The following is a 144,179-nucleotide window of genomic DNA, read 5'->3' on the forward strand; positions in this document are numbered from 1 at the left end:
ACTACCTGCAGACATATCCACATCAACAGGGAGCCTCCCTTTCTCCCTCTGTTTTCGAGGGCAAGTGTTCTGCCCTTGTGTTATAGGCTGGTTCCTCCTTATCTTCTTACCTCTGTTGCTTATTGTTTCCTCTGAGGTTACTAGTCATCCTTCTCTCCTAATCTGCAACCCCTCTCTCTCTATGAGTTTCTCTCCCTCAGCCTGTAAATATGGCCAAGGCCCAACTCCTAACCTTCCACTACAGTCTTTCTCCCTCTTATTTGAACTTCATGGAGAGTGCTCCACAGGCACTGTCTTCATTTTCTCACCTTCCATATCTGCTTCAGCCCACCACAACTTCTTCTCCCTTAACATTTAGTTGAAATTGCCCTTAACAAGTTTCTCAGTGACCTGCTATTTTTTAGATCCAATGGAATTTTTCGTCTTCATTTTATTAACCCCCTTTGCTGAGTTTGTGTGATATGGTTGATTTATTCTTTATGCTCTACCTTACTGGCTTCCAAAGCAGCACACTCTCCTGATTCCTCCTATCACTTTCTTAATCACTCCAATACTGACATTTTCCAGGTTCTATCCCAAAGCTACTGTTGTAGCCACTTTCTACACTTTTCTCTGATGGTTCAAAATATTGCCTACATGTTGACGAAATCCCAAATCTGGACCTCTTTCATGAGCACTGTATCCCACATATTTATTTTAAGTTCCCCCTTCTTCCCTACCTACTAGGAATTACCATTTGGATGTCAGTCATCTCACACTCAACATGTGTAAAACCAGAATCTTATTTCCCTTTCCTAAACCTATTCCTCAAACCATTTCTCCTTCCAGCTGATGGAAATTCAAATTTCCAATTACTTAGTCCCCAAAACTTGGTGTCATCTTCAACTTCTCTCTCTCTCTGTTGGACCTTATATCCAGTTCATTGACAAGTCTTGTCCCTTCTACCATCAAAATATATTCAGAATCTGACCACTTTCACCCTCTCCACTGCTGCCACCCTTATCTATTCCACCATCTTACCCACCTTGATTGCAAGCTCCTAACTGAGCTCCCTGCCTCATCCCTTGCTCCCCTCTGGTCTGTTCTCTACTGAGCAACCAACATGGATTTTTGGTCACTTCTCTGACTTCAAGTCCTGCAACTATGCCTCAAAAATATCCTTCTCACACCGCACTTGTTCCAAAGCCATCAGACTAGGTTTCCCCAACCCCAGCCTGAAGCATTCTTTTACTATGCATGACTCACCCTCTCACTTTTTTTGGGTCTTTGCTCAAATATCTTCTTATCAGGAAGGGCTTCTCTTAGTATTCTATATAAAATAGCTCTTCTCCATCATCCTTTTCCCTGCTTTACTTTTTGTTGATGACCCCCCCCTTTTTTTTCCCCCCCACAGAGACTCGCTTTGTAATCCAGGCTGGAGTGCAGTGGCATGATCTGGGCTCACTGTAATCTCCACCTACTGGGTTCAAGCAATTCTCGTGCCTTAGCCTCCTGAGTTGCTGGGACTACAAGTGCGTGCCACCACACTAAGCTAATTTTTGTATATGTATTTGTATTTTTTTTTTTTAGTAGAGACGGGGTTTTACCGTGTTGGCCAGGTTGGTCTTGAACTCCCAACCTCAGGTCATCCACCTGTCTCGGCCTCCCAAACTGCTGGGATTACAGGCATGAACCACTGCGCCTGGCTGACCCTTTGTTTTTCTTATCACATCTGACATTACTCGTATATTTTTTCTTTGGCTTCAGAATGACAGATAAACTTTATTGACTCATGCATGGCACTACTTGTTTATTTAATTAGCTAGTTGTGTGTTTGTTTTTGATAGATAGCTGTAAACTCACCATTCAACATAGAAACTAGAAGCCATAAATCATTTTATATATATGTGTGTGCACGTGTATACATGTATATGTATATATGTGTATAGATATAATTTTAACGGCGCGGTAGCTCATGCCTGTAATCCCAGCACTTTGGGAGGCCGAGGCGGGCGGATCACGAGGTCAGGAGATCGAGACCATCCTGGCTAACACGGTGAAACCCCGTCTCTGAAAAAAGTACAAAAAATTAGCCGGGTGTGGTGGCGGGCGCCTGTAGTCCTAGCTACTCATGAGGCTGAGGCAGGAGAATGGCGTGAACCCAGGAGGCGGAGCTTGCAGTGAGCCGATATCGCGCCGCTGCACTCCAGCCTGGGCAACAGTGCAAGACTCTGTCTAAAAAAAATTAAAAAATTAAAAAAATTAAAAATTAAAATTAAAATATCAATAAATTTTTTTTCACTGCCACTCCACACTCAACTAGCATGTAAGCTACATGCGTCCAAGGACTTTGTTTTGTTCCTTCTGTATACACAGCATGTAAAATAGTGCCTAACACATAGGCACTTGAAAATAAAGTAAGCACTGCATATTTATATATTAATGTTTTCAACAATAATGTAACTATTGACATGTCCCAAAGCAGGGGACACATCTTTACCTCTGTTCTGTCCAACCTTCCCTCTCTACAGTCCTTTCTTTGACTTCGCTCCCTAGAAGCATGAACTGCGGTGAGCACTTTCTCCCTGCCTTTGCTTGTACTGTCTTCTACCCCTGAAATTGCACCCCCAACCCTTTGTCCTTAGGATACCGGTACAATTCCTTTTTCCAGACGTTCATGAGTCACTTCCAAATGCTTTCTCTGTCAATCTGATGATTATGTGTCTTGGGGTTGATCTTGTCATGGAGTGTCTTACTGGGGTTGTCTGGATTTCCTGAATTTAAATGTTGCCCTGTCTCGTTAGGTTGGTGAACTTCTCCTGGATGATGTCCTGAAGTATGTTTTCTCCAAAGGCATAAGCTCCTTGAAATTCAGGAAGCAAGTCCAAGACTTCACCCTGGTCTTATTCCACAGCCCTATAGGGTGAATAGAAGCAGGCATTAGATACCCGGCTCACACGTGGAGAAACTGAAGTACACTCCATCATTTCCGAGCAGGAGCAATAGCTCAGAGCCTCCCAGAACTCCTCTTCAGACCTCCTATTTCATAGTACCTTGGGGAGGGGGCTGCTTCTCTGTGGCTTCAGCAAATCTTACTATAAAGCCTTGTGCCCCTCCGAAGGTAACCATGGATACTATTGAGCTGGCACAAAAGCCTTCAGTTAATGGAGACTACAAGTGGTTTTCAGGGGCTGAAGGAATTTTCAGGGGAGGGCCAAAACCTGGAAACACTTGCAAAGGGAAGACTTTTGCCTCAGGCCCCTTGACTGGGTGTGTTTCAGTTAAGGTGGGCACTTATGTTCAGAGGAGCACTGGAGCAGTGACAGGGCTCTAATCTGGGACTAGGATAGTAACTAGCTGTGAGGTGAGAATCAAAGGGAATCCCAGGCGCTTTTTTTCTTGGGAATCAGGGACCCTGCTGTGAAATCTGGAACGGGGTTGTTGGGGGGTTGAGGGGCTGACCAAAGCGATGCCAGCAGCAACCCAGTCTCCTGAGTGACCCAGGCCAGGGTCTGCAAACAACCGGGTGTCCTGGCCCCAGTCAGGGGGAGCTTCCAGCAGCGCCAAGTCCCTATCCTCATCTCTGCCCTCGGGGGTGTTTTTCTCCTTTCAGCCCAGGGCTACAGGCAGGCAGGAGAAATTCACGCCCGGAATATATCGAGAAGGCGCCTTATTTCCTCTGAGCCCTTGCTGAGTGTCGAGAGGGTGCTCACGTCGCTCCTCCGACCCCAAGAGTCCACAGTGTTCCCTCACACCCCTTTATTTTGAGACGAGGCCCATGCGGTGAGCGGGAACCCCTCTGTTCCCCGGACCCGCGCGGAGCTGGGCCCTAACTTTGCAGTTCCCGCCGCAGCGGCACGCCCCCACGAGGTGGGAGCGGGAAGCCCAGCCGCACCGAGGCTCAACTCCGCCAGGTGCAGAGTGGGTGCGGGTCAGGGCCGATGAGAGAGTGTGTGGCCAAGCCTGCTGCTTTCCTGAACCGAAATTCTCCGGGGAGGGAGAGAAGAGGAGGGTGCGGGAGATGGACTTGGAGGCGAGAGGTGGCGGCAGTTTCCAGGAGCTTTGACGTAGACTTGGAGAGGCGCCGAGCACTCCCACTGCTTAAGTAGAGGCACGGTAGCCTCCAGGACGCGGAAGCTGGGGACAGCCACTCGCTCGGGAGCAGCCTGAGCGTTTTCTCTCCACGCACTCGAGGGAACTCTCTCCACGCGTTCGAGGAAACCCGGAAGGGGCCAGGCGGGTGAGTGCGGAGGGAAGCCCTTGTGCCATCTGGGAGTAGAGCCGCCGAGTCAGGAGGTGAGTGGGGCCCAAAGGACAGAGCGGGTCCCAGGCAGCTCCGCCCTGCGGAGGGTGAGGCTGTGGAATCAAGTGCGGGGCCGAGACTCAGCGCGGGGCTCGTAGTGGGGTGCACGGAGGACTCCAGGTTCAAGGAACTCAGAGAAACATCTTTTCAGGGTCTGGGAAGCCTCTCCTAAAATTTAGAAGGGGACCTAAAGGAGCCAATTTGAGCGCCGTGGCGCCAGCAGACAGGGAGTCCTGGATAACGCCAACTTCAGTACGTTGGACAGAGTCCTGCCCTCTGAAAACTTAGACTTGTCCTTTAGGAAAACCACCCTTCAAGGTACCTCGATGTTTTAGTTTGGAAAGGGACACAACAAATATGATTTCAAGTAGAGATAATGCATATATGATGTGAAAGAAAGAGGAAATAGTTTTTTGAATACTCTTGTATCTCTAACATGCTTCTTCAATATAGGAACATGCATGTTCAAAGACACTTTCTGAAATATTTATTGAACAGTACCTAAACATGTCCTACTGCTGTTCAGAAGAGACAGACTATCCATCTTATGGTGTTATCATTAAATGTTCCAATATAAGAGTATTCCCATAAGCTGTATTTTGCTTGCTTTCATGATACTAATGTCTAAAGGTTTGGAAATATAGTACAAATCTGAAAGTAAGCAGCATGTGCCCTTCTTATTTTTTCTTTATGTTAGAGCTGTTTAAACGTGATATACATTTTGTATAGTCTGTGAGGGAATGGATACACTTTTTCTGGCAAAACGTGAACTTTTAGATTACTATTATTTTAAGAGCATCATTTATCATTGCACTTGTCTGAAGTGGTAGCAAAAGAAAAATTTCAAAGTGGTCTGTGGATGCCCCAATTTTATGGCAAGACATTGGAAGCCAGAAAAGTTGAACGAGAGTCACATTTTTAAAAAAATCCTTGGGATTCATAGCAATAATAGAGAAATTATAAAACATTATCTTTATGAAGGTTATATCAGAATTGCAGAACATTTTAGGTATTTGTAAAATGCTTATTGATTCTACTCTAATTGGTTGAATATATGTCTCTTTGTTTCCACATATATTCATCCATACTTTTAGCACATTGTCTTGTGTTAATTTCACTATAACATTTGACAATTCTAATGTATTTTTTAAAAAATTAAAAGTCACTGTGAACAGGAATGCATCTAAAGATTAAATATATTTAAATTCTTAATTATATGTAAGTCCTAGATTAGGAGAGCCAGGCTTCACTAAGATATTATGGAATAGTTAAAGCCATGCAGCAAAATTTTAAATGTTCACTTAGTATTCTTTTAGATTACATTCTTCTGTACTAGGGAAAAACAGATTAGCAGATTAATTTATTCATCTTGTAAAGGAACACATCTTAGGAGTGAATATTTCTTGGCCTATCTTGGATTTATGCTCACTCCCTGGCCTGGCACTGAGTCATTTTAGATAGAATGGAGCTTGTGATATGGGAGCCTGGCTAAGATTTCCCTACTTTGCGACAATGATGTGTTTCCTTTGCTGGAATTAAGGTTCTTAAGGGCATACTTATTTTGTTTACTGAGTGGAGCATAAGCGGGGACTGATATGAAATATTTCCATCCTGTGCAGTTTTAGGGCCATGGCTGATCCTGGGAACAGAGGAGGGATCCACCACCCCTTGAGCTTCACCTGCTCCCTGCTCATTGTGGGAATGTGCTGTGTATCTCCTTTCTTCTGCCATAGCCAGACAGACCTGCTGGCTCTTAACCAAGCTGATCCTCAGTGCTGGGAATCCTCCTCAGTGCTTCTCCTGGAAATGCGGAAGCCTCGCATTTCCAACACTGTTTCGGGCTTCTGGGATTTTATGATCTACCTGAAGTCATCTGAGAACTTGAAGCATGGAGCACTGTTTTGGGATCTGGCTCAACTCTTCTGGGACATCTATGTGGACTGTGTGCTCTCTAGGAACCACGGCTTAGGAAGGAGGCAATTGGCTGGAGAGGAAGAGAAAATCTCAGCAGCACAGCCACAGCACACAAGGAGTAAACAAGGTGGTCAACCCCAGCTCCCATGTCTTTTGAAAGTATGAATGTGCTGAATTGTGAGGAAGAGGGAAATGGCATTAGGGGAATCCAATGTCATATATATTCCTCTCAAGAGGTGAACCCCAAGAGCACACAACTGATAGGAAGATAGATAGTACTTCTTTTTGCACTGCATAGTAGCTGTTTATATCAACATATTGTCATTTTCCTCATACTTCCTGTGAACAGCAGCAAGGAAGAGTCAGAAAGAAAAGACAAAAAGCACGATTCCCAAAATACAACAAAAAAGTATAAACAGATCCCCCAAGATCAACATTATTTTTTACTATTAGCCTGAACACTAGCAGTCATAACCTGGTGTTTACTTGCCGTGGAATTGAGAAGACTTGAATATAAGCTTAGGAAACATTTGCAGCACATAAACTCTTGCCCTTCTTAAACTGAAAATAAACATTGCTTTCATGTAAATAGAGAGGCTCTTTGAGAGGCATTCGGTTGAAGAAATAAAGAGTAAAAAAGTCAGCTGGCATGTAGATTCACTTCATGTTGCTTTTTGAATGACTCTCAAATAAGTAATTAACTTGCAGCAATCTGAGTAATTAATTTTTAGTAAGTTGGAACTTGCTACAAATTTAGAGTTTTTCACTGAAGTAAATACTATATTCAAATAGTCTCGTCTGAGGGCGCAGAAAAAAAAAGTCCCTTATAGAATTAGAATGAGGTTGAGTAAGCTTCTTTGAGTAAGCAGAGAGATGCCTGAACCCTATACATATTATTTTTATCCTTTTTTGATGTCATTTCAACCAATGAGCATTGAAACCTTGTATCAAGGGCTGTTTGAGTGGCAATAACTCTTTAGAATTATATAAACAACTAGAAAACAGGGGCAAAACTAATTTTTACATTTGTACATTTTAGTGTTAGAATTGTTACATATTTCTGTAATCTCCATATTAAAATAGCAATTAACAATGGTAGTTCTAGTGCTACCATTTCCCAAGGTGTTTTAGAGCTTTTATAGATCTAGTTTGTTTTAACCTTAGTAATTAAAAATCCTCATGATTTGCTGATCTAAAAAACCCAGATAACTCACGGCTATTATTGACAGATAAGTTTATTATTTTGGTGTTACTGTAACTCAAACCAATTTCATTTTTAGAGGAAATATTATTTCAGCAGCCTTGCTACTAAAGTAGAAATACCAAATGAATATTTTTAAATATTGATCACCCATATTTTAAAAATATTTTGAACAGAGGCTGCCCAGGCATCAGCACCAGTAAGGACTGTATATTTTTAAATTCTGTACTGCTGAGGATGATCTGTAGGGCCTTTTCTTCCATATTTTAAAAATCACATTAACTGTCTTACTCAAATCACCAGCAATATTTTTTCTATCTTGCACTCACTTTGAATAACTCAAAGAAATGTCTACTACATAAATGAAAATATTATTGGTATTTGGCTGAACATGAAAATGTTACATATATATGTGTGTGTGTATGTATATATATACACACAAAAAAATAAGTGTATATATATACACTTATTTTATAAAGCTTTTCTCCAAAATGTTATATATATGTGTGTGTGTGTGTGTGTGTGTGTGTATACACACACACACAGTAAGTATATATATATACACACACACACATTTATTTTATAAAGCTTTTCTCCAAGACAGCTTCAGATTTGGAAGCCACTTCCTTCGTCTTGCTACAGAGTTGTTAGTGATTCAGCTGGTCTGCAAACTTTAGGGAGTTGGTATGCAAGTAGCCAAATAGTAGGAGTGAGCATTTCACTTTATTGAGGTTATTTTAACGTTTGACACAAACAATTGTTTGCAGACCAAGAAACAAGACTTTCCATTTGGTTTGTATAATCACAGTCAAAGAGGGTCTTGGGTCAAGGAAATACCACGTCCAAAAGTTAAATAGTTACAGGAACACTGAGATTTCATCTCAAGAGGTTTGCTTAAATCTCTAGTGGTTCAACTGGGCTCTGAATGTACCTGCATGGATCCTCCAGTATGTTTTTCTTTTGTCCCTGGGGGATAATATGTTGTTAGGTTGGGACAGGAGAGAAGGTGAAGCAGTGCTTGTCTCTGTAGTTCTCAAGGAAATCACATCATCAGGGCAGAAGACAAGAAGAACTAAAATAAGTGTCTACGTAATATGCAAAAAGGTTCTTGTTATTTTGATATCTTCAAATCAAATAGTTTAAATGCACTTGATAAATCTTACTATGAATCACACTTTGTTAAAAACATAAAACTCCTATATAATTTTGCATGTTAATATATCATATTTGTTAATACTGAGTCAACAAATATGAAAACAAAAAATATCAAATAACTGTGTAACCATGAGCAAGTTAACTAACTAATTTAGCCCTCAGTTCTTTCAACTGAAAAAGAAGTGTATGGAAAGTAGATGACACACAAAGTCCCATCTTTTCTGTTCCAATGTACTGTGATTATATAAAAAAGAAACATACGAAAGGCACTTATTTAACTGTGAGAAGAACCTGGAAGAGCTTCACCCAAGGACAGTTGATGGAGCTGGATGATGACCTGAACACCATGGCTGTTTGTAACAGTGATGAGCGGGAACAGACGAGGTTCAGAAATAAAAGGGCTAGAGATGTCATTATGAGAAAAACCTCTAAAGATCATTGTTATTTAGTCTAGAAAGACATGGGCTAATAGCTGAAGGTTGAGGTATCCAAGAGAAGGTATGAAGAGGAGGTACCCAGAGTTAACTAGTTAACCACTAAATTTTGATGGGTTATGTCATGGGAGAAAGAGAGAAAGGGTGAGTGAGTGAGAGAGAGAGAGAGAGAGAGAGAGTTAGGGAAGGAGCATTTTGATGACTCCTAAATAGAACATAACAGAATTGAGAGTAACTCGTGGGTTAGTAAAGGCTTCAATGCAAATGAAGAAATTTTGTGTCAAAAATGGTGGCTCCTCCTTCAACAAACCTTGCTATGCCACTGGGAGGCATAAAAAGCCCCTTTCCTGAGCCTGGCAGTTTGTATGTTCTAGAAAAATAGTGAGTTTGTTTTCCTCTGTGATCAGAAAATTAAAATTTAGATTTGTAATCTGATGGTGTTTGCAGCTGGTGTCTCACTAGCTGGCAAATGCTCATAGTGCTTATATTTTAAACACTAACTACAAGAGAAAACAATTGTTCAGAAACATAAATAGACTCTCAAATGCTTGATTTTCTACTTCACCCACTCCAAGAAATTTTCTAAGCCACATACTCAGCAATTACCCACCTAGAAATCTACTGTGAAGAAACATTTAGAGCTGCAGCCAATGATGCAATCCAAGGCTATTCATTGCAATATTATTTATAGTAACAGGAAACCTGGAAATAATCTAAATGTCCCAAGATAGAGTAGTGGTTAAATAAGTTATAGTATAAAGTGTGCACACACAAAACTATGGTTATCTCTAGGAGGTTATACTATGGGTGGTTTATATTTTTTTCTTCATATTTATATTTAAAAACATATAATGACTTCACTTTTTTAAAATCAGGCAAATATTTTAATGCCTATTAATTGACAAAAATGTATTTATTGTAATGTATTTGTTTTAGATTATATACCTAAACTACATAGGACACAAGACTTTGCACAAACACACATTGACATATATTCCTCTGAAATCAGTTTATAGAGAAGTTTTATATTGGAGTGGCAGAAACATCAAACCTGCCTTTTAAAAATAATTTATTGATATTTAATTAACCTGAAACTAATTTGGTGATCTTATGAAGTTCCACTTTTCTACTTTCAGGTACATATTCTCAGCAACTAAGGACCTCCTTACTAAAGAAGAAAGAGTTGATTGAAGATTTGATAAGCATGCATGTGCGTAGAAGTGGGTCTAGTGTTATTGGAAAAGTGAACCTGGAAATAAAGAGGAAATAAATTGAACTCGGAGCTAATTCATGCTTTGGAATTAAATATACAAATATATAACATTTTCCTTAACTATTGATTATTTATTTATTTTAAATGGTGGGAATGCCCAGAGATAAATATGAACCCAAATTCTCTCAGTATGCTTATTTAAAGCTGCTTTCTATTATTTATTTCTTTATTTATTTTCGGCTGCTAGCATGTTTCTTCAAATGGTGACATTACTGCCAGTCTATCCCACAGTCTAAAGGAGTTAAATGACTTCCAGAGATGACTTGGGGATTCTTTGTATCCATTTAATAGTTCAGTTTGGGATGCTTGACATGTTAATAAACTAGTGTGCCATACATTTAACTTGAATACGCTGCATGGCTCCCAAGACTTTAACCACTGGATTGCTTATGCATAGGCACATAAGGGATGATATTTATTAATTACTAGCTACTGACAATCTATGAAACCTGAATCTTGTTTGAAAGCATATTTTCGAATACTGAATGAAGCAAAAAGTAAAGCAAAACAAAAAACTGGCAAATAAAGCATTCCTCTAATGAAAACAAAATTAATAAAAGCTCTGGACCCCAGGTAATGTTATTGGAGTCTCTTTATTTCAATATTTAATGTTACCACAAATGACATCCAAACTCTAATAATGTTTAAGTGTAAATAGGTACAAACTATTTCCCAATAAGCACATTTGTTACTTGATTAAATATTATACCTCTATAAGTGTTTACACTTTGCATTGAAAAGCAAAATAAAAGGAACAGCATTATAGGAGAAGAACCCATAGATAATTATTTCCCTGATAAAATGACCAGGCCTGAACAAGGTTTAAAGCAGAGAAGCCCAATTAGCAAATGTATGTGAGTTCGAGACACAATGCTATTTTTATCTCTAATTATTCCCAACTCTCCAATCATTCTATTATAACCAATATATGGGATTGACAGCCAGTTTGAATTTCAGATATGTTAGCAGTTCCCTTGCTTTTTTCAGGTGCAAAGGAAGCCTCAGTAAATGTCTTTATTGAATGATTAGGGCCTCCTTAAACTAGAAATTGCATCTAAAGCATTATTATCAGAAAACACAGTTTCATTTGAGGATTAGCTGAGTCTTGACAACAGGAAAAAGGAGCTTGGGGAAAGAGGTGGGGGAGAAGGCCCAGCCTCAGCTTTTGGCTCACTGGGAAAATTAGTATTTTATTAAAAAGCTGCCACCATTTGACTACCTTTTCTACATATGGGCTCGTGATTTTGCATTGATGATGCTTTTCCTAATGTTTTTCATCATATCCTTCAGAACTATCACGTAAATTCATTATCTCTTATAAATCATCAAAGAGACACTACACTCGGAGAATGAACTTGCAGAAGAGCCTGCCCTTTGTTCTTCCCTCACCTTGGTACTCTGACAGGGATTGGCAACCTTTTTCTGAGAGTCTGATAGTAAATATTATAGGCTTTCCGGGCCATGCAGTCTCCACTGTAATTAATCAATTCTGCCTCGGCAAACAAAAGCAGTTATCACAATACATAAATGAATGAATATGGTTATGTTCCGGTAAAACTCTCTTTATGGACACTGAAATCGGAATCCATACACTTTTCAGGTGCCACAAAATATTTTTCTTTGGACTTTTTCAATGTTTTAAAAAGATGTAATAACCACACTTAGCTCATAGCCTGTTCAAAACAGGGAGAGAACAGAATTTGTCCCAGGGACTACAGCTTGCTGATGAAGCTTATCAAAAGTGTAAGGAACAAGCTGGGATGAAGTGAAAAGAAGAGTAACTCTGCTAAGTGACAAAACTAAAACCAAAAGTTTATGATAGACTGAAAAGCAGATTAAAAACTGTTAGGATGAGATGGAACAGGGATAACCTAGTCCTAATCCCATCCAATGGGACATTATTTCACTCTGTAAACAGTTTCAGGAATTACAGATCATATAAAAATCCACAGCCTCTCTGCATGTAACATGGCCTGCATCTCACGATAGTAGACAAAAACATTGAAATCACCACAATATTTACTGAAAGGAAGTACAGAGTAATAGTTAGAGTATAGGCTCAGAAGCTGAGTTCAAATCACAGCTTCATCAAGAAGTGGCCAAATCAACTTTGGACAAGTTACTAAACCTCTTTGTGCCTCAGTTTCCTCATAAAATGAGAAACCTACTACCTAGGTTTCTTGTGAGGATTAAATGAGTCAGCACATAGAAAGTTCTTAAAAACTAAGTGCTCTAACAGTCAAAAAAGGTTAGCTATTACTTTGTAAGTTAAGCATCTATAACCTAATCCAACATAATAAGAGAAAGGAGGCACACAGATGCTTTGGTGAAACTTGTTGGATGTGGAGATTTTAGAGAAAAACATTCATATATTAAATTTTTTATATTGAGATACTTGATTCATATACAGTTATAAGAAATAATACAGAGACATCTATATGATCTTCATCTAGTTTCCCCAGTGGGAACATCTGCATAACTATGGTACAATATTACAAGTAGGAAACTGATAGTGGTATAATCCAAATTTATTCAGATGTTACCAGCTTTTTTTTTTTATTATACTTTATGTTCTAGGGTGCATGTGCACAACATGTAGGTTTGTTACATATATATACATCTGCCAAGTTGGTGTGCAGCACCCATTAACTCATCATTTACATTAGGTATATCTCCTAATGCTATCCTTTCCCCCTCCCCTCCCCACCCCACAACAGGCCCCAGTGGGTGATGTTCCCCTTCCTGTGTCCAAGTGATCTCATTGTTCAATTCCCCCCTACGAGTGAGAACATGTGGTGTTTGGTTTTCTGTTCTTGCAATAGTTTGCTGAGAATGATGGCTGACAGCTGCATCCATGTCCCTACAAAGGACACAAAGTCATCCTTTTTTATGGCTGCATAGTATTCCATGGTATATATGTGCCACATTTTCTTAATCCAGTCTGTCATTGATGGACATTTGGGTTGGTTCCAAGTCTTTGCTATTGTGAATAGTGCTGCAATAATCATACGTGTGCATGTGTCTTTATAGCAGCATGATTTATAATCCTTTGGGTATATACCCAGTAATGGGATCACGGGGACAAATCATATTTCTAGTTCTAGATCCTTGAGGAATCACCACACTGTCTTCCACAATGGTTGAACTAGTTTACAGTCCCACCAACAGTGTAAAAGTGTTCCTATTTCTCCACATCTTCTCCAGCACCTGTTGTTTCCTGACTTTTTAATGATTGTCATTCTAACTGGTGTGAGATGGTATCTCATTGTGGTTTTGATTTGCATTTCTCTGATGGTGAGTGATGATGAGCATTTTATCATGTGTCTGTTGGCTGCATAAATGTCTTCTTTTGAGAAGTGTCTGTTCATATCCTTTGTCCACTTTTTGATGGGGTTGTTTTTTTCTTACAAATTTGTTTGAGTTCTTTGTAGGTTCTGGATATTAGCCCTTTGTCAGATGAGTAGATTGCAAAAATTTTCTCCCATTGTGTAGGTTGCCTGTTCACTCTGATGGTGGTTTCTTTTGCTGTACAGAAGCTCTTTAGTTTAATTAGATCCCATTTGTCAATTTTGGCTTTTGTTGCTGTTACTTTTGGTGTTTTAGACATGAAGTCCTTGCCCATGCCTATGTCCTGAATGGTATTGCCTAGGTTTTCTTCTAGGGTTTTTATGGTTTTAGGTCTAAATGTTACCAGTTTTACATGCACTCAGTTGTGTGTGTGTGTGTGTGTGTGTGTATCTATTTGCTAAGCCTATTCTCTAGCTGAAACATCAAGATAGAAAATTAGGCCATCGATTCAGTAATTTACATGATACTTGAGGAAGACTGTTGCATGCATCCATGTAGGTCACACACTTGAATGTTACTCCGGAGGTATTCACAGTAAGAATGGCCCTTCATGCAGAGATCTGACTCTGCCATTTACTCCTTCCTTCTTCATCCTCTACTCGCCCCCCTAACCCCCAGCCTTTACTCTGAACTGCAGAACTAAGATACGTAAGTAGGGAGGGAGATCAAAAAACAAAACTTGCTTTCTTCATAGTTCACACCAAACTATTAAAAGAAAGGTAGAAGTCTTAATTCTTTTAATACAGTTGTGCAACTGCATTTTGTCATCACACCAAGAAGCCTTTGAGCCTGGACTCCATTTCACTTCAAATTGGGCAAGGTGATTTGATCAACAAGGGCAGAGAAGGCCCTGCACACTTGCTGAGCTCCACTGTACAGGTCCATGTTTACTGAAGACTCTGGGCCTGAAATCAACAAACAGAAGAGTCTTTTAGAGGAACATACCTGCAGGTTCTCATGAAGATCTTGATAAAGCTCTCACACGGAGAAGAAACAGAATCCATTTTTCCCTCAGTTCTTGAGGACAATGCCCTTAAGTTAGCTAGCAAATAAGATGGCTATTATTTACCATGATCATTACTACGAATTCAGCCAGGAATAAGTTCTTAAGAAGCACTTTCCCACAGCTCCTTGCACAAATTGGAGTTGCCAGAAAGCCCACTATTGAGCAGTAGCTCCAAAACTCTGGTGTATATAAAAATCACCTGGAGAGTGTTAAAACAGATTGCTGGATCTCACCTACAGAGTTCAGATTCTGTTCAGGTGGGACGGAGCCTGAGCATTTATATTTATTGTTAAGTTCCCAGGTAATATTGATGCGGCTAGTCCGGACACCACATTTTGAGAAGCAGTACTCTATAGTTACCTGATTGATTAATGGTTTGAGTGGCCCCTGTGATCTGTCATAATAGAGATTGTGGTGTAGAAAGATCTATGATTTGGCAGGTATCAACTAAAATTTTGATATGCATAATCTTTAACTTAAAGGGTTCTGTTTTTAGGAATTGATCTTACAAACATATTTACACTTGCGCATAAAAGATACATGTTATAAGGATACACACCAAAGTATTTTTGTGATAAAAATTGGAAGCAACTTAATTATACACCAATAAATAAATTACAGTGCATTTGTACCCTGGTATATTATGCAGCGTTTTAAAAAATGACATGCTCAATGTCTAAGAAGAAAGCAAAAGCATAATACGATCTAACTTATGTTGAAAAAGTAGAGACATACATATGTGCATAGAAAACAGTTTGAAGGAAACTCACCAAACTGTTAATAGTGGTTACCTCTGAAAAACAGGTGGGAGAGAGGGAAGAGCATGATGAGGAATTCATTTTTTAAAAAATCTGTGCACTTTGCATTTTAATTTACAATAAACATGCAATATTACATTATTTGTGTAATTAATAAAAATAAGCTCACAGGAAATGAAAACATGGGAAGATTTATTTCATTAGTTGTTTACTTTTTAGCTACATAATTATATTGTGGGTCCATCCGTGCTGTTTTTTATTGAACATAAGGCTAGAAGGTTCATGCATTTTTTTATCCCACTTATCCTCCAATACCACTCCAGAGTTTGTCCAGAGGCAAACTTATTTTAAGACATTGTTTCTCGGGCCACAGTGATAAAAACTTAAAATACAGCAATAAATAAATAGGAAAGCCATAATCAATCTCACATACTGTCATTTTTCTTATTGTTATTCATTGTTTTCTTTTTCAGCTCTAGTCCCTCAAAATACTAAAAATAGCCAAAGATATGCACCTAACACCTAGCATGTTGCTTGGCATACACTTGAAATTAAATAAATGTAAGGACTGAATTAATATAGCACATAGGTAGAGACCTAATGAGATGTTAGATGGAATACTTGTGAAATTGGCTGTCCAGAGAAAATCACAATGACAAAATAATTCACTTAAATGTAATTAGAAGTCTATCTAGTCTTCGACTAAATCAGGGATGTGAGAGTAGACTACAAGAATGATAGATGTAGAAATGAAAAAGTATTAGGTTTTCAGTCTATGTTCACTCTTCTGGGCAACTGAAATACTGAGCCCATATCTTATTTACGATAATTAATTAAGCAAGCCAATATGTATTGAATAGCTACTCTGTACTAAGACCTTTCCTTTGAGCTCCAGACTGTACATGTTGATTGCCTCTGTGATGTCTTCATTTGGATGTCTCTCAGGCAATTCACAATATGTTCAAAACAGAACTCTTGATTTGCCAACCGCATAACAGTTTTCCCAGCTTTCCCCATTGCAGTAAGTGTATCACCACTCATTCAGGGCAACACCATCATCTCTTGGCTAGACTACAGTAGGCTTTTACCTGGTCTCTTTGCTTACCCCTTGGCTTTCTCTAAGTCACCCTCCACACAATGCCAGAACTTTTTAAAAATAGAAACATACCCCACTTCAAAATAAATGCCCAGTGCCAAGCACAGTGCTCGGCACATAACAAATGCTTGATTAATTGTTGTTGAATGAATGAGTTAGTGATTGAATGGTGAACCAACTAGACTTTTTTTCCGCCTTCATGGAGCTTAAATGCTGGAAATCTATCTTTTCCCATTAATTACTTCTGTGTATATCTGTATATCTATCTATCTATCTATCTATGAAGCAATGAATATAGTTAATCCTCGAACAACATGAATTTGAACTGTGTGAGTCCATTAATTTGTGGATTTTCTTCCACCTCTGCCACACCTGAGAAAGCAAGAGCAACCTCTCCCCTAACTCCTTCTTTTCAGCCTACTCAACGTGAAGATAATGAATAGTAAATATATTTTCTCTTCCTTATGATTTCATTAATAACATTTTCTTTTCTCTAGCTTACTTTACTGTAAGAATGCAATATCTGATACAAATAACATACAAAATATTTGTCAATCAACTGTTTATTTTACTGGTAAGGCTTCTTCTGTTCAACAGTAGGCTATTAGTAGGTAAGTTTTAGAGGAGTCAAAAGTTACATGCTGATTTTTGGCAGCATGGAGGACCAGTGCCCCTAACTTTTACTTGTTCAAGGGTCAACTGTGTATCCGTTACTATTCCAGTAAACACTTCTAGGATTCCCAGGTAACATTTGAGATTACCTTATAAACAAATGAGATACAAATAAAGTGCTCTCCTGAGCTTGGTCATTTCCTTAGAATTTGCTAAATTTGAAGTTTTAATTTCTGATTACTTAATACTTTTGAGTGATGGCTCTAGATGGGGAAGAAAGGAACAGGAATAAACCTCCTGCTCCCCACCCTTAACCATGCTCTTGTACATATAAGATCATGGCATATGCAAATAAAGACTGTTTTACTTGTTCCTTTCTGATTGGGATGCCTTTTCTTTCTTTTTCTTGTCTAATTACTCTGGCTAGGACTTCCAGTACTATGTTGAATACATGCAGTAAAAATAGGCATCCTTGCTTTGTTCCTGATCTTAAAGAAAAAAACTTCAGCTTTTCATCTTTAAGAAAAAGGAATATGATGTTAGCTGTGGGCTTTTCATATTTGGACTTTATTATGTTGAGGTAGTTTCCTTCTATTCCTAGTTTGTTGAGAGTTTCTCATGAGAGTATATTGAATTCTGTAAAATGCTTTTTTCCTGTATCTATTGTGATGATTATGTGATTTTTTTTTTTTTTTTTTTTTTTTTTTTTTTGAGACAGAGTCTCGCTCTGTTGCCTAGGCTGGAGTGCAATGGTGTGATCGTAACTCACTGTAACTTTGAACTCCTGGGCTCAAGTGATTCTCTTGTCTCAGTCTCTTGAGTAGCTAGAATTATAGGCATGTTTCAACATGCCCAACTAAATTTTCTTTTTCTTTGAGATAGGGTCTTGCTCTGTCACCCAGGCTGCAGTGCAGTGGTGTAATCACAGCTCACTGCAGCCTTGCTCTTCCAGGCTCAAGCCATCCTCCTGCTTCAGCCTCTCGAGTTAGCTGGGACTGCAGGCATGTACCAATACATCCAGCTAATTAAACAAATGTGGTGGTTTTTTTGTAGAGATAGGGTCTTGACAAGTTGCTCAGGCTGATCTCAAACTCCTGGCTTCAATTGGTCTCCCCACTTCAGCCTCCAAAAGCACTAGGATTATAGGTACGAGCCTCTACACCTGGCCATTGATTTCTTCTTTGACCCATTGATTGTTCAAGAATGTGTTGTGTAGTTTCAACATCTGTATACATTTTTAAGTTTTTCTTCTACTATTAATTTCTAGTTTTATTTCACTGTGGTTGGAAAAGACATTTGGTATGATTTCAATCAAATTTGATAAGACTTGTTTTATGGATTAACATATGATCTATCCCAGAAAATGTTCCATGTTTGCTGGAGAAGAATGTATATTCTGCACTATTGGGTGAAATAGTCTTTATATGTCTCTCAGGTCTATTTGGTTTACTGTGTTGTTCAAGTCTACTATTTCCTTGTTGATTTTCTGTCTGGAGGTTCTCTTTATTATTGAAAGTGGGTTATTGAAGTCCCCTACTATTATTATATCACTGTCTATTTCTCCCTTCTGTTATGTCAATGATTGCTTACATATTTAGGTGCTCTGATGTTTGGTGTATGTATTATTATAATTATTGTATCTTCTGGGTAAATTGACCCTTTTATCATTTTATAATGACTTCTTTGTCACTTGTGTAAGTTTTTGACCTAAAGTCTATATTGTCTCATACAACTATAGCCATCCCAGCCATTTTTTGAATACCATTTACATAAAATATCTTTTCCCATACCTTCATTTTCGGCCTTTGTGTCCTTAAATCTGAAGTGAGTCTTTTGTAGACAGCATATAGTTGGGTCGTTTTCTTCAATCCATTCAGCAACTGTATGTATATCTTTTGATTGGAGGCTTTAATCCATTTATATTTAATAATTATTGATAGGGGAGGACAATTTTGCCATTTTGAGAGTTGCTTTTTGTCTGTCTTTTAGTTGTATTGCCCCTCTTCTCCTAGTTTGCTGTCTTCATTTTTTTAATATTATTTAATTCATTTTTTTCTTTTGTGCGTCTTTGACAGCTATTATATTTGCACTTACTATGAGGCTTATATAAAACATCTTACAGTAATAACAGCCTATTTTGGCTGATAATAACTTCACTTCAATTACATTCAAAAAGTTTTCACTTTTAGTCCCCATACACTTTTCTAAATAGTCTTTTTTTTTTTTTTTTTTTTTTTTTTTTTGAGATGGAGTTTCACTCTTGTTGCCCAGGCTGGAGTGCAATGGCATGATCTTGGCTCACTGCAACCTCTGCCTCCTGGGTTCAAGTGATTCTCCTGCGTCAGCCTCCTGAGTAGCTGGGATTACAGGCGCATACCACGATGCCTGGCTAATTTTGTATTTTTAGTAGAGACAGGGTTTCTACATGTTGGTCAGGTTGGTCTTGAACTCCCAATCTCAGGTGATCCACCCACCTAGGCCTCCCAAAGTGCTGGGATTACAGGCGTGAGCCACCTCACCTAGCCATCCCCATACACTTTTCTTTTTGGTTGGTTTGTTTTTGTTTTGTTCACTGTTTTGTTGTTGTTTTCATTTTAGAGATGGGATCTTGTTGTCTTGCCCAGAATGGAGTGCAGTGGTGTGATTAGCTCATTGTAACCTCAAACACCAAGGCTCAAGTGATCCTCCCTCCTCAGCCTCCTAAGTAGATATGACTATAGGTGTGCATCACCACACATCTTTACAACAATTTTTTTATAAAGATGTGGTCTCACTACGTTTCTCAGGCTGGTCTTGAACTACTAGCTTCAAGCAATTCCCTGACTCAGCCTCTTAAAGTGCTGGGATTACAGATATGAGCCACCACATCCAGCCCCCATTTTGTTATTGACATCACAATTTACATATTTTTGTATTGTATATTAATTAACATATTTTAATGTTATTTTTAATACTTGAGTCTTTTAACTTTTATATTAAAATTATTTAAATATCACTGCTTTCATATTATAGTATTCTGTATTTGCCTGTATATATTTACCTTTACTAATTAGTTTTTGGAAATAGTATTTTTGATTGATAGTCTATTTCTTCTTTCAGCACTTTGAATATATTATCCCATATCTGTGAGGTTTCTGAAGTAAAAACTGTTATAATCTTGTAAGGGTTTCTTTCTACATGGTAAGTCACTTTTCTCTTGCCACTTTCAAAATTCTCTTTTGTGTTTGACTTTTGACAATTTGATTATAATGTGTCTCAGTGTTGAAGTCTTTCAGTTCATCTAATTCAGGGTCTGTTAGGATTCTTGGATCTGGATATCCATTTTCTTCCCCAAATTTGAGGAGTTTTTGCCCTTGTTTATTTGAATAAGCTTTCTGACCCTTTCTTTCTCCTCTGCTTCTACAACTCCCATATTACAAATATTGGTCAGCTTAATAGCATCCTATATGTCCCTTAAACTTTCATCACTCTTTCTTCTTTTTTCCCCTCTCATCGGATAATTTCAAGTGGTCTGTCTTTGGGTTTGCTGATTTTTCTGCTTGATCTAGTCTGCTGTTGAACACTTCTATTGAAATTTTTAGTTCAGTTATTATATTCTGCAGCTCCAAGACTATTGTTTGGTTCTTTTAAAAATTTCTCTCTTTGTTGAAATTACAATTTCATTTATGTATTATTCTCCTGAGCTCATTGAGCATTTTTATGACGGTTATTTTGAATTCTCTGTCAGGTAATTCAAATATTACTATTTCATAAGGGTCTATTTTGGAGCTCTGTCTTACTTCTTTGTTAAACTATGTTTCTCTGTTACTTCTTATTCTTTACTCTTTATGTTGGTATCTGTGCAATAGAAAAAATAACTATCTCTCTTAGTCTTCAAGACTGGCCTCATACAGAAGAAGACCCTCAGCAATCAGCCTGGTCAGAGATTGTCGGGTGCTCTTCAAATCTTCATATAGTCCCAGCTGCCTTTTGTTTTTAAGCATCTCTCAGGCATCTAGAATATGATGGGTCTTGTCAGTAATTTGAGACAGGTTAGACAGAAGCCCAGTCCCTTGGACATGCCCCAGAAGAGTTAGAAAGTTGGATGAATTGTCCAATTGTTTCCACCCCAAAGTGAGAAGCTAGGATACGGGATTTATTTTCCTGCTTGCTTTGCATTGAGCCTTTTGGAAAAACTATGGTAAGTGTTTTCATGCTAGTCCAAGATACCATCTTTGTTCTCAAACCATGCCCTCCTAATATCATCACTCTACACCTCTGTCTTGACTTCTCATCACTGAAACCTATAGTGGCAAATGAATAGTAAAAAGGAATGGAAAAAGAAGCTAGAAAAATAACTTAGTAGATATATGCAAGAAATTTTACTATCAAATGGAAAAAAAAAAGTTTAACAATACAGTAAAACAAGAGGACTGTCTTTTTTTTTTTTTTTTTTTTTTTTTTTTTTTTTTTGCCACAACAGAGGCGAGGAACAGCAGACAGTTTTCCAAATTTATTTTTTACTGCAATTTTTAGGCAAATTATTCACTACTAATTTTCAATCCAAGTTTGGAATTTAAAGAGGTTTGTGGAACTTCTACACAACTTTCTGTTTTTCATGAAGCTCTCATAGTCTCGCTCTTTTTTTATTTTATTTTTTTTGAGACGGAGTCTCACTCTGTCGCCCAGGCTGGAGTGCAGTGGCATGATCTCGGCTCACTACAAGCTCCGCCTCCTGGGTTCACACCATTCTCCTGCTTCAGCCTCCCGAGCAGGCTCCAGCCACCCGAGCAGGCTCCAGCCACCACGCCCGACTAATTTTTTTGTATTTTTTTAGTAGAGAGGGGTTTCACCTTGTCAGCCAGGATGGTCTCGATCTCCTGACCTCGTGATCCACCTGCCTTGGCCTCTCAAAGTGTTGGGATTACAGGCATGAGCCACCACACCTGGCCCAACAATTCTCAAAAAAAAAAAAACAAAAAAAAACAAAAAAAAAAAAAAACCTGGATCAGTAGCATGATTAGAAACTTCTTGTCATTATCTGATGCATCCATGATAGAGATAGAGGCAAATGAAAATACTTTGATTTTGCTTGTTTCACTTTCCACATCTTCATCCATGTGGTTATCATAGTTCAGGCTCTGATTAAGTTTGGTATACTTCTGGTAAGTATGCATAGATTATGTTTAAATTATAAAGTGTATTTTAATAATACACATTGCCAATGACTAAGTGAATTTTGAAATTAGGGTCATATTCAATATCAAAACGAATAATGACATAAACATAATTAGAAATAATTGGGTGAGGGGTGATATATAATGCAAAACAGTAGCCATGAAGATTAATATAGTTTCTCATGTTTAAATGCCTCAAGGAAATAAGACTAATATAAAAGAAGTGAAAGTGAAATTTTAAATCTCAACAATTAGTATTTGTTGCATTACTATTCAAGAAATGTTATTTTTTTCTATACTTGCAAAGTATAGAATACTATAATAAAAAGAGATATGTACCATTCTGCTCATATCATAAGCACATTTGTATAAGAAAGCATACTTCCTGCAGAAACATCTCAATGGTTCTATTGAGATTGTGAGTGAAAGCATTAAGGAAATATTTTGAGACTTTAAAAAATATTTTCTACAAGATTTGATAATGCTAATTGCATATTTATACATTATTGCATCAACTGAATTTAGAAGTATACTTCATCTTTTTGTAATTTTCCTTTTAATGATATAACGACACATATATATATATCTCTCTCTCTCTTAATAAGGTCACTTGGAATATGAATTAATCTTTTAGCTTTAAGTATTAAACTGCACAAGTATTGGGAAACTGCCTTCCAAATATGTGTAGCAGACCTAGCCTACGAACAATCTAAAATGTGCAACACACACCAACATGGCACATGTATACATATGTAACAAACCTGCACGTTGTGCACATGCACCCTAGAACTTAAAGTATAATAAAAAATAAAAGAAAATAAAATGTGCAATACAGCCACTACATCTGTGAGTGCTGACCCAACACATTGTAGAAATTATCAGCTTTCTCCAGCTCATTTAGAGAAACAAAAATAAAAAATAAAAACAACATTAATACGCTAAAGACTAAAAAAGTTTTCTATAAAGTGCAAACTTTTGGTGAAATTTTTCTAAAACGGTCAAGTGGATATTGACTTTGCTTTGAATACTCGTCGTGACCCCAAAAATGTTTAGATGGAAATGCAGTGGGTGGAATTTTGCGTCAGCTTAAGAATCAGGCACAAGGAGTTCCCATCCCTTGCCTTTTGAACATACTTCTGGCATCTTTCTGAACTTGTTTTTGTTAATACAAAGATTATAACTCCAATTCAATTTACTGTAGAGCATTTTAGAATCACCAAATAATTAGTTCATTGACTTGGTTCTACCAAGTTCTATGTAAAGCTGACATTATTATGTACTCAGTTTATAGCCCTCCAACAGCCACGGGCTGAAATGTGCCCCGCTCCTACCCCAAATTTATATATTGAAGCCCTGACTAACCCCCAGTGCCTCAGAATGTGACTATATTTGGAGATAGGGTCTTTAAAGAGATAATTAAGTTAAAATGAGGTTGCTAGGATGGGCCCTAATCCAATATAACTGGTGTTCTTATAAAAAGAAAAAATTTGGACATAGACATAGACATACATAGAAGGAAGGCCATATAAAGGCATGGGGGAAGACAGCCATCTGCAAGCTCAGGAGAGAAGTCTCAGAAGAAACCAACACTGCTGACACCCTGATCTTGGACTTCTGGCCTCCAGGACTGTGAGAAAATATATTTTGGTTGTTCGTTTAAGCCACTGAATCTGTGTTACTGTGTTATAGCAGCCCCAGCAAACTAATACACCAACTCAGAAATATTTTCAGAAGGCCTCCTCTGACGCATAAACACATGAGTATTTTATTCTTCATTTTATCACAAGTCTGTAGATGATCACTCCAACATAAGACACCTTAGGCTTTCTTAGAAAGAAATTTATATATAGTTGACCCTTGAACAATACAGGTTTGAACTGTATGGGTTCAAATCCACTTATATGTGAATTTTCTTCTGCCTCTGCCACTCCTGGGACAGCAAGACCAACTCCTCCTCCTCCCTTTTCTCCTCCTCAGCCTACTCAACATGAAAATAATGAGGATGAAGACCTTTATAAAGATCTACTTCCACTTAAATATGTTTATCTTTCTATGATTTTGAAAACATTTTCTTTTTTCTAGCTTTATTATAACTGTATATAATACATATGACATATAACATGTGTGTTAACCATTTATGTTCATTGGTAGGGCTTCCAGTCAACAGTAGGCTATCAATAAAGTTTTGGGGAGTAAAAGTTACGTGCAAATTTTCAACTGTGCAGGCGGCCAGCCCCTAATCCCTGCATTGTTCAAGAATCAACGGGGTGTGTGTGTGTACAAATACTTCCTGACTTATGATGGATTGACTTACCATTTTTTTAATTTTATGATGGTGCAAAAGTGATATGTGTTTAGTAGGAAATAATACTTCGAGGTTTGACTTTTGATCATTTCCCAGGCTAGCAATACATGCTATCTTGTGAAGTCGGGCAGCAGCAGTGAGCCACAGCTCCCACTCAGCCACGTAATCACAAGAGTAAATGACCAGTAGTGTACTCCACAGTGTATTATATTTAATGACTTAAATGATATATTCAACACTTTATTATAAAGTAGGCTTTGTGTTTAATGATTTTGTCCAAGTGTAGGCGAATGTACGTGTTCTGAGCACATTTAAGGTAGGCTAGATTAAGCTAGAATGTTTGGTAGGTTAGGTATACTGTATGCATTTTCTACCTAACAATATTTTCAACTTACATTGGGTTTATCAAGATGTAATCCCATTGTAAACTGAGAAGGATCTCTCTCTATATATGTAAAGATAACAAAATACCCTAATGAGAAATAAGACAACGGCATTCCAAAACAGAAGCAATAATTATAGTAAAGAAGGATCTTTTTTAAAGCCTTCAAAATTTAGCAATGAATCATAGCTTATGAAGAAGATAATAATGATGATACTACTTATAATATATAAATCATAATCAATTCTCTTCTAGAAAGAGAGTTACAATATTATCCCTATTTTTAAATGGTGACATTGGCTTCCCAGGTATATATGATTTAGGGATACTGATAATAATAACAATATTTTATAATAACAAAATAATAAGCATTTACTGAATGCTCACTATATGCCAGGTTTTATACTAAAGTCTTATATGGTTTATCACTTTTAATATTCACAACAGCCCCATGAATTAGGTAATCCTAAAAATCAAGTTCAGAGATGCTACTGATAACCAATAGATTCAGAGCGCTGCTACATACTAGATGAACTGGAGCTGTTGGGCTGTTATAAAATCAAGTTTTTAAAAGGGCAGCTTGAATCCTTGGCCATCACGATGTCTATGGATTGTGTAAACCTTACCTGATGGCATTTCTAGATTGAAGGCATCCATAAGTTTTGACAATAGTTCTTGCAGTTCCTCTTCCTCCAGCTCATCCTTTCTCTCCTTGATGTTACCTGCCGCTTTCTTTTCCATGGTTGCCAGAGCAGGACTGCTCCTTTCAGCAGGAATCATTTTGGGGGTGTCCTGCTTCAGTCCCTCCTGACAACTGGGTAGGGCGCTAATGACTTTCCTTAGCATCTTTTGCGTTTGGCTTTGTGCCCTGGTGCTGTGCAAAGTGGTCTCTGGTGATTCTGAATTTCGCAGAACATGCTCTGCATTTGTGTGACTTCTGTGACTTCTGTCAACCTCATCAGGGTTAGGAAGAGGTTCCCATCTTGAAGCATCTTCAGTGGCATTCTTGATCTGCAAATAATCCCCTCCCTTTGGAACCTTTTCAGTTGAAGAATGGCCAACCTTGGTCCCCACACTTTGAAAGGAAGAAGATGAAGGACGGGGTGGCTGCAACCTTACCTGGGGAAACAAAACTTTATTTATGAAGAAATTAACGTTTATCTTACTTTTTCATAAATGCGTTACATTTCAACATTCCAACAGAACATTCTAATGCAAGACTTTTCTTTCTCCTTTGTAAATATATTATCATTACTATTAATTTTAATTTATTCTGCTAATTCTATGTCAACCTAAAACTCTCTACAAGAGTTGGAATAGCTCAGGTTCTAAAATAACAGAGGGAATAATTACAAGAAATTTAGGAAAATCCTGGGTTCTAAAAAGCCCAGGTTCTAAAAATACCATAAGGAATTTCTGAAAACATAAGCGTATGTTGAATTGACAGATAAAAATTATTACAATAAAGCATTTTATAATAGTCTTTCTGGTAGGTGTGTTGTGAGGGGCTTCAGAGTAAGCCACAGGGAGAAAATTCAGGGACGTGCTCCACTTGAAGCACAGTTCTCAATGTGTGGCCCACAGATCCTAGGAGATCCCCAAGACCCTTCTAGGGTTTATGTCAAAATTATGTTCATAAGGATACTTAGATGTTATTTGTTTATTGTATTGACATGTGCACTGATGATGCAAAATCAGTAAGTAAAGCTGTTGGTGCTTTAGTGTGAATCAAGGCAGCGTCACCAAACAGTGCTAATAATCAAGATATTCTTCACCCTCATACACTAGCAGTGGAAAAAAAAAAAAAAAAGCCAGTTCTGCTTAAGAACGCCTTTGATGGAATAGAAAAATTCTTAGTTTTAAAAATACTAACACATGTCTTTTAAATATTGTGTGTGACGAAGTGGGAAGTGTGCATAAGACACTTCTGCTGTGTACTGAAATACAAAAGGATTGCCTCTTGTGTCAAAGAAAGACTGACAGACTATGGTTATTCAGACTTGGGTATTTGTCAAACAGTTTCTCAAAAATGAACAAAGCGAGAATGTCTCTGCAAGGAAAACAATTAACAGTATTTGCTGTCAGTTATAACAATTAAGGCCGGGCACAGTGGCTCACGTCTGTAATCCCAGCACTTTGGGAGGTGGAGGTGTGAGGATTGCTTGAGGCCAGGAGTTCAAGACCAGTCTGGACAACATAGTGAGACCCCCTGTCTACAAAAATAAATAAATAAAAATTAGCTGGGTGTGCTGGCATGAGCCTGAGATCCTGGCTAGCCACAAGGTTGAGGCGGAAGGATTGCTTGAGCCCCAGGAGTTTGAGGCTGCAGTGAGCTATGATCCTGCCACTGCACTCCAGCCTGGATGACAGAGCAAGACCCTGTCTAAAATGTATATTTACATACATAATAAACAGGCTTTCAAACAAAAATTAGAATTTTGGAAAACTTGCATCCTACCACTATGAGCTTTATAGCTTTCCAATTCTTGCGCAATTTTTTAGTGAGATTGGTAGTGACATTAATGAACGTGAATTGTTTAGATCCTGTATAATAAAATGGATGAGCATTAGGACATTCAGCATAGCTCAGTGAACCAATATTTTCCAAATGATCAGTGTATAATGTTACACAATCATGCATGCTAGGAGACCCACTCAAAGACCGTGTAAGAACACTGGATTTTAATGAAACAGTGTGACATAAATATAGTTTTAGATTAAAGTCTCCTTTAAGAAGCTGTCATAAATCATGTCTTGGTGTAGTATTAAAGAGAAGTATGCCTCGGTATCTGAAAGGCTATTAATATAGTTCTCTCTTTTTCAACTGCAAATCTGGGTGAGGCCTGATTTCTTCAGATACTTCAACTGAAACACATTGCAGCAGATTGATTGCTGAAGTGGTTACAAAATTTCAGCTGTCTTTTATTAAGCCAGATATTTAAAGAGATTTGTGGAAAATATAAAGCAGTGCCACTTTTCTAAGGTTTTTAGAAAAACATATTGTTTAAAAATGTTATCTGTATATTTAATGGGTTTATCATTTTTATGTTTTTGTTAGTGAATACATTTTAACTTCTCAGTTTTAATTTGCATTAATTTTATTACTTAATTTATTTAACAACTCAGTTTTGATTTTCAGTAATTTTATTATGTATTTTATTATTAATTTAATTTTCATTAATTCATTTTCATTTTGTTTCTGTGGTTATATCTATAACAATCGATATCAATACAAACAGATATAACCACAGAACCAAAATCCTCTCCAGATTCTCAAATATTTCTAAGAATGTACAGGGATCCTGAGATCAAAAGGTTAAAAAACCAATGCTATAAAGAATCACTTTGCCCCAAAGTCTATTGTTTATAAATATTACAGATTCTGTTGTCTTTCAATGGCACTACCTTCATGGAGGGATAGGATATAGCCTGGATGAGGAAGTGGGAGGTCAGGGTACAGGGAGAAGAGGCTGATCAAAGTAAGGTGGGAAGCTCCTCCCTTGGCTGAAGGACTCAAGGTTAGACTTCAGGCGGTCCAGATGGCCAGTATCTCTCACATTTTATACCTGTAGGTCCCGTCTTATCTGCTGGAGCTTGCTCCATAGACTATCCTGGTTGGTTTTGAGTTTGTAAATCTTTGTTTCAAATCGGCAACTTTTTTCTTCCTGGGACGTATATATAGCTTGCAACTTGTCTTTGTATTGGTTTAACTGTTTTTTAAGGAGCCTGAAAAGAGAACAGATTTGAGTGGTTTGGAAGGGCAAGAGGCCAGCACACTAATTAGAGCCCTGGTAAGATGTATTCCAGTCCTTTTTGTGGAGAAAGATGCTGGAAAACCCTGTGTCTCAACTGTGTGTTTTTTTGTTTGTTTGTTTGTTTGTTTGTTTTTTGAGGTAGAGCCTCACTCTGTCACCCAGGCTGGAGAATGCAGTGGCGCGATCTTGGTTCACTGCAACCTCTGCCTCTTGGATTCAAGTGATTCTCCTGCCTCAGCCTCCTGAGTAGCTGGGATTACAGGCACCTGCCACCATGCCCGGCTATTGGGAAACCCTGTGCCTCAACTGTTATCTCACATTGATCAATATTGTTGACACTGTTTGTTCACCATGTGCAGCTGCCTTTGTGTGTATTATGGATATGATTCCATAAGCATTCCACTGGCTATAGAAGTATTTCAGAAAACTCACCAGGCATATTATAGATTCCTTTGACAGCTTGCCTCTACTGGCTACTTAAATAGGAATATTGACTTTATACATTATCCTTTTGTCTAGAAAGACTCCATTCAGAATGATAGTACACCTGTCATGGCTAAACACCCAACACTTCACCAGGAACACAGGGGAGGAAGAATATTGCAATTCATGGATTATAGGTCTGCTTTGGCTTCTCTTTTTGTCTAGTTGTTCATTGGTTTAAGAACGAACTAAGAAGCTGGGTGTGCTCACTCGTGTGTGTGTGTGTGTGTGTGTGTGTGTGTGTGTGTGTGTGTTATCTTAGTGCTTTAGGAGGCCAAGTTGGGGTATCCCTTGAGGCCAGGAAATTGAGACCAGCCTGGGCAACATAGCATAGCAAGACCTCATACACACACACACACACACACACACACACACAAATTAGCTGAGTGTGGTGGCACCTGTAGTCACAGCTACTTGGAAAGCTGAGGCAGGGGGATCACTTGAGCCCAGGAGTTAGAGGTTACAGTGAGCTATAATTGCACCACTGCTCTCCAGCCTGGCTGATAGAGTGAGACGCTGTCTCTAAAAAAATATGAACCAAGTCGTCAGGGTAATCAGGGCAATTCTTTAAAACAAAAGGCAGGCTATGTTGCTCTTCTGCTCAGAACCCACCAGGGGCTCCCTCTTCATTTAAAGTAAACAGAAGTCTTTACAGAGGTGGACAAGCCCCACAAAGATGGCACAGACGCCCCCTTCCCTCTCTGAACTCATCTCTTGCTTTCCGGCTTATTCACTCCCCTGTGGCCATATGGAGCTCCTGGCTCCTTTTTGAACACCCCAGGCCTGTTCCCCACTTAGAGTCTGCTCTTCCACTCCCTCTGCCTGGACGCTCTTTCTTCTCCAGGTCATTGCTCAGTTCCCTCCCCGACCTTCTTCAAGTCTTTGCTCACAAGGCGCCTTTTCAGTGAGGCTTTCTCTGACTGCCCTATTTGAATACACAAACGACAACCCCAACCTCTCCTCCAGCATGGCCAAACTCTTCACTTCTTTATTTGTCTCTGTGGCATTCTGCCATGTCTAATTACTACAAAGCCTGAAGAGTCCAGCCTTCAAACTTCCAGGCAGCCATACACTGTGACATACTACAGGCTTTACTTATTATTTTACTTATATATTACCTACTTTACTCCCTATTTAATTGCTTATTGTCTTTTTATTCTGGCAACTTTGCATATGTGTGTGTGTGTGTGTGTGTGTTGCCATGTCTTCTGCACCAGGCCTAAAATAGTTCCTGTCATATAGTAGGTTTACAACTAAAATTGTCTAAATAAAGTAGTTTTATTTGATCACTGCTGTTAGCATATTTGTGGAATTTGTGGAAATTGGCTGTCTGGTATGAAATGCAACATGTCTCAGTGTTAGAACCTGCAAAATTCCTAATTGCATAGAGCTTGGGGAGGTCTTAAAATTTAGTTTGGGCTCCCATGCAAAGCAGGCATCTCTGAAAGATAGCCCTCTAACTTCCAGACAGTCATACTCAGGTGAAACAGGAGTCTGACTCTAAAATCCTTGCTCGTAATTGGCGTTTCCGGTATATCTTTATGTGGGTTTCTCAGAAAGGAGTCAGCCCAGGGGTTTTACACAGCCAGCAACAAAGAAACATTCTCAGACAGCCTGTCTAGATGGTGTTCTCTGGACCCAAAGTGTTGTGCTTATTATGACCACTAATGATGTCAGGCTCTCTCTTTTCCTGATGTCCACCACCCGTGTCCGCTTCCTCCTCTCTGGCCCATCCACCAGGCCTGGACAACTAGAAGACACGCATCCCTATCCTTCCACAATCCAGGTGGAAGAAGGTGGGACTCTGCCAGAAATCCAGTGCTTTTCTCCTTCTGCATCTTTTTAAAGAAGAGATGCTTACGGGTTGTTTCTAGTAAATACAATTCACATGGTGCCAATATCTTCAGCAACTGGGAGCCTAGGACTTTCCAGGCAATTATCTACTCATAACAAACAGTTCAGGTTATCTAAGAAATAATTCCTTTCAAACAATTTGAAATCTGCCTTTCTATACTTTTTTCCTGTATTTCTGCTTTCTGGTGGGGGCTAAGCAGCTTGAATCTCCCATGTATTAACTGTTCAAATGGAACACAAATACTCCCTGGGCAAGCTAATCATGCCCAAAGCAGTGAAATGTTACTTACTTTGTCCATTACTGATGTGGTTTGGCTGTGTCCCCACCCAAATTTCATCTTGAATTGTAATCCCCATAATCCCCACGTGTCAAGGGCAGGACCAGGTGGAGGTAATTAAATCATGGGAGCAGTCTCCCCCATGCTGTTCTCATGATAGTGAGTGAGTCTCACGAGATCTCATGGTTTTATAAGCATCTGGCATTTCCCCCGCTTGCACTCACTCTGTTCTGCCACCCTGTAAAGAAGGTGCTTGCTTCCCCTTTGCCTTCCACCATGATTGTAAGTTTCCTGAGGCCTCTCCAGCAATGCGGAACTGTGAGTCAATTAAACCTCTTTGCTTTATAAATTACCCAGTCTCAGGTATTTCTTCATAGCAGTGTAAGATCGGACTAGTAAATTTACCTAGCACAGTGTAGATTAATAATAGAAAACTAGTAATTTAATAGTACTCTTTCTGTTCATGTGTCTGAGACTGTTGCTTTTAAAATAATCAGTGACATAATTGGCTATCACTGAACTTGCAGTTAACTATCATATATATCACAGGTCTTTTTCACACTACTTGTGCATATGGGCCTGCAATTGTGGGATTTTCCTTTAATCCCGTAAAATTTGGTCTTTATTAACTGCCTCACTGTTCCAGTCTATTAAATCTCAGTGATCCAAGACTGTAATTCAGTTTATTACCTAGGGGTTTTGGTATCATGTCACATACGCATTTGAGAATTGGGCTCTCTACAGTTTCATCCAAATTATTGATAAAAATGATGGTATAGGCAGGAACAAAGAGCTTCGTGTCATATTTCATTCAATAATCAGCCTTACACTTTGGTACACTTTGTAGTGATAAATACTTTGGTAGGATACAAATGGTGTAGATAGTAGACATGGATTATATCAAAGGGAATATTTAGTTTAAAATAATTCATTTTAAATAATCCTTTGAAGAACTAAGTTAAACAAACTAAATTTTAAAATTTGCCTTTATTTCTACATTTTCAATTTTAATATAGCCTTTCCATTGCTTTACTACTTTAAAAATGTTTTCTAATTTCTTTTTCTTATTCCATGAAAAATATTAAAACTACTTTTAAGATTTAAATTATTTTGATACTTTAAAAGTGTTTATTGAACTCCTTTTCATGAGTTATCACACAATTTAGAAAATGTTTTATATATTCTGTACATTTAGATTAGGAAGCATATCTCATCATACATACATACATAGAATTGCTAGTTTCTTGGACGTCTACTGGATATTAAGTATTGTGCCTGAAAACAAAGTTCTTCCCTCAGGGGAAGCTTCTTACTGGGGAACCAGGAATTCTATCTTCTAAAGGAATAACAGCAGGAGCTAAGAGCTCAAGAAATGATTAGTTCCTTAAGACACAATCAGAAGATGATAAACAGTTTCCATTCAGCCTAATAACCCTAGTAGGACGTTAGATGCTGTTGGATAACAAGAACTAATTTCTTTAGAAGTAGGTAAAACACATACATAACACAAGATACACACAAGAATCAATACTTCACTAAAAGTGCTTAACCAAATTCTAAGGAATAAAATCAGGCAATCAAAAGTCAGAACTTAGCCTGGTGATTTTTATTATGCTTAACTGCTCAAATAGAGTCAAAGCTCCCTTTTACTTTCATATTGGAATCACAGGATTTCTTGACTTAAAAGTTTCTCTCAAATTAAAAAAAAAAAAAAGGTAAAATTTTTGTAGAAAATTTTTCTATAAAAGCAAAGGAAATGCTGTGGATTTCTCTCTGCGGTCGGTATTTGCACATATTCATGTGGCTCCTACCTTCTTTCCCTGTGGAGAGCATTAATAGATTCATGAGTCCTCGGCAGTTCATTCCTAGTGCTGACCATGGTCTAGAGAAGGAAGAAATAAGAAAATAAGTTTTTGGTTTGAATTTAACCCACATTCCTAAAAATCCAGTATAAGAACATGATAATGATTTTTTTCAAAGAAATTCAATCTATTTCAAAAAGTGGCTGCTGTTTGGGTTTACATTCATGTATGATGATGCCAATGTTTATACACTCAAAGTACAGCTGCATATCTAATTTCACAAAAGAAATTAAAACAGTTGTATGTTTTAGAAATAACATCACATTAGTCCTTTGTTCAAGTTAAGTTGCTACCCTGAATGTCTTCTTCCCCAAAGGCATCTACAAGAAGCAGTTGGGTCACTTTCTTTCCCTTAGCTTTCGAGGTCTCTTACTTCTGTCACCTACCTTTAACTCTCACTGTCTTGTCTTTCCTTTGCTTGCTATCTGCGTGTGCACTAGAGTCATCATTTCTTTTCAAATCCACCAAGTGTTTTGAATGAATAATGGTCAACTTGGCTGTCACTTAGGATTTCCCCACCAAACCTTGTCTCTTACATCACACTCTGCGCCCTGCAACCCCAGGGCAAGTACTGACCTGACCCAGTCTGGCCCAGGCTCCTGGGGCACCATGTTCCAGCCCTTGGCTCCCACATGTCTGGATGAAAGACTGGATTTCATTACACTCCATTTATAAACAGCTGTGGCTACAATCTGCAGCCTTCTCCCATCCCTGCAAATGATCTGAAGAGGGGCTGGCCATTTTAGGAACATTGTTCCACAGGCACAGCCTGAAAGAGCAAAAGGGCAGTAGCAGGAAGAAGAAACTGAGCTATATACAGACTTAAAGTCACATTCTCTGGTTGGTGTGTGCCTTTTGCAGTCCCTTTGAGTGAAATGTGTCATTGCCTCTTCATTCAAATACTTAACCAGGCCGGGCGCGGTGGCTCACGCCTTAATCCCAGCACTTTGGGAGGCCGAGGCGGGTGGATCACGAGGTCAGGAGATCGAAACCATCCGGGCTAACACAGTGAAACCCCGTCTCTACTAAAAATACAAAAAATTAGCCGGGCGTGATGCCGCGCGCCTGTAGTCCCAGCTACTTGGGAAGCTGAGGCAGGAGAATGGCGTGAACCCGGGAGGTGGAGCTTGCAGTGAGCCGAGACCGTGCCACTGCACTCCAGCCTGGGCAACAGAGCGAGACTCTGTCTTGGGAAAAAAAAAAAAAAAACCAAATACTTAAACAGTTTCCACATGCATAGCATAGTCTTTGAATCAGTGAACTTTATATTACATTTAAAATAATTACAATTTAAATAACAATTGCAGAATATCATGGCTTTGTAAAATGACTATACTCTCATAAGCCATTTTTTACCTCTTTTCATTATATATGGTGGAGATAGAGTAGGAAAGGTGTATACATATGCTATAAACTTATTTATGTGTTCTAACAGGGAGAACAATGAAATACCTTAAAATTCTCAAATAAAATAATTCAGTGATTTAATGTGTGTTATTAATATGAAGAAAATCTTTAAAAGAATTTCTTGCACCAATATTATATGGTACATATTTTCTGCAATTGAGAAGCATTTCAGGTTAGTGCAAATGGTGGTATATACATGGAATAGATACTATGGTTTATTTAGTTATTCTCAATGAAAGCATAAGCTGTTTCCAATATTTCAAAATTTTCAAAATGAAAAGCCATGCTGCAGTAAACATAGCTGTATGTGCCTCCTTGTGCACATGTGCAAGATTCTTGGGTTTTAAGTTTAATAGACACTATCCATTTGCCCCTTTGGGCAGGTGTGTGTGCACACACACATACACACAAACACACTTGAAAATGAATAGAAAAAGATCTGCAAAGTTATACTTCAAACAGATTATCTCTGGGGAATTAGGGACAGGACCTGGATTGAGAATTATGGTTGAAAGGGACCTTAGATGTATCTATAATATTTTAACATCTTATACATTAAACAGATTCATGTCTTATTTCTATGAAGTGCATTTTTAAATAAAAATATGTTATATACCTAAGATAGGATGTAGCAACTTTAAAAATGAAGGTGAGAGAGAAGTAAAAGAAAAGTGAAATAAAGGAGCAAAATCGCTTCCCTCTGAACAAATGGATGTTACAGTGAGGAAAAGCCTGCGTTGTGAAAATGGTTTTCCTTCCTCTTTTGTTTGAAGCAGGAAATACAGCAGCTCCTTATTTGTCTTCATATGTCGGTCCAGCTCTCTGTCATGCACTCTAGCATGATGGCTGTGTCTTGGCAGGTGTCCCATGAGGGGTCTCTCCAGGTGTCCCAGTCTACGTGAGCTGATGAGTAAAATGCAGACAGGCCCAAGCAAACATCACACACAGGTGGCTGCAGAGGCCACTTGTCACTGGATGGTCACAAGACTTACTCTCCACCCACACTTGACTACAGTATGGAAACTCTAGTTTTTCTCTGATGACTATTACAGATGACTGTATTCTGAAGACCTTTCTTGATGATGATGATGATTGCAGGAAAGTTTGCAAGTGGAGTTACACATGTGAGGGCAAATAAACAGCTGACTGAAAACATGCTAAAGTATTTGCAGAATGTACCCTTAAAAAAAGATAGCATTTCTAATCCCTTTGATGAAAAAACTTCACTGGGATATTTTAAGTTCTCTCCCTCATCTTATTTTTCTTTTTTTAAAAAAACTTGCATTTTGAGTTCAGGGGTACATGTGCAGGATGTGCAGGTTTGTTACATAGATAAATGTGTGTCATGGGGGTTGTTGTACAGATTATTTCATCACCCAGGTATTAAGCTTAGTATCCACCAGTTATTTTTCCTGATCCTCTCCCTCCTCCCACCCTCCACCCTCCAGTAGGCCTCAGTGTGTGTCGTTCCCCTCTCTGTGACCATGTGTTCTCATCATTTAGCTCCCAAGCTCCCACTTATAAGTGAGAATATTTCTTTCTTATCTCTTCCCTTTTAAAATTTCTGAACATTTTACTCACACATGCATGCATTGGTTCCTCTATTTTTTATTTTTGAGATGGAGTCTCGCTCTGTCACCAGGCTGGAGTGCAGTGGCACAGTCTTGGCTCACTGCAACCTCTGCCTCCTGGGTTCAAGTGATTCTCCTGCCTCAGCCTCCCGAGTAGCTGGGACTATAGGCGCATGCCACCACACCCAGCTAATTTTTGTATTTTTAATAGAGATGGGGTTTCACCATGTTGGCCAGGCTGGTCTCGAACTCCCGACCTTGTGATCTGCCTGCCTTGGCCTCCCAAAGTGCTGGGCTTACAGGTGTGAGCCACCACGGCTGGCCAGTTCTCTGATTTTTTTTAAATAACCTAAGATCTTATGATACTGAGTTGGCAAGTTAAGGCCCTATGGGCAGAAGGAAACCTTATCTGTAAGTTACAATCAGAAGTCTTGGGCAGAGACTTCATATCTATGGACACTGGAATAGTTTAAGTATGTCAGGGTTGAAAGGAACCTGTCTTACAAATGGTCCCCTCAAAGCTGAACTTTGTCCACTAACATGGTAAACAACACAGTTCATTGGTTGCATATCAGAGGTGGCACATATTGTTGTGGTTAGAATTGCCTATTCTTTTGGGACAACAGATTAAAGAAAATTCATGTTGCTCAGCCATATGTAAATAAGAATAGGTTTTGTGTCGTCTTAAGGACATCACTATTGAGTCTTCTAATACATGCCACAAAGGAGCAATATAATTTATATTATAATTGTGTACACCAGCACACTACTGTTGCAGTTAATTTATAGTTCTTACATGGATAGACAACTTACAATAGACTTTTATCCTTACAAACATCCAAATTATCTGGTCTACTCTACTCTTCAAGAAAAATTATGCAATTGGGCATATTAAATAGACCAAAGGCTGACCAGTAGTTGTGTATTTTGAGGATATTATAGATTTTCTTAGCAGATATTTAGAAACAAAAATGATCCTTAGGGAAAAAAATGACTTGATTTCTGGGAGTAAAAGTTTAGCATATTTGAGTTGAATTAAAATAGATATTTGAAGATTTGAAAAATAAAATGATACACTTAAAATATTTTTCTTAACTAATTATTTTGAAAATCTTGATAAAGTAGATAATTCCTTCAAGAAAATTAAATTATCAAAGTTGACTGAAGAAAGCATGAAGAGACTATTAGTTTTGAACAAATAAAAAATTTACGAAACTATTATAAAGCCTCCAGTGCCCAGGGCTTTACTCTTGAATATTAGCAATTGTTAAAGAAATAAACAGTTCTTATGTTAGATAAATTATTTCAAATACAAGAAACGATGAAATATAACTCAGTTGTTTAGCCATAAAAAATGCTCAAAACTGATGCACATAAGATGGAGTGGGGAGATATTCTGATTCATAAATGTTGCAATTCTAAATAGAAAACAAAATTTAAAGAACATTTAAAGAATAATCTACAAACAAGTATAGATTTTAGTTGCAGCAATGCCAGAAATGTTTACTATCATGTACGCTATTGATACAATACTTCCAATAAGAAAAAAATGTTTGAAAATTTCAGTTAGTGCTGAAAACAGATTTTAAATAAGTAGATCAAAACATTTCCCCCAAAAAAGTTTTAAAAATGAGGACAAGAAAAAACACTTTCTCCATGTTAAAAACCATCTCAAGCCAACAACTAAAACTGTAATATCTAATGGAGAAGCACTAGAGAAATGCTCCCACTAAATCTACTCTCATTACAAATAGTTGACCCATTATCTCTTGAATTATCTAATTGCCCCATTATCTCTTGAATTATCTATCATTGCTCTGAAAGATGTGGAGTTTTTCAGGAATAAAGACCTGAAATAGAAATGAGAGGTTTTAATGTTGGAGGGGAAAAGACATATATATTTTAAAATATATATATATAATTATATTTGATATGTTGATATTTAAATATATTTAAATATGTATATTTTCAAATTGTGTGATTGTCTACCTGGAAGCATGATGTTCAAAATAAACCAATATTTGAGTTTCTAAAAGAGTTCATTCACAAAAATTTCTCTTTGCAGAATCATAGCTTTCCAAAATATCATCGTCAATAATTAAGAAAAAAATACAGTGGGAAAAGCCCCTACTCACAATATTATCACAATATGACAGGAAATCAGCTATATATAACCTTTTACTGAGAGACGGAAAAACACTTGATAAAATATGTGTGGGATTTTTAGGTGTTTGATGTTGAGCTTGAATGCTTTCTTAATTGATGGCTGCTTTTTGGTCAACTATGGAGATTGAATTTTTTACTCTCTATACAAGGTTTTTTCCTAGTGTCTAAAGAGCTGTCCCTCTTTAGACTAACAATTAAATTTCCAAGGGGATTAGGTGATTCTGTAGGTAAATATCACAAAGATAAAAGATGTTTCCATATCAACATACAGGTTTAATGCAAAGCTAATCAAAATACTAATAGGATTAATTTTGGGCACCTTACAAATGATTTCAAGATTCTTTTAGAAGAATAATTGTGTTATACAACCCCATCAAAAAGTGGGCGAAGGATATGAACAGACACTTCTCAAAAGAAGACGTTTATGTGGCAAAAAAAAATATATGAAAAATAGCTCATCATCACTGGTCATTAGAGAAATGCAAATCAAAACCACAATGAGATACCATCTCAAGCCAGTTAGAAAGATGATTGGTAAAAAGTCTGGAAACAACAGAAGCTGGTAAGGTTGTGGAGAAATAGGAACACTTTTACACTTAGTGGGAGTGTAAATTAGTTCAACCATTGTGAAAGGCAATGTGGCAATTCCTCAAGGATTAAGAACCAGAAATATCATTTGACCCAGCAATCCCATTACTGGGTATAAACCCAAAGGATTGGCCGGGCGCGGTGGCTCAAGCCTGTAATCCCAGCACTTTGGGAGGCCGAGACGGGCGGATCACGAGGTCGGGAGATCGAGACCATCCTGGCTAACACGGTGAAACCCCGTCTCTACTAAAAAAATACAAAAAAACTAGCCGGGCGAGGTGGCGGGCGCCTGTAGTCCCAGCTACTCGGGAGGCTGAGGCAGGAGAATGGCGTGAACCCGGGAGGCGGAGCTTGCAGTGAACCGAGATCCGGCCACTGCACTCCAGCCTGGGCCACAGAGCGAGACTCCGTCTCAAAAAAAAAAAAAAAAAAACCCAAAGGATTATAAATCATTCTAATATAAAGACACACGCACACGTATGTTTAATGCAGCACTATTCACAATAGCAAAGACTTGGAACCAACCCAAATGCCCATCAATGACAGACTGGATAAAGAAAATGTGGCACATATACACTATGTAATATTATGTAGTCATGAAAAAGAATGAGTTCATATCCTTTGCAGGGGCATGGATGAAGTTGGAAACCATCATCCTCAGCAAACTAACACAGGAACAGAAAACCAAACACTGCATGTTCTCACTCATAAGTGGGAGTTGAACAATGAGAACACATGGACACAGGGAGGGGAACATCACACACTGGGGCCTTTCGGGGGGTTGGGGGCAAGGGGAGGAAGAGCATTAGGGTGAATAGTTAATGCATGCGGGGCTTAAAACCTAGATGACGGGTTGATAGGTGCAGCAAAGCCCCATGGCACATGTATATCTGCACGTTCAGCACATGTATCCCAGAACTTAAAATTTTTAAAAAAGAATAATTGTGTTATGATAGCTAATATGTAAAAATATAAAAATAAAAAGGGAGAAAATGGTTAATGGGTATAAAGCTTCAGTTATGCAAGATAAGTAAGTTCTGGAGGTCTACTAAACAGCAGTGCCTATAACAGCATTGTATATTGTATACTCAAAATTTGCTCAGAGATTAGCTCTCGTAGTGTTCTACCACACGTACAAATTAATTATAATAATGATAAAGGGAGGAAACTTTAGGAGGTGAATTGTTTATGATCTTGAGGGTGGTGGTTTCACAGGTGCATATTTATCCCAAACTCATCAAGTAGTATGCATTAAATATGGACAGCTTTCTTTTTCTTAAAAAAAAAAAAAAAAAAAAAAACTGATTAAATGGTATTTATGTGTTTACTTACTAAGACAGGGACTTGCTCTGTCACCCTGGCTGGAATGCAATGGTGTGATCTAGGCTCACTGCAGCCTCCGCCTCCCAGGTTCAAGCGATTCTCCTGCCTTAACCTCCCGAGTAGCTGGGATTACAGGAGTGTGCCACCACGCCTGGCTAACTTTTTGTATTTTTAGTAAGGATGGGGTTTCACCACATTGGCCAAACCAGTCTTGAACTCCTGAGCTCAAGTGATCTGCCTGCTTCAGCCTCCCAAAGTGCTGGGATTACAGGTGTGAGTCACTGCACCCGAGCATGTACAGCTTTTTGCATGTCAATTGTATCTCAGTAAATTGGTTAACAAAACGAAATAAAAAGGGAAAACTTGCTTTGCTTTATGTTAATGGCTATCAGAAAGCTAGAATAATTCAAATAATGCTGTTTTTATGTAAAAATAAAATGAAAAGCAATTGAGCTGAATAGATAGCATTAAAACATATTCTAGAATGATAAACATTTTGGTATATACTACAGGAACCATCACAGAAATTAAAAAGGAAAGGATTTATTCAAGTAAAAAGGAACAGGGGACTCTCTTATCTTACCTCTTATTATGCATCAGCATAAAAACCAGATAGATTTAAAAGCTATGTGTCAAGATAATCAAATCATGTTAAAATACAGCTAGAGTCCTTTGATTTCTTAATGGATAAATTTTTCCCAGCACAAAACTGTGTAAGAAATTACAAAGAAAAAGAAAGAGACTGATAACGTTTTTAGGCTGAGCATGGTGGCTCACACCTGTAATCCCGGCACTTTGGGACGCTGAGGCAGGTGGATCACATAAGGTCAAGAGTTCAAGACCAGCCTGGCCAACACAGTGAAACCCCGTCTCTACTAAAAATACAAAAATTAGCTGGGTGTGGTTGTGAGTGCCTGGAATCCCAGCTACTTGGGAGGCTGAGGCAGGATAATCACTTGAACCCGGGAAGCAGAGGTTGCAGTGAGCCGAGATAGTGCCCCTGTGCTCCAGCCTTGGTGATAGAGCGAGACTCCATCTCGAGAAAAAAAAAAAAAAAAAAAGAGTAGCGCTTTTATAAGAATTGAAAGTTTATATGTAGGAAGTCATATTATCAATAAGACTAAAAGGAAATAACTAGGAAGAAAGATTTCTCCAGTCAAAATATAAAAAGTTTAAATACATTGGTAAATCAAGCTGATTCATCAGTAAAAATGGCAGCAGGCGCTGACAGAGGAAAAAAGACAATTGCCTCGTACGCTATGTGGGGAAAAGCTTCTTTTCACTGTGAGTCAGAGAAATGCAAATTAAAGCAAATTAAATATATTCTGGTGATAAAAATTATCAAAATTAAAACAAGGTAATAGTCAATATTAGCAAGGATCTCGTGAGAAAGGTGCTACGTTCACTGGAACCCTAACTTGGTATTCCTTTCTAAAAGGCAATTTTGCAATAAGCATGAAGAGCCTTAAAAATGTTCGCACTTTTCATTCTTGTGATTCACTTTAGAAATGTATCCTAAGGAAATAATTGGAGATTTGTGTACAAAGAACAATGTATAAGAATTTTAATAGTGAAGTTTTAAATTATAGCAAAAATTAGAAATAATCCAAATATCAACAACAGTGGAGTTAAATCATATTATGCTTATTTAAATAAAAATTATATAACCATTAAGATGTTTTTTGAAGAATTATAATGACAATGGAAAATGCTCATAATCTAACTATAGAGAACTATATAATGAATACATTTTACAGTATAGTCTAAACTAATTTAAAAATGTTTATAGGAAAGGAAGTATACCAATATATTGACAGTGGGGTAATAATGGATTATTTGCCATTTTAATGTTGTTCTTTGTTCTCTTTTGACTTTTTGAAACTTTCTATAATAAATGTATAGCACTTTGTGATTTGAGATAAAAAGTTACTCGGTGAAAGAAGGTTTTAGATATTTCCTTGGTCATATGAACAACTTCAAAGAATCCCCAAACTAGGGAATGGTTCACTGAACCTCGCTACAAAATGGTCCAGATTATTTGTGCTTTAGCAGCAGTTCCTTTCCGTTTTGGACTCACCTGGTAGCGTGGGTTGCTGTCCTCAGTTTGTTGACCCCAAGACATTCTTTCAGGTACAGGTGTAGGCTTGGAGGCACCTGTGGCTGCTGTTTCCATTGGTCTAGTTGGCCTTACATCCGTTGTTCCTTTAGAACTCTTGTACTGAATGGAGCCCCTATTACCAAGTTTTATAAGAAAGTTGTAGCAACTTTTAATTATCAGGCATGACATTGAGGAAAGCCTTTTTAGAAAATGTAAGTCACATATTGAAGGTTTTACTCACCCACCCCCACAATAGCAATAAAGTAGGCCAACTTTTCTTTCTGTGTTCTTTTCCAGACAATTTTGTTGACAGAGAGTCAAGTAGCCAATAATAGAAATAAAAATTCAATTTTCCCTTCTCCTTGACAATCTAGACATGAGAATGCAAAGAATTCAGGGGTGACGGCAGAAAATCCCCTGGGTCATCTTGTTCAGGTCAGACATTAGGGGCTATAAATGTAGGTATGTGTTTATCATGTCCAATCGAAAGAACATATAATACATCAGACTAGTTTAAGGTCAGGTATATTCTATGTTATATAATTCCATTTGGTTTCATTCCTTTATTCAAAAATTATTTTTAAACATCTTCTCAAGTTATGGCAGATGTAAAACAAAAAAGCAGAGAACTCCTAATCCCAGATAATTCACATCTAAAGAACAGATAAATATACAATCATTCTAAGCGTAACATTATACTTTCTACAAGACACAATGAGAACATAGGGAAAGACATGACTATTCTGTGATATACTTAATTATACCGGGTTGTGCATTTTGGGGTACAAGAATAGGATGACCCACAATTTCTTTGTAACAAACCTTCTGAATGACACACTCTATTCCTACCCCATCTGAGATCGCTTTAATATCTTGGTATTGTTCTGCTCTGTCTTCATTTGCTCGTGATGCTGTAACAAATAGACTGGGTGGTGCAAGCAACTGGCATTTATTTTCTCACAGTTCTAGAGTCTGAAAGTCTGAGATCAGAGTGCCAGCATGGTCGGTCATACACTGCTGTTAGTCAGTTTTCATACTGCTATGAAGAAATACCCAAGATGGGGTAATTTATAAAGAAAAAGAAGTTTGATGGACTCACAGTTCCACATGGCTGGGGAGGCCTCATAATCATGGCAGAAGACAACAGAGGAGCAAAAGCACGTCTTACATAGCAGCAGGCAAGAGTTTGTGTAGGGGAACTGCCCTTTATAAAACCATCAGATCTTACGAGACTTACTCACTCTTATGAGAACAGCATGGGAAAAACCTGCCCCCATAAGTCAATTACCTCCCACCAGGTCCCTCCCACAACACCTGGGGATTATGGGAGCTACAATTCAAGATGGGATTTGGGTGGGGAGACAGCCAAACAATATCATACACACACCATTTTCTGTACTCAGATATTTACAAACATCAATATGCATTTTTTTAAAATTATTTTTTATTATTATACTTTAAGTTCTAGGGTACATGTGCATAACGTGCAGGTTTGTTACATATGCATACTTGTGCCATGTTGCTGTGCTGCACCCATCAACTCGTCAGCACCCATCAACTCGTCATTTACATCAGGTATAACTTTCTTAAAAAACAAGGAAATCATTCCACACACATTGTTCTGCTACTTGCTTTTTTCTCTGATGCAGATGGTGAATTCCTTCTAGTATAGTAGATAGCAGCTAAAACTTGTTCTTTTAAGTGGATTCATCACGTTCTGCAGAATGTTCGTAATCATACATATTCCACCACTTTTCTACGAAGGGACACTTAGGTTGTTGCTGGCTTATTGTCCTGTACTCCAAGGGCCAAATCTTGTGTATATTTTATTATCTAGTAAATACACTATTCTAAAGTCAATCCTTCTACATGTGTATCCTGCCCCCTCTTTGCTGAATGACATTGCTCCAATAATTCTCTCCTGTTGTACCAGTTCATCAGTTTTTCTCTCTATGAATTAATTCCCTCGAACATGCTATTACTTTCCTGGATTACTGGATAACAAAAATGTGGTATATATACATGAAGGAATACTGTTCAGCGATAAAAAGGAATGAAATCATGTCTTTTGCATCAACATATATGGAACTGGAGGCCATTAACTGAAAACCTCACGCAGAAAGTCAAATATGACACGTTCTCATAAGTGGGAGCTAAATGTGCACACATGAACATAGAGTGTGGAATTACAGACAATGGAGACTCAGAAGAATGAGGGGATGGAAAGGGAGTAGATGATGATAAATTACTTAATGGGTATAATGTATGTTTTTCAGGTAATGAACACCTTAAAAGCCCTAACTTTACCACTCTACTATATAGCCATGTAATAAAATTACACTCGTACTCCATAAATTTATACAAAAAAACTATGCTGTTACTTTGCCATCATAACAACATGCTACCTTAACCTCAGTGGCCCTATCACCTACATTATCTCTTTGCTCCCACCACAGCGAAAAATCCTGGAATTTTCTTATTTGGTATCTTGAGTTCCTCAGCTCCCCTTTCTCTCTGCCTCCAGTCAGACTTTTTCTACTACCACTGTCCTGTGATGCTGTTTTTGGGGGTCATTAATGATCTCCTCACTGCTAATTCAAAGGTCAATTCTTTTTTTAAAGAAAAAAAAATTTAAGTTCCAGGATATAAGTGCAGAATGTGCGGGTTTGTTACATAGGTATATGTGTGCCATGGTGGTTTGCTGCACCTATCAGCCTGTCATCTAGGTTTTAAGCCCTGTATACATAACCTATTCATCCTAATGCTCTCCTTTCCCTCACTCCCCACCCCCACAACTGGCCCCACTGTGTGTTGTTCCCCTGTCCGTGTCCATGTGTTCTCATTGTTCAACTCCCACCTATGAATGAGAACATGTGGCATTTGGTTTTCTCTTCCTGTGTTAGTTTGCTGAGGATGATGGCTTCCTGCTTTATCCATGTCCCTGCAAAGGATATGATCTCATTCCTTTTTATAGATTCATAGTATTCTATGGTGTATATGTATGACATTTTCTTTATCCAGTCTATCTTTCATGAGCATTTGGGTTGGTTCCATATCTTTGCTATTGCGAATAGTGCTGCAATAAAAATACGTGTGCTTGTGTCTTTATAGTAGAATGATTTATATTCCTTTGGGTGTATACTCAGTAATGGGATTGCTGGGTCAAATGGTATTTCAGGTTCTAGATCCTTGAGGAATCGCCACACTGTCTTCCACAATGGTTTAACTAACTTACATTCCCAACAACAGTGTAAAAGTGTTCTGTTTCTCCACAGCCTCAGCAGCATCTATTGTTTCTTGACTTTTTAATCATTGCCACTCTTATTGGCATGAGATGGTATCTCATTGTGGTTTTGATTTGCATTTCTCTAATGATCAGTCAAGTTCAGCTTTTTTTCATATGTTTGTTGGCTGCATAAATGTCTTCTTTTGAGAAATATCTGTTCATATCCTTTGCCCACTTTTTGATGAGGCTTTTCTTTTTCTTGGAAGTTTGTTTAAATTTCTTGTAGATTCTGGATATTAGACCTTTGTCAGATGGGTAGGTTGCAAAAAATTTCTCCCATTCTGTAGGTTGCCTCTTCACTCTGAGGATAATTTCTTTTGCTGTGCAGAAGCTCTTTAGTTTAATAAGATCCCATTTGTCAATTTTGGCTTTTGTTACAATTGCTTTTGGCATTTTTGTCATGAAGCCTTTGCCCATACCTATGTCCTGAGTGGTATTGCCTGGGTTTTCTTCTAGGGCTTTTTATGGTTCTGGGTTTTACATTTAAGTCTTTAAATGTATGACTCAGGTTTTACATTTAAGTCCTTAATCCATCTTGGGTTAATTTTTGTATACGGTGTAAGGAAGGGATCTAGTTTCAATTTTCTGCATATGGCTAGCCAGTTCTCCCAGCACCATTTATTAAATAGGGAATCCTTTCCCCATGGCTTATTTTTGCCAGTTTGCAGAGGATCAGGTGGTTGTGGATGTGTGGTGTTATTTCTAAGGTCTCTGTGCTGTTCCATTGGTTTATATGTCTGTTTTGGTACAAGTACCATGCTGTTTTGGTTACTGTAGTCTTATAATATAGTCTGAAGTCAGGTCACATGATGCCTCCAACTTTGTTCTTTTTGCTTAGGACTGTCTTGGGTATATAGGTTCTTTTTTGGTTCCATATGAAATTTAAGGTAGTTTTTTTCTAATTCTGTGAAGAATGTCAATGGTAGTTTGAGGTAAATAGCTTTGAATCTATAAATTACTTTGGGCAGTATGGCTATTTTCATGATATTGGTTCTTCCTATTCATGAGGATGGAATATTTTGCCATTTGTGTCCTGTCTTATTTCCTTGAGCAGTGGTTTGTAGTTCTCCTTGCAGAGGTCCTTCACATCTCTTGTTAGCTGTATTCCTAGGTATTTTATTCTCTTTGTAGCAATTGTGAATAGGAGTTCATTCATGATTTGGCTCTCTGCTTGTCTATTGTTAGTGTATAGGAATACTTGTGATTTTTGCACACTGATTTTGCATCATGAGACTTTGCTGAGGTTGCTTATCAGCTTAAGGAGTTTTGGGGCTGAGATGATGGGGTTTTCTAAATACAGAATCATGTCATCTGCAATCAGGGACAATTTGACTTCCTCTCTTCCTATCTGAATAGCCTTTATTTCTTTCTCTTGCCTGATTGCCCTGGCCAGAACTTCTAATACTATGTTGAACAGGAGTGGTAAGAGGGGGCATCCTTGTCTTGTGCCAGTTTTCAAAGGGAATGCTTCCAGCTTTTGCCCATTCAGTATGATATTGTCTGTGGGTTTGTCACAAATAACTCTTATTATTTTGAGATACATTCCATCAATACCTAGTTTATTGAGAGTTTTTTAACATGAAACGATGTTCAATTTTATTGAAGGCCTTTTCTGCATCTGTTGAGACGATCATGTGGTTTTTGTCAGTGGTTCTGTTTATGTGATGGATTATGTTTATTGCTTTGTGTATGTTGAACCATCCTTGCATCCCAGGGATGAAGTCAACTTGATTGTGGTAGATAAGCTTTTCGATGTGCTGCTGGATTCAGTTTGCCAGTATTTTATTGAGGATTTTTGCATTGATATTCATCAGGGATATTGGCCTGAATTTTTCTTTCTTTCTTTTTTTTTTTGTCCTGTCTCTGCCAGGTTTTGGTATCAGGATGATGCTGGCCTCATAAAATGAGTTAAGGAGGAGTCCCTGCTTTTCAATAGTTTGGAATAGTTTCCGAAGGAATGGTACCAGCTCCTCTTTGTACCTCTGGTAGAATTCGGCTGTGAATCTGTCTAGTCCTGGACTTTTTTGGTTGGTAAGCTATTAATTACTGCCTCAATTTAAGAACTTGTTATTGGTCTATTTAGGGATTTGACTTCTTCCTGGTTTAGTCTTGGGAAGGGTATGTGTGTCTAGTAATTTTTCCATTTTTTTCTAGATTTTCTAGTTTATTTGCCTAGAGGTGTTTACAGTATTCTCTGATGGTAGATAGTATTTCTGTGGGATCGGTAGTGTATCCCCTTTCTCATTTTTTATTGTATCTATTTGATTATTCTTTCTTTTCTTCGTTATTAGTCTAGCCAGTAGTCTATCTATTTTGTTAATTTTTTTCAAATTAATCCAGCTCCTGGATTCACTGACTTTTCAAGGGAAAAGGTCAATCTTATTTGACCTAGCAGCAGCATTTGACACTAGAACACCATGCCTTCGTCCTTGAACACTTTCTTCATCTGTCTTCCAGGATTCCTCACTTTCTTGGTTTTCTTCCCTCTCCATTCTTTACTCTTTCTCAGTCTCCCTTGCTGGTTTTTCTTCTTCTCTGCAGCTTTGTAAAGGGAGTGTCACAGGGCTCAGTCCTTGATCCTCTTCTCTTTCTCTTCTACGTTCTCTCTTTGGTGATCTCATATAATCTCATGACTTTAAAAACCATTAACATGCCAACAACCCCCAAATTGGTATCTCCAGTACAGACCCTTTTTTCCAAGTTCCAGATATGAATAGTCAGCTGCTTGGTCAATATCTCCCCAGGGACATCTCAGAGACTTCTCAATCTTAGTGTGTCCCAAACTGGACTCCTGATTTCCCCCACAAATCTTCTCCACCTGTAGCCTCCCCATCTTGGTTGATGGCAATCTTATTCTTCTACTTACTATAGAATGACCATGACAATATAATTTAGTGCAAATGCAAGAATAGACACATAGATCTAAGGATGAGAATATAAGTTCTATTAATCCAAGTATACAAGGGAAGCTAATACATGAGAAAGCTGGCATTTTAATTAAGTGGGAAAAAGATCACATAATTGGCTAAAAGTTCACATAATTCCTCACCCCAGGAAAAAAAGCAAAGCTAGACCCTTGCTAAAATAAATTCCAAACAGATTGAAATTTTAAATTAAAATTTGTAATAGAAATATTGGAAAAATTTAGGAAAATGTTTATAGAACCTTGCTTTTAACTCTTGGCCCTCTTTAGTCTATTCTCAACACAGCAGCCAGACTGAGAGTTTTGAAACCTCAGTTAGATTCTCTACTCACAATCCTCCAATGTTTCCCCAGAGTAAAAGCCCAGGTCCTTACATTGGCCTTCCATCTGCCCCTACTTTCTCACCTCTTCTTTTTTCTTTTTCTTTTTGAGATGGAGTCTTGCTCTGTCACCCAGGCTGGAGTGCAGTGGCTCTATCTTGGCTCACCGCAACCTCCGCCTCCCAGGTTCAAGTGATTCTCCTGCCTCAGCCTCCCAAGTAGCTGGGATTACTGGTACATGCCACCATGCCTGGCTAATTTTTGTATTTTCAGCAGAGATGGGGTTTTACCATGTTGGCCATGCTGGTATCCAATTCCTGGCCCCATGAGATTTGTCCACCTTGGCCTCCTGAAGTGCTGGGATTACAGGCATGAGCCACCGCACCCTACCTTATTTCTTCTCTTATACTCTCCTTCCTCATCCCACTCAACCATGCTAGCCCCCTTGCTGTTCTTTGGATCCATTAAAGTTAATGGCAAAAATCACAATTACTTTTGCACCAACCTAATACCAAGCATGCTCCCACTTGACGCTGGCTGTCTCCTCAGTTTGCAGTGTGCTTTTCTCAGATGTCTGCATGACTTACTCCCTCACTTCCTTCAAAACTTTGATCAAATATCACCTCTCACTGAGGCCCACTATAACCACCATATTTAAATTTGCTACCAACTCTCTAAGTCTTTATTTTTCTTATCTGCTTCTCCTTTTTTTAAACTTTAATACTTAAATATTTTAACGTATGGTATAATTCCCTTATATACCATTTTCGTTTGTTTGGTCCTCACTAGGATGCAAGCTCCAAGACAGCAGAAATCCTTCTCTCTTTTTCTTCACTGATGTAGCCCAAGTGCCTAGAACAGCGTTCAATAAATTTATTGAATAAATATTTTTCAGTGTATTTTCTGAAAATTCTGTAGCCATTTGTGCTTCTACCAGATTTCAAGAGCATCTATGTTCTTCCCTCCTCACCAGCAAAGGATGTTGCCATTCATTTTAATCTTTGTCTTTTCAATAAGTAAAACGATGATATGTCATTGTTGCAGTTTTCTTTTTTCTGTTTCAGATAGGGTCTTGCTCTGTCACCCAGGCTGGAGTGCAGTGGCACTATCATGGCTCACTGCAACATTGGCCCCCTGGACTCAAGCGATCCTCCTATCTCAGCCTCCCAAGTAGCTGAGGCCGCAGGTGCACACCACCACACCCAACTAATTTTAAAATTATTTGTAGAGATGGGGTCTCCCTATGTTGCCCATGCTGGTATCAAATTCCTGGCCTCAAGTGATCCTCCTTAACTTTGGGAGGCAGAACTTTCAGCCTCCCAAAGTTCTGGGATCACAGGCATGAGCCTGGCCTATTTACCTTTTTTCTAACCAATAGAGAGGTTGAGCATCTTTTTGGGTGTCTAAGGGCCATTTGGAACTCTTCTTCTGTGATCGCCTATTTATGTATTTTGTGTATTTTCCTCTTCACTCACCTCTTCTTCCCCATTTTATTTTTCTTCTTGAGTTTTTAGTTTTTTTCTTAGAAAGTATGGCCTCTTTATTTTCTGCTACTCAGTTTGAACACATCATCAAATACAGATAGTTATTAATGTCATATGAGCATAAAAGAAGATTTATAAACCAGAAATGTATTTTCTGAGAAGCAACTTGCAAATGACTCAGATAAGTTTTATCAGTTTAACTGGTGAAGTCCTGAGATAAAGCAGTGCCTAAATCAGGTTTGTTTACCCTCAGCATTGAAGGCATGTAATGTAGGGAGCATTACAGATCACCCAATGCTGTTACAGGACAATGGAAGGCCTGGGAGGCCTTCAGTCTGAGCCTGCCTTGCCCAGGCCTGCCCAGAAGGGCGACTATGAAGGAAGGGCAATTACTGTGCAAAGTAGCATGGCTTATTTATTTATTTATTTATTATTTTTGAGACATTTTCACCCAGGCTGGAGTGAGTTCAGCAGTGCAATCGCGGCTTACTGTAGCCTCGACTTACCGGGCTCGAGCAATCCTCCCATCTCAGTCACCTGAATAGCAGGAACCACAGGCATGCACCACCATGCCCAGATAATTTTTAATTTTTTCTGTAGAGACGTATCTCCCTATGTTGCCCAGGCTGGTCTCGAATTCCTGGGGTCAAGCAATCCTCCCATTTCTGCCCCCCAAAGTACTGAGATTATCGGCATGAGCCACTTAGCCTGGTCGCATAGCTTATTTTTGAGATCCTGTTAATTGTGGACCAACAAAACAATGATAGGGTTTGAAGGAAGAAATGTTTTGCAACAGACTCATCATTGACTTTGAACCACAAAGGGAGACTGAGGAAACACTGGCTTCAAGTCGAAAAACCCTGGATCAAAACAGGTCCTTCAGGTGGGTGAGGGGCAGGCCAAGTTCATCAAGTCAAGGACATTTTCCTGGCACCACCCTGAGGAGAGGGGCCTTCACCAACCCATCCTGGGCACGGGGCTCCTGCCATTCAGAACCCTCCCAATAACAAAACGAGCACACACTCATTTTTTCCCCTTACATAACTTTGCATTTCAATATATTCCCAGAAGATGGCAGCATGAGTTCTTATGATGTTCTTGAGGGTTCAGAAACACGCCAGCACCAGCCAAATCCCCTTACTCCTATAAGAGCAAGGGACACTTTTTTCTCAGTTCCCTAAAAATTTTGAAGTTATAGTGAAAAATGTTATTAAAAGAACTACAGAAATGGAGTGGGTAAAAAAAAAAAAAAAAAAAAAAAAAAAAAGCTACACATTTCCAGTGGATGCCACTTTGCATTCTTCCTTGGAGGGTACCTATAAACCTCATAAGCAATGCCACCTGGCCACAGACCCTTTGCTGTGGGGAGTGCTCAGCTACTTTCATTATTAGTGAGTCTGAGAGAAGTTTCCTTTTGTCCCCATGATCTTACTTTGCAGCACAGCTCCAACAGCTGTTACAACAGGTTTTCTGTGCCTTTTTTGGTACAAACACAGGGAGGTCATAGGAAATGTTTTCTGTGAAATGATCTTGCAAATAGCGTTAAGAAATTTTGTTGAATTTCAAAGAAAAATCTGATTAAAGGTGCCTGTTGGAAGTAGAAGCCTCGAGGAAATGAGGAAGAAAAATAATTGTAATTTAAGGAGTCCATTTCATTTCTGATACAGAATAATCACAAAAACAAGTACATACTGCTGGCTTTTGTTCCCCCATAAAAGATAACCATTGGGATATCTGCAAGGCCACTCCTGTTTTCTGAGCTTCCCTCCTCCTGGGCTGAATTCTGCAGAGCTACAATAGGAAGTCCTCCGTGACCAGGTGGTCAGCATGAAGATGCATGTCAATGGTGGCCTCACATTCCACTTTGAAGTTGGTCTTCAGCATAGGGCCGTAAACAACCTGGAGAAGACCATGTATATAGGGACAGAGAGGCCCCTACAAATGTACCCGTGGCCATCTGAATATACAGAATCTCTGTGGCATCACAGGCATAGCTTTCTGCACACCCACAGGTCTCCACCTGCACCAGCTGCAGCCCCATGCCTTTCTACCACCAGCTCTCCTGTAAGCAGCTGCAAGATGACACAGTTCATTGAGTTCAGGTGTTCTCGAATGAGAAGTCTGGAGAGCAAGGCTCTCTCTTTGATATTCTCTAAGGTTGCAGGTGTAATCTGTGAAGTCCACAGGACTTGGAGTCAACTTCCCCTCCTGAGGAGCAGAGTGCATGGTAAATTCACCAGCTTTTGCCAAGTCCTTGGTCAACAGAGACTACCTCACGTCACAGCACAATGTATACTGAATGTCTGATAATAAGTCTCATACAGAACTTTGTTACCCTTCACATACGGAAGAAATGCAAAATTTGTTTTGCCATCGGGAAATTTCCCTGGCTTCATCCTTTCTATGGCACTGTTGATAATCTGGATAGGTTTAATGGAATTATAAAAAGCTTCAAACACACCCACACTTTTGGCACTGAGCTGGGGGATTGCAATTCCTTCTGTTGTCAAAGATATTACTCGACGTGGGACTGAATCCTTACAAGACATAACCACCACCATGGAGGGTATTTCTCCAGCACAAGAAACTATTTGCTCTTCCATCTTGATAGCCAGGGAGGTCCCTGTTCTGAATTCTCCACAGCAGCCAACACTTCCGGCCTCACATCAAGTTTTTCTTATCAATTTTCAGGGACCCTTTTTATAGCATCATTTGTCTTATTACCGAAAATATTTTTCTAAGTCTAGGGCTTATTTTTAATTTTGTTTATAGTATCGTTTACCATAGCAAAATGTTTAAAATTGCATGCTATCATATACATCTATTTATTCCTTCATAATTTTTTGTTTTTCTCTCTTCCTTAGGAGATGTTCTGCTTTTCTCTAATATTTATTTTAAATTCTTTTTAAATTTAAATTTCAATCAATTTGAAATTTATTTAAGTATATGGGGCAAAATAAGGGCCAATTTTCCTTTCAAATGGATAGCCAATTATGCATTGTTTTTCCATGAATTGAAATATCACCTTTATCACATATTAGGTTCCCATATATGTTTACATCAATTATTATATTTTGTATTCTCATCCTTAAACCTACATGTTCACTCCCATTTTATACTATATTATTTGGTCATAATAGTTTTATAGTAAGTGTTAATGTCTGTTGTATTAACATCTGTTCTTCAGATATTAACATCCCTTTTCACTACTCTTCAATTTCATAATTTTACTATTCTTGTACAACTATTCTTCCAACATACCTTCAAAATTATTTTATTCTATTTAGAAAACATTGTGATTCTATCTGGAAATGCATTTAATTTAAATACAGTAGATTCTCATTATTCACAGTAGTTATGCTCTATAAGGCCACCATGAACACTGAATTAGGAAATACTGAACCCATTGCTCCTAGAGGAAATACAGAGTTAGGTTCCTACAAGCCTCTGGCCACAATATTTTTGTCAACCAATCAATGCACAACCTTCTTTTATGTGTTTCTGTATAAAGACACTTTTAAAATACATATTGTTGATTCATTAGCATTAAATTCATGGTCAGCAGCAATATAAATCATACCTGAATGAGCTTATGTAACACGTGTATTTTTTCATCAAGGCACATCGCAGCCTTGCTGTACTTAGGAATACTAGACAGCAATTTAGTACCATGCTTTGGGGCCATTTGCAAAAGTAAAATTGCCAACAAAAAGCACAGATACGCAAAAATCATGACACAAAATAGACACAAAAAGGACACTTGCTTATAGTATGAGGGCTGCAACAGTGACACAGAGCACTATCCGGTTTGACCTCAGCTGGGAACATGTGCATCAGGCAACTCAAAAATTTTTTGCCACTCTGCTCATGTCTGCAAATACTGCAAAAGCACCATGAGTGTTAATTTTAGGGTTACAAATAAATTTTTGCAAATAGGCAAATTTGTAAGTATTGAAGCAAATAACGAAAATCAACTATTAATTTTTGGAGCAGGTACATTCTTATGCTAGTCTTCTCATTTAGGAATTTGGTATTTTTTCCTTTTGGTCAGGACTTGTTTTCTGTACTCAATAAAATATTATACTTTTATTTGGGTCTTGTACCTTTTTTGTTACACTTTTTGTAGTTTCTTTTAAAAATAATTTTTACATGTATTTTGAATTAGATTTTTATAAAATTTCTAGCTGGTTATTGCTAGTACAGTGAAGAATTTTGTATATATTTATTTTATTTTTCTGCCATCATTTGAAGTCTATTAATTCTAGTAATTTTTGCAAGAGTTACTTGGGGTTTCTTGGTAATTCACAGTTAAATTAGCTACAAAGAGAAGTACTTCTGTTTTTTTCAGCATTTTAATTTTCTTTTTAACTATATTTTCAAAAACTTCCTGAAATATTTAGTAAGACTGATGATATTTGGCATCTAACTTTTAATTCTGGTTTTGTAAATGAAAGTATTCTCAGTGCAAACTAGCATATGTAAAGTAAATAAAACTACATCAAAAGGGAGAAGGCTTATTACCATGCAGATTATTTGCTGAATCATTGAATGAATTCAATATTATCATTTGGCAATAACCATTAATCTCTTAGAAGACGGTCAGTGCTAGTGTGCCAACATAATAGATATCAAAGATGTGTTTTTTACTATTATTACATTGTGATTTAGTAATATTCCACATTCTTTTCTCCTAGATCAGCCACAAATCAGAATTTCTGAACTCATCAAAGTCTAGGGTACACTGAAAATTATTACATAAGAATGTTATTTTGGGGAACAACTCTATTGTACTTGGGGTGGACAGAGTACAACACATTGACATTTAGAGAACCTTGGCTTTGTACAGCCCTTGCAATTCCCTTTCCTCATCTCACCTCTGGAAATACTACTCTGGGAGTAGAGAGGAGAGGTTATCCCAGTTAACAGGCAAAGAAACTGAGCCATAGAAAAGTGAAGTGACTTCCTCATGGCCACACATATGGTTAGTTGAGGGCAAGGCTTCTGTCTCTGTTCCAGATTCAGTCAAACTTTATTACTTTGTTCCAATACTCCTTGACTCTTTCCCACTACATTCTAAAAGAGCTCATGGTTCACCTTATCTATCCATCCATCAATCCCTCCATCATGCACCATACATTTTATTATTCATTCAGTCGGTCTGTTATTCAACAAATATTTATTGTGCATTTATCATATTCAGACATTATAGATTCTGGCAATACAACTGGAAACAGTGGACATTCCTCCCCTCATAGAGCTTACATTATAGAGAAGGGCACAGCAATAAATAATAAATAAGTAAGATAGAGGATGTCAGAGGGTGATGAAGTGCTCTGAAGAAAAATAAAGCCAGCAAGGATAACTGGGAGTGCCAGAGTGAGGACAGGGGTTGAATGGTAACTGGTTGTCAGGAAAGGCCTGCAGGATGAGCCTGCATTTGAGCAAAGACCTCGGTGGGTCTTTGGGAGGTGAGCAGCCAAGCCATACAGGGAGGTGATCTAGGGGTGCCAATCCCCTGAGGTGGCAGCATGCCTGGTGTATTCATGGAGCAGCAAGGAGAGCTGTGAGGCTGAAGCAGAACAAGTCAGGGAGAGGTGCAGAGGAGGACCAAGAGCTGGTGGGGAACAGGGTTTATAGGGCCAGGCTAAAGGCCACTGGAAGGACTGTGGCTTTCTTGGAAGAGGGAAAGCCACAAAAAAGTTTGTGCAGAGGAGTGACATGACCTGGCCAAAATTTGAAAAGCGTCATCCTGCCTGTGGCACCAGGAGTAGACCATGGGGAGACCGAGGAGGAAGCAGGGGAACCAGTTAGGAGGTCATGTGACAATGCAGGAGAAAGGGACCACTGAGGTGGTGGCAGTGGAAATAGCAAGACTCACTCAGAGTTCAAATCTATTTTGAAGGTAGAACCAACAAGATTTGCTGATGGATTGAATGGTTTGCATGACTTTATGAGCCAGGTGGTAGAGTTGCAAGAGGGAGTGAGATCAGGTTCCTTGATGGAGCTTTTAGCAAAATGAGAAGGCAGACAGTAATCCGATAGTTAGATAAATAAATGTGTAGTTACAAACTATGACAAATCCTTTAAAATAAAGGTGTAAGTCTTAAGGGTGGGATAGATCTGGCTTAGTCATATGTGGGGTAGAATCAGGGCTGGAACACAGAGACTGTGGACGAGGAATGAAGCTGGAGAGATTAGCATGGTGGACCAAAAGGACCAAGACTAAGTCATGTTACAACTTTTCATTTTTAGCCTAAAAACAATGGGAAAATGATGGAGGAATCTGATTTAAGGAAGGCATGAGGGTTTGGAGGGGATGAGTGGGTGAGACGTGCTGTCGTGTTTGTCAAAAATGTGTAAAAGACCCCATCTCTACTAAAAAATGCAAAAAAACTAGCCAGGTGAGGTGGCGGGCGCCTGTAGTCCCAGCTACTTGGGAGGCTGAGGCAGGGGAATGGTGTAAACCCGGGAGGCAGAGCTTGCAGTGAGCCGAGATCTGGCCACTGCACTCCAGCCTGGGAGACAGAGCGAGACTCCGTCAAAAAAAAAAAAAAAAAAAAAAAAAAAAGTGTAAAAGATCAGTCTGGCTTCAGTAGCCAAAAGAAATGCAAATAAGAGTATGGAGACTGAGCACAGTGGCTCACACCTGTAATCCTAGCACTTTGGGAGGCCAAGATGGGCAGATCACTTGAGGTCAGGAGATCAAGACCAGCTGGGCCAATATGGTGAAACCCCGTCTCTACTAAAAATACAAAAATTAGTTGGGTGTGGTGGCGTGCACCTGTAATCACAGCTGCTCAGGAGGCTGAGGTAGGAGAATCGCTTGAACCCGGGAGGGAGAGGTTGCAGTGAGCCGAGATGGTGCCATCGCACTCCAGCCTGAGCATTGCAGCTAGACTCCATCTCAAAAAAAAAAAAAAAAAAAAAAAAGAAAAGAAAAAAAAAAAGAGTATGGATCTTTGTGATGTGACTATGGGAATATAGAAATTTAGGCAAGATCTCAAGTATCCAATATATCCAGATGATTAACATTTTATCATTACTTTCCTAGTGAAAGGTGAAAATAGCTGGCTTTAAGAATAAACTGCAACCCAATATCTTTGCTTTTATTTTCAAATTTAAATTATATATACAATATTAAAGATATACATCAAGATGATATCCAAATTCTCTAACTTTAATCATATATTGATAACAACCTGATAGGTAAATGTGACATAGAAATAATAGATAGCCTCTTAGTTCTACTTTGAAATTAAAGGCCCTTTTTAGAGGAAAAAAATATCTGAAGTCCATCCCTCACCCTGCCTCCTGCCTTGTCTAGGACCTTCAGCATTAGACAGATTGCTGACTGGTTACCACAACACCCATGGCCCTGGTCGGCTGCTCTGCGGGACCGGCCGATCCTCGCAGCCACTCACCTGGCCTGCGCATGGTGAGGCACACCCTTTGGATTCACCTGGTCCAGCAGCCGCTGCCTTCTCGCCGCTTCTTTCTTCCTACAGTGCCCCTGAAGAAGGTTGTTTCTGAGGGTCCTGAAGAGAAGTTTTGTATTCTGCATCGCTGACATCTGCTGAAAGAGCCAGCATTTTTAAAAAGTGTCAGATCAGTCTATGCATGGTCTTCTTTCCTTACTTGGGTGGACTGGCCACCTTGAAAGTTTTTGGAATTATTTCTCTTAAGTCCTCAGAAAAATAATCTTACCTCCTTCTTGTCCCTGAATTTCTTCACATTCTCATAGAAATAGCATAAGTCTCCAAATTACATACCCCAACCCCCTCAGTAAGTCCTCTTCCTTAGAGTAACCCCGCCATTTGGCATTCTACACCTAGAGGAGGGCATCAAAGAGGACTAAGCCTGCGGTTGCTCACATTTAGGGTTGTGGATGCCTTTGAGAATTGGATAATAACTCGTGGGTTTATTTCCAGTGAAATACTCACACATTCCATTCTGTCTACAATTTCAGTGGACTCACAGGCCACCCGAAATCCATTTATTCACCCCAAGTTAAGAACCTCTACCAAAAGGAAGCAAAGAAGGGATGAGATGTCTCATTTTAAGGGTTTCAGCACTTGAAATTTAAAGCATAATAACAAAGTGGCCACATGGTGTCACTCTAACATCAACAAATCCAAGACTTTTAGCACTAGGAAGATAGATCCTAGGCCAGTGAACCTGAGGACCTGGGTAAGGAAACGCCCACTGGAAATTATTTGACAAGATTCAGGCACTTGACCTTTGCGGGCCATTCATGTAAAGGAGAGAAGGAGGGAAAACGATCCTTGGTAAAGTTAATTAATCAACATCCTTCGCTATTGTGGTATTTGAGGGGGTTGCCATCTGTGTGAAGAAACTTACTCATTGGAATTTAGTAATGAAAAGAAAATGTTCTTTCTGGGAAAAAATAGAATGCTTTTTGCTTAAAATGTACTATGCTATTTCTCTTCTTACACAGAACTGAATTCACTTGCTAGGTATTTATAATTTTAGAAAATTTGAAAGGCAGCTGTGAAGTTTTAGCTCTATACTTTTTCAGTCAACAATGAGATAATAATCTTTCTTTTCTCCTAAAGAAATATTTGAAATTTAGGGTTCAGGAAAAGACACGTTAAAAAAGAAAAATTCTCCAAAAATATGTTAGTAACTAGAAGTCTTGCTGCATCATTTTTGCCACATCAGAGCACATCTCTTTTCCATCTGTACTCATTTCCAGTGCTTCTCCCTCTAACTCTTCACTGACGTTTTCTAGTCCAGAGTATCTGATCAATTACTTCAGACTGAACTCTGGACTTTTCTTGTGCCCAAAAACTTTCATTGAGATGTACAATGTGAAGACAGCATACTTATATTGAGAGATATTCAAGGTGGAGTTTGCCACTTGCTTAGTCTTAAATATTGTAATGTATGACAGGAGCAGAATCTGTGGTCTCACTGGAGGGAAAGATTTTTTCACAGCTATAGCTTATACTGAATTGATTAATGGATAGTTTGGTATGTGACATTAAATGTTACCTGAACACAGTGCTCAATGACAGGATGAGACTTCTGATGGGACTTGCTGTGAAGACCAGATAAGAAACACATCTGGCAGATGTCGAAGTTGAGACACTTCAGACAGCGGTATCTGCCAATTAAAATAGAAACACAGCTTACATCACTGGTAGATGAGAAAAAAAAATCCAGGTGGAGAATGAGCACCCCAAAATATACAGAAGATGTCTGAACTACCAGATCAGTGTAAAGTTTCTCCCAAATTATAGGATTATTAAATGACTCTAATGCATTTATTTACTCAAATAAATCTTCATTTTAAAGTATTTTCAAATGGCATTATATTAATGCCGCATACGCTATGGTATAGAGGTCTGATTTATTTCTCAAAATACGAAGTGCCTTCTACATGCAGGGTGCTGTGCACTACAACCTTTAGGATAAACCCTTAAATCTGCAGCCATGTTTTGTGCAGCTGCACAATGCACTCAAATACTTTGAATTTAATAGCTAAGTTTAAAAAATAGATTTCAATAAAATCAAATTTTGGCTTTCCTTAAACTTTTGCAGGATATGATAATATTGGGCCTGTATTCCTGCATGGTGTTGGGGAAAATTAAGCCATAGATAACAGATTCAAAAATAAGCACTCATCATTTTATAGGAGTCTGTATATAGGAATGATATAAGTGGAGGAGGGGAATTCCTCACCACACCCAAGTTTCTGGACCCATCAACATTGGAGATTTTTTCTTGATGAGAAATGACAACCTTAAATGCCTTTGTGGTCAGAAGGAGAGGAGAGAGTCTTGACACACTCTGATTAGGAGGGGTGTCCCATAATACTCAGGAAACTATTGTGGTGTTAGTGGGGAGCTAGTGAGACCTAGCAATCATCAGTTAGTAACTTTTAAGGATATTTGAGTGGGACCATGTTGTTTGTCTATAAAGTAACAGGAAGCTATACATTTTTCCCCTGATATGTAAATTCTCTTCTCTAACTGTAGTGTGTGTGGTATAAAGCTCTGTCCTCGTATGGTGACAGTTGGTGAGAACCAGGTGGCAGCCACTCCTTTTAGACTGGACATACAGTTCTGAGCTAGCCATAGTCCCTACCTGTCCTATTTCCTTCATGTACACCACTTGCCTTGCCTTTGAAGCATCTGGGTTTTCAACCCCTATCTTAAAAGTTACAAAAAAGAAATATGACAAGATTCCAGTGCTCTTAAATTTCATATCTTGCGGCAAAACTTTCACATGGAAGGTTGAAACTTCCAGAATTAGGCAATGTGTGATTAAGTGCCCAATGAGAGGCATGGAGAAGAGGGCTATAGCAGGGAGGCAGAGGGAGAGCCCTGTGGGCTGGTGTGGTCTGGAAAGTGAGACTCATGCTGTACATGGAAGGCTAGGCTGGAGATTAAAGCAAAGGAAATCCCAAGTAGAAAGAAGAGGAGGAATAAGGCAACGAAGACTGGGATGAGTAAGAAGGGTTTAGAGGGCATTGAATCTATCAGACCTGCTAATTGCCCTGAATAACAGCAGAAAAAACCTTGGAAAGCTTCTGAGGCCAGACGGCAGAAGGTTTGATGGTCTGATCAAAGTCGTTTAGAGGCAGAGCAAGAGAATGTAAATACCTTGAGATCACCCCTCAGCTACCTGTGTTCACTGCTGTACTTCCAACCCTGAGTCCCATGGCAGGATATTAATAAATAGTGTGGGATGATATAATAGCAGCTAGCATTTTTGTGCACGTTCTATGTGCAGGCAGTGTACATGTGTTGACCCAGTTAATTCCCATGGAAATTCTTTCAGGTATTCTCACAATTACTCTCATTTTGCAGATGAAGAAATGGAATTAAAGAGAGTTTAAGTAACTTGCACAAAGTTACACAACTACTTAGTAAGTAGTAGAAGATTTTGAGTCCCAGGTTACTATCTGAATTGATGGCCTGCCATTTTAACCACTAGAATAGACCACACTATTCTAGAATAGACCACCACTCCTCAAGGCAGGAGCCCTAAGTTTGAATTCACATACCATCATTACTACTTATAGCAGTTCTAATAGTTGAACTGGAAACTTAAGTTCACTTAAGTTTAGGAGAATGCCTGGTACATGGTAGGTTTTTCAATGAACGTTAGTTGAATGAAGTTGGATAAATGACTTAGTTTCTTCAACTAAGGAAAAATGGAGCTAGCAAACCCTATCCTCCTGGCCTTGCAAAATTTTTAGAAAACTTTAAAAGTTGTTTAACATACATTAATGGGAAGACATTCACTTTTTCAATGAAGTGTACAACATAATAAACTATTGTTATAAGGATTATTTGATGAGCCATCCATGCTGGCTGCTTTATCAAGCATTAACTAGATGGCTATGACTGGCTTATCTAGGATAATAAGCTGATCTATCCTTAAATTTGTTCCTCTGTGCTCTGCAACTACCTACAGGTGTATGAGAATGGTTATTGTGGGGGTAATGAGATTGGCCCGTTGTTGATGTTTTTACCAATATAGAACCCAGGTTTTCCCCCAATTTCATTTCAACCTTCCATGGCTATCACAGAGCAAAAATGTCACATGTCCTTCTGGAATTTAAATCTTGGATGAGGGCCACTCTATGGTCTTTGCACCTTCTTTTTCTTTAGAAGGCCAAATCTTTGTCCTCTTTCTGCTACCTGCACATCTGCAAGTGCTTCTCCTCTAATATGACTTTCTTCATCTCCCAAAAAACCAAAGCTACTAGTTGAGTTTTTTGAGATCCCAAAACACAAGTTTAAAGCTAAGATTATAATATATCCAGCCAATTTTTAATAGAATCAGAAGTTTAGCGCTAAAGAAGTCTCAGACATCATTTGTTCTACCCTGCTGAATTTTACTAAAACCAAAACAAAACAAAAAACAAAAAACCCAAAACTGAGGTCCATAGAAGTTAAATACCTTGCCCAGGTCTCCCAGCTTTTCGTATATAGGACATTTGTTTATTGCCTTGGGTGTATAAGAGGAAAGATGGTTTACATGGAGGCATTTTAAAGAAATTCTGTTCTCATTCTCAATAGATATTTGAGGTACATCTTGGCCTCTGCCTTTGCCAGTTTTAGGGGCTACTTAAGTAAGTCACTCAAATTCTTTGAGACTCAAATTTTATCATCTATAGAATACAAATAGTATCTGCTTTATGTTACATATAATAATTTTGAAAAATATGTCGATGTAAAAGTTGTGTTTTATATAATTGCAAAGTTAATCTTGTACTTGACCTAGGGCAGGACTGGCAGTAACTCCTTAACTAATACTTGCTTATTGGTTAAATGATTATAATATATTCATAACGTGGTAAATCATATTCAGATTTCCCCATTGTCCAATATAAATAATTTATTTTTCATTGTAGTATGAAGATTTCCTTGTTCCTGCTTGCTTGGTTTCCAACAGTCCTGTTCATTTATATGTTTTATTGTCTAAAGTTCAGTTTCTTGCAGAATTTTCATGAATGAAGTTTTACTGTGTCCTGCAAATTCTCTGCAAACCCAATTCATTTTCTCGGCAAAATTAAAACCAGATCTCCAGTGTTTTGGTGTACCAAGCAGACCTAGTTTATCTCCATGAGGAGCATATTTCAGTTCTGGGTTAGCTAGGGTCAAGAAGCATGGGAAAGGAAGAGGAACAAAGTGAGCAGGAGCTGAGGCCTGAGGCCTCTTGTCCCCTTCTCCTTCCGGGCACCCTCAGTTTTGCCTTGTATTTAGCTGCCTGATGTCCCAGAGCTCTAGTCTTCCCACATTCCCAGCCCCTGTTCACTCATTGTGAATAATGGCATCTTCCATGCCTGGCCTACACCTGGTGGTTTCTTTCTCTTCTCCCAAGCTTTAATGATAACCAGTTTAACTTCCCTATGGTTTTATTTATGGGAGACCTATAACACTCTTTCTCTAGGATGGGGTTTTGACTGTTCTCCTCAAAGCTATGGAAATATTTGCATCCACCTCCAAATCTAGCTTTCTAATCTGCTTTTAGCTCCAGGTGGAGAGAAGATCAGGCCTGAGCTGCTCTCATGAATGCTGATCATCTGTGTGGGCATGAGGCTCATTTGCAGTTGTCTGCACAGGGAGGCAGCAGAGCATCACGGCTGCAAAGCAGGACTCTGGATTTAGGCTGCCAGCCTCTGTGGCTTGCTAATCATGTAGGTTATTTAACTTCTCTGCAAATTGGGGATAATAATACAACCCTTTGTATTGGCTTACAACACATTTTAAATGAAATGGCCCATGTGAACTGCTCAGCTTGTCATTTGTCTAACAGTTAACAAAAGTAGTGTTGTTAGGATGATGATGACGATGGATGGCTCAATACTTAAAAGGTTTCTTTGGAACAAAAGACAGGCCAGGTGCAGTGGCTCACACTTGAAACCCAATGCTTTGGGAGGCTGAGGCAGGAGGATCACTTAAGATCAGGAGTCGGAGACCAGCATGGGTAACACAATAAGATCCCATCTCTACAAAAAATAGAAAATTAGCTGGGCATGGTGGCATGTGCCTGTACTCCCAGCTACCCAGGAGGCTGAGCTGCAAGGATGACTTGGGCTTAGGAGTTTTAAGCTGCAGTGAGCTATGATAGTGCCCGTGCACTCCAGCCTGCGTGACAGAGACCCTGTCTCTAAAACAAAACAAAACAAAGACAAAATGTGTTCCCCTTAGAGGAAGAAAAATGTCTATTAGTCACATTATGCATCAGTGGAAGAATTTAATATTTCATCCATTATAGAAGATAAAAGACAATTTATTATCAACCAGGATGCCTCCTGCCAGGAAATCATTGAGCCAAAAAAGTCATGTGAATTTCAGATGTGTAAGGAGGACCCCAAAAAGAATCTGAAAGGATGCAGCTCCAACTGCAGAACCGTATGGAGAATGATAATCCGAGAAATGCTGCTGATGGCTGTACCTGAGTCCCGTGATTGGGAAAGTCCTGCAGATGGTACACCGAGCAGGGTGAGTGACTCTTTCAGCAGCTGATAACCGGTGGCAGGTCGGGAGCCACAGGAGGATGGGAGGCTCAGATTGGACCCAAGACAGGAATTTCTCTTCTTTGATTGCTGGGCTCAACACCTGAAAAACAGTAGCACCCTAAGATGTGTTTTTAGGCATGACTTGATGTTTTCATTTTCTTTTCTGACTCCAATTCTGTCAGCTCTGCTGAAGAAGTTTATCATAGGAAAAGCTGGAGGCAAGACTACCTCCTAAATTCAGTTATCTGAGATGCTGTTTGGAGTAATAATAGGTCTGTAATGTAAATCAGTCAGCAAACTATCCCAATGCCCCATGTCTGTCCCCAACTCCGGGGACATTTGCAAGGCACTCACCCCTTGGAAACAGCTGCGGGTGGCACTTTCCACAGGGCACAGAGCACGACTCTCTCCCACGACAGTTGGGATCTGCAAGAGACAACCTCATCTTAGCTGTTAGAAAGTGGAGAAATATGTCGTCTCCGGGAGCAGCAGGGCTGAGAGCTGGTGCCCACAGCCATGCAGTCACAGGTACTTGGTATCTGAGGCCAGGTGAACTGTCTCAATCCAAGAGAACAAAGCAATGCATAGGTTTTGTGCAATGTTTGGGTTAAGACAATGAATAAGCAAGTGGGAAGGAGAGGAGGGAGGAGGGTAAGGGAAGGAAGTCTGCCAATGGGGTGATAAACTGCTTCCTTCTGTTTTATTTTCTCGTGATTCCAAATTATTTTAACCTTTCTTTGCCTTTGTTCACCTATAAATGAAGTTAACAATAATACTGTCTTAAAGTTTAGAGTTTTAAAATATATATACTTTTTTTTTTTACTTTAAGTTCTGGGATACATGTGCAGAATGTGCAGGTTTGTTACATAGATATACATGTGCCATGGTGGTTTGCTGCACCTGTCAACCCGTCATCTAGGTTTTAAGCCCCGCATGCGTTAGGTATTTGTCCGAATGCTCTCCCTTCCCTTTGCCCCACCCCTTGACAGGCCCCAGTGTATGATGTTTCCCTCCCTGTCTCCATGTGTTCTAATTGTTCAACTACCACTTACGAGTGAGAACATGCAGTGTTTGGTTTTCTGTTCCTGTGTTAGTTTGCTGAGAATGGTGGTTTCCAGCTTCATCCATGTCCCTGCAAAGGACATGAACTCATTGGTTTTTATGGCTGCATAGTATTCCATGGTGTGTATGTGCCACATTTTCTTTATCCAGTCTATCACTGATGGGCATTCGGGTTGGTTCCAAGTCTTTGCTATTGTATATATACATATTTTTAAGACTAGTCAAGTGCAGTAGTGAGAAGCAGGAAAGAGCAGATCAAGAAGTTCAATCTGTAACTGACTGTAAACAATCTACTGAGATAACTCACTGCCTTGGAAAAGCCTAGAGTGGCTTTGAGAAAAACCTTTCCAAACACTTTCATATCATATCATTTTAAGAAATGCCAATTTCTGAGGTAGGGTGGCAATCACTACCTACGTTGAAAGCAAAGGATGAAAGGAAAGGAAATCAGTTTGTCAAAGAGACACCTGCACTCCCATGTTCACTGTAGCACTCTTCATAATAGCCACATTTCTGGAACCATCTAAGTGTCCATTGACAGATGAATGGAATAAAAAATGTGGTCTGTAATATACAGCGGAATAGTACTCAGCCTTAGGAAAGAAGGGAATTGTGTCATTTGCGACAACGTGAATGAACCTAGAGGACAATATGCGAAATGAAATAAGCCAGGCACAGAAAGACAAATACTGCATAATCACACATGTGGAATCTAAAAACATTGAATTCATAGAAACAGAAGAATAGTGAATATGCCAGGGGCTGAGGACAGGGATAAATGAGAAGATGTTGATTAAAGGGTAGAAACTTTCAGTTATAAGATGAATAAATTCTGGGGATCTAATTGCAGCATGGCTACTAGTGATAGTACAGTATTGTTTACTTGAAAATTGAGGCCAGGTGCAGTGGCTCATGCCTGTAATCCCAGCACTTTGGGAGGTCGAGGTGGGTGGATCACAAACAAGGTCAGGAGTTCGAGACCAGTCTGGCCAATATGGTGAAACCTCGTCTCTACTAAAAATACAAAAAAATTAGCTGGGCATGGTGGCACATCCTGTAATCCCAGCTACTTGGGAGGCTGAAGCAGGAGAATTGCTTGAATCCGGGAGGCAGAGGTTGCAGTGAGCCGAGATCACACCACTGCACTCCAGCCTGGGTGACAGAGTGAGACTCCACCTCAAAAAAAAAAAAAAAGAAAGAAAGAAAAGAAAATTGATGCAAGAGTAGGTTTGAAGTGTCCTCAAACAACCCACCCCCACAAGATGGTAATGATGGTGGAGACAGATGGGTTAATTAATTTGATTGTGATAATCATTATACAATGTATATCTATCTCAAAACATCATGTTGTACACCTTGAATATATACAGTTTCTGATTATCAATTAAATCGTTTTCAAGAAATAAAGCAAAGAGTAATTGAGATTTGATATTCTGCTGAAGGTCAAAAAAGCAAGTTAGCAGCAGAATTGGGGTCTCACTCCAGGACTCTTACTCTTTCTTGAGGAGTTTCCATGAAGCTTTGTCACAGCCCGACCTTACATATATTTCAACGGCTCAATCTGTGCTACCACACTCAGTGGTTTCCACCTTTCAGCCACAGTCACCATAAGGCGTTCAATTAAGGCACTAAGAACCTTTTGTGACTGCCAAGATGGCCAGGGACTTGGCTCTGACATCATCTATATGCACAGATACATGTACCTGTCACCTCCATTTATTCCCATTTGGTCACGGGTCCTAATTTCACATCTGATGTCTTCTACAGCACAGGCTGTCAGCAGGCATTGCCCGCAAGCTCAGAAGTAATCTCAGAGACCCTCCCGCTGAGTCCATCAACTCGAATAAACGTTCTTCTAATCAGGAAAGTGGCACTCAGAACCTCTTTGCTGACAATTAGCCAGGCAGAAGTCAACAAACATTTGCGTAATAGTGACAAGATGGCTTGTACTTTAAATTGATAATAATCCTGTCGCCAGTTGAATGTAAGTAACTACTCCCTGTGTTATTTAGCCTTTGTCTGAAAGCATAACTCATTACCCATCTTTCGGCTTGGAGTGCTGATGAACTAACTGAAACACTTGTTTAGACTGTGTTGCTGATTCAACATTCACCCTCCTCTGATGTCCTTGAGCTCTGGGAAAGGAGTTTTACTTCATTTGTAAAATAAGGTGGGTGGATAACATAGGATGACTCTCACCAGCTCTGTGATTCTAACACAAGTACAAAGAGAATTCACTTTTGTAGTGGGTTTTCAACCTACATTTTTGCCTATAAAGATGTGCATAAAGATTTTGTGGATGAATGGCCCAAGTGACTAATTTCTTGCAGGTGCTCTAGGAAGAATTAAACCTGGCTAGATGGCACACCGGCACGGGCAGACACCACTTGAAGTGATAATTACGATACTTAGGGGAGGATTTGAATCATGTGGTGGGCCTGGAATTTTCTCTGGGAATCCATTTGTGAGTCCATAATAGCAGTCAATGGGATGATAATTTCTGTGCAAATCTCTGCCTTCCTAAGACCTTCTCAAGAGCATACTAATGCCTGGGGTGCGGGTAGGGGTGGAGTGCTGCGGGAGCTTCTAGTTCAGCAGCTCATTGACCTCAATTGAGCCTGAGACAAGGGCAGATTTTTAGAGCCTGTTGGACCAAGTAGTCAGGAGAGCACAAAGAATTCTCTAGAAGGAAAATGTCCATCAGTCCATCCCCTTTCATCACATCCGCTTCTAAGCACCTATCTAGTCTCACCGGTCTGATTGCATAAATCAGGCCCCCACCAACTCAAGTCTTGTGATATGGGATGGGTGGCAGTGAGCCTGCAACTTATGATGGCTCCCTGAGAAATGCCTTAGAATCAGCAGAACATTTGGTGGTGGGATCTATGTGACTGCTGCAACTACCAGGACAGCTTGGAAGTATCTATGCCTGATATTCTAACCTTACAAATTAAAAAAAAAAAAAAAAAATCATTGCTCCATTTAAGAAATAAATATCTTAAATGATGTTTGGAATTTAAGTTAAATATTAATTATTGTGATCATCATGAACACAAAATTTTAATATTAAAACCAAATCAAAGCAAAGATAATTTTGAATAGGTTTTTCCAATCTATACTCCCTGTCCTAGAGATTTTTATTATCTTTCTCCTTATCCCTCCCTGCTCCCATCATGGCTATCCTCAGTTCAGAATCCTTGGTCCCTACCCAGGAAAAAAATGACAGAAAGTTCCTAAGTTGTTACAGTCCAAAACATCCAGTGTGGGGATTTTGTAGGAGCTGGAAGAATGGAGATATCCTTCAAAACAAGGGAAAGGTACAGCAGGACAACAGCACCTACACTCAAGACAATCCAGAGCCTGTTTAATCCTTTTGCAGAAGTTCTTGCTTGGTTACACCAATTTACTTCATTTCAACATTTAAAAAACATCTTTGAGGAGGTTAAATTCCCTTGCCTAGTAAGAATAAAAACCAAATCAGCCGGGCGCGGTGGCTCACGCCTGTAATCCCAGCACTTTGGGAGGCCGAGGCGGGCGGATCACAAGGTCAGGAGATCGAGACCATGGTGAAACCCCGTCTCTACTAAAAATAGGAAAAATTAGCCGGGCGCAGTGGCGGGCGCCTGTAGTCCCAGCTACTCGGGAGGCTGAGGCAGGAGAATGGCGTGAACCCGGGAGTCGGAGCTCGCAATGAGCCGAGATTGCGCCACTGCACTCCAGCCTGGGCGACAGAGCGAGACTCCGTCTCAAAAAAAAAAAAAAAAAAAACCAAATCAAATTTACACATTCCTAAAGCACAGGAAATGATGGAAATAATTTTGAGTACTTGACGTGGCACTCCATCTATGCATTCTTTAAGCATTTTTTGGATGTCTTTTAGTATCAGGCACTGTTCAAGGCACTGGAGATATAAAAATGAAGAAGTAGTCCAGTGGGGAAGCATCTACCACAATTTGACAAGTTCTGCAACAAAATTATGCATAGGAAGTCAAAGAAGCTTTGAGTAGGGAGGTGACAAATAATTGAGTGATATTGAAAGACAAGCAGTGTCTGTCAGGTGAAAGGATAGGCAATGGCCTTGTGGGTGGATAGAAATGCAGAAGTCAGGCATGGAGAATTTAGTGCATGTCAGGTACAGGTTTTAATACGTAGGAGTGAAAAAGGTATAGGAGCGTAAGGAAAAATTAAACACTTTGGAATAAGCAAAAGAGACTACTGGATATGTTTTCAGTGGTGATTCTCTGTACCTATAGAGAGATACATCATTGTCTTTGTGAGGCTCTTTTACAACTCTATAGAGAGTAAAGTTAACTTGTAGCAAACTTACAGCAATGCAAATAATTCTTATCTATAGACCCCATTAGCTTTAGTCTCATGAGTATGAGTATAATTCATAACCTTCTACTCATAACCTTATGAGTATAAGTTAAGTTATACTCAAGTAACAGCAATGGCTATGGAGGAGAAAGTTTGCATGGAGATATATATAAAGATAGACTTGACACTGGAGACATCAGATTCTTTAATAATAAGTGTGGCTAATTAACTGAAACAAATATACAGTTCTTAAGTATTAGGGATTTACCTGCTGTAGGTCTGTTAGTAGTTTTCTCAAAACCCTTCGCGTCATGCGTGGCCCAGAATCATAACCTCCCCTGCTATTTTCCGCGTAGAGCTGAAAAAGAGCTAGACATGTAGGAGGAAAAATCTTTAAATTGAATACTTGCAATGTATCTTTGAAGAGTACTTGCTTTGAAGTAGCAGTCTCTTTGTGGCTATGAAAGGAAAGAGAAGGAAAGTTATGTTCTTGATTATTGGCTCACTATTTTGAAGGCCTCCAAAACTATGTTTTTGTGTGTGTGTGTGTGTGTGTTTTTGTTTTTGAGACGGAGTTTCACTCCTGTTGCCCAGGTTAGAGTGCAATGGCACGATCTCAGCTCACCGCAACCTCTGCCTCCCGGGTTCAAGTGATTCTCCTGCCTCAGCCTCCAGAGTAGCTGGGATTACAGGCGTGCGCCACCATGCCCAGCTAATTTTTTGTATTTTTAGTAGAGACAGGGTTTCACCATGTTGGTCAGGCTGGTCTCAAACTCCCAAGCTCGGGTGATCGCCTGCCTCGACTTCCCAAAGTGCTGGGATTACAGGCACGAGCCACTGCGCCCAGTCACTATCGATTTTGTAATAGCCATAATTTGATAACTAATGGAAATCCATTCACATTTCAACCTCTTGATCGTTCAGTGAATCTAGGATGAAGATCATGAGGTTGGTAAACAGAAATGTGAGAATCCTCCCAGGCTTCAAACCAACAATGATTACGGGTGTCTAGGTAATCCCTAAAGAAATAAATATCAAGAACAACTAAGTAATTAGGAAGTGTAAATTTTGAAAAATTCCAAATTCCTCAAATGGTAAATATTTTTCTTCAATAAACACACAAGTCATGCTGAGTACATGCTGAAGAAGAAGGCCTTGTGGTGGGGATACAGAATACCAGGTTGGGGATTTGGGGCTCACTGCACTTTAGAACACCCGTAGTCCTCCGCATGTTACCTCGGTATTTTGTAAGAGGGCTGTCTCCTGAGAGGGTTATTAGGGCAGCGGCCGCAGGCATAAGCTGGAGAAAATCTGTTCCTGTGCTTGCACGGTGACAAACAGAGACAAGAATGGGGGGCCAGGGTTACCTTTGGTGTCATGGATGATAAAAACTATAACTATTAATAGGCATTTTTGACATGGTGCTCTAAGTTCTAGCTTTTTGTGGCCTCTTATCCTATACCTAGAATTTAGCAGAACAGAGCATGGAATTAACGTATTTCGCCAGTCATTTATTTGTTCCTGCATTCACTCCAAAATATGTATTGGATGCCTCCTCTGTGCTAAGCACCGTACCAGGCACCAGGGATGCAGGGATAAACCCTGTCTTCATGGAGCAGGTAGCATCACTTCCTCAGGCCTCAGTTGCCTGGAAACCAAGCAACAGAGACAAGGAAGGACCAAAAGCCAGGCAAAGGAGCAAATATTTATGCAAAAAAAAAAAAAAAAAAATCTAGTTCACAGGCCCTCACTCAGAGCCTAATCATCCTTGCCCATTTGCTATCTAGTTTACAAACCTACTAAACAATTAATCAAAGGCAGGGGAATTGTTAGAGACACACACAGATAATAGAAATGACAGTCAAAAGCTTAATGTTTAAGGAAGCTGAAATGAAAAAATAACTTGAGAATGTGTATGTATATTGTTTTGGCAGTTAAAAAAATTAAAAAAAAAAAAAAGCTAGAAAAGGAAATAACTGTAAGGAATTTGCTCAGTGGTTAAAAAGGTGCTTGCTTCTGGGAGGCAGGCTGATGGGTAATAATGTATCTCTTCTTCTTTACTTTTTTCCTCTATTTTCCAAATGTTTCGAATTCACTATGATTTTTGAAAAGTTTATTCTAAAGGATGAAGTCTACTGAGTCGAGGATACATAAGGTAAACCAAATTGAGGGAGGGGGCAGAGGAATTGAAACCTTACAGCTCCCAAAACACACTCACCCCTACCACACACTAGCAGAACTATTGACTTCAGAGTATATGTAATCAGCCCTTTGACATGGTCTACACTGGTTTATAAGTTACTCATCCATGCGCAGTATTTTCATCCTTATTCTAGCTAAATAAAAAATTGATAATAGTTTACAAAGAAATGAGCAAAGAAGCTAGCAGTAACAAGAATCAAGTGTCGCTTCTCACATGTATGTATAGAAGTGTAAACGCTCTAGCAAAAGGTGTGTATGCTTCTCTAGAGTAGGAATGAATTTGTATGAAGGAAAGAATAATGTGAAATTCTCCCCCTCTTGTTGCTATCCATGAGTCATTTATATTCATAAAACCGATGGGCATTTACTCCTTTGTTCTACTCCTGAGGAATAAATTAGTGAAAAACAAAGAAGGCTTCTTATATACCAAACCTCAAGCAAATATCAGCCAGCACCAAATGGTAAATGACCACTGGCAGCTAAACATTGCCTCTGAGGTCACAGCACGACGTCCACACCCTTACCTGTTGCACATTGTCGTGAGAAGGCTCAGAGTGAGTTCGGGAGCTCTGGGATGCACCTGCCCTGGGTTTTCCTCCCTGGCCTTCTGAAACAGCTCTTGGAGTGCCTGAGAAAGCTGCTGCACAGAAAGGGAGCGCTTGTGAGCTTCCCAGAAACTTGGACGCAGTAGGACCTGCTGAATCAGGGAGCTGTCAATCAAGTCCACTGTAGGAAGCAAATGAAGAATTGAGCCTTATTTTCTGATGGGAACAAAAGGCTTCAAATGAAGTAAATGTCATTTAGTGTTTTATAATTAAGAACTTTTTATGGTCGTTATTTTCTTTTAAGGGGAATGAAATATGACTACTATTTGGACATATATTCCTTGTGCATAATTCAGGCGTTACTATTCTACCGATTGATTTGATTTTGGAAAAGTGCATCTGTTAGTAAAGCATAGTTGTAACATTATTACAGTACGGTTTCAAGGATGTTGTTTTATAGAAAGAAGTTAAAAAGGGAAGTGAGAAACGAAAAATACGCTTTCCAAGAAAGTTATGACACTGTGATGAAAAGTTGGGGAAAACATTTTTATACTCTTCATTAAGTGGATTGAATAAATTTACCTTTCCTGTTCAAATATAGTTTTTCTTGTCTGCAGCCCAGCTTCAGAAGCAATATGGTGTGTTAAAAAGCAATTGCCATAGTTAAATAAAAAACAGTGATCTTTATAAAAGAGCAGTTACTCTTCTATAAAAATCTTTAGGCTAAAGAGTCTGAGAATTCCGCAACTCAGTAATATCACTTTTAACAATCTTGGTTCCATCAGTATTATTATCTAGAGAAGGCACTTAATAAAACTAGAGCAGCTTACCAAAAATAATGGTTTATTTCTTACAGTGAATATTTTTTAACCACCTTCTCCTAAAATTTTTACAAGGCAATGAATAGAAACAAGAATGTAATAGAGCTAACCCCATAGCTTCTTGCAGAGACAGGATGACAGATAAAATTAATAAACAGCCACTTGCGCCATCTGAGAGGTGGGGATGTCAACAGCGCCAAGAGCTCCTGGCATTTAAAACGCTTCAGCCTGTGAAACCATAAAACCCTGGGTTTCTCTCTACTTCGTAAATCAACCTCAGATAAGAAATCTAGCAAGTATAATAAAAATTTTTATTTGTTCTCTGATATTGCTTTTAAGGGGAGAGTCTAAGGAACAGAGGAGCAAGTTTCAGAATGTGACTTAAATAAAAACCCGGCTGCAGGTGGTGAAGGCTGTAAACTCTTTTATCATTAAAACCTGTCACCTGAGCCAGGCATTCTGAACACAGGCCGATTTCATCTCCTGCTGAGAGTTCTATATTACACCAAACCAGATAATAGTGGTGTCCATTAATCTCACCACAAGATTTATACAGCGATGTGTTCCAGATCTTCCTGTTTGGAGCTCATGTTATGCTTTATCTTGGTGTTTGGAATTTTCTGTTTTTACATTTTTGTTGGGATATCTTTTTACTAGGTAACATTTTTCAACCACTGATTTTGTGTATTGTTAATATTTCCCATGAGTATTATTTATATTCACTGTTTCTGATGCCAGAGATAACAAAATGTTGAAAACTGTGCATCCTCAAATTACACTGTGGTACATACTCAGGCGTTCATGATGGGGACATGTGAACAATTGCTGCTAACTTTCTCTGAGAGAGAAATTCTCCAGGAAAATAGCATAATTGGGGGTAAATGTTTAGCCTTTTATTGGTTCCTGGAATAATAAATAATAGTTATGAGTTTCTTTATCTAGAGCAGTAATCTACATAAAACTGTTTTTAAAACCAAAAATTTCTTCTTCAAAGGAACCTGATACAGAAACATGGTATGAGGCCAGGCGCGGTAGCTGATGTCTATAATTCCAGCACTTTGGGAGGCCAACATGGGCAGATCAGTTGAGCTCAGGAGTTCAAGACCAGCCTGGGCAACATGGCAAAACACCTGTCTCTACTAAAAATACAAAAAATTAGCAGGGTGTGGTAGTGCACGCCTGTGGTCCCAGCTACTTGGGAGGTTGAGGTGGGAGGATGGCTTTAGCCTGGAAGGCAGAGGTTGCAGTGAACTGAGATCTCGCCACTGCACTCCAGCGTGGGTGACAGAGTGAGACCCCCCCCAACTTACACACACACACACAAGGAAACATAGTATAGAAAATAGAGAAGGATGGAGCTGTTTCTGTTGAGGATATGGTCTCCAAATCTTCCCACCTTGCTTGCAACTCCTCTTCCCACCTGGCTAACTCTTTCGTACCCTACACCACATTCACATGTACTTTGTGAAGCCCAATTTGAAAACCACTGCCCTATGTAACTTTTTAGGGAGGAGGAAAAATATTTTAAAATGTCAGCCTTCAGTAGAAATGTCACATATATAACATACCTCAGGTCTGATATGATAAATTTCAGAAATCATTTTACATGAAGTGATTTTTCTTTCATGCAGTGAGAAATCAATAACTTTAGATAGGCTGAATGCCTGGTGTTTTTCATAGCTTGGACCCAGTTTATTTTCCACCTTGGAAAATTTTCACAGGATGCATGTTTTTACTATATTTTACCTTATTTTGCCTAGATAACAGTATGAGAAAAGAAAAGAAAACCATACATTCAATCAGATATAAATTTAATGCAAAAGGGACAGTTCTCAGGGAATTCTCGAGATAATTTTAAAATTCACGGTCCATGGGTTATTTATTCATTTGTACCTACTTTTGCATGTTCATATACAGATTACAGGTACAACTTGAAAACGCAAATCTTATGTGGTAGATGGAATTTTACATTTTTATGCTTAAATCTAAAAGTACAGATTTGAAACTACCTTTTTTTTTGTAATTTTATTTTGTGTCCATTTTGGTATCCTGAAAAGGAAACCAAAAACATTTTCTAGAAGAAGCCAAGTGGAGAAAATATTTAAAAAATTAAAAATCCTCATCCACATTCATTTTCTATCACTCATCAGCAAAACTACACATGAGTTGCAAGCACGCGATGTTTTCCCATCCCTCCACCTTCTCTGTTGCGAATGGGCTGAATGCACAAATCCAGACTTCCGGAATCCAGCAGTCCACGGCATGGGGGAAGTGTTTGTTTTCTCTATGAATTTTACATCACATATCAAGCTCAGATTATTTCAAATATTTCAGGAGAGCCTATACTTACACTGGCACAGAGTTTGCACTGATCGTAATTTGAAGGCTGTTCTGTAAATGGAATTCTCAATACTATTAAGAGCATCTGTAAAGAAAACATAAAGTATTATGAATAAAGTACTGTCTCATTATATAAATCCCACATCCTGGAAGGAAATCCTAGAGATCAGATAAGCTTACTTTATTTTGCAGGTGAGGAAATTAAGGTTTAGAGCTCTTTTTTCTTTCTGTAAACAAATAATAATAGACTTACATTATTCTAGGGCTACGGGTGAACCTAGTTCACCTTCTCAGTCCACCAAAAAGTGGGGAATATTCCATCAATCTGTCCACTTTTTATATAAAAAGTCAATGGCCTTTGAAACAAACAGGATAAAAAAACTACATGTAAAATATAAATTCAAGTTTGCAAATAGATTCTAGTTATACGTGGACACATGTATTTATGCATAAATGAAAAAGACCCCAAAGCTATCCATCTACTCATGCATTTAGCCAATATTTATTGAGCCCTTACTATATGGTCCTGGCATGATTCTAGGCCCTTGAAATAGAGCATTCAACTAGACAGATAAAGATGGCCATCCTTGTGGAGCTTAACTTCTAGTATCATCCACCAAACTGTTAACAGTGGACATCTCTGAGTGCTTGAATTATTAGTGTTCATGGTTATTTTCTCTCTACTCAGTATTACCTAAATTTTCTATAAAAAGTATATGCTATTTTTATAATAAGAAAAAGAATTGTTAATATACCTTCTTTTGAGAGTTACCACCACCGATAGCAGTACAAGAGCGAGCATTCCCGAGCCCTGCTAGGCACTGAGTGTGTTTGACCATTTCACAGTGTAGAGGAGGGGAGAGAGCGCTGGAGCCAGCTATACTTAGTTCTGTTCCTTCATTTTTCTTAAAATGAGTTACTTTTGATCTTCAGTTTCTTCATCAGATGAATGGGAATTACAGTACATTCCTCAAAGGGTATTTGCACATTTTAAATAAGAAAATATAGGCAATATACTTCCTAAATTGTTTCTTTTACCTTTCTTAAGGACCCACAATTTTACATTTTTTCCATTGCTCCAAATTTGATTGTTACTTAATTTAAGAGATTATAACAACATCACAACAGAGCTTTCTGTTGCTTGACTGAAATGATCAGTCTTCATATCTAGAAAAAATAACTGTAGAATAGATCTCCCTATTTAGTCATATTATCTTTAATGTTATTCAATAAAGCTATATAAGATCATACACATTAATAGCTTAGTTTGTTTCAGGCAGTTAAAATGGCCTGTTCTAACTGATTATTGTATAAACCAGTGGACCTTAAAGTACAGTTCCTGGACCAGCAGCAGCAGCAGCATCGCCTGGGAACTTGGGAGAAAAACAATTTCTAACAAAAATCTAAGAAGTCTCTGACACCAGAATCTAGGGGTGAGAATCTAGGGGACAACCTGTGTCTTAGCAGGCCCTGGGGGTAAATCTGATGCAAACGAAAGTTTGAAAACTACTGGTATAAAGTAAATTTATTGCTTCTGCTTTTCATGACTAGTTTGATTATTGAAGGTCTTTGTGACAGCGGTTTCAGTGGAGTCATGGGGGTCAAAATCCAACTGCAGAGGATTGAGCACTGAGTGTAAGGTGAGGAGAAAACATACAACCAGACAACTTTTTCAAGATCTTATAATGTGAAGGGAAGACAAGAGAGCCACAGCTAGAACAACACATCAAATCGAAACTGGTTTTCAAAGGCAGGAGAAATTCCAGAATGTATGTATAGGTCAGGGAGGAGGAGCCAGGAGAGACAGAGTGGGGTTGAGGACTCAGGAAGTAGGGAATCCAGGTAGTATATGATGTAGCAAAGTCCCTTTCAGAGGGCACATGTTCCCCTAGTCACCCAGCATCCATTTTTCTTTCTCCAGGTGAACCACCTCCCCTAATCTGAGTCCATGAAATTCTAGTAGTGTCAACTGCAACTCTCCCACTTCCACAGGGGCACGTGGCCCAGGTCCAGCCCATCGGTGAGAGCACCATCGCACTCCCCAGAGGTGGGTACACACCAAAGTCAGGCAAGGAATGTTCCAATGAATCTGGGTTCAAGGACTCTTGGTTCAAGTTATCAGGGAAGCAGACTTTTTTTTTTTTTTCTGGACTGGAATTTGGAATTGTAGATTGGAGCAGCAATCACTCTCTTGTCAGGTTGTGTAAAAATGTGAAAGTTAGCCTTTAGGAAGTGGGTCTGGTGTTGGCTTACCTGGGCTCCTCGTTCATTTTCCATGTTGCACTGTAGCACAGCTTGCCGTGTTTTCTCATTTTCATTGAGAATGAAATCAACACACAAGGGTGAGCAGAGATGAACTTAGAGATGGAGAAAAATTGCTTCCTGGTGACAGTCTCCCAGCCCAGGAAAGCTAGTCCTTCCTTTGGTTATTTAATTTATTTTCATTTGTTTTAATTAACAAATAAATACTGTATATATTAATCATGCACAGTATGTTTCAAAATATGTATATCTCGTGGAATGGCTACATCAAGCTAATTAACATATATATTATGTCACATATTTATTTTTTGTGGTAAGACTATTTAAAATCTATTCTCTTAGCAATTTTCAACAATATAATACATTGTTATTAACTATAGTCACCATGCTGCACAGTAGATCTCTTGATTGGGTTATTAACTTTATAAGGTAACAGCCTCTTTGAGGTAAGTTTAATGCCACAATCGCTGAAGTATTGCTAACTGCTCCCATCGCTGCAGTAGAGAGAGGGCGGAAAACGCACAGGTGAAGGAATTAGCTTTGGTAAGAAGCCACCTCTCATTGCCTGACAGGACTTATAAAAGGAGATGATGGGCTGGGGAAATGGCCATGTCTGAGAGCTTCTGTTTTCTTTGTAAAGTTAGGGGCATGTTCACACACTTAGAGTTAGGAGGAGGTGGTGGGGTGGAAAACTTGAGGAATAGTGAAGATTTGCACGGTTACAGTGAAGGGTGAAAGAGGAAATCAGTCAAAAACTTTGGAAAGAACTGCCAAGCAGCCGTGCATCTCCAGTATTTCCGGTGATAACGAATTCCAATTAGAGTTTACACCCAGAAATGCTCATACTGAGGCAAGGATTTCACACACAAGCAAGCTCTGAGGCCAAGACTTACTTGTATAATTGTGATGCCCAGAGGAAGAAGTCCTGAGGAAAATGAAACTACTTTCAAATGTAATGTCAGCTGATTAACATAAAACTCAGGCAATAAGGTGTTAGCAGGGTGTGCTGGGGAGTTTTGTGACTAGAAACACAGCCTAGAAGCAAACTGAAAGAGAGAGAGAGAGACAGAGAGAGAGAGAGAGACAGACAGACAGGCAAAGAAAGAGAGTAAGACAGAAGACAGACACAGTGAGTCTCCAGCCTTGGAATAGGCCCTGAGCAAAAATGAAACAAGGAACTGCTTGGTGTATTTCTTTGATTCAAACATACGTGGCAAGGTAATTTGTGGTGACATTCATTTTTGTCTTGTTCTTGCAGCAAGGGGAGAATTTAAAGAATGGAAAGGCAATGTTTCTGTGTTCATCCTGTAAGTCTAAGCTGTTTTCACTCCTCTGGGAGATCTAACAATGTCTCTGTGTTTAAGGGCCACTGTTTTTTTGTTTTTTTGTTTTTTTGGTTTTTTTTTTTTGAGACGGAGTCTCTCTTTGTCGCCCAGGCTGGAGTGCAGGTGCACGATCTCGGCTTGCTGCAAGCTCCGCCTCCTAGGTTCATGCCATTCTCCTGCCTCAGCCTCCTGAGTAGTTGGGACTACAGGTGTACACTGCCATGCCCGGCTAATTTTTTTTTTTTTTTTTTTTTTTTGTATTTTTAGTAGAGATGGGGTTTCACCGTGTTAGCCAGGATGGTCTCAATCTCCTGACCTCATGATCTGCCAGCCTCAGCCTCCCAAAGTGCTGGGATTACAGGCATGAGCCACCACATAAGGGCCACTCTTAAAGTCACCTCCACTCAGGCCTTCATATGAGAAGATGGACAGGCCCATGAAAAAATTAATCTGGAATTTTCCTGGAGGTGGAAGAGAGCCTGATGCCTGGACAAGAAGTTGGAAAATGTCTGACTAAGATTGGGTTTAGGAGGTGTCTCCAGGGCTGCCCTTCCTAGCAGACCCCTGAGTGGAGGCATGGCTGCATGGTGTAGCCAGGGAGGCCAGCCACAGGCATGACGAGGACTTCTGTGTCCAGTCTTGATATGGAGTCCCATGTCTTCAAGTGGAATACAAAGCCAACGGCAGAGAGCATCACAAGTGGTGGTCACAGTGGACTTCAATCAGGGCCTTGACCAAGGTTTAAGGTAGCAGCCTTAGAGCTTTCTGTTTGTCTCCCAGGGATAGTTCCCTCCCAAACTTAACTCAGCCTAAATTTCATATCAAGGTACAGTGACTTGATTTTGATTTAGGAAATGATGTGTCTTGCCCTTGAGTGTTGTGGGGTAAAGTCCTGGCTGTTACACGTAAGATACTGAGTGCCAGGTGCTGTGTGGAGCCACAAAGGGGATTACAGTGCTGAACCAGGCCAGAGCCGTCTCAAAGTAGTGAGAGCATGCCACAGGCCTCTCTCTGAACGTGTATTGATCCAACAGTCAGCATATGATCATGAATTAAAGACCCCTACCTCAGGTGAAGCGGGCTGTGCCTAAACATTGTCGCCCAAACAAGAGAGGTGGTTTAAAATCCCTCTACATGTTTTCCTTTCTTTTTCAAGAGGTGCAAACATATTAAAAAAAAAAAAAAAAAACTACAATTTTTTGCTGTAAATCTTTTGTTATTCACCATTTCCTTAGGCTTTAAAAATGCTTAGTTTTCAAATAAGACAACAATGTTAGAGAATGGGAGATGTCAGAAACTCCTCTGTCCTATGTCTGGAGAAAAAAAACAAATTGAGAGTAGGCATAATAGGGTGGAAATAATTTACAACAGTGTAATGCCCAACATTTCTTTCCTCTGGAAACTGGCCAGTGTTTGTGCCCTGGTTCCTCTTAGATGCACCAAGCAGATACAGAGAATCAGCAGACAAGAGGCTCTGCAAGTTCCCAGATGCTGCTCTCGGTGGAGGAGCGACTCTGTAGCTGCTCTACCATCTGGCCATCACTCTCCTGTCAAGTTATGCTTTGCAGCGTCATCTGATGAAGTTATGCAGCATAACACAGCAAGCTGTGATACAGTGCAACATGGGAAATGAATGAGGAGGCCAGGTAAGCCAACACCAGACCCACTTCCTAAAGGCTAACTTACATTTTTTTTTGATAATGCAAAAAGCAAAAACAAAAAAAAACAAACTAAAGAAAGGAAGAAATTACCAAATGTATCATGCCCAAAGCTATGAACAAAGTAGTTTTAGATGCTTAAAGAAATAGTAACACAAGCTACATTTCTTGTTCATGGAAGCAATATGATTGGGAAATATCTTTTGACCGGGATTCTTGTTTTTGCTTAGCTCCGTCAGTATATTTATTTTCCACAGACACTAAGGTGGATGTAATACAATTCTTTCAAATGTCCATCATCTACTTTGATGATCCAAAATACATGCTTTAGACCAGTGGTCCTCAGAGTGTGGTCCCAAGTCAGCAGCATCAGGTCACCTGGGAAACTGTTAGAAATGCACATTCCTGAACTCTTCCCCAGACCCACAGAATCACAAACTTTGCAGCATATTAACAAACCTTTCAGGTGATTCTGATGCATGCTAATTTTGAGACACACTGCCTTAGAAAAAGAAAATTGAGAGTTGAATGGATTACCTACTGCTTTGTGTAAAGCGTATTAATATGAGAGCCCAAATTTGGAAAACCCAAAGGTATTGGAATTATTTATAATGTTGTTTTAGATGAACAACTAGGGATTATACAGAATTTCATATAAAACAAGTAAGATAACAATGTAGATTTTGGTTAGGGGAGTAAGGCTGCAAATAGATCTAGCAATAGAAATGCCACAGATCAGTTCTTGGCATTCAGCGAAGTTAGAAGAAAGGGGAACTAGTTTCTCCATATCCACTTATAAAATTTTCATATAGTGACAACCGTGAGGCCTTTCTCCCAACTTGAACCACGCAGTACTGTGAACTTGCCCATGACATTAAAATATATACGATAAGTTCATTTTAATAGTAAACTATGAATATACATAAAACTAAGGCAATAGTTGGTGTGTATTTGAACAGCAATTCAAATGTAATTATGTTGACATCAAGTCTTTTGTTAGATTATTTTTGGTGCTTTTGAGACAATAGACCAAATATTCTTCAGTACATGGTGGATTTCTGTTTAGAAGAAAGAGAAAACCACTTTAATCAAATAACAGTTTCTTTTCAGCCAGAAATTTGCCAAATGTTTACTCTTCTTCAAATCAGAGGTCTGAAAACATAACATCTGTGCCTAATTTTTCTGTTTACAAACTATGCCCATAAACTTGACAATAATACTCACCTTGTTTATCTGGATCCATTTCACAAATTTCCTGGAATGACAGATGGCAGGTGGGTTCCTGTAACTAGAAATGAACCAGTATTTTAAGCAGAAGGTTTTGCAGCAGAGGAATGAGGCCAGGGGAACAAAAAGGCAACTAAACAAATCATTTTACCTGTGGAAAGTGACTGCAAGGTGTTCAAGGAGACTGAAATATCTTGGGAGGAAAAAACAAGGAGAAACATAGAAGTAGAGGCTCTCGATACTGGCCACGCTTCTCAGAAAACTGAGAACAGCTCCTGAAACTAATACCATGATGACTAAGAGCCTTTGAGGCATTATAATTTTAAGAGTGGACTGTATTCTTACTTTAAGATGATATCAATTTACTTGAACTTTAAGAACAAAATTTGAAACTCTCAATTCTTAAATTTCTAATAACACTATGCTAAATAATTCTACATATTAAATTTCTAACAAAAGCTATCAATTTTTCACATATATGCATATATACATACACATTATGTATATGTATACATAGGATTCTGTTAATAATTTTTAAAAGAGTGGTCAATTAGCTACCTTTGTTAATTGTTTCATGTTGCAACTATTGTTCAAACAACACACACACGAAAGATTTGTGGAAAATGTGTATTTTGAAAAAACTAGGCAAGGATTTCAAAATTTTTTTTGTACCAAAATAAACTCACACTAGCATGTTGAAGCATGTCTGAACAGGATTTAGTCTGAAGCACTAAGAAGGATAAGGTTACCAGTTTGAAAATAGCTCTTAGAGCAACATGAATTCTGCTAAAATGGAAGCAAGAACAAACGTCAAATTTATGGTGAAGCTTGGGTGGTAAAATAGTGAAATAATTGATGCTTTACAAAAAGTTTATGGGGGCAATGCCGTATGGGGACAATGCCCCAAATAAATCAGTAGTTTACACCATGGAATACTATGCAGCCATATAAAGGAACAAGATCATGTCCTTTGCAGGGACATGGGTGGAGCTGGAAGCCATTATCCTCAGCATACTAATACAGGAACAGAAAACCAAAGACTGCATGTTTTCACTTATAAGTGGGAGCTGAACAATGAGAATACATGGACACAGGGAGGGGAACAACACACACTGGGGCCTGTTGGAGGTACAGGAAGAGGGAGAGCATCAGGATAAATAGCTAACGCATATAGGGCTTAATACCCAAGTGTTGGGCTGATAGGTGCAGCAAATCACCATGGCACACATTTACCTGTGTACCAAACCTGCACACCCTACACATGTATACCAGTACTTAAAATAAAATTAAATTTAAAAAAAAGAAAAGACAAAAGAAATCAGTAGTTCACCGAGAGATAACTCATTTTGAGAAGGGATGAGATGATGTGGAAAATGAAACCCACAGCAGCAGACCATCCACATCAATTTGCAAGAAAAGAATGAAGTTTTTCTTTAAAGAAAAGTGAATGCTGTAATTTAAGAGGACAAACAACAGAAGAAACACTAGCCAACTCCATAGATAGCTTAACTGATTCAGCTTACACAATTCTAACTGAAAAATTGAAGTTGCGCTAGCTTTCTACTAGAAGCGTGCCAAAACCATTGCACATAGATCAGCTGCAGACAAAAGCAGAGTCAGTGGAAATTTTAAACATGTGGGACCAAGATTCTGGAGACTTTCTTTGAAGAATTGTAACAAGAGATGAAACATGGCTTTGCCAGTATAATCCTGAAGACATAGTACAATCAAAGCAATGGCTACCAAGAAATGGAAGTGGTCCAGTCAAAGCAAAAGCAGACCTATCAAGAAAAAAGGTTCTGGCAACAGTTTTTGGGACGTTCCAGGTATTTTGCTTGTTGAAGGGCCAAAAGAATAATAACATCTGCTTATTATGAGAGCGTTTTGAGAAAGTTAGCCAAATCTTTAGCAGAAAAACACCCAGGACAGCATCACCAGCGAGTCCTCCATGACACTGCTTCTGCTTATTCTTCTCATCACATAAGGACAATTTTGCAAGTGATTTGAAGAGAAATCATTAGGGATCCACCTTACAATTCTGATTTGGCTCCTTCTCTCTTCTTTTTGTTTCCTAATCTTAAAAAATCTTTAAAGGGCACCTAGTTTTCTTCAGTTAATAATGTCAAAAGGACTGCACTGACATGGTTAAATTCTCAGTACCCTCGATTCTTTAAGGATGGACTAAATGGCTGGTATTATCACTTACAAAAGTGTCTTGAACTTGCTAAGGCTTATGCTGAGAAATACATTTGTTTTTATTTTTATCTTTTAATTCCTTTTTTCCATGAATTTTTGAAGTCTCTGTGTATGTCTAATATATATTATATATATATATATATTCATTTTCAACAAAAAGAATGGGTTATGGTATAAGAAAAGGCTTATTAGTTCTCAGAAAAAGATGTAACATGGGTACATAACTACCTGTGTTATCATGGGTAGTTTAAAACTGTTTTTAGAAGTTATACAATAATTAAATTTAAATAATACTTTACCCCCCTTCTAATGAATGAATGGATTAGAGCACAAGTTATTTGGGCAGATAAATAACATTTTACAAAAAGCAAAATTAAAGAAAAATCTGGTTACTTTCATTCTTTAAAAATATAACAGCGGCCAGGAACAGTGGCTCTCATACCTGTAATCCCAGTACTTTGGGAGGCTGAGGGAGGCAGATCACCTGAGGTTAGGAGTTTAAGACCAGCCTGGCCAACATGGTGAAACCCCATCTCTACTAAAAATGCAAACATTAGCCAGGCGTGGTGGTGGGCGCCTGTAATCCCAGTTGCTCAGGAGGCTGAGGCAGGAGAATTGCTTGAAGCCGGGAGGCTTGAAGCCAGGAGGCAGAGGTTGCAGTGAGCCGAGATGTACCACTGCACTCCAGCCTGAGTGACAGAGCAAGACTCTGTCTCAATAATAATAATAATAATAGCAATAGTGTAACCTAAGACTTCCCAAAACCTAGCAAGTTTCCATATATATTCAAATACGATTTTTTAGAAAAGTTGTAGCATGAGAAATCAGTTTGGAACTCTTCTTGGTGTAGAAATTCCTGAAGTTCCCGGGTAGGCCTAGAAGCGTTCAGCCTCCCGGCCAGTCAACAGGACAGCTGAAGATATGATCTATCTGCCTCCACACCAGGTCCTTACCTTTCTTAGTTTCCCCAGAGAAGCCTTCTAGTCGAACCTCCGTAAAAATGACTCGGCAGTTCTGGAAGACAGAAGCTGAGTGAAATCAGGTTTCCAGATATAGCATTCCCATGCAGAGTTGATTTCTTCTTCTGGCTGTCTAGCAATTGTATGCAAAACAGTAATCTTTGAGGCTGCACTATTTTTAAGGGCTCACAGAAGCACATTCATTAACAATAAAGATCCTGAATAATTTAAGGCTACTCCCACATCTCTTATTTCAAAGGGCCATTTTCATATCAGTTTCATGTGTAGGAGAGGCAGGTAAAACTTCTGACTGCTGTTGAGAGGAGGGCATAGCACAGTCAGCAGCAAGCAGTCAGAAGGGCTCCATGTCCCACATAACCGCCACCTTCCAAACCAACTCAGATAGGAGTGACCTAGGAGTGGAATGGAAGTCATTTTATTCTTTTATAAACACAGAGATGTGGTTACACATTTTTAAAAGGCATTAAATATAATGCAGGTCTTGAAAAGGATAATAATAATTTGTTATGAATGTACATTTCCTCTTAAATTTAAGTATAATCTGAAAATGTCTTATTTCTAAAGAAGTTTAGACTAAAAATGAATTTGTTCTAATCCTATTAGGATTTTTAAAAGGTGATGTCACCTGAACCAAATGTGTTACAACTTCACCATTAATGACTTCAAGCCGTTGAAAAGGTAGGGAGTTGATATAGTTTGTCTGTGTCCCCACCCAAATCTCACCTTGAATTGTAATAATCCCCATGTGTCAAGGGCAGGGCTGGGTGGAGATAATTGAATCATGGGGGCTGTTTCCCCTATACTGTTCTCATGGTAGTGAATAAGTCTCATGTGATCTGATGGTTTTATAAATGGAAGTTGCCCTGCACAAGCTCTCTTGCCTGCCGCCATGTAAGATATGCCTTTCCTCTTCCATTGCTTTCCACCATGATTGTGAGGCCTCTCCAGCCGTGTGGAACTGTGAGTTCATTAAATGTCTTTCCTTTATAAATTACCCAGTCTGGGGTATGAGAATGAACTAATATAGGAATCAATTTTAACATGTCTTTCAAAAATGTTTGAATTCCAAGCATAGGTATTTTACTTCATGAGAAGCACCTGGAGAGCTGAAATATCTGAGTGTTCAGGTCCCAACAGATACACTTAAAACAACACTGATAAGTGGGCACAGACTCACTCTAGAATGTCCCGTAATAAAATCAGCTTCGAAAAGTTAGAATGACATCCAATGATAGCTAATTTATTATTTTCTTTTTGAAACATATTAGTATCACATTATTGGTTTCTTAAAAACTGAAACTTGAGACATTTTAAAAAATAAAAATTGATAAGTTAGGGGGCAAGAATGGAATCAAGTGAAGGAGAAAATAATCTATCATGGGTCTTTGTCTAGATAAATGACTGATTTTCTGGGAACAGATAAGACAAAAATCTAGGAAGAAAGTAAATCTATTGCACACGAAATCTGTATCTGTTTGAGTACTGCAGACTCAAAGCTGAAATTGTATTTAGAAGTTTTATATTACATTATATCTGCATTGTGACACATCATAGTGTCTGAGATAGCAGCAATAGAAGGAGGTTTGAACATTTTTCTGAGTGCTGACATTTTTAGATTTCATCAGACATCTCTGGCATTGACTAATTCTGTGGAACAAGGATCTTGGTGCCAAAAAAAAATTTGTCTGAAGTTTCAGTCAAAATAACATAACTAAATAGACAAATGTTTAAGTACCTAAGAATGAACCAGGGTATGTTGGAAAGTAATCTAAGCAAATGGGCAATTGATAGTCCTAAGCTCTTAGCATGGCTGGATTTCAGACAGGCTTAGAGAAAAGATCTGAGGACTGTTTTGGTTTCACTTACTTCTGTCAACTGGAACTTTGTAGTTACTGTTGCAGCCCCCTGGCTCAAGTTCATATAGTCATATTAAGACTTTTCCTTTTCTTTCTGTAAAATGTTTTGGATTATAAATCAAAACCAGTTTTTTCTTCCTATAAATGTTTTGGGTTATAAATCAAATTTATGATCTTATAATATCATAAATAATGGATGAGGTGGCGTTTTTTGCTAGCAAGGAAGTAGTTTCTGTAAATCATAATTGGTAACTGACTGTCTTTACCTTGAGAAAGCAGGTAGGAAGAAGGTGCAATCTTCCCACAAAATCGCAATTTGCCCTGGTTGGGACATAAATGTTTCACACCAGCCAGAACCTGGGCAGCCACTCCTTGTGTATAGGCACTTTCTGTTCACTCTCTCTCTGATAGCTCCTTACACATACATTTGAAGACTATAATGCCCAAGAGAGAAAGAGGATTTACATGTATTTACATACATGATGAATAATCTCAGAGAAAAAAATAAGTTACTAAAGTTGACGCAAGAAAAAAATAGAAAACCTATACCAAGGAAGATAGAACAAATGATCTTAAAATATTACATTCTGAGCCCAGATCATTTTATGGGTAAAGCCTTCGAAGCTTTATAAAACAAAGGATTTTTATACTTTGGAAATGTTTAGAAGACCGACAGGGTTACCAAATTTATTTTATAAAGCCAACAAAACACTGAATGCCAAAAATGACAAAGCAATCATATGTTTCTCTCTATCCCACACATACTCTCACATAAAAACATATGGGCCAGTGTAATTTAAAAATATCAATGAGAAAATCCTAAATAAAGAACCTAGAAACCATATATTAATAGTTTACCATAACTGAGTAGGTTTTATTCTAGAGCTACTAAGATGTTTGACATGTGAAATTGATAACATAGCTATTAATAGGCCCAGTAAGCGAAATCAAATGATAATTTCAGTAGATGTTACAAAGACATTTGGTATTATTATTAACTATTTAAATGAACAAAAATGGTGTATGCTTATTGTGTATATGATATTTTTATTTATTTATTTAGAGACAGGGTCTTGTGCTGTTGCCCAGACTGGAGTGCAGTGGCATGATTATAGCTCATTGCAGCCTCGAACTCTTGGGCTCAAGGGATCCTCTTGCCTCAGTCTCCCAAGTAGCTAGGACTACAGGTGCATGCTACATGTCTGGCTACTTTTTTATGTTTTATTTTTGTGGAGGCAGGGTCTTCCTATGTTGCCCAGGCTGGTCTTGAACTCCTGGGCTCAAACAATCCTCAATCCTCCACCTCCCAAGTTGCTGGGATTACAGGTGGGATGACTAAATTTATCTAATTAGCATGTATTACCTCACATACTCACTTTTGGGGTGAGAACACTTAAAATCTACCCTCTTAGCAATGTCCAAGAACACAATACATTGTTATAAACTATAGTTGTCATACAGTAGATCTCTCCAAGTTATTCCTCCTGTCTTACAGAAATTTTTGTATCCTTTGACCAACATCTTCCCAACCACCCTCCTCTCTCAGCCCCTGGTAACCATCAATCTAGTAGCTACTTTTATGAGTTCAGCTTTTTTAAGATTCCACATATAAGTGAGATCATGCAAATATTTGTCTTTTTGTGCCTGGCTTATTTCACTTAATGTAATGTCCTCTAGGTTCATCCATGTTGTTGCAAATGACAGATTTTTTTTTTTCTTTTTGAAGACTCACTAGTATTCCATTGTGTATATACACCACATTTCCTTTATCTATTCACCCTTTGATGGACACTGAGGTTTACTCCAATCTTGGCTATTGTGAATAGTGCTGCAGTAAACATGAAGGACAGATATCTCTGATATAATGATTCATTTCCTTTGGATATATACCCAGTAGTGGGATTGCTGGTTCATATAATTTTATTTTTAATGTTTTGAGGAACCTCCATATTATTTTCTATAATGGCTGTATTAATGTGCATTCTCACCAGCAGCACGAAAGGGTTCCCTTTTCTCCACCTCCTCGCTAACACTTGTTACTCTTTGTCTTTTTGATTATAGCCATTCTAGCAGGTCTGAGGTGATATCTCATTGTGGTATTAATTTGCATATCCCTGGGGATTCATGATAGTGAACATTTTTTTCACAAACCTGCTGGCTATTTGTTGTCTTCTTCTGAGAAATATTGATTTAGGTCTTTCGCCCATCTTAAAATCAGATTATTTGTTTTCTTGCTATTTAGTTGTTTGCATGTCTTATGTATTTTGAATATTCACCCCTTATTAGAGACATGGTTTGCAAATACTTTCTCCCATTCTGTAGGTTGTCTCTTTATTCTCTTGATTGTTTCCTTTGCTATGCAGAAGCATTTTGGTTGAGGTAATCTCATTTGCCTATTTTTGCTTTTGTTGTCTGTGCTTTTGGGGTCTGCTCCAAAAAGCCATTGCCTAGACTGATGTCATAGAGATTTCCCTTTACCTTTTTCCCATTGTTTTACATCTTCTGTTTCTTATTGCATGACTTTTGCCACAGTTTGCAGAACAGGTGAAACACACAAAAATTACAAAAACAATCCAGTTGGAAAATATAAAAGAAAGATTTAACTCATAATCTGAGAGAAATTTAAAAATATTTAGGTAGAAAGCTAGCAGAGGCTATGATTTCATGGCTGAGACTCTTAAAACTATAGATCAAATTCATCAATGACTTCCACGTTGCTAAGTCCACAGTACATCTTTCTACCTTTATCTTACTAAACTTTATTTTGCAATTTCAAAATATAAAAAAGGTGGAAGAATAGTAAAAACAAACAAACAAACAAACAAACCCTCTCATATGCCCTTCCTCCAGAATCACTAATTGTTACTGTAAAAATGTTTGTACAAATACACACACATCATGATTTTATTCTGAACCATTTAAGAGTAAGTTGCAGACATTTTGGCTTTTTACCCTTAAATACTTCAGTCTGTACTTTTTAAAGCTGATTCCCTTACATAGCTACTATATAATTTTTTAAATCAAGAAATTTAAAATTGATATAATGCTATTATCTAACAGACAGTATTTAAATTTTGCAAATAGTGTCCTTTATAGCATTTTATTTCCTGATCCAAGATCCAATCCAGCATCATACATTGCCTTTAGTTGTCGTAGTTCTTTAGTACCCTATACTTTGGAATACTTCCTCAGCCTTTTCTTGTTTATTGTGACATTGACATTTTTGAATAGTATAGGTCAATTATTCTGTAGAAAATTTCTCCAGTTGAGTTTGTATGTTGTTTCCCCAGGATTATTTTTCAATTTATACATTTCTGGGGAGCAAAGATCCCAGAAGAAACTCTTTGTCCTTCTTAGTGTATCACATGAGGAGGTTCACTGCTATGGGGATGCTACTGTTTGTCTAATTACCGTGTGACATTACGTGTGTATATTTAATTAAGGTGGTGTCCCTGAAAGCTGATGTCTGTGTCCTTCCTTTGAACACATCACATCCAATCTTTTTTTTTTCATTTTTTTAGCATTTTCTCATTTTCTAGTTCAATAAGATATTGCAGATTTTTCACATATGTTCCCTGCCCCAATGCTAGAACCAACAATTTCTTCAAAAAGGGTTGGTTTCTTTTAGTAGGGAATGGTTTTAGAACTCAAAATTTAGGTGCTAAATGTGTTCATTATATGGGGATGCCACTGTTTTCTAGGCCTTTTCATAAGTTCATCATGATACCTTCAATTCCAATCTAGCAATCCAATACCACAGTGTTCTTCCTTCCCTTTCCCTTTCCCTTTCCTATATTTGTTTTACCCTTCCCCATATTTGTTTTACCCTTCCCCAATCTTGATTATCCTGGCTTCCAAAAACATTGATATATTTGTTCATTTGCTCAACGTTTAGCTTATCTTTTAAAACTTTCCCTTTCCAAACATTGTTTCTTTGCCTCTGTTTTATCACTCTACAGGTTCTCTTCCAGCTGAAGTTTGTCTTGAGTCTTCTTTGTTGGCCTCTCCTTGTAGATCTGGCCCTTAAATATGGGAGTGCCTTCAGAATGGGTTTTGGTCTCCCTTCCTTACCCTTCCCTTCCTACATATGTCACATTGTGCCTAGGTCCCTTACCACCTTTAAGCTGGTGATTCACAAATTGATGACTCTAGGCCTGCCCTCTTCTCTGAACTGCAGACTCATTGATAGCTTAGTACTTCCACTTAGATATTAAGCTTGACATGCCCCTGATTTTCTATTCTACCCACAAATCTGTTCCCCTCTCTATTTACATTTTAGGAAATGGCACCATTATCCAGCTGGTTGTTCAAACTGAAACCAGTTAATCTTTGATTTCTTCTTTTTATTTACTCTCCTCACTATATTCATTCCAACTTAAAATCCCATGAATGCGGCTGGGCACAGTCACTCACACCTGTAATCCCAGCACTTTGGGAGGGTGAGGCGGGTGGATCGCTTGAGATCAGGAGTTTGAGGCAATATAGTGAAAGCCTATCTCTACTAAAAATACAAAAATTAGGCAGGTGTGGCGGTGTGCACTTGTAGTCTCCACTACTCCTTCTTGGGAGGCTGAGGTGGGAGGATGGTTTGAGCCTGTGAAGCGGAGGCTGCAGTGAGCCTAGACCATGCCACTGCACTCCAGCCTGCACAACAGTGGTGACATTCTGTCTCAAAAAAAGAAATCCTATGAGTGAGATATATCCCTCCAGAATATACTCAATTTTTCTGCTTCTCATCCTTATTACCATCTTCCTAGTCTAAGCCACTAGCATCTCTTGCAAGAACTCTCGTAATAGCCTCCTAAATGGTATCCTACCATCTATTCTTACATTCCTCTAAATTTTTCTTCAGAATGTACTTGCTAGTGCCTTGAAAATCCAAATTACCTACCAAGATTTTGTGAAAACTTCCAAGACCTGCCTTTTTGTCCAAATATATCCCATACCTCTCTTGCACTTCTACTGGCTAGCTTCTTTCTGCTTTTAAAAAGTAACCCATCTCCTCTTTTACCCCCTACACTGGGCCTTTGCACTTGCTGCTGCCCCTGGTGGGAAAGCTTCCTCCAGCTCATCTCACGACTGCCTCACATTCATCGCCAGGCTCCACTGAGCTCTTCCATGACAACCCTATCTGGAATAGCTTTAACACATCACTCTGTTTTAGTTATTGCTCCCAGCACAGCCTGTGATCATCTCGCTTCATTATATGTTTATTGGCTTAATATTTGCCTTATTCACTAGAAAGCAAACTCTTCAAAAGCAAGAACAAGAGCTATTTTGTCTTATTTGTCCCTGTATATTCAGTGCCTGCCTCCCACACTACATGACTCATCATAAGCACCCAAGAAATGTGTTGAATAAATGATTCAGGAGAGGCTGGTTAGCACTGTGCAGGGAAAGTGCCTTGCCTGTGATCTCTACCAGTAGACACTGGATATGGCTCCCTTGTGAAGATACAAGCTAATTAGCATCTAACACCATCAGATACCCAAATCATGTAAATACTTCTTGTTCTGACTCTGAGCCTTCTGATTATAATTTGTGTTTCCATGTAGCTTGTGCAGGAAGTTAATGGACTTTTAGAGCTGTGGACATCTGGTAACTTTGGTACTTCTATTTTAAGTCTAAGATTGGTAAGCTGGCATTCTTGTTCTATCATTAGTATTGTTGGCTTGGTTATCTGAGGGATGTTAATGGTAGCTGCAAACTATACTTCTAATCCTGCAAAGGTGAAGAATAGACGATGGTGGCGAATTTTACCAAGGTGATATCAGCCTGATAGACAGCCCATTCATGCTGGCAGGGAAGTGCACCCAGGCTGCCGACACCCAGAGTGGGAGGGAATGGACATCCAAAAGGGTGGGCTAAGGACTGGCACCCAGTTGGTGGAATAGGTACCCAGGGCCCTACAGAGGGCATGGTCAGGGGAGGCACACATGGAGGGCACTCAGGAATGGGGCAAGGTAGAACTCCAGGGGTCGGCCAGTGCATGGTACTCAGGGGTAGGTGCCCAGGGGATTAAGAAAAAAAGAAAAAAAAAAGAATGAGTATCGTTGGAATTTAGAAGAGAGGGATCCAAAGTATGTATTGATCAAAACTGTGTGCTAGGCATTATTCTAGGTGCTTAGAAAACACCACAAAGCAGATAAGTATTACTACTATAGAGCTTTCTTTTTAGTGTGTTAGAAGGACAATGGGCAAAAAGTGTAATACATGAACTAACAATAATAATGTGAGATTGTAAGCGCTGTGGAATACAACAAAAAGTAGAGCAGGATAAAGGGGGCTGAGATTCCTGAGAGTGGCAGATGGCAGTGTTAAACAGCATGGTATGTATAGGCGTTATTAAAAAGGTGAAATTTGAGCAAAGGCTTGTAGGAAGTGAAGCGTTGGTCACATATCATTTAACAAGAGTGTTCCATGTAGAGGAAATGGCTAGTGCAAGGCTCTGAGGTGGGAGTGTGCCTGGAAGATATAAGGTACAACCAAGAGGCTTATGTGGTGACAGCAGAGTGGTATAAGCATGAAAAATAGTAGTAGGAGAGGAGATCAGAGACATGAAAAGGTGGGGGTGGGAACAGATCATGTGGCCTTCTAGGCCATCATAAGGACTTTGACTTTTATTCTGTAGTGGAGAGCCTCTATGAGCTCCTAAACGTAGTTGAGCTACAATCTGATTCACATTTTTTTTTAAATAAAGTATCTGTTTAATGGTAAAAGTTAAAAATCATCCGATTCATCTATCCTTTCTGTAGAGATAACCTTACCAAAGGGGTTATACTATGTATAGTGTATTATAGAAAGCTGTTACTCTGTTGGAAACTATTTGGATGAATATCACCAATTTTTGTGATTTTCTTTTTTTCCATGGTTGACACAATCCCTTTTTGATTGATAATTCCTTTTTTTAGATGTACCAACGTTTTAAATTTATAGTCAAGGTTAGCTATTAACTGAAACCTGGGATTCATTCTGTTGCTTTAAGATGACTGGTCATTTCACCCTCAAAATATAATTCATTACTATCCTATTCTTGGAAGTGAGAAGAAAATTCTTTTTTCCTTTTTGTATATCTCTCTTGCAATACATTTTGTATGTGATGACTGCAGTTTAATTCCCAAAGGATAATCTTCTTTTCCTAATATATTTTTTATTTTACTTTAAGTTCTGGGATACAAGCAAAGAATATGCAGGTTTGTTACACAGGTATACATATGCCATGGTGGTTTGCTGAACCTATCAACCCATCATTTAGGCTTTAAGTCCTGCATGCATTTCCTGGGATGTGAGACTGGTTCAACATATGCAAATCAGTAAATGTAATCCATCATGTAAACAGAACCAATGACAAAAGCCACATGATTATGTCAATAGATGCAGAAAAGGCCTTCAATAAAATTCAACATCATTCATGTTAAAAACTCTCAATAAACTAGGTATTGATAAAACATATCTCAAAATAATAAGAGCTATTTATGACAAACCCATAGCCAATATCATACTGAATGGGCAAAAGCTGGAAACACTCCCTTTGGAAACCGGCACAAGACAAGATGCCCTCTCTCACCACTCCTGTTCAACACAGTATTGGAAGTTCTGGCCAGGGCAATCAGGCAAGAGAAAGAAATAAAGAGTATTCAAATAGGAAGAGAAGAAGTCAAACTGTCTCTGTTTGCAGATGACATGATCCTATATCTAGAAAACCCCATCGTCTCAGACCCAAAACTCCTTAAGCTGGTAAGCAACTTCAGCAAAGTCTCAGGATTCAAAATCAATGTGCAAAAAACACAAACATTCTTATATACCAACAATAGACAAGCAGAGAGCCAAACCATGAATGAACTCCCATTCACAATTGCTACAAAGAGAATAAAATACCTAGGAATACAGCTGAAAAGGGACATGAAGGACTCTTCAGGGAGAACTACAAACTACTGCTCAAGGAAATAAGAGAGGACACAAACAAATGGAAAAACATTCCATGTTCATGAATAGGAAGAATAAATGTGAAAATGGCCATACAGCCCAAAGTAATTTATAGATTCAATGCCATTTCCATCAAACTACCATTGACTTTCTTCACAGAATTAGAAAAAAATTACTTTATGTTTCATATGGAACCAAAGAAGAGCCTATATAGCCAAGACAATCCTAAGCAAAAAGAACAAAGCTGGAGGCATCACGCTACCTTACTTAAAATTATACTACAAGGCTACAGTAACCAAAACAGCATGGTGCTGGTACCAAAACAGAGATATAGACCAATGGAACAGAACAGAGAACTCAGAAATAACACCACACATCTACAACCATCTGATCTTCATCAAACCTGACAAAAACAAGCAATGGGGAAAGGATCCCCTATTTAATAAATGGTGCTGGGAAAACTGACTAGCCATATAAAGAAAACTGAAACTGGACCCTTTCCTTACACCTGATTTACATTTTAAAAGAGGGTATCACTTTGGCTACCATTTCAGTCCATTTGTGTTTCCATAAAGGAATACCCGAGGCAGGATAATTTATAAAGAAAATAAGTTTATTTGGCTCATAGTTCTTCTGGCTGTACAAGAAGCATGGTGGCAACATCTGTTTCTGATGAGGGCCTCATGAAACTTCTATTCATGGCAGAAGGTGAAGGGAAGTTGGCCTACACAGATCGCACGGTGAGAGAGGAAGCAAGAGAATGAAGAGGGAAGTCCAGGATGCTTGTCAACAATCAACTGTCGTGGAAACTAACAGAGTGAGACTCATTCATTGTGAGGATGGCACAAAGCAATTCATGAGGGATCCACTCTCATGACCCAATACCTCCTGTTAGAATCTATATTGGGGATAAAATTTCAACATGACATTTAGAAATTTCAAACAAATATACAAACCACAGTAGCTACTATCCTAAGAATAGTCTGTAAGACGCCAAGGATAAAGAAGGGAGGCTACTTAGGAGGCTCTACAATAATCCAGAAGATAGTAGAGGCTTGGACCCAGAGAGTAATGGTAAAATTTGGCTTCTGGTAAATCCAGAAAACCATTTTGAAGGTAGAGCTATCAGGACTTCCTGTGATTGAGCATGGAGTGTAAAAGAAAAAGAAGGTAAGGATGACTCCAGGAATTTTGGTTTGAGTGAATGGAAAGACGAAATTCCTGTTTATTGAGATTTTGTTGGAGGAGCAGGTAGGAGATATGGGAATTAAGAGAGAAGTTTGAAACATGCTAATTCACGTGTCTCAGCCGTTTAAGTGCAAATTGCAAGTAGGATAGGGGAATCTTCAGTTTGGAAGAGATGACTGACCTGGAGATATAAATTAGGGGATTACTTGCATATAGATGGACTGGGTGGAGTCATGAGTAGCTATAGACGGCAATCAAGGACAGATCCCTCGTGTACTCCAATATTATAAGGGTGTAAGAGGATAAATCAGCACAGAGACTAAAAAATAGTAAAGCACTTCATGGGGATGAAGTAGGAAGAAAACCATGAAAGTCTCATGCCCTAAAAGGCAGGTGAAGTAAGTGTATCAGAGAAAAGGAAATGATTGGCTATGTTGTTATGGACTGAATGTTTGCTCCCCCTACCCAAATTAATATTTTGAAAACTAATCCCCAATGTGATGCTGTCTTAGCTTTGTGTTGCTATAAAGGAATACCTGAGATAGTTTATAAAGAAAAGAGGATTATTTGGCTCATAATTCTGCTGGCTGGAAGGTTCAAGATTGGACATCTGGCGAGGGCCCCAGGCAGCTTCTACTCATGGTGGAAGGCAAAAGGGGGCTGGCATATACAGAGATCACATGGTGAGAGAGGAAGCAAGAGAAGTGGGGAGGTGCCAGGCAGTTTTCAACAATCAGCTCTCGCAGGAACTAAGAGCAAGAGAACTCACTCACCCCAAGGGAAGGCATTAATCTATTCATGAGAGATCCACCCTCATGACCCAGATACTTACTAGGCTCCACATCCAACATTAGGACGAAATTTTAACATAAGGTTTAGTTGGGATGAATGTCCAAACCACAGCAGGCTTTAGGAGGTGGGGCCTTTGGGAGGTGATTAGGTCATTAGGGTAGTAACCTCATGAATAGGATTAGTGTCCTTCTAAAAAAAGCATCTGAGAGCTGCCTAGCCCCTTCCACCATGTGGAGATACAGTGAAAAGGCACCATCTACGAACCAAGAAATGTGTTCTTACCTAACACTGAATCTGCTGCCACCTTGATCTTGGACTTCCCAGTTTCTAGAATAGTGATAAATAAATCTCTGTTGTTTCTAAGCTACTGCTCAACGGTACTTTGTTATAGTAGCACGAAGGGCCTAAGACGTATGTCAAATGCTACTGATAGGTCAAGTCAGCATGAGGACTGAGGGCTCATCATGGGATTTCGCAAACATGGTGGTAATTTTGGGGACTGTAGATGAAAACGTAATTTTGGTGGCATTGCTTAAGTATGACTTATGTGTGTTGCTTTTGAGCAAGACACACTAGGGTTTGTGGCTGCTTTCCCAGAGATGGGTAGCCCACCTACAAAGGAGGAGGCTGCCAGGACTCTGCAAAACCTTTGCTATGGCCTCTCTGTATAGAAATCATGCTTCTTTGTACCAATAAACTGAGAGACTTGTGATTAGATGTCTCTGTGGGCTCCCTTTTTCTGCCCAGAAGAAATTAATATGAGGGGCAGAACAGCTGCTCACTGTTGGGAGAGTCACCAGTTTGCTTCCAGAAACTCAGCTGCAAGCTTGGGTAACCTTTCTGTGTCCTCTGCAGACTGAGTAAGCTTTCAGCTCTGGGCCAGGACTGTTTTAGAGTTAAACATGTTAGTTTTAAGGCCAGCAAAGGAGCAAATGGAAGTTACACATTATTTCCCAGTTGCATCTGGTAGGGTGTAGATGGAGGAATAGCTCTTTATCCTATTTCTGTCTCTTGGAGTCTCATAATGTTCATCTCCCTGAAATAAAAAGAAATAAGTAATGGTTTGGCCAAGAGAGGAAAGGCCACCTCACTGTGTAAGATCTATCGAGGCTTCAGTGAGATGAAGTTTGAAGACATAGTGTAGGGCAGTGGTTGTCAAAGTATGGTCCCTAGATCAGTAGCATCAGCCTCACCTGAGAACTTGTTAGAACTAAGACTTACTGAGTCACAAACTCTGGAGATGGTCCCCAGCAATCTTTTTTGTTTGTTGGGGTTTTTTTTTTTTTTTTTTTTTTTTTTGAGAGCGTCTTGCTCTGTCACCCCAGCTAGAGTGCAGTGGCACGATCTTGGCTCACTGCAGCCTCTGCTTCCCCTTCCTGGGTTCAAGTGATTCTCTGGCCTCAGCCTCTGGAGTAGCTGGGACCACAGGCAGGTGCCACCATGCCTGGCTAATTTTTGTATTTTTAGTGGAGATGAGATTTCACCATGTTGGCCAGGCTGGTGTTGAACTCCTGACTTCAAGTGATCTGCCCACCTTGGCCTCCCAAGTAGCTGGGATTACAGGTGTGAGCCACCATGCCCAGCCCCCAGCAATCTGTTTTAACAAGTGATTCTGATTCATGCTAATGTCAAAAATCATGGTCTAGAATTGAAGTAAGTTGATGGCATTTACTGACTGGAATTGGGGAAGACAGAACAAATATAACAGTCAGTATAGATTTTAAGCCTGGCTGAGTCAGAAAAGTCAGTTTGTCTAGGGGCTGAGTGTGGTTGTTCATGCTTGCAGTCCCAGCTACTCAGGAGGCTGAAGCGGGAGGATCACTTGAGTCCAGGAGTTCAAGACCAGCCTGGGTAACATAGCCAGACCCCATCTACAAAAACAAATTAGCTAGGTGTAGTGGCATGTTCCTGTAGTCCCAGATACTTGAGAGGCTGAGGTGGGAAGGTGGCTTGAGCCCAGGAATTCTAGGTTGCACTGAGCCACAGTTGTGACGCTTCACTCCAGGCTGGGTGCAGAGCGAGAATTTGTCTCTAAAAAACAAATGATCTAAATATATTCCTTATTAATTCACTTAAAACGAATAGTTGAAAGGTATTTCTCTATTAAGTTAAATAGCTGTTAGCTATAAGCATATATAGCCACACATATAAGTATGCAGCCATTGTCTATAAGTAATAGAACCCATCATTAACATGGACTTAAAACCTAGTGTTATTTATTGTTTGTTAGACAGAAGTTCTGGAGTTGATCCAGGGTTGGTTCAGAGGCTCTTTGAAGTCATCAAGGCCTCAGGATTAGGCGCCAGGCTTTTTCTGTCTTTCTTTACTGCTACCCTCCTATGCTGGTGATGTCTCTTCTCATGGCTACAAAATGGTTGCTGAAGCTGTGAGCATTATATCTCAGTAGGACAGCATTTAAGCAGGAAGGAAGTAGGTGGGAGCCAAAGTGCTTTCTCCTTGCATACCATTTATTCTCTCTCTCTCATGCAGGCCTCCAGAACACTTATCTATCAGTGTCCAAAATTGGGCCGTATGCCTACCCCTAGACCAATCACTGGCAAATGGGACTAAATTAGATCTCACCATTTATTGGGCCCATCAGCCATCCCAACAAAATCAGACTTCTGTTGGTCACGAGAATGAAGCCGGGATGTAAGGAGGGCAACTAATAGTGCTTGCTATAGCTACAAAGATTTATAGATGCTTAACTCATATTTCAGTGACCAATTAATTACTTTATACACATAATGCCTTTCTCCAAACAATACTCTAATTTTTCTACAGAATATTCCTCCCTCATGGCTTTACCATGATAGCTTTAACAACATAGAGAAACTACTTACAATAACCTCGCATTAAAGTTACTTTTAACGGGAAAATCAGACTTGAGATTTCCCAAGTTGGTCTATTATATATAACAGGCTACCATGAGAACTAGTGCATCAGTCAAAAAAAAAACAACAACATAAAAAACACACAAAAAAACAAAAAAAACTCCCTGTGCCCCATGTATTAGTCCATTTTCATGTTCCTGATAAAGACATACCCGAGGTTGGGCAATTTACAAAAGAAAGAGGTTTAATTGAACTCACAGTTCCACAGGGTGGGGAGGCCTCTCAATCATAGTGGACAGCAAGGAGGAACAAGTCACATCTTATGTGGATGGCGGCAGGCAAAGAGAGAGGTTGGGCAGGCAAACTCATTTTTAAAGCCATCAGATCTTGTGAGACTTATTCACTATCATGAGAACAGCATGAAAGACCCGCCCCCATGATTCCATTATCTCCCACCGGATCCCTCCCACAACACATGGGAATTATGGGAGCTACAAGATGAAATTTGGGTGGAGACACAGAGTCAAACCAGATCACCCTGAAAAATATTTTTGAAGTGGCATCATTATTATTTCTAAATAAATAGCAAACACTTAACACTTTCTTCCCAGTATAATTCCATATATTAATTTGGGACAAATGTGTGGTAGTAGATATGGTGATTAAAATCAATCCATTCTACTCTCCTATAGGAGTCTATTCTAGAGCATTCTTGTCATCCTATGGTGGTCCAAACATATGGCAGTTCATATTCATGCTGGAAGTACAGACTTCTGGGGATGGGGATGAGTATGTCCCAAAAAGGGACAAAACTCTGTCTAGATCTCCTCTAGCCCTCTCCTAGATGTCCACCAATTGGAGAAGAAGCTCATTATCTCATTGTTCACAACTTGGCACTCATGGGAAGAAAATCACTAAGAGGCAGGCCACTACATTGAAAGATGATGTGTTCGTGGTTGTGTTCTTTGTTCCAGCCTTTCTATCTGGTTATGGGTAACAAGTGAGTCACATGACTGATTCAAGGGATATGGAGCAGGAAGTTTAGCTTAGGCTTCTTGGTCTGAATCATGGTTTCCAATCTTGCTTAGTTTTCTCATAAGAAGCCCTGCATGTTGAGGGGCAAAATCGCCATGTGCTCAGCTCTGTGTGAAGCGCCATTTGATTTTCCATCCAGGTATTGTTCTCTGTGGTCACATTCCTTGGGTTGAGGACCCCACAAAGTCAGGCAATGGTATTGGTAGGATTAGGGCACAAAATCAATGTCCTTAACACAGATATCAAGCTTTCTTCACAATAACATCACATGAAGTGCTGACTTTGGAAACAAGCAAAAGTCAGTAATGGGTTTGAAACTACCCATTGCATTATAATGGTGCAGAAGCAATGCAGAAGATGCATCTGCAATTTCCCTGAATTTTCAGAATATGATTCATATCTTAAGAGTTATTAAGCATACAGAGAAAGCACAGATATCAGCAGCTTTTCACATGACTCCTGGGCTTTCAAAAGTTCCTAATTGGCATTTGTAAAGGGTCTTATTAGCTGGAAAATATCTGAGCATACTGGTTTGGCTATTACTGCTTTAATAAAAGACTGTAATTTTTACTTAAACCATGCAATTATATAGTAAAAATATTATGCTTTTCTTTCAAAATTCATTTTATTCAGGCCATATCTGTTGTCAAGGAGCAGAAACCTATTCAATCTGAGCTTTAAAAAAGTGTGATTTATTGTACAGATACTTAAACAAAGCACATCCAGGGAAAAATGGTACAGAGGCAGGTCTTATGAAGGTGGTGAACCCAACTAGCTCTGAAGAGCTCACAGGCACATAGTTCACTACCATCAACCTGACCCAGTCACCAACTTACTCATTGGTCTCAGTTCAATTTTTTTTTGAGAGAGAGAGAAAATATGATTGGTTATCCTTGAGTGAGGTACATCTGTTTGGCTTAATTAGTTGAGACCAAGGTGGTGAGGACATTTGAGCAAACATGGTCACTTAGGTGCAGGTCTTAGGTATGGCTGGTGGAAGGAAGCAGGTTCTCTCAGAAGATGTATGGGCAGATGCAATGACTGACAACTCTATTTTAATGTAGTATAAAAGATAGCATTTGACACCAAAATATTTCTGAGAAAATGCAATTATTATTAAACAAACATGAGTGGATACAAGTAACGCAAAATAACTGAACTCTGACCTTTATGTTGTCACAGTGATTTAATTGCCTTGCATGGTATTATCTAAGACTGACATAAATCTTTCAAATTATTCTTCCTTCAATAAAGACATTTATGTAAATTCTTTCTATATTTATTATGCTACCAAGTAATTATGTATTTCATCCAATTTGATCTGTTAGGATTCCACAGTTTTGCCTTCAAAGCCTGTAAAAGGAAAAGAAATGAAAATATATAACTATTTCCAAAACATGTTAGTAGCATATGTTTTTATTAGCTTTTTTGTTTGCTGGATTCCTGTATTCATGATTCAATAGCTGAGAAAGTGCATGCGTGAGAGTGATTCTATGGGGAAATAAAGCCATGAGATCATAGCTAGGTATTTTCATATAGCAAAACTAACTGTGGCCTCTTCCCTGGCCACAAGCTATTTATATGTTCTCTCCTGGCACCTTGCTTTTCATTCCAAATCGTGTATGCAGCTATGTTGTCAGCTCCATTTCTGCTCTTGGCTTTGCTGCTCCTCTATGCACCAATTCTAATTCTCCTGATTAGCCCCATTCTTAAGTCCATCATACCATACATTTCAGAATGAAAGGTGCATGAGATTTTGTTCATTTTATTGGACATTTAAATAAAAGGGTGGGGGCTTGGGTGAATATCCTGACTGGTCAACCACGAAGAAACCTACATCAGCTTTGTTTTCAACTCAGTTATATACTTGGGAACTCTGGACATGCAGATTACTTGTGTCAATTTCCTTACTTATTCATCTTGAGGGAAGGATTAGGTTCTCAAAGGTTTGGTTGCAAAAGTGGGAAGCAGGCCAGGCAGGTGGCTCATGCCTGTAATTCTAGCACTTTAGAAGGCCAAAGTAGATGGTCACTTGGGTCCAGGAGTTTGAGACCAGCCTGGGCAACACTGTGATACCCTAGATCTACAAAAAAAAAAAATTTAAAAATTAGTTGGGTGTGGTGGTGCATGCCTGTGGTCCCAATTACCTGAGGGACTGAGTTGAGAGGATCACAAGTCTAGGAGGCTGAGGTTGCAGTGAGCTGTGACTGTACCACTGCACTTCAGCCTGGGCAACAGAGCAGACCCTGTCTTTAAAAAAAAAAAGTGGGAAGCTAGGATCCAGGAGAGTAAGCAACCAAGGCTGGGTCCCTGGGGAATGTGGGAAGTGGGGAGGGTTTGACAAGAATAGTATTGCAAGGAAACTCGATCCTCTACTACCCAGTTCCACTTGTAGAACAAGAAAATATTAGTTAATGTTTTGTCTACCACCTACCATTTAGGAACTCAAGACTCTGTGGCTTTTCAAAGGTGGTTTGGGGAATCTGATTTAGAAAATCTGCTGCTGCAAATAGAGTTAAAAGAATAGTTTTTACTATGTAAAGCGCAATAATTTTTGCAGTTATTTTCATTTTCTTCTATCTTGTTCCTTCCACTCTGAAGTTTCTCTGAATGCATCGCTCTCCTAGGAGTCACAAGATGCCAGACCACTGTTATATAAAGTCTCAACCATGATGATGACTTATCCATGTTCTGAGTGGACAATATGAACAAGCAGATGTTCAGTCAACTGCTCAGTATAGCATCTTTCTACCAACATCCCTATGAAGCCTCCTTCCCTGGCCCCCATAAACCACTAGGCAACTTCTCAATGATTGCTAGCTTCCTTCTAAATAGACAGTTTCAGGTGAAGTTGTAAAAATGGAAACAGACTAAATTATTATTTCTTGGATATACGGTTTGTATAGGCAGCTTTAGAAAAAATACAGTCCTCTACATAAATATGTGCAAGCACTCACATTATATGTATACACTTGACCCTTGAACAATCTGGAGATTAGGGACACCATTCCTCTGTGTCATCAATTATCTACATACAACTTTTGACTCCCCCCAAAACTTAACTAATAGCCCACTGTTGACCAGAAGTCTTGCCGATAACAAAACAGTTGATTAACATATATTTTGTATGTTATATGTATCATATACTGCATTCTAACAATAAAAGCTAGAGAAAAGAAAATGTTATTAAGAAAATCATAAGGAAGAGAAAATATATTTACTATTCATTAAGTGGAAATAGATCATGATAAGGTTCTTTATCCTCATTTTCTTTATGTTGACAAGGCTGGGGAGGAGTAGGAGGAAAGAGGAGGCGTTGGTCTTGCTGTCTTAGGGATGGCAGAGGTAGAAGAAAATCTGCGTAATAAGTGGACCTGCACAGTTCAAACTCATGCTGTTCATGGGTCAACAGCATATGTGTGTGTGTGTATTTATGTAATACATTATAAATTATATATATGATGAGATATATATATACACATAATGAGACAAAAATTCCCAGATTTTCCCTGTTAAGGGGAATTCTAACTTGGCCTTCTCAGTCTCTTCCTCTCACCTGTCTTCTGAGAAAGATGCTGTCTTGCCATATTGGTTATTTTGGGCTTCATAATAAAGAATTGAGAAGAAAAGGGAAAGGTGAGAAGCAACAGACACAAGGGACTGGAGCTGAAGTTAAGAGTATTTTGGGAGAGTTTGAGGTGACTATGACAAGGAAGCAGTTTGAGTGATTAAACAAAAAAAAAGTTGACATTTTTGTGCCCATTTCAAAGTGTCTGTGAAGCATATGAAGTTATTTAAGACTTGCTTTGGTTGCTAGGCCATCACATTATTCCCTAACAACTGGACAATATGAGTCATGATTATTAGCAATATAGACACTGTTTATAACCCCACTGACTTACCGTCTGACATGACTGGATTTTTTTCTTCATGAGGGACTAGATCTTTATGTTCTGAAATCAAAATTAAATTAAACATGCTGGATTTAGAATATAACCAACAACCTGACTAGGCCATGAGATGTTCTAAGTCAATGTTTTTCAAACTTCAGTGACTATGACCCACAATAAAAGACATATTTTACATTATAGTCCAGTGTGCACATTTGTGTACATATTAATGAAACAAAATTACATGAAATAATACTTATCCTTTTCTAATTGTGATGGTTAATACTGAGTGCCAACTTGATTGGATTGAAGGATGCAAAGTATTGATCCTGGGTGTGTCTGTGAGGGTGTTGCCAAAGGAGATTAACATTTGAGTCAGTGGGCTGGGGAAGACAGACCCCCCCTTAATCTGGTGGGCACAATCTAATCACCTGTCAGCAAATATAAAGCAGGAAGAAAAATGTGAAAAGGTGAGAACTGCCCAGCCTCCCAGCCTTCATTTTTCTCCCATGCTGGATGCTTCCTGCCCTCAAACATTGGACTCCAAGTTTTTCAGTTTTGAGATGTGGACTGGCTCTCCTTGCTCCTCAAGCTTGCAGACAGCCTATTGTGGGACCTTGTGATCATGTAAGTTAATACTTAACAAAGTCCACTTTATTTATACAGATGTATCCTATTAGTTCTGTCCCTCTAGGGAACCTTGACTATATAGATTTTGGTACCAGGAGTGGTTCTAGAGAAACAGAATATTAAGGATGGAGTTCTTTTGTTGGTTTTTGGGTTTCTGGAGTTGGCTGGTTAGTATGATTAGACCCCCAAATGCTAAGGACTCTACTTCTAATAGTATGGAGAACACTGATAGTCCTTGGCATGAACTGTTTAATGAGTTACACAAAATAAATGCATTTGACACTCCTGATTCACTGCTCATGAGAGGCAGGGAGTTTAATGACTCTATACATAATACCTTTGACCATATGTGGTGAACAAGGGAACATAATGAAGCTGGTTAGTTGCTCCTAAGTTCAGTAGACAAAGTGATGAAAGAAAATGATGAACTCAGAGATTCTGTCTCCTGGCTACAGAAGCAGATACTGAGCCTCAAATCTGCAAAGATTGCCCTAAGTGAGTCTTATCTCCTGTAGAGAAATAGCTGAAATTGTGGAAAAACAGACACAAGCTCTTATCATGTGAGTGGCTGAAAGGTGCAGTGAAAGGTGCATGCACAGCCTTTCCAATTGTCTCCTGTTAAAGTGAGGGCATTAATTGGAAAAGAATGGGACCCTGCAACTTGGGAAGGAGACATGTGGGAGAACCCTGATGAAGCTGGGGATACTGAGTTTGTAAACTCTGATGAACTTTTTTGCCAGAAGGAACAGCTTCCCCATACCAGTAGCGGCAACATCCCCTCCCCGACCCATGCTGTCATCAGTCTTTCCACCTTTGTCTGAGGAGATAAACCCTGTGTGCTTCCTGAGGCAAGAGTGATGGCCTCCCCTGAGGCAGTTGCCAGGCAAGATAATGTTGATTCTCTTCAGGAGCCACCCCTAACACCCTTGTTTGCTTCTAGACCTATAACTAAAGTCTCAGTGGGCCTCTAGAGATGAGATTGAGAGTATGACCCATGAAGAAGTGTGCTACACTCAAAAAGAGCTGCTTGATGTCTCTAATTTTTTTTTTTTTTTTTTTTCTGAGACAGAGTCTTGCTCGGTCACCCAGGCTGGAGTGCAGCAAGCTCCGCCTTCTGGGTTCACGCCATTCTCCTGTCTCAGCCTCCTGAGTAGCTGGGACTACAGGTGCCTGCCACCAAGCCCAGTTAATTTTTTTTTTTTTTTTGTATTTTTAGTAGAGACAGGGTTTCACCATGTTAGCCAGGATGGTCTCGATCTCCTGACCTTGTGATCCGCCTGCCTCAGCCTCCCAAAGTGCTGGGATTACAGGCGTGAGCCACTGCACCCAGTTGATGTCTCTAATTTATATAAACAGAAATCTGGAGAACAGGCATGGGAATGGATATTAAGGGTATGGGATAATAGTGGAAGGAACATAGAGTTGGATCAGGCTGAATTTATTGACTTGGGACCACTAAGTAGGGACTCTGCATTTAATGTTGCAGCTCAGGAAGTTAAAAAAGGTTCTAGTAGTTTATTTGCTTGGTTAGCTGAAATATGGATTAAAAGATGGCCCACTGTGAGTGAGATGGAAATGCCTGATCTCCCTTGGTTTAATGGAAGGGATCCAAAGGCTTAAGGAGATTGGCATGGTGGAGTGGATTAGTCACTTTAGACCTACTCATCCCAGCTGGGAGGGTACAAAAGATATACCCTTGACCAATGCCTTGTGAAATAGATTTGTGAGGGTAGCACCTGCATCTTTGAAGAGCCCCGTAATTGCTCTACTCTGTATGTCAGATCTAACAGTGGGAACCATAGTCACTCAACTACAAAACTTAAATACATTGGGAATAACTGGATCCCAAGGTGGCAGGGGCCAAGTTGTGGCACTTAACTAACCATCAAAGGCAAGGTGGGGCCGGGCGCGGTGGCTCACACCTGTAATCCCAGCACTTTGGGAGTCCGAGGTGGGTGGATCACAAGGTCAGGAGATTGTGACCAGCCTGGCTAACATGGTGAAACCCTGTCTCTACTAAAAATACAAAACATTAGCTGGGCATGGTGGCAGGCACCTGTAGTCCCAGCTACTTGGTAGGCTGAGGCAGGAGAATGGCGTGAACCTGGGAGGCGGAGCTTGCAGTGAGCTGAAATCATGCCACTGCATTCCAGCCTGGGCAACAGAGCCAGACTCCATCTCAAAAGAAAAAAAAAAAAGCTAAGGTGGGTATAACTACCATAATGGACAGCAGAGACAAAGCAGCAATCAGAATAGTCTGACTTGTGTAGAGCTCTGGCATTGGCTAATTAATCATGGTGTTCCTAGAAGTGAAATTGACAGGAAGCCTACTGCATTCCTACTTAATTTATATATGGAGAAAACTTCTAGGCTGAATAGATAAAAGACTCATTTGAATTATAAAACAGAGAATCATGGCCCCTCAATCAATTTCCAGATTTGAGCCAGTTTACAGACCCTGAACCCTTTGAATGAAGGGGAGACCAAGCCCCCTTGAGGGAGGACCCCACTACATTACTGACAATTTATGCAGTGAATCTTTCTCCCATCTTTCCCCAAGGAGACCTCTGACCATTTACCAGAGTAACTGTGCAATAGGGAAAGGGATATAATCAGACATTTCAAGGACTACTGGACACTGGCTCTGAGCTGACATTGATTCCAGGGGATCCAAAACATAATTGTGGTCTTCCAGTTAAAGTAGGGGCTTATGGAGGTCAGGTAATTCATGGAATTTCAGCTCAGGTCTGACTTACAGAGGGTCCAGTGGGTCCCTGGACTCATCCTGTGGTCATTTCCCCAGTGCCGGAATGCATAATTGGCATAGACATACTTAGCAGCTGGCAGAAACCCCACATTGGCTCCCTGACTGGTAGGGTGAGGGCTATTATGATGGAAAAGGCCAAATGGAAGCCATCGGGGCTGCCTCTACCTAGAAAAATAGTATATCAAAAACAATAACATATCTCTAGAGGGATCGCAGAGATTAGTGCCACTATCAAGGACTTGAAAGATGCAGGGGTGGTCATTCCCACCACATCCGCGTTCAACTCTACCATTTGGCCTGTGCAGAAGACAGATGGATCTTGGAGAATGACGGTAGATTATCGTAAGCTTAACTAAGTGGTAACTCCAGTTGCAGCTGCCTGTACCAGATGCTCATTGCTTGAGCAAATTAACACATCTCCTGGTATCTGGTATGTAGCCATTGACTCGAAAAATGCCTTTTTCTCCATTCCTGTCCATAAGGCCCACCAGAAGCAATTTGCCTTCAGTTGACAAGGCCATCAATGTACCTTTACTGTCCTACCTCAGGGGTATATCAACTCCCAGGCTTTGTGTCATAATCTTATTCGGAGCGACCTTGATCACTTTTCACTTCCACAAGATATCGCACTGGTTCATTACACTGATGACATTATGCTGACTAGATCCATTGAGCAAGAAGTAGCAAACACACTGGACTTATTGGTGAGACATTTACATGCCGGAAGATAAGAAATAAATTTGACTAAAATTCAGGGACCTTCTACTTCAGTAAAATTTCTAGGGGTCCAGTGGTGTGGGGTCTATGGAGATATTCCTTCTAAGGTGAAGGATAAGTTGCTGCATTTGGCCCCTCCTACAAACAAGAAAGAGGCATAATGCCTAGTGGTCCTATTTGGATTTTGGAGGCAACACATTCCTCATTTGGGTGTGTTACTTCCACTCATTTATTGAGTGACCTGAAAGGCTGGCTGCCAGTTTTGAGTGGGGTCCAGAACAGGAGACGGCTCTGCAACAGATCCAGGCTGCTGTGCAAGCTGCTCTGCCACTTGGGCCATATGACCCAGCAGATCCAATGGTGCTTGAGATGTCAGTGATAGATAGGGATGCTGTCTGGAGCCTTTGGCAGGCCCCCATAGGTGAATCACAGTAGAGGCCTCTAGGATTTTGGAGCAAGGCTCTGCCATCTTCTGCAGATAACTATTGTCCCTTTGAGAGACAGCTCTTGGCCTGTTACTGGGCTTTGGTGGAAACTGAACATTTGACTATGGGTCATCAAGTCACCATGTGACCTGAACTGCCTGTCGTGAACTGGGTGCTTTCTGACCCATCTAGCAATAAAGTGGGTCATGCTCAGCAGCATTCCATCATCAAATGGAAGTGGTATATATGTGATTGGGCTCAAGTATGTCCTGGAGGCATAAGTATGTTCCACGAGGAAGTGGCTCAAATGCCCATGGTCTCCACTCCTGCCACCCTGCCTTCTCTTCCTCAGCCTGCACTGATGGCCTCATGGGGAGTTCCCTATGATTAGGTGACAGAGGAAGGGAAGACTAGGGCCTGGTTCACAGACGGTTCTGCACGAGATGCAGGCACCACCCGAAAGTGGACAGCTGCAGCACTACAGCCCCTTTCCAGGACATCCCTGAAGGACAGCGGTGAAGGGAAATCTTCCCAGTGGGCAGAACTTCGAGCAGTGTAACGTGCACTTTGCATGGAAGGAAAAATAGCTAGATGTGCAATTATATACTGATTCATGGGCTGTAGCCAGTGGTTTAGCTGGATGGTCAGGGACTTGGAAAAAGCATGACTGGAAAATTGGTGACAAAGAAATTTGGGAAGAGGTATGTGGATGGACCTCTCTGAATGGTCAAAAACTGAAGATATTTGCATCCTATGTGAGTGCTCACCAACGGGTGACCTCAGCAGAGGAGTATTTGATAATCAAGTGGATAGGATGACCTGTTCTGTGGACACCACTGAGCCTTCTTCCCTAGCCACTTCTGTCATTGCCCGATGGGCCCATGAACAAAGTGGCCATGGTGGCAGGGATGGAGGTTACGCATGGGCTCAGCAACATGGACTTCCACTCACCAAGGCTGATGTGGCTACAGCCACTGCTGAATGCCCCATTTGCCAGCAGCAGAGACCAACACTGAGCCCTCGATATGGCACCATTCCTCGGGGTGATCAGCCAGCTACCTGGTGGCAGGTTGATTATACTGGACCTCTTCCTTCATGGAAAGGGCAGAGGTTTGTCCTCACTGGAATAGATGCTTACACCAAATATAGGTTTGCCCATCCTACACACAATGCTTCTGCCATGACTACCATCCATGGACTAATGGAAAGCCTTATCCACTGGCATGGTATTCCACACAGCATTGCCTCTGACCAAGGCACTCACTTTACAGCTAAAGAAGTGGGGCAGTGTGTTCAGGCTCATGCAACTCGCTGGCCTTACCATGTTCTCCATCATCCTGAAGCAGCTGGATTGATAGAACGGTGGAATGGCCTTTTGAAGTCACAGTTACAATGCCAACTAGGTGACAATACTTTGCAGGGCTGGGGCAAAGTTCTCCAGAAGGCCGTGTATGATCTGAATCAGCGTCCAATATATGATACTGTTTCTCCCATAGCCAGGAATCACAGGTCTAGGAATCAAGGGGTGGAAGTGGAAATGGCACCACTCACCGTCACCTCTAGTGATCCATTAGCAACATTTTTGCTTCCTATTCCTGCGACATTATGTTCTGCTGGCCTAGAGGTCTTAGTTCCAGAGGGAAGAACACTGTCACCAGGAGATACAACCATTCCATTAAACTGGAAGTTAAGATTGCCACCTGGACACTTTGGGCTCCTCCTACCTTTCAGTCAACAGGCTAAGAAAGGAGTTACAGTGTTAGCTGGGGTGACTGACCCAGACTATCAAGATGAAATCAGTTTACTACTCCATAATGGAGGTAAGGAAGAGTATGCATGGAATACAGGAGATTCATTAGGGCCTATCTTAGTATTACTATGCCCTGTGATTAAGGCCAGTGGGAAACTACAATAGCCCAATCCAGGCAGGACTACAAATGGTCCAGACCCCTCAGGAATGAAGGCTTGGGTCGCTCCACCAGGGAAAAAACTACGACCTGCTGAGGTGCTTGCTGAAGGCAAAGAGAATATAGAATGTGTAGTAGAAGATAGTCATTAATACCAGCTACAACCATGTGACCAGCTGCAGAAATGAGGACTGTAAATGTCATGAGTGTTTCCTCCTTTTGTTAAAAACATGTTTGTGCATGTATACACTTAGAAAATATCTTCATTTTATTTCCTTTTGTTTTATCATGTGAAATAAGATTTATTGACTTCATATTACCATTTTAAGTATTGTTAACTTTATGTAACAGTATTTGGGTTGGAAATTAGTGCGTTTCCAGTTGTATGAAGGATAGTTGTATTATGTTAGGCATAATTATGACCTTATTATTGTCTTTATTTGAAGATTATGTATGATCTCAGGAGATGTGTATGGGTTTAAGTTGACAAGGGGTGAATTTGTGATGGTTGATACTGAGTGTCAACTTGACGGGATTGAAGGATGCGAAGTATTGATCCTGGGTGCGTCTGTGAGGGTGTTGCCAAAGGAGATTAACATTTGAGTCAGTGGGCTGGGGAAGACAGACCCACCCTTAATCTGGTGGGCACAATCTAATCAGCTGCCAGCAAATATAAAGCAGGAAGAAAAATGTGAAAACGTGAGAACTGCCCAGCCTCGCAGCCTACATCTCTCTCCCATGCTGGATGCTTCCTGCCCTCAAACAACTCCAAGTTCTTCAGTTTTGAGACTCGGTCTGGCTCTCCTTGCTCCTCAAGCTTGCAGACAGCCTAATTTTGATCATGTAAGTTATTACTTAATAAACTCCCCTTTATATATATATAATATTAATATATAATATATAATAAATTATAAATTATATATTTATAAATATATAATGTATAATTATATATTATAAAATATAAAATATATAATATATAATTATATATTATAAAATATAAAATATATACTATATAATTATATATTATATATATTTATATATCCTATTAGTTCTACCTCTCTAGGGAACCCTGACTAATACACTAATCTAGTCCTACTTACCCTTTTCTTGTTTTTTCTACTTGCCTTTTTCTTTCTATTCTATTCTAGTTCATTGGGGGAAAAAATCTGGTCTCCTTACTGTTTTCTTATCAATTTCATTCTATTTCAGTGAGAAAAATGCTAGTGATTAAATTGATTTCATTAATCACTGTATGTTTTTTACAATCCACCTAAGCATATGGAAATGTTTCTCAAAATGTGGAAAACACTGTAATTGGTTATATTTGATTCTATGCTTATTCAACAAATGGTCTGCAAAACAACCTTAAATCAACCCCATTTTCTCTCTTTTATCACAACTAAAGTTCTTTAATCTGCATAAGCTTTGTTCAGGTAGAGGTCTAAGAACCTAAAACTGTAATTAGCAACTTAAACTGTTCTGATGCTGTTAGAACCGAACTCTCGATTCCCTCCTGGGCAGGGGTCGCCGCGAAGGATCACCGACACGAGGTTCACAGCAGAGAGTTATTTATTACTAGCGCGCTAGGGTCCCAAGCTCTAAGTTGGCCCTGGGACCCTGACTGCTTGTTACAGGCTGTTTATATAGGCAAACACAAGTTCAAACACAGCTTATGGCGCGAAATTCAAACAAAGCTTAAGGCGCAAAATAATTGGGTCTACCTATGGCCTGAGCAAGGTGTCTTGTTCTAATTGGTTAGAGCAGGACCTTATGAGGTTCTTTCCTGGAGTTGTTGATTCTGGGAACTTCGAGGCAGGGTGGGACCCCCGGAATTGGCAGGGTGGGACCCCATGAGGTTGTTTCCCAGAATTGGCAGGGTGGGACCCTATCAGGGTGGGACCCTATCGAGGCAGGGTGGGACCCTATCTAGGGCCACCTGGTGCTAATTTTTTAAGTTTTATGAGGCCTAGTTTCAATGCGAGTAGTCTCAGGAATACACACTCTACAATTTGGCTTCTCTTCCTCCACCCTGGAAAGCTGCCATCTCCTTCGTGACAGATCTTACAGTTTTCCTCAGTTCTGACAAGGGCCTTGGTGCCCTGAGATCTTAAGTGGTGCTTAACACCAATTGGGCCAATGCAATAATAGTGCTGCCACTCAGATATCTAGAGAGACACTGTCTAGGTGGGACTGAGTTCACCACGCTTGTCAGGACAGTGATTTGGGCTGTTGATAATCCCCTACAGGGCTCATGTTACAGCTGGATTAATTCTCTAAGCCTGACCCCATCTATTTTGTGCTTTGTCCTGAGGACTAAGCTCTGATTTTTTTTATCTTGCCCAAATTCCTTTCTTTTCTTTTTTCTTTTCTTTTCTTTTTTTTTTTTTTGAGACAGAGTTTTGCTCTTGTTGCCCAGGCTGGAGTGCAATGGTGTGATCTCAGCTCACCACAACCTCCGCTTCCCTGGTTCAAGTGATTCTCCTGCCTCAGCCTCCCGGGTAGCTGGGATTACAGGCACGTGCCACCACACCCAGCTAATTTTTTTGTTTTTTTAATAGAGACGGGATTTCTCCATGTTGATCAGGTTGGTCTCAAACTTCCGACCTCAGGTGATCTGTCTGCCTTGGCCTCCCAGAAGTGCTGGAATTATAGGCGTGAGCCACTGTGCCTGGCCACCTAAATTCCTTTCTAAGGGATCTGAGAGTCATGCCCTATAAACCATAAATTCTCATCAGATATTTAACCCTGTATATCGTGACTTACTTTCCAATCTGACTCTGCCATGACAAGGAAGACAATCAAAATGTTTTACCCCAAAATATATTTCCTTGCCAGACCTTGAAATTGCCCTGCAAAATCTCTTGCGGGAAAATCCACATTCTATAGAGAATCTCCTCTCCCCTTTGTTTTCCTTCCTTTCTCCCCAGATTCAGGAGATAATCAACTAAGAGCCAGGCACCCTTTAAAGTCTCATAAGAAACAATTTGTAACCTGCCCTCTCTAAGTCTGCTATCTGAGAGCTTCCTCTGCACAATAAAACTCGATCTCCACAATCCTTTATCTTAACCTAAACATTCCTTTCTACCAATCCCAGGTCTTTAGACAAACTCAACCAACTGTCTGCCAGAAAATGTTTAAATTTACCTATAGCCTGGAGGCGCCCCACCTACATCTTTGACTTGTCCCGCCTTTCTGAATGAAACCAATGTATTTCTTAAATGTATTTGATTGATGTCTCATGCCTTCCTAAAATATATAAAACTGAGCTGTACTCTGACTACCTTGGACATATGTCCTCAGGACCTCCTGAGGACTATCATGGGCCATGGTCACTCATATTCGGCTCAGAATAAATCTCTTAAAATATCTTACAGAGTTTGACTCTTTTCATCAACAGTGCCATCATCCAGCATTCATCAGTCATATTGCTAACTAACCACTCAGCCAAACAACAGATGGCCCCTACCTACCTTTCCAGCCTCATCCATCCTATATGCATCTGGAAGACATTGTATTCGGAAGACATGCACATTGTTGTACAGAAGATCTCCAGACATTTTTCATACTCTGTGACTGAACTAGCTCAGTTTCTGAAGAAACGCCCATTTTTAGATCTTTAGCCATCTTAGGTCCCAACTGGATTTCAAGATACAATTACATTTTCTCCTCTCTACAGGCTTTCTCCTTTTCATGTGAGTTTTTAGACTACTTATTATGTACTTTCCTTCCTTTTGACCTGTCTTCCCTTGTTTTATTAAGCCATGTAATTCACTGTGTGTCTTGGCATTTACCTTTTCATATTCTCATGGCTTCTTTCCCCAGTGAGTGGGGCCATCACTTCCTTATTGTGCCCCCAGTGTTTCTCACAGTGACCAGCAGATAGAAGGTGCACAGTGACTATCTGGTAATTTTCTCCAAAGACTTAAACAGATTTTAAATATAATCCTATTTTGTGAATACAGGATGACTTAAGTCCCACTTTATGGTTGCTGGGTGATCAAATTTCTTTCTTTGCAATGTACTATTAACCCTTGAATAAAAAGGGCAGTTTAAAAAATTGAGTGTAAGTGTACCTACCATCTGAGACCTGTTCTTTCTGGCTGTCATCTGTGATGGGTAAGGAGATCCTTTTATCTTTTTTACGTAGTTCAGTTTCTAAAATCAGGAAATTTATTATTGCATTAATTGAAGAGATTAAACAAGCCTCACACAAGAATAATCTCATTGATATGTTAGTAAGCAGAGATCTCCACACTGTGAGAGTCTCTGATTTTGGAATATCTGGAAGAGTGTTTCTCTGCAGGGGCAAGAGCCAAAGGTGACAGAGTTAAGATCACACACACACACACACACACACACACACACACATACCCCTTGACCTTTGTTAATAAAAACACAGCATAAAATCAAGTCTTTTTTTTGTCTGTCACAAAACTTCTATAATGCAAGTATATATGGGACAGTTAGGACTAACTACAAGTCAATGGAGTCAATTTTAGAATGACTGTTTTGTGGCCCACTCCCATAGAAGGAATTTGAAGCTCTATTCTGCCTAGTATAGGAAGCCACACAGAGGGCCTCTACATTCTGAGAATAAAAGAATTTGAGTTAAAATCAATGGCCAATTGGACTTCTACATATCCCTCTGTGCCTGCACCGCCACCTTCCTGCCTCCTCTGGTTTGGCCCACTCCTGGTGACTTGGCCATCAGCCAGAACCTCCTCTGAATTCCCAAACCCCACCCTCTCTCTGTCCTTCCTCCCCAACTTCCTGTACTTTCACCTTACTCAACCCTCTATGGTCTGGACCAATGGCACCCACTCTGTCCCCTGCAGTTGATTTTGATGAGTTAGTCCATTGTGAAAGGCAGCAACTGTTTCAATTGGTTGGGATCTGTACCCACACTGGTTGTTAAATAGTTTCAATATCCCCTTTGTTTGGATTCTTTTATTTTTTTTCTGTTTATTACTTCCTTCCTTATCCAATCTAGACCCCCATAGTCTATCACTTCATCTGCTTTCTTGCAATGGCCTTCGATTTCTTTGCCTCACCTTCTTCGTTCCCAAATGCTAAGTGAATTGGACTCATTTTCCACTCTCATGTACAATGTGGATAACCAAAGTCACCTTAGCACCTATTTTAGGCACCAGTAAAGCACGTGCACAAATGTGAGAAAAATAAAAACTTTTTGGAAATAATTTGCTACTCCAAATAAAGTCAACATGGAAGAACTCAAAATTTTGTTGGAATACGTTGTGGGGTTACTTTTACTCTAACTGCATTTATTCTAAGCAGGGGGTAGCAGTATACTCTAATATTTTGGGGTTTACTACAATCATGCATCTAGGTTTCTGCTCCTGCATCCAGGCAACTGAGCATCTTTGCAAGGAATCACACAATCATACATTGCAGGCACTACAAATTAATGGTCCCTAACTTCCACTGAGCCCTTAACTCTGAAAAAAATTATATTTTTTTCTGCTTTGTGTGTCTCCCTTCCTCTTAACAGTTGCAGTCATGTGTCAGTTAATAATGGTAGATACATTCTGAGAAATGCATCAGTAGGCAATTTTGTTATTGCATGAACATGAGAGAATGTACTTACACAAACCTAGATAGTATAGGCTACTATACACCTAGGCTACAAACTTGCACTGCATGTTACTGTACTGAATACTGTAGGCAATTGTAACCATAATAGTATTTGTGTATTTAAACATATCTAATACAGAAAAGGTATAGGAAAAGAAAACAGCATAAAAGATTAAAAAATGGTACAACTGTATAGGGCACTTACCATGAATGAAGCTTGTGGGACTGGAAGTCGCTCTGGGTGAGTCAGTGAGTGAGTGGTGTGTGAATGTGAAGGCCTAGGACATTATTGTAGACTACTGCAGACTGATAAATACCATGCACTTAGGCGACACTGAAATTTTTTTTTCTTTCTTTGATAATAACTTAACCTTAGCTTACTGTATTTTTAAGCTTTTATGTTTTTAAAAACCAACTCTTTTGTATTAGCACTCTGCTTAAAACACAAACACCTTGTACAACTATACAAAAATATTTTTTCTTTATATCCTTTTTCTTTAGATCCTTTATGTCCTTTTATAAGCTTTTTTCTATTTTTAAAAATTACTTTTTTCTTTTCAAATTTTTTTGTTAAAGACAAAGACACAAACACATACATTATTAGCCTAGGCCTACACAGCGTCAGGATCATTAGGAGGTCACTAGGCAGAAGGAATTGCTCAACTCCATTACGTTATGAGACCATGCCACGGTTTGCCCCAGTTACTACCAGACTGAACAAAGGAGGACGAACAAAGAAATGAAGACAAAGAAAAAGGATTTGTTTTAAAGAAAAAGAAGGGGTCAGGGGAAGAAGGAGGCTTCTTGCTTCTAGTGAGCAAAGGCAGCCCTGAGCGTTTACAGCCCTTCGTATTTATTGGGTAGAAAGAGGAGGGAGGAGCTAATGGTTGGTCAGCTGCTTGATTGATCACAGGTTCCCATTATTATAGCTAACAAGCTTCAGATGTGCCTAATCACAAGAAACACCGCACTTGGGGTGTGATAGCCCTCAGCATTCCTTCTGGGCGGCAGATGCAGTTCGTCAGTTTGCTAACATTCTGCATTTATGAGAACAGTTTGCTGTTTACTCATATAGCCTCCACTGAGTTGATCACGACCCTCACTCTTTTGGCCCACAACAGGACCACTGTGGTATCATGCCATCTGCCATTGACCAAAATGTCGTTATGCACACATGCCTGTATTTCAAACCTTCATGTCCTTCCTTAGAAGCCCAGCCTTTCCCTGAGTCTTTGGCCTTCAGGACCTGGTCCCGCTGCCTGTTTGGTTCCGCATTCCTCCATTCCACACACTGACTTGCATCTGCATCCATCACCTTCTCCCCTTCCTCTGGCCTTAGCAGCAGAGACACTTTCAGTTTGCAGCTGACCCTGTGCTCTGGCACTTGAGTTCTACTTGAGCAGAGAACCCTTCTGCTCACTCCCCCTCTATCTTCACCCTCTCCTCTCTAATAGTGGTTAAACTTTAACACCCAACCATCCAGATATCCATCCATCTCTTTGTATTTTTGGATATGTATATCATGCACATGGAACAAAATCCAAGAGGCACAAGAGACCCTGAACTGCAGAAGTCTTCCCTCCCCCACCACTCAGGTCCTCCTCCAGGAGGTCATGATGGTTATCAGTTTCTTCTCATTACTATCAGTTGCTGACAACTCTGTGTCCCCATGTCTAGCCCAGGGCTCTCTCCTGGACTCCAGAGATACGTGTCTGTTACCTACCAGAACTTTCACTTAGATGCCTCTTGAAAGTCTGCTCCTTCTCCTGTATTCATTACATTAATTGCATCTTCCCAATCATTTTCCTGACTCAGAGCACATAGTAAGTGACAAGGACAGGAGAGGCAACCAGCTTGGGGACTCCAGCTGCCCCAGATTCTGCCCCCAGGACTGAGGAGATCAAGAGTTCTACACATTCAATTCATTTGTGGCCCACTGTTTGGGAAGTTCTGCCTCAGATAACACCATCACCATGTGTTGAGATGTTGAAAACATCAGGGGCATTCTTGACTCTCTTGAGCGCTCTCTTATCCTCAATCTCAGATTGGTCAAGTTCTGTCAATTGTATCTCTTGCAAATATAGCTCTTTCCCTACATCCCCACAGTCACTGCTTGCTTAAGGTCCTCATCATTTCTCTACCTGCAACAGAACTGGTCTTCCTGCTTCTTGTTTCTCCCCCTCCAATTCATTCTTCCCATTGCAGACAGTGATCATTTTAAGTTAGAAGCTGCTCCTGTCTCTCTTCTGCCTAAAGTCCTTCACTGGTTTTAACAAGGCCTCTACTTACCTACTGGCCTCCTGACATTCCTCAAACTCTATTTTCCAGATAAAGCAAATTGGCAGTTCTTCAAAAGTTCTTTCTTTCTTCTTTATCTTTGAATGCGTTGCTTTCTCTGAATTGAACAACTCTCCCATTTACCCCTACCATGCCCCCAACTGTTGGCCTTCCTTCCTCTCATAACTCGGTTTCGATGTTACCTCCTCCCAAAAGCCCTTCTATCAGGTCAGAGCCCTGATGGGGCCCTTCCCACTGCTGTCATGGTGCATAGCACATTCCTCTGGCCCACAGCATTGAGCATGCCAGCTCCAGAGTGACACTCTGGCCCCTAAGGCTAAGGTCCTTCCTTTCTACTCTAGTCTCATTTCTGCCTTCTCCACTCCACAAAATCAGTCTCATCAAAGTCATGAATGACCTTGGTCATACAACCATTGGGTATTTTTCAGGTCTCATTTTATCTAACACACCAGTAGCATCTGACAGTGTAGACCAGTCCTTGTTCTTGAAACACCCTCTGCCTTCAGGTCTTTTACATCATCAGATTTCAGGGGCTTATCCTGACTCTCTGACCACCCCTTTCTCATGGTCTTCTGTCAGTTAACCATGACAGGCTAAGTTCCTCCAGGCTTTCTTCTCTTACCTTCTCTCTAGACAATCTCCATCATACAGATAGCTTCATTTCTATTTATGAGTCAACAACTCCCCATTTGGCAACTGTAGTCCAGATCTTTTTGAGCTCCAAGAAGTATGCAGTTTTCCATGTGACATTTCCATTTTAGATATCACACAGGTATTTCAGAATCAAAATGTAAGAAATGAAACTCATGCTTTTTCTACTCTGGCACCATGCTTCTTCCTCTTCCATCCACAGGCATGCATGCACACACACACCTCCCACATTCTCATATTTTCTCTCTCTCTCGTTCTTTTACCATTTTCCCCTTATCAATAGTAAATCTGCCCAGTTGCTCAGTACCATTTTCCCCTTATCAATAGTAAATCTGCCCAGTTGCCAGTTGGGATTCACCAGAGCCAATCAGACTCATCAGCAAGTCTTGATAATTCTACCTCCTAAATATCTCTGAAATTTCTACTGCCTCTGGTCTTGGCTGTATGCACTATCCCCCAATACCAGTCTTTCTGCAAACAGTCTTGCTTTATTCCAGGATGTTTTTCAAACTAATCCCACACATGACCAGGTTCTCTCCATCTAGAAATCTTCTATAGCTCTCACATCTCCTCATGGCTGTATCTCTCAGCTCCGTCTCTTCTGGCTTTGGCCACATAAGCTTTTCCACAGTTTTTCCAAACAAGTTGATATATACTTTCCTGCTTCAGGTTCTTCCCTTCTATCCACAAGCATGAGCTCTGACAGCATGGCAGCCAGCAGTTACTCCTCCAATGCACCACAACTGCAGTCATCTATATAATGTGTGGCCAGCCCCTTGATGGACTGCAGGTTCCGAGAGGGCAAGATCAGGTCTATCTCATTCACCTCTGTATTTCTAGCTCCTAGCACTAGCTTATAGTTGGTACTGCACACACATTAGCAGAAGGAAGGAATGTTGGGCTCCAAGACACTTGACTAAAGCCCTTTGCATAAATAAATTGCTTTATTTCTAGATGTATATAACCATACCTAAGATGAGATCATCTTTAAGGCAAAGAAAAGATGTCAGCCCTCCCTTATTTCTCACGAGTGGAGAAAATACCAATAAGAAATATAAGCTATTTGTTGGCTTTTAATAAAGTTATCTAAAAATAAATCTGGTGTTGTAGATTGAATTGTGTTTCCAAAAAGATATGTTGAAGTTGGCCAGGCGTGGTGGCTCATGCCTGTAATCCCAGTACTTTGGGGGGCCGAGGTAGGTGGATCATGAGGTCAGGAGTTCAAGACCAGCCTGGCCAATATAGTGAAACCCCGTCTCTACTAAAAATACAAAAATTAGCCAGGCATGGTGGTGTGCACCTGTAGTTCCAGCTACTCAGGAGGCTAAGACAGGAGCATCGCTTGAACCCGGGAGGCGTGAGTTGTGGTGAACTGAGATGGCACCACTGCAGCCTGAGCAACAGAGTGAGACTCTGTCTCAAAAAAAAAAGATATGTTGACATCCTAATGCCTGGTGCCTGTGAATGTGATCTTATGGGAAATAGAGTTTTGGCGGACATAATCAATTTAAGATGGGATCATACTGGTTTAGGGTGGGTCCTGAATGCAATGACTGGTATCCTTATAAAGAGAGAGAGAGAGATTTGGAAACATAGCCATATACAGAGGAAAGACAGACATGTGAAGAGAGAAGCAGAGGTTGGAGTGATGCAGCAACGAGCCAAGAATGCAAGCACTGCAACCCAAAGCTAGAAAAAGCAAGAAAGAATTCTTTCTGGAGCCTTCAGAGAGAGTGTGGCCCTGCCAATACCTCACATCAGGTCTTCTAGTCTCCTGAGCTGTGAACAAGTAAATTTCTGTTGTTTTTAAGCCATTCAATTTGTGGTAATTTGTTATGGTAGTCCTAGGAAATTAATAAATATGATACCTACAACATTTATAAGATCATAGTGTTCTTAAGTTGTGTTTTCTTTAACATTCTTATGAGATGTTTTATTTCAAAGGATACATTGAACTTAACAGTTTATTTTGTCACGAATTTAGTTTAGAAATGATAAAATACAAATGGGAGTTATTCATATTAACAGTGATTCAGTTATAATAAATATGTTAATACTCTTTTAATAGCAGTCCAATAAAACGTCACATCTAAGAGCTTACCTGATTGGTATGGCTGAAAATGTATCTTGTCTCCAAGTGCAACAAGTTTCTCCTGTTGAAAAATTTTATAATCACAGAATTAAATGACCACAATTCCTAACTTAATTATTATTATTTTTTTTTTTTTTAGATGGAGTTTTGCTCTTGTTGCCCAGGCTGGAGTGCAGTGGTGTAATCTTGGCTCACTGCAACCTCTGCCTTCTGGGTTCAAGTGATTCTCCTGCCTCAGCCTCCCAAGTAGCTGGGATTACAGGCCTGCACCACCATGCCCGCCTAATTTTTGTATTTTTAATAGAGACAAGGTTTCTCCATGTTGGTCAGGCTGGTCTCAAACTCCCGACCTCAGGTGATCCACCCACCTCGGCCTCCCAAAGTATTACAGGTGTGAGCCACTGCATCTGGCAACTTAACTATTCTTTAATAGAAAAACACTTTGATTCTTCATTTTTAAATAACGAACAAATATTTTTAACACACCAGAAATTGTATAACCAAATGAGTAATGTTCTTTCACTGATGTTTTTCAAACTTTTATTATCTCATTACTTTTAGGAATTAAAAAAAAATTTGAATCCATAGAAAAACCAATATATGCCTTGGCCTAGGGGAATCAGTTTAAGATCATTATCAAGGTCAGTCCCCTTGCATCTATTCTGACATTACCTGAATTAGATCACTTGTCATTCTGGTCATTATTTGTTCACTTATTTCAATATCTTTGAGATCCGTAAGAACCACCCAAGTTCCATTCTCAAATTTCACAGGCATAGAAAAGACGATCCCTTTAGGAATACCAAACTGGCCTGCAGTGAGCAAACACAAAGCAGAGCAAACACAAAGCAAAGCAACACCGCAGAACTTAGAAACATGCACCTTTTCTGTTAAGCACTGTAGAAAAGGACAAACATAATACAGGATTTTTAATGATAATGATGGAATTAAATTTCTGGGAGTTCTTCTCCAAGGAGGACAGAAACACTCCCTCTAGAAGGCTTGACTAAGCAACTATCTAAGTTCTAACAATTCTGCCATCTGTATTTCTCTCTCATCCACAGGCTAGTGCAGTCTTTCTCTTTTGAACCCTGTCTGTATTCTTTTTGTCTGTCTGCATGGCTTTTCTGTGGACCCCTATGCAGCCCATGAGCCTAAGTCATTTGTCCATCTGGCCTTCCACTCTTCTCGCCTGCTGTGGCACTCACACAGCCAGAGTATGAGGAACTGGGAAGGGAAAGGAGGGGAGGCAGGAAATTTGGTTATTCCTTTGCAGCCTCCAGTTTGCCATGTGTTTTGGTGTGTGTTTGCTTCATGTGGGATGATTTCCTTTACATGTTTCTGCATCTTAAGCAGAAGCCATCCTTCATTTAATAACACATTTAATTTCTTTAAGATATACAGAAATACTTATATTTGGATGTGCTCTAAATAAAAAGATTGACTGTATGTATTACTAACTGAGCACCATTCAGACAAAACTGTCCCCGTTTCTGGTGCCTCAATCACATAAGAAAATTATTTCTGCCATTCTAAACAACAAAAATGTCACCAGGGCAAAAAACAAAAACAAACAAACAAACAAAAACAAAAAAGCAACAACAACAACAAAAAACATTGAGGACATTCAAGAAACCGAGATCTAAAAGACTTTTCCTTAGAGGGCTTCCCAGGTCCTCAAGTAATGCTGTATTTTGTTTAATGTGTGAAGAGCTAGCCTTACGGGCAGACAAGGTCTGAGGGTTTACCTGTTTGGTATGGTTTCACAGAGACAGACAACAATCATCTACCCCTCTCCCCCAAGTACTGCATTGTTTATTTCTGAATATAAATCCTACAGAGATTAATTAAACTTTCTTTCTACAAATAAAGGTAAGGTTTTAAATGGCTGTTTCCCTAAGGAGATAATTTGCTGATCTGAATTCACACTATGGCAATGTTCATGCACCTTAACTTCAGTTGAACAAGATTCACTGAGTGTCTGGATATAAAATACTTCTCCCATGAAGAGGCAAAGAGGTGGCCCAGAAAAAGCCTTTGCCCTCAGGGTGCCACAATGAAGGGGACATATGCAACTAATCACACTATCAAAAATAGGCAGACTATAATATTCTCTGTGACAGGGGAACAAAATGCTATGTGGGGATACAGAGGAGAGACAGAGATTCATTCTGACATGAGGGATTTGGGGAGATTTCCTTAACCTGCACTGGTGTCACTGAAACAATAGGGAAGATCGTGGTTCTACTTATAACATAAAGAATACAAGAGATGGAACCAATTGGGAAGGAAGACAGTACATACAGTTTGGTATATGTTGGATGGAAGTGACAACATGACATCCAGGTGACAATGTTTCAGAAGCTAGAGGCAGAGAGGCCCGGGTCTGCAGCTCTGGGAGTGGACAAGGTTGCTAAGGGAGAAAGTAGAACCCAAAGGGAAGAGATGCTTAAGATAGACCTTACAGATGACAGAACAGCAGCTATTCTCTTTCCTGTTGTGTAAAAATGGTAGAAGTCAGCCAGGCGTGGTGGCTCATGCCTGTGATCCCAGCACTTTGGGAAACCGAAGCAGGCAGATCACAAGGTCAGGAGATTGAGACCATTCTGGCCAACATGGTGAAACCCCGTCTCTACTAAAAATACGAAAATTAGCTGGGTATAGTGGCGTGCGCCTGTGGTCCCAGCTACCCAGGAGGCTGGGGCAGGAGAATCACTTGAACCCGGAAGGTGGGGGTTGCGGTGAGCTGAGATGGCGCCATTGCACTCCAGCCTGAGTGTCACAGCAAGACTCCATGTCAAGCAAACAAACAAAAATGTAGAAGTCTTCTGCATAGTTTTTAGCAGATTAAAACATTAGGGCGGTAAAAGTTTATATGCAGTATTTGTGGATAGAGAGCAACCTTTCCACATCACCAGTGTTGCCTGGTACCCTGAGATCTGGGTCCTTAAGTGTCCCTCTCCTGCCTTTGTGTCTGTGCTCCTATGGCTCCCTGTGCCCAGTGTTCTTTCCACACTTGTCTTCCAGGTCAACACTCCTCATACTTTAGGCTTACTGGAGTGTCGCCTTCTTTATGAAGCCTGTACTGGTTCCCCCTGCTTCCTGCCTAGAATAGAACTTGCTTTCCCCTTATCTCTTGCTAGGAAAACCTAACAACAGATTTTGTTTATGTATCTGGCTCTTGTTTATTCCACCGTAGGTTTCCTGAAGGCAGAGGCCACATCTTAACTCCTATGTGTATTTCCAATGCATTCATACAAAATATTGTTGACTTTCTGAATGAATAATTGAATGAATGAATTATTATGAAATTGTAAAAGTCCAGGCAGCTTATGGACCACGTTAAGAGCTAGATGGGTGGGGACACAGAATTAGGAGCACAAGGCATAGACATAGGTTTTAAGATTTTACAAGACATGAAAAACCCAGATTTACCTTCACTCAATATTCCTAAAGATACAATCTCCCCAGGCGGTGAGCCATGATACCAGTATTTCAATGTAGTGGCTATACTGTGTGCAGCCAAAATGCCTCCAAATTGTCTTCCTGTGGCAGTCAAGTTTTTAAGAGTTGCCACAAATTCTCTTTTTATCCACTCACTGTAAGGAGAGAAAGAAACAATTTTACAACGGAGAGAGGAATTAAAGTGAAAAAGAGTATTCCCTGGCTCAATGGAACTAAGTATCAGAAACCTAATACACAGTCAAAATAGAAATATGACTTTATTTCTAGTGTCTTTCCTCAAGTGTCTTCAATCCCCATAAAAAAGTCAATTGAAAAATAGTGAAAGGTAGTAGAAAGGAGTCCCAAGATGTCAAACTAAAAATATGATACTATAAATATGGAACACAGAAATGTGGCTAAAAATGGCAAGAACCATTATTTTCATTACAAAGAATTGATCCTGTGTAGACACTACCTTGGAACCAGTAGTACCCTACACATTAAACAAAATAATTTCATAAAACATTGAATTACAGGGTGAGTATCCCTTAGCCTAAATGCTTAGGACCACAGTGTTTCAGATTTTGGAATATTTGCAAACACACAATGAAATATCATGGGAATGGAACTCAGGTCTAAACACAAAGTTCATTTATGTTTCACATATACCTTATACACATAGCCTGAAGGTAATTTTATACAATGTATTTAATAATTTTGTGCACAAAGCAAAGATTGTGTAAATTAAACCACCAGAAAGCAAAGGTGCCGAGTGTAGAATTTTCCAACTAGTGGCATCATGTTGGTGCTCAAAAAGTTTTAGTTTTTGGTGCATTTCACATCAGATTTCTGATTTTTGGATTGGGGTGCTCAAGCTGGATTCACGTTGAGAATTAGGAAAATAATTATATTTTTATGATCTGAAGTCTAAATTCAGAGAATAGTCCAGCTGGTCAGTCTCTGCTAACCCTGCACGACACAGCTCTATACAACACTGGTCCTGCCCCGGCAGCAAATGCAGAGGAATCACGCTTCAAAATAGCGAACTTCAGACACATCCTCCCTAGGCAGGGGTGAAGTTCCTATGGTCTGAGGAAGAAAAGGAAAGCAACGGGCAATGGAAAGAAAATGCTACCACTGGGAAAGTGCTGCAAAGTTTAGAAAAAATGCTTCAGAGGTGCTCCTTCCCGCTTCTCCTCTGCCTCATCATAATTGCTAGGGCTTATCATGCAGACACAGCTCTAAGTCCTTTATTGGGAGTAATCCATTTCATCTTCCCCAAGACCCTATAGGGAGGGCCCTTATTATGTTACCATTTCCACTTTGCAGATGAAAACTGAGTCATAGAGAGGCTAAGCAGCTTCTCTAAAGTCACACGGCTACTAAGTGGCTAGGTGAGAATCCCAGCCTGGGTGGCTTGGTCCTGGGACCGTGTTCCTCACAACCTCTTGCTTTGGCCTCCTGCCACACAATGCCCAGCCTGGCCTGTGCCTGCTCATCATCTTAATTCCTTGCTTGAAAACATTTCAATTAATTTCAACCTGGAGAGATAGCTCCGTCTTTACACTTAGTAAGATTCCCTTATACACGCTTGCTTTAGAGATAACCTTACTTGAATATATGAGCTACTGAAGGATCTGAAATATAATAATTCATAATTTCAAAATCAAATCAATTACCTAGTTGATATTCTGTGGAATTTTCTGTTTCTGTGGTAGACAGCATGAACAAATACGAGTGTGAACAATGCAAGTTATTTTTGTACAAAGATTTATAAAATGATTTAAAAGATTACAACCATTAAACATTTATTTTAACACTGTCAGTATGCTTCACTTAAAAATATACCGTACCTGTCAAAAATCAAGTTTAAAAGAGGGCGTGAATAATGAAGAGGTCCCCAAATGGCACTCTCATATCTGTACACCCTTGTTTTTCTCAGATCAACGTAATTATTTCCACTGATATTACCCCAAATGATCACATCTTTAATGTCTGTGAAGAACGGAAAGTTAAAAAAAAAAAAGTATATTAATATAAAAATTACTTGAACCCTATTTTTTGTTTGTGTGCATGTTTGTTTGAGGATTGGTTCTTTTGCTATAAAATGAATCTAAGTTTATGATTCCTAAAACTGTGCAAAATGTGTGGATCACCTCCCTAATTATCATAGTTTGGCAGTACCTAATAATGTTCTGTGAATGGTATGGTGTATAATTAAATTAAAGAAATAATGAAATGTTCCCTGAAAGAAACTGCTACTGAAAATGATTTCACTGGTGTTTGTCCTGACTTTGCTTGCCACTGAGAGAGAGAGAGGTGGAGAGAGAGTGAGTGAGAGGTCAAGAGAGGTGAGGGAGAAAGGACTTTTTAATATGCTTTGATTTTTGACAAGTTCTTGCTTCTAGACTAGAATAGAAATTAGGACAAATCACTTGACTCTCTGATGGGTTTCATCTCTGGCAAAATGAGGATATTGTAAGAGGACCCTGGACAACATCTTAGTCAACAAATAGTTATGAATTCTATTCTATGTGTGAGGCACCTCTAAGGTACTAGGTTTAGAAGAAAACAAATCAGCTCAAATCCTTGCAACATTCTAGAGGTGGTGGAAATTGGATGAGAAAACAACTGTTATACAAAGTGATACATGCTAAGAAGTAAAATAAGACCACAGTGGTTAGAGAGAAATAGGCATTAGCATTCAATAGGATTTTATCATTGTGAACTGTCTAGGAAGGTTGTATGAAAACTGCAAATAAATAATTTTATTTATTTACTTATTTAACTTATTTATTTGCCTAAAAACTTAATCACTTTTAAGTCCGCACCACTTCTTACTGTGGAGATTAACTTCTTCCCTGTTCTCCTGTATAAGATTGCTTTTGTCTTCAACTAACAGAACATCCTACTGAATTCCCCCTCCTTCTTCTTCTTTTTTTTTTTTTTTTTCCTCATTAAGAGCATCCTGATTTTTCTTTAAATAACTACTCCTTCTCCAATGTCAGTCCCTATCTATGTGTCGGGTGCGACTGTCCTCACGCCTTAGGTCCACCTATAGGCATTAGATGCAGATTCCACCCACCCCCCATCCGCCCCCAGCCGTGATGGTTGATTTAGAGATGGGCAAGCAGTCCAAGCCTGGACGATAAGTTTGTACTCCTTTTTGCACAAACAACTAGGAAAGAAAACCCTCATTCTCCTGGGGTATGTAAACTACAAGCATGTGAGTCTGGGATGCCAGTGACCATTCTGCCACCTTTTAGGACCGAACTGCGAAGGAGACCAACACGGAGAGCACAGCACAGTGATAGGCCGGCAGAGAGGGCACAGGTATGTCCTGGCACCACCGTTTGAGCTCCAACATCCAGCTATGTCTGAAATAAGAACTACCTCCTGTGCTTTTCAGTTATGTGGGGAAAAAAGTTCTCTATTTGACTTCAATCACTTTTTGTATTTTTTTGAGTCAAGGGCTTGCTCTGTTGCCCAGGCTCATTGCAGCCTCATGGCTTACTTGCAGCCTCAAACTCCTGGGCTCAAGTGATCCTCCCACTTCAGCCTCCCAAGTAGCTGGAATTACAGGTGTGAGCCATGGTACCTGGTGACTTCAGTCACTTCGAGTTGACTTTTTTTGCAACAGAAGGAGTCCTGACGAGCCAATACACATGGCCTGATAAATAGTGCGATTTATGAACTGAACTTAGGGGTTATCATGAATCTTGCTTTTCTGAAAAGATTTGCCACCCTCTTGGCATCTCAAATAATCCCTGAATAATTTCCTTGGTGGCTCTTCTCTTTCATGATGTTTTGCTCAACTTTGGTCATTGCTGCCTGTCTCCTTGCTGCCTCACTGACAATTCTACTTGGACTACTGTCCCTCTAATGCCTTTTTCCTTTTACCAACTTTCCTCCATTTTTCTTTTTTCTGCTTCTCACATGCTTATTGGATTTGAGTAGAGTGGAGCTTAGAGTCATGGCACCAGCAGACCCACAAGACAGCAGCTTTCTGGCTGAAAGCCCCCAACCCCCTGAACCCCCTAACCCACACATACACTTTGTGTTAGATTCTTCTTGATACTTTTCAGTAGTGTATTATAGACTTTCTGTGATAAGTCACTGTCTACAAATGTAATTATAAGGTTGATGACAGAGATAATATAGAAAAAAAGTTTTCATTTCCTTTTTAATAATTTTAGCATCAATTTGGTTGAGTGTTTTAGTGATTGTGGGGATAAAATACTAAAGATATGTATGCAAGAATACCAGAAATTATTATTTACAGAGTTTCATTGATACAAAAAAGAAAACACAGCTCTGGCTATAATGTTAGGGGTTCACTGAAGCCTTTTTTGTCCTGACTGGGAACATTCTAGGCTCACATTTCATTGTCTTTCCAATTTTGCTTGAGAGAATGCCTAGCATCTCCTTCCCTTCTCAATGGATACTGTTGTACCTGCTCCATCTAAGGGCAAAAGTAGCTAAAATATGTCCAAAATTATCTCCCTTTTCAAATGCAACAATCAATTTTCTGATCTAGTCTCATCTTCTCATCTTCATATGATTCTGATATTTACCAGTTCAAAGATTAATAGGAGCAGAAACTGATCAGATATCGTAATCCTATTAATAAGCTTAACATCCTTGGAAATGTTTATTATGTGCCATACACTCTTCTAAGCACTTTAGGAATACATCTCACCGAATCCTCACATCAATTCTAGGAGATAGGCACTGTTAATATCCTCATTTTACAGATGAGGAAACCAATGCACCGAAAAGACTAAATGACGGCTCAAGGTCATATGAGTGGGAAGTGGGGCAGAGCCACTTGCACATAGCTTTGATTTTCTTTTAAACACTGGTTACCTTAATTGACTATTATTATGGGAAAAAATGGAATACGATGTGTCAAATTATCACCTGCATAATATAAATTGTATTGTATTAAACATTTATTGATTTTTATAATGATGGAAAAAGCCAGTAAAAAACAAAAAAACAAAAAAACAACATTTGCACAGTAGTCAAATCACACAATAACTTCTTTATGCCTCTTTTATACTTCCTATTCCAGATACTCAGAATGTTCCTAGAGGGGACAGTGTTCTTCCTAGCTGCTTTGAAATGTTGCTTCAAAATAAAAACAAAAACATAAAGAGACGTTCACTCACATGAAGGAGCTGTCTTCAGTTTTCTGGCCAGTATGGCTTTCGCTTCACCTTCCACCCCCAGTGCCACGGCAATAATGTTGTGTGTGATGCGTGGGGCATATCTCATGAGTAAAACTGTCTTCAGGTTCACAAAGGTTTTCCCTCCCACGATGACTCTGACGGACTCATGAGCATTTTTCTCTATCAGGTACCCGTAGAGCCTACACAGAGGCACCCTGCTTCGGAGACAGTCCTCCAGAGTGAACACCTCCTTGTCGGTGCTATCGTCCAGCACCACAATGACGTGGGCCTGGCAGAAGGCCTCCTCCACCTTCGTGCAGATGGAGACACTGCGCAGGACGGGTGACGCCAGGTCCTGGGTCTCCATCACAAGGCTTTTGAGATATTCTTCTGCCTGCTTGTTGTCAAATAGAGTTATGCTAATTTCTGTATGCATCCCAAACACTTCGCCACTCGTCAATATGGGAATTAGGTTGTAGCAGGCAGGAGCAGAGGCACTGATAAAAATGCAAAGCTGGACTGTGAATAGTTACATCCTTTGTCCCTTTTAAGCCTTTATTCTTAATAGATATTTCTGCATGTGCATCAATAGGGTGGTTTAATATTTAAATAAGCACACACACAGCTGCATTGACATTTTAAGGCTAGAAGTCAAAAGTAGAACAAAAACTTCTCACTACCCATCCCTTGCTCTGACCATCTGAAATCAGTCCCCAAATAATAAATACACCTGTTCATTAGTTTTTTCAAAGAAAACAGAATTCCCCCTATACAGAAATCAAAAGAAAAAAACTGTATTATATTGCTGTAATTACGTGTTTATATTTCCTCCTAAAAAGATAAAGATAAAAGTTTCAGTTAGCCATAGCTCTTTTTAAAAAAATACAACCTCATCTACACAATAATGACTTTTTTTTTTTTTTGGAAAGGGCTACCTTTTCCAAATTCTTACACAGAAAAATCCTTACAAAGATGGCTGGGATCAACACAGGCTATGTAAGGTGTATCTGTAGCCACAATTCTGCAGTTGTCTACAGCTGTGACTATCAACTGTGAACTGTAATGCCCACCACGGGAAGTTCAGAAACGTATCTGGGCATTTCTGGTATTCACAGTGGGTTTCGGGAGGTGTACAACGGGGGTTTCAACAGTATCTGTACCGATTTAATCCTTTGAAACATCTAAAGAAGATGTGATAGTTATTAAATCTGGCTGATAGGATCATGGATGTTTATTACATCATTCTCAATTCCTTTCTGTATTTAAAATATTTCATAATAACAATTTTAAAAATAAGTGTATATATTAGGATACATACGTACGTATGAGCAGGAAAGTGCAAAAGACAAACTGAGGGGTGAGGAAAGGAGAGGGGGTGGGAGACAGAGAGCAAGAGAGACAGAGTGACAGTGCAGAGAAAGAAAGAGAGTGTGACAACAAGGACTGCATGTACCCAGACTGGGAGCAAAGAGGAGCACACATGAGAAGGAGAAAAGCAAAAGGGAGCAAGGTGAGGGGAGTGGGGTTACAGAGAGGGAGTGGGTGCACAGAGAAAAGCCAAACAAAGCTCTAGCAAGTGGGAAAGAGGGAGAGAGCAACAGTCAGAAGAGGTGAGCTTCTGCAAAGCAGCCATGCTATAGAGTTGTTTTTAGAACAAGTATATGCGTGTGTGTGTCTGTAAAACCTAAAACTCATTTATGAGTTATATGGAGAATACAAACACACACACACATACACACACACACACAGAGGCATATGTATATGTGTATACATATAAGTATACACACACATTCAGCTATTCTTCCATCATGAAATTAATCCCACCTCATTGTCCTTTCTAAATATAAAAAGTCAATCTCGTGAATCCTGGGATTTGACTGTCCTACCTGGTGATCCAGACCTGCAAGGGGTTGATGCAAGTTTTCAGGCCTTCTTCCTCCTGCTCTTTTTCTATATGTGCCCCCAGGTTCTCTTGAGCAATTACCATCATCAACTCAGTCGTCATGCTAGAGGTGACATCATAGTAAAGCTAAATATTGGGAGAGAAAAAGTCAACATAAGCGAATAGATAACTAGTTGAAATTGGCTATAATGGAAAGTTTTTGTTTAAAGTCAAAATACAATAAAAAGAGACATGAGAGAATGTCTCAGAAAGCAAGATAATTGAAAAATAAAATAATGTAAGATAATTATCATTGTTAGAACAGATAAGTCAAGTTAACTTACATACCTGGGCATGCTCCAGGAACTCATTATATCCTCCCAAAAGCAAACCCTTTCCTCCACGATCCAACAGCTCTCTCCATATGATAGGGGAATTCTTGTGACTCCACTTATTCTTTTCACACACATCTTTTAGCCAATCCTGTTGAATGATATTCCAAGTGAAGTCATATATTAACTCTGCCTGGGAATTCAATTTAATACTTTAGAATTCAAACATTAAAATACCAGGTTGTTTTTAATGTCACTACATATATATATAATATAATTTAGATATCTTTAAAGACTAAAATGTAAATATAGAAAATAGTGATGATGTTAATAGCAGATTAATTAGATAAGAAAGCATATTCTTCGAATTAATTGACCAAATAAAGGTACTGAAAGTTGCTCTTTTTGCTGAGGAGATCTGGAATGCAAGTGTTTAGCTTAAAGAGAGGTTACATGTTCCAACTCAACTGATTTTTTAAAAAATTCAACTAGTTTTGCCCTTATTCTTCTACACATGCAATATTTCCAGTCTTAGGGGCATATAACATTTGATACTGTTTTTCAGATCTGTGAGTGTGGTTTATGTAGTTCAGACTAAATTAATAAGCTAAAAGTTATTTGGAGATTTCCAATAATATTTATCAGAAAAAGTTTAAATTATCATTATCTGGTTTGTATAGGCGAGGCCTTCCAATGACAAGATCTGAGTAGAGTCAAACAGCAACATTTTTATCAGCAAAGTACATGGCAGCAGTCTTAAAAACCATGTCATTGGAGGCACGGGTAATGAGGCCACCTTACCAATAAAATCCTGGAAACTAATTTCCTTGCTGATATTGAAGATATGCCTGCCTTTATCTCACTTAAAGGGAACAGTGCTGCTATGAGGATTCCAACATGGCCCCTCTAGCCACAGCATAGCCAGACCAATGAAGTACTGGGCCTATGAAGGAAAGAAACATTACCCCAAAAAACCTTCTGCACCCTGCAGAGCATGTTAATGTCCCAGCAGGAGCTGCGAGTGTGTGTAAAGGACTAGACCCTTACAGTGCTGAATCAAGAGTGGAACATGAAGTTAGACAAGGGAGAATTCATTAGTATGAATCACTTTTCTGCAATTCAAGAGTGTATACCCTGGCAAGGACCTCAGAAGACAGGGACAACATATTGCCAGACTGGCTCTTAGAAACTTGGAGAAAGTAATTAAATAAAATAGAAATGCCAGACTTCATGGAAGACAGTAGAAGAATGGATCAAAAGACTAGTGATTCCGGGTGCAGTGGCTCACGCCTGTAATCCCAGCACTTTGGGAGGCCGAGTCGGAGGGAACATCTGAGGTCAGAAGTTCGAGACAAGCCTGGTCAACATGGTGAAACTCCATCTCTACTAAAAATATAAAAATTAGCCGGGTGTGGTGGTGGGCGCCTGTAATCCCAGCTACTTAGGAGGCTGAGGCAGGAGAATTGCTTGAACCTGGGAGGCGGAGGTTGCAGAGAGCTGAGATTGCACCACTGCACTCTAGCCTGGGTGACAAGAGCAAAACTCTGCCTCAAAAAAAATAAATTAATTAAAAAAAAAAAAAAACAAGACTAGTGAACGTGGTACTACAGAAGGCTAGAAAGCCCACCATTCAACCATGTTCTCTGGAAGGGACTGCAGGATACGACATGCACCTAAGTGATAAGGAATGCACTGGTGAGAGGGGTCCCAGTGTCACCGAGAAGCCGAGTGTGGCTGTCCGTTCTAAGCCAAGGCTGTTTTTTTTTTTTAAACTTCTATTTTAAGTTCAGGGGTACAAGTGCAGGTTTGTTACATAGGTAAATTTGTGTCATAGGATTTGTTGTACAAATTATTTCATCACCCAGGTATTCAGCCTAGTGCCCATTAGTTATTTTCCTGATCCTCTCCCTCCTCCCACTCTCCACCTTCCGATTGGCCTTAGTGTGTGTTGTTTCTCTCCCTGTGTCCATGTGTTCTCCTCATTTAGCTCCCACTTATAAGTGAGAATATGCAGTATTTGGTTTTCTGTTCCTGTATTACTTTGCTAAGGATAATGATCTTCAGCTCCATCCATGTCCCCGCAAAGGACATGATCTCATTCCTTTTTATGGCTGTGTAGTATTTCATGATGTATATGTACCACATTTTCTTTCTCCCGTCTATCATTGATAGGCATTTAGGTTGATTCCATGTCTTTGCTATTGTGAATAGTGTTGCAATGAACATATGTGTGTATGTGTCTTTATAAAAGAATGATTTATATTCTGGGGGGTATATACACAGTAATGGGATTTCTGGGTTGATTGTTATTTCTATCTTTCTATGCTTCCACCAATAGTGTATAAGTGTTCCTTTTTCTCCACAACTTCACCAGCATCTGTTATTTTTTGACTTTTAAATAACAGTCATTCTGACTGGTATGAGATGGAATCTCATTGTGGTTTTGATTTGCATTTCTCTAATAACCCTGTAATGTTGAGCATTTTTTCATATGATTGTGGCCAAGGCTGTTAAAGGACATGCTGCTACACACCTGAACTCCCTGGCAATTGAGATGATAAAATCCTGAAATAATAGAGGTCAGTGGGCAGTGCCAACCAGAGAACATTTATTGTGACAGAAGCACTAAACAACCCAGCAGACAAGATAACTTAGCTGAAGACCAGACCAGCAGAGAGTGAGGGAAATCTACAATGGATGGTAGAGAAGAGAGGGAGAGAAAAGAGGTGATGACTGTCAGTTTGTCCCTGAAATTATGAGCAGTGGAGACTATAGTTCATTTGACTAACCTTTCTTTTGTAACGTTTCCCCAGGGAAAGATGGCAACCAGAATCCAAGGAGCTGTTCCAAGACGGTGTGAACTGATTATAGGGAGCATGTGGATCCAAAAGGCACAATAGGTGGACTGTAGCCAGTGCTGTCATGTACACTCCAGGTTCCCCCTTCACAAATGAGGCACTCACTCTCTCAGGCACCCGGCGTATTAGAGGCTGATAACTTAAAGTCTGACTCCATTCTCTCTCTAGGAATTGACTTCAGCCAAAGAAAATTGTCTTGCCTAAGGTTAAGTTCCTTCTTAGGGGCAGCTGATATCCAATGGCTGGTTGAGGAGGGAGCACAAAAGCTCAATTACCTTGCCTCAGTTTGGAGTACCTCTGAAAGGCCATCAAGAGTTCATTGTGGGATCCACTGAGGCCTCTGTTGCAGCTATGTCGAAGTTTAACTTCTTCCTTTACCCAATCCTGCCACCCTCATTCCGTTTCAGGATGCTGTTCCCAAGACCACTTCCCAGCAAAGACCCTTCACCAAAATCTACATCTCAAAGTCTGTTTCTGGGGAAACAGAGTCCCAAAGAAGGGTATCCCGAAGAAGGGTATCCCAAAGAAGTCATTGGAAATCAATACCAAGGAGAATGAAAAGTTAGCAAGTGCAGTGTAAGCTACCTGGATTCTTCGGGGGGTACGGCCAAACTCATCCACTTATTGATTAGAGTCTCATTTGTACTACTAGGTATTAGGGAAAAACATAAATATTATTTTGAGACTGGTAAGTAGGGACTTGTTTTACTAGTATTCAAATATCACTTGTACATGAACAGTCATTACTAGAAGCCAATCTAATACACCAGCTAATAGTTAATCAAATTAAAACACATTTTGTACATGAGTGAGTTCAACAAACTATAAAGGCTTCTTACCTCCCAAACCTCAGGACGTTGTGTGATTTTATGTATCCGAAAATCAGGAAGATTCTTTTGTAAATAGTCTGCCAGAAGTTCTGTTTTAGCATAATATGGACAATCTGCTCTACCTAAAAGAGTTCAAATTAGCAATGTTTTCTTTCATCATGCATAAATTATTATGTAGTTCTAAGTATTTGCTATGTAATTACAGAATTAGTCATAGTTATGATATAGTTTAGTAACATAAAGTTGTAGTATAAACTGAAACTGCTATGACATAAACTTCTGATGTTTATTAGATTAATACAAATAAAATAAACTTCATAGGAGGTCAGAATCTTAAGTAATAAAATGTGGAAAGAAAAAAAAACCCTACTGAATATTTATTCTCTTCTAGTAATATGCTGGACCTCACTTCCTCTAGGAGGCTGCTAACTACTACTAATTCAGCATGAATTAGTGCTGATAATGAACTGCTCACTAATGGCCACCAAAAGGTAGTTTGAAGTAAGGAGTGGTGGTAAAATCACTTTTGGATTTGATGCGTGTCAGGAAGTTGTGGGGATGGGAAAGATGAACCTGGGATAACTTCTATTTTCTGGCTTGGGCAGATGATACTGACCTTAACTAGAGAGAAATCATGAATGAGAATAACTTTAGTCAAGTGCAGTTGGAGGTATTTGTAGTATGTCTAAGTGGATATGATCAGCAAGTAGCTATATATATATATATATATAGGTGCAGGTGCCATGTAAGGGTTTCAGACACACAATTAGTAGCCATCAACACCCAGGAAGTTAAAGCCACTACACCAGATGGAATTGGGCATCTGATAGAGCAGGAGGGATGGGGCAAAATGCAGAGCCCTCTCTGTAGCATTCTTCCTCAGTAACTCCTAGTCACCAGTTCCTTGGCTTCATGGAAACTCCTAAGTTATCAACCTGTCTGAAGCGACCCCCGTCTATCAGCCGCCCTGTCTAGTTCAAATCTATGGTTCATTTCTTCAAACCACTTTCTGGTCAATGTCTTAAATTATCTCTCTCCACTATCCTTTTGGGAAATGAGCCTGATAAAAGCCCTTCATCTTGGATGAACTCAATTACTTGCCTTTTCTGTAGCTGGGTCCTACCTGCTAGGCACCACTACAGAAACATGGTAGAACCAAGCACAGGGCACCTTTAAAATTCATCGTCACCAGCTTTAATTGGCCCTCAACCCTGCATAGAGATCCCTTTGTTTCCCTTATCAGCATTCTCTTCTGTTCTCCACAATTACTATTCCAAACTTTTTCCTCTTCCTGCAAATCTTTTCCTTCTCCCCAACATTCTTCTGTATTATCAGAACACAACAAACAACTTTGCTTTCTACTTTACAAAAACCAATCCAAACAAAACAAAACGGCATTAGTTTGGAAAACCTCCAACCTCCTCCATCACATCTACATGCCTGTCTGCTTTTGGACTCATCCTTTCCTCCTTTCTTCACTTCAATGGAAGAGGAGTTCCACCTCCTGTCTAATCTAATCCCACCACTTATGCTCTGAATCCCACCCTCATCTGCCTTCTCAGGAACCTTGCTTAATTATCCTCTCTTTCTAGAGTCTTGTATCTGTTTCCGATAGTCCCTTTCTGTCATATTTAAATATACTCACTACGTTCCTCCTGTCCTAAGAGACAAAAAACTCATCTCCCCCTCTAGCTATTGCCTTTCATATGTCCTTTTTGATCAAACTATCTTGAAAGAGTTCTCCATACTTGCCATCCTCAGTTCTTCACTTCCATTTATTTCTCATCCACTGCAATGTAGCAGACCCCACAATTCTCTTGAAGGTCACCGAGGACTTCCATGCCACTAAATCCAACAGATACTTTCCGATCCTTTTCTTGTCGACCCTTGGCAGCATCTGCCACTACTGCCCCCTTCCAACCTTTTGAAACACCTGCTATAGTGGGGGCATTCTTCAGGTTCTCCTACTTCTCTGGTTACTCCTTTCTATCCTTTGTAGTTTTCCATTCCTTTATCAACCCATTAAAAGGTATCATTCTGAGAAGCATCTTGTCTTTATATCTTATATATTCTTTTTGGCCAATCTGCTTCATTCCCTTGGCTTCAAGTAGCAATCTATATTTCCAGCTCAGATCTATCTCCTTATCTAGATGCCTACACCCTCCTGTATTTTCCCATCTCCTTCAAAATGTCACATACACACTCAGATGGTCTATGATGTATTTTTTCACCATTCCCGTACTAAATTTACTTAGTCGCTTATATTTTTTATGTTCATTTCCCTAATTATCTAAGAGCAGTAAGAGTATCTAGAGTATTAAGCCCACTCTTCCACTTTTTTGTTTTTTTCAGTGACTCTTAATCTCTGCAATTATTCAAACATCTGCTTGGGAACAATGTTTAACTCATTTTTCTCCCTTATCTGCTCTCCTCCACTCAATCAGACATCCAGTTCTATAGATTCTGCCTCCCTAATATCTCTCCAATTCACTTCTCTCCATCTCCATTGTTTGCCACTCTAGGCGAGGTCACCATTAACTCCCTCCTGGACTATAGCACTATTCTTCTAACTGGTCTCTTGGCATCCAGTCTTTTTCCCCCACACTATAGTCATAACATTCAGATAAAATTCAAATTTGATTAGGCCCTCCTCCCCTTCCAAAAACATTTCATGTACTCTGAATAAAGTCTAAACTACTGAATGTGACTCAAAAGAATCTACATAATCTAACTCTAGCCTCACCTTATGACATTCTCTTCCTTGTACTATTTGCTTCAGTCCTAATAAACTTATTTCAATTTTATGCTTATTTTATATTCTCAATTATCACCAAACCAGTTCTCCTTGCTGTAACCCCACTCCCAGTTACCCATGCCTAAATTGCTCCCCTCCTTTCTACCTCTTCTCTGTTAGGTAATTCATTATCATCTTTCAGGTATCTGCTTAAAATCTCTCCCTCTGGGAAGCCCTTACCTGATTAAGTAAGGGCTCCTGCTATCGTTCCTATAGAACCCTGCCCTGCCAATGTCATACATGCAACATTCTCTGTAAGTGTGTTTTCCACTGACTTCCCACCATACGGTTAGTCAGTGTTCAAAAACATTCTTCTGGGCCAGGTGCGGTGGTGCGTGCCTGTAATCTTGGCACTTTGGGAGGTCAAGGTGGGCAAATCGCTTGAGTGTAGGAGTTCAAGACCAGCATGGGCAACATGACAAAATGTCTACAAAAATACAAAAATTAGCTGGGCATGCTGGTGCATGCCTGTAGTCCCAGCTACCTGGGAGGCTGAGATGGGAGGATCACTTGAGCCCAGGAGGTCCAAGCTGCAGTGAGCCATGATTGTGCTATTGCAGTCCAGCCTGGGTGACAAAGTGAGACCCTGTGTCCCAAAAAAAAAAAAAAAAAAAAAAATCTTCTGTAGATGGTAGATGTCAATTTTGTTCAATGTATCAAAGAGATCAAATAAGTCAAAGACCAAACAGCTTCTATAAAACTCAGTGGTGACTTTGGTGACAGAGTTTCTGTCAGGAAGCAGAAGTAGAAGCCTTCTTCCAAGATTGACTGGAAGGCATAACTGGAGATGGAAGAGCACTCTACTCTTTTAAGAAACTTTATGAGGAGAGGAGGCAGGTACCACGGATTGTTGTAATAAAAGCCTTCTCAGTTGAGTCCTTGCTGTCAACCAGCACTTTCAATCATTCTCTCCATTGCTGCCAAGACAGGCTTCCTAAAATGCAAACTCATTAAGACTACTCTCCTGCTTAAAATTTTTCTATAATTCCTCATTGCTTTCAGGATATAGTTCAAACACCTTTGCTTATTGATGTACACGAAATGCAAGGACCTGGCTCCCGCTCCTGTTGTAGCCCCTGGTCCTGTCACGCCCCACATATCCAGATCTTCTGTTAGGCCAGGAGGCTTCCAGCCTCTCTGCTTTTATCTGGAATAGCCTCCTCAGCTCACACCTTCACAACTCAGCTCCTACGTTCCCCAGCCAGTTCCTTGTGTCCACCTCTCCCTCATCCCCCAAACCCAGATTAGGAGTCTACTCTCCAAGAGGCCTGTGCAGGTCTCCTTCATTGCATTAATCACACTGTATCAAAAGTACATGTTCTGTGCCCCATGAGACTGAAAGCTCCTCGAAGGCAGGGATATGTTTCCCTGCATTGTATCCCCAGTGTCCCACAGTGCTTGGCGCACCGTGACGGGCCAGTAAATAACTTTGAATAAATCCATAGCAACGCATGGAGCTGTACGTATAGAGGCTGCCACGCCAAGTGGCCATGGGAGGTGAGCTGTTGTCGGCGTTTTGAGCAATCTGCAGGCGGACGCGGGGATTACTCACCCGCAATGACGAATTTGGCCATGGTCGAGAGAGACTCAGAGTCAAGGACCGCGGCTTCGCGGTTTCCTGGCAACCACGCAGCCAAGGGCAAGGCGCAGGCGCACTACGAAGTCTGGAGCCCAGCAGGCGTTAGACGTTTATAAAGTTAGGATTTGAATGGGTTACGTTGCGATACACGATCAAACATCGCCCTTATAAGCTCTGTAGTACCCCCGATTCCCCTAGTCATTCTCTTCTGTAAGCTTTCTTCTAAGTATGTCCTTCAGCTACAGCCGCGAACGTATGCCTTTTGACCTTTGAGGGAATCCGTAAGATCTCGTGAGACGCGCAGCTTCTCGGGGACGCTGTCATGGCCGCTCCTGTACGTAGCCACGGGGTTGTACTCTAAGGTGAGTGGAGGACGAGCATGGGCTCAGCGGTTGCCTGTATCACATCCTAGACTTTTTACTTCGCGGAGAAAGATCTCAGGAGTTGTCCCGAAATTAAGTTTAAAGGAGGTGGGTTAATGCTGGGCGGCCCAGCTGCGGAAGGAAAGGCTCTTGAAGTTGGTTCTGGGGTCTGGTGAGGCTGGCTGGTTGTACAAGATCTTGGTCCTAAGCGCAGGCCACATGCAGACATCTCTTTCGTTTTCTGCTTCTTCTGCTGAGCCGTTCTACCTGCCCAAGTCCCTATCCTTGATGATCTGGGTTCGCCGTTGCTAAATCGTCATGTTGAAAATGATCTATCGGCCGGTCGCGGTGACTCACGCCTGTAATCCCAGCACTTTGGGAGGCCGAGGCGGGTGGATCACCTGAGGTCAGGAGTTCCGGACCAGCCTGACCAACATGGTGAAGCTACGTCTCTACAGAAAATACAAAAATTAGCCGGGCGTGGTGGCACACGCCTGTAATCCCAGCTTACTTGGGAGGCTGAGACAGGAGAATTGCTTGAACCTGGGAGGTGCAGGTTGCAGTGAGCCAAGATCGCGCCACTGCACTCCAGCCTGGGCGACAGAGCAAGACTCTGTCTCAAAAAAAAGAAAAAGATAAAAGAAAATGATCTATCAATGTTGATCCCGTAACTTTCACTGAGGACATTTCCATAACAATGCCACAAAAATCTCTCCTACAGAGAAAGCTTTATGGAACGCTTTTGCACCAGAAAAATCTCATTAATACAATGACTACTTCCAAAGTGAGCTGACTTCTTTGAAACTGGACACATTGTGGTAGATTGGTGGGAGCCCATTTTGATAAAAATACTTTTACCATTTTATGTAAATCTTTAATGGCCCTATAGGTTCCCCATTTTCTCTTCTGTCAAATGCATTTCATATCTTTAAGTAAAAGTTTTGTTTTAATTTTTGTTCTTTTAATTACTTCTTCCCCTACAGGAAAAACCACAGCACGTGTTATTTTTCAGTAGTAGAAGCGACGTTGGTTTCATATTGACAACTTTAAAGCCGTTTGGAAGTGTTTCAGTGGAGAGCAAAATGAATAACAAAGCAGGCTCCTTTTTATGGAACCTTAGACAATTTAGTATATTAGTTCCAACAAGCAGAACTATGAGGCTATATCCTTTAGGACTTTGCAAACCAAAAATAGTTCATTCAAACTGGAACATTTTAAATAACTTTCATAACAGAATGCGATCAACTGATACCTTTAGATATCTCTTTCAGGATGCATTCATTTTAAAATCAGATGTTGGCTTTCAAACAAAGGGCATAAGCACTGTAACTGCCCTTAGAATTGACAGACTGCTTTATGCTAAAAGACCGTTTCTTGACTCAAAGCATTCTCTTGTCTCTGTTGATAAATCTAATGATGGATTGAAGAAAGTAAACCTTCATCATGAAGTCTCCAGTGAAGATGTTCTTACCAAGGAAACAAAACCAAACCGTATCAGCAGTAGAAAACTGTCTGAAGAATGTAATTCGCTGAGTGATGTGTTAGATGCATTTGCAAAAGCGCCTACATTTCCTAGTAGCAACTATTTCACAGCAATGTGGACAATTGCCAAAAGACTGTCTGATGACCAGAAGCGCTTTGAAAAACGACTGATGTTTAGCCACCCTGCATTTAATCAGCTCTGTGAACATATGATGAGAGAAGCCAAGATCATACAGTATAAGTACCTACTGTTCAGTCTTTACGCTATAGTGAAGCTTGGAATCCCTCAGAACACTCTTTTGGTACAGACTTTGCTGAGGGTGACCCAGGTAAAATAAAAAGGAGATTTCATGCATTTACTTGGTTTAGAGTATTTTGAAAGAACGAAGGGAAATAGATAGGTAGCCTCCTTAAAAGAGACTATCGAATGGTAGTTTCCTTTATATTTATTTCTGCACATATATTATATGATTTAGAGGCCTTAAGTTAGCTAGTTATTTTCTTCCTTTTGCTATGGAAATTTATGAAAGCCTTCCGCATTTACCATCCCCAGGGTTAAGCAGTGGTGAAGAAACTAAAATGAGGAGAGATGCAAGATATACAAAGAAAGCCTGGGTAGTTGAAGAAGGAGAGAAGGGAAGGGGAAGGAAGAGAATTTAGTCCATGGTAGAATTGGAATTCAGGCCCAGTAGATGATGCTCAGACTGATAAGCAGAATGATAGTGAAGAGGATGGTGTTTCAAGTAGAGAGGATTGCATGCCCTACCATTCCCAGAGGAAAAGTTTGGCGAATTTGAAGAGCTGAAAGTAGTTTGGTGTAGCCGAAGCACAGAATGATGGAGTTGTATGTTTGTGGGGGTGGGAACAAGTTTTGTACATGGTGATCAAAGGCGAGGAGTGAGGGGCAAGAGGCTTGGGGCAGAACAAGAGGCTAGAAAAATAGGAACCAAATCATAAAGAGCCTCTTACGGCTAGCTAAGGAGTATGCATTCATCCTGTAGGCAATGGGAGTCCATTGAAGAATTTTAAGCAATGGGTTGACGTGCTCAAATTTGTATTTTAGATCACTGAGTGAGTGGAAAATGGATTGGAAGAAGGTTGATATTGGATGGAGGGAGCCATTTTTAGTCTAAAGCAGGAATGCCAGTGTCCTGTTTAATGTCACTGAAATGGTGCCAAATGTAAGGAAGGAAGGATTAGCTTGTTAATCATTTATGTTTTAAGAGTACACTGCTGACTTATAAACTCAATGTTAAATGTAAGGAAGGAAGGATTAGCTTGTTAATCATTTATGTTTTAAGAGTACACTGCTGACTTATAAACTCAATGTTAATGAAGTAATTTTTTAGCCAGGTGTGCTGGCTCATGCCTGTAATCCCAGCACTTTGGGAGGCCAAGGCAGGAGGATCTCTTGAGCCCAGGAGTTTGAGACCAACCTGGGCAACATAGGAGGACTCCATCTCTACAAAAAATACAAAAATTAGCTGGGTGTGATGTACTCGCCTGTGGTCCCAGCTACTTTGGAGGCTGAGGTGGGAGTATCACTTGAACCTGGGAGGTTGAAGTTGCCATGAGCCATGATTGGGTGACAGAA

General features: G+C 39.7%; 4 protein-coding genes and 1 pseudogene across 15 annotated transcripts in view; 2 read left to right on the plus strand and 3 right to left on the minus strand.

The window, feature by feature from the left end:
- The first annotated feature begins 5,310 nt into the window (after positions 1-5,310).
- On the plus strand, positions 5,311-10,317 carry FAM237A (family with sequence similarity 237 member A). Its single transcript, XM_021923908.1, has 2 exons — positions 5,311-6,323; positions 10,123-10,317. The coding sequence occupies exons 1-2, from the start codon at positions 5,912-5,914 to the stop codon at positions 10,254-10,256; spliced, it is 546 nt and encodes a 181-aa protein (XP_021779600.1). The 5' UTR covers positions 5,311-5,911; the 3' UTR covers positions 10,257-10,317.
- Positions 10,318-13,875: 3,558 nt separating this feature from the next.
- Positions 13,876-82,091, minus strand: DYTN (dystrotelin). The gene is made up of 12 exons (XM_031651707.1): positions 82,073-82,091; positions 75,614-75,688; positions 72,422-72,623; positions 70,932-71,017; positions 69,964-70,064; positions 64,671-64,742; positions 64,253-64,416; positions 59,333-59,444; positions 57,742-57,890; positions 28,489-28,648; positions 25,549-26,041; positions 13,876-14,512 (listed from the first exon to the last, which is right to left on the minus strand). Exons 1-12 carry the CDS (start codon positions 82,089-82,091, stop codon positions 14,409-14,411), a joined length of 1,737 nt encoding a protein of 578 aa, XP_031507567.1. The 3' UTR covers positions 13,876-14,408.
- On the minus strand, positions 51,959-56,780 carry LOC103876469 (annotated as a pseudogene).
- A 19,462-nt stretch (positions 82,092-101,553) lies between the features above and the next one.
- On the minus strand, positions 101,554-140,994 carry MDH1B (malate dehydrogenase 1B). Of its 11 annotated transcripts, none has more exons than XM_031651478.1 (13): positions 140,715-140,805; positions 136,378-136,490; positions 132,697-132,831; positions 132,353-132,495; positions 130,467-130,963; positions 127,149-127,290; positions 125,287-125,450; positions 122,524-122,663; positions 121,861-121,912; positions 115,296-115,373; positions 104,785-104,835; positions 103,317-103,385; positions 101,554-102,235 (listed from the first exon to the last, which is right to left on the minus strand). In XM_031651478.1, exons 1-13 carry the CDS (start codon positions 140,734-140,736, stop codon positions 102,207-102,209), a joined length of 1,635 nt encoding a protein of 544 aa, XP_031507338.1. In that variant the 5' UTR covers positions 140,737-140,805; the 3' UTR covers positions 101,554-102,206. The 11 variants fall into 11 exon arrangements, 9 of the variants coding, with proteins under 9 accessions (XP_031507338.1, XP_031507337.1, XP_017802362.2 ...); XM_031651477.1 differs by having other exon boundaries at positions 132,697-132,873; positions 140,715-140,803; XM_017946873.2 differs by lacking the exon at positions 115,296-115,373 and having other exon boundaries at positions 140,715-140,994.
- FASTKD2 (FAST kinase domains 2) overlaps positions 140,983-144,179 on the plus strand; it is a 24,968-nt gene continuing 21,771 nt past the window's right edge. The window contains exons 1-2 of one of the 2 annotated variants that reach the window (XM_009182882.4): positions 140,983-141,103; positions 142,087-142,914. In XM_009182882.4, coding sequence (XP_009181146.1) covers positions 142,186-142,914 — 729 coding nt within the window. In that variant the 5' untranslated portion in view covers positions 140,983-141,103; positions 142,087-142,185. The other variant, XM_009182883.3, reaches the window with a different exon arrangement.

This window comes from Papio anubis, chromosome 10 (genome assembly GCF_008728515.1).
Source record: "Papio anubis isolate 15944 chromosome 10, Panubis1.0, whole genome shotgun sequence".
In the NCBI taxonomy this organism is placed as follows: Eukaryota; Metazoa; Chordata; class Mammalia; order Primates; family Cercopithecidae; genus Papio; species Papio anubis.

Bases quoted from the DNA above. Each gene is read 5' to 3' on its own strand.
- FAM237A (XM_021923908.1), top strand. From the start codon at position 5,912: ATGGCTGATCCTGGGAACAGAGGAGGGATCCACCACCCCTTGAGCTTC. The intron at 6,324-10,122 runs GTGGTCAACCCC...TTCTACTTTCAG, and splicing joins GCACACAAGGAGTAAACAAG to GTACATATTCTCAGCAACTA.
- DYTN (XM_031651707.1), bottom strand. The intron at 57,891-59,332 runs GTAACATTTAAT...CTCTTTCAGCAG, and splicing joins TCATTGAGCACTGTGTTCAG to ATGTCAGCGATGCAGAATAC. The intron at 14,513-25,548 runs GTAAGGTTTACA...TGTTGATTTCAG, and splicing joins CAATCTAGAAATGCCATCAG to GCCCAGAGTCTTCAGTAAAC.
- MDH1B (XM_031651477.1), bottom strand. From the start codon at position 140,736: ATGGCCAAATTCGTCATTGCGG. The intron at 127,291-130,466 runs GTGAGTGAACGT...CGTTCTTCACAG, and splicing joins ACTGAAGACAGCTCCTTCAT to ACATTAAAGATGTGATCATT. The intron at 102,236-103,316 runs GTAGGTGGTAGA...TTCCTTTTACAG, and splicing joins GAGTCTTGAGTTCCTAAATG to GCTTTGAAGGCAAAACTGTG.